Source organism: Artemia franciscana, chromosome 5, assembly GCF_032884065.1.
Source record: "Artemia franciscana chromosome 5, ASM3288406v1, whole genome shotgun sequence".
NCBI classification, from domain to species: Eukaryota; Metazoa; Arthropoda; class Branchiopoda; order Anostraca; family Artemiidae; genus Artemia; species Artemia franciscana.
Window position 1 is genome coordinate 42,280,175 of NC_088867.1, and position 144,179 is coordinate 42,424,353.

The following is a 144,179-nucleotide window of genomic DNA, read 5'->3' on the forward strand; positions in this document are numbered from 1 at the left end:
ACCTGAAAAATAAAACCTACCATTATTCCCGAAATATTCTATCTGTGCTCTTTGACAACCTGGATACACTTACACTCTTTTTGTTTATTTAAAATGTAAGAGCAGAAATAGTAATAGTAGTATCCCCAAAAGTTTCGACTTAATGCCCCACACCAGTCGTTCTCGATATATTCCTGAGGTGTCTTATTGGCAACCATAAACACAATGCCTTTTGATTTATTTCAAAGCAGCATTTATTTTTAAAGCACAGTGGGCCAATTGCATAATCGTAGGGGGTTGACATGCATAGTATCCCTGCAGATATAGTTGCTGGACCTTTCTACTATGCCGAACAAAATGGCTATCTCAAATTTTGACTAAATGTGTTTGGAAAATGAATGGGCTTGAGAGAAGGGCTGCTTGCCCTCCAATCTCTTGTTACTCTTAAAAAGGGCACCAGACACTCCTGCTGTAATTGGAGTCCAAGGGGGAGGACTTCCTCCTTTATATATTTAGTAAAAGCATTTTAGACAAGTAAAAGCAAAGTGACAACATTTTAAATGTATTTTGTTTTCAGGAAAGTGCAAATTATGGTCTGGTCTTGAGAAGGCATTGGGGTTGTTACCCATACTTACGTTAGTTTTTGTTTGTTTTGAGTCTGATGGATATTTATTGCATGACTTAGATAAACAAAATATGTTTAAAATTTTTAGCTTTTACACTTTAATAAATTAAAAAATATTAAAACTTTATACAATATTATCAGTATATATATACCAAACTGACAATCCACAGTCATTTTTTTAGTAAAGTGCAAATTATGTTCTGGTCTTAAGAAGGTATAAAGGTTGTCGGAGACATATCCCTTGTATTATATGCCCCCAGGGCATATAACTTACCTTACCCTCAAGGCTGTGGAGAGGGGGGTGGGTTTGTCAGCCTCAAAGACATAGTTTCCGGTCCTATCAATTACGTTGACCAAAATGGCTATCTGAAAATTTTTATTGGATGTGTTTGGGGAAATGGAGGGCATGGAAGGAGGGTTAGCTGCCTTTCTATCACTTTAAACTATTAAAAAGAGCACTAGCCCTTTCAACTTCCGATCGAATGTGCTCTTTTTGACGTTTCTACGATAACAAATGGCCATCTTAGAATTTCTATCAGATGCATTTCGACAAAATACGAGGTGTGGGAGGGTATTCACCTTCCAATCACTCTGAATCTTAAAAAGAGAGCTAGAACATCTGATTTACAATCAAATAAGCCCATTCTGGAGTTTTTACGATTACCCTTTCTACATATACCTAATATGCCCCCGGGGCATAACTTATAATCCTTTCCATGAGGGCTGTGGGGGTTGTCATTCTTAAAGACATAATTCCTGGACCTTTCAATTACATTGAACAAAATGGTTATCTCAAAATTTTGATTGGATGTGTTTTGGGAAATGGTGGACGTCGGAGCGGGGTAAGTTGCCCTCCAATAACTTTGACTATTAAAAAGGGCAATAGCTCTTTGAATTTTCAATCGATTGAGCTCTTTTTGAAGTTTCTACAGCAACAAATGGCTATCTTAAAATTTCTATGTGATGCATTCCGGGAAAATACGAGATGTGGGAGGGTATTCATCCTCCAATCACTCTGAATCTTAAAAAGGGCACTAGAAACCCTGATTTCCAATCAAATTAGCCCATTCCGGAATGTTTACGATGAACCTTTCTATATATGCCTAATATGCCCCAGGACATAACTTATAACCCTGGCCTTGAGGGCTGTGTGCGGGGGGGAGGGGGTTGCCATTCCCTAAAACATAATTTCCAGAACTTTCAATTATGTTGAACAAAATGGCGATATCAAAATTTTGATTGGATGTGTTTTGGGAAATGGTGGGTGTGGGAGCGGGGCAAGTTGCCCTCCAATCACTTCGACTATTAAAAAGGGCTCCAACCCTTTTAATTTTTAATTGATTGAGCGCTTTTTGAACTTTTTACGACAAAACAGGGCCATCTCAAAATTTCTGTCAGATACATTTCTGGAAAATATGAGGTGTGTGGGGAGGGTATCCACCCTCTGGTCACTCTAAATCACAAAAATGGCACTTATACTTCTGATTAGCAATCCAATGAGCCCCTTCTGAAGTTTATATGATCACCCTTTCTATATAAACCTTAAATACCCCCAAGGTATAGCTTACAACACTTGGCACGAGGGCTGTGGGGGGTTGTCATCCTCAAAGACATAATTTCCAGGTCTTTCACCTACGTTGAACAAAATGGCTGTCTCAAAATTTTGATTGAATGTGTTTGGGGAAAGGGAGGCGTGGGAGCGGTGTTAGGTGCCCTCCAATCACTTTCGATTATTCAGAAGGGCATTAGCCGCTTCAATTTTCAATCGAATGAGCTCTTTTCGAAGTTTCTACGACAGCTCCTTCGATACGAAGTGGCCTGGTCTAAAAAAAAAACATTGTGCCCACATCGCTCTTTACTTAGGTAGCACTATTTCCCTGCCCATGATAGAAGAACTAACATAAAATTAACATAAGAATTAAGAATTAACGAAAATAGAAGAATTAACATAAAATTGCCTTTAATACATGTTACTTTGTTCAAAAGGATAAGATTGTAAGGTGCGAGAAAATAATGAGTATAATAAAATGAAATAAAATAAAATAAAGAGTATAGAGTAAAATAAAGAGAAAATAAAAGAGTATTAGAAATACCGTATTTCGAGACTTCCTTCATGGATTTCTTTATGTTTTTTTTTTTTTCATAATTTTTATTGAAGAGGAAATTCTGCTTGGTCGACCGCTGCGCTGAATTGAGCCGTAGAAGCACAATGGAATCTATTCTCGAGCTATATACTTACCCCTCCCTCCTCCTCTCTATGCAAACTTAAGATTACAAACTTAAGAAATTTGAACGAGTGTGTTTGTACTTTAAGACGTTCCAATTTAAATGGAAGTTTAGATTCTAGTTTATTTTGATGGCAGCCTTTAAGAAGAAGCAGAAAGGAATACAATTAAATGCCACTACTGTTCTAAAAATGGTAAATTGTGCTACAAAAATGTTTATATTTCTCAAAACTTCTAGGAAGAGAATAAATAATCTTACAAAAAGAAATGGTTGACTTAACTTACTTCTAAGATCGCTGATCAAATTCAAAAGCCCTGGAATTTGCAATTTTGTAATATTTATCCAAGACGTAAGAAATTCCATGAGTATTTATTTGAGTTAGGTATATATCAAGTCATTATTTCCATTCTACCATGACAAGCTGTATGGATGAGGATTCAGCTTTGCCTTTGATATAAGATTAAGACGGAAAAGAAACTAAAGTATGGAGGATACTGTTTGCAGAGTCAGTAGTACTGTGTTACATATTCTGCGAAATGACATAATAATAAAAAAAAAACTTACCTGTTCCATCCAAAATACCAATAAAATGGATACAAAAACCCTACTGCATATATACTAACTTGTTAACTTCTTCTATTAAATGTTCAGTCACAGCCAAAGCACTTCAAACCAAATTTTGATAATAATCTTATTTTTGAATGACTTTTGACATGTATTGTTTGTCAAATTACGTATATTTTATGTTTATCTTTGATATCACGTAATTATTATTACGAAGATACCTTACATTATTATCAGTTAATTATTTTACTTTGTAAGAAATAACAAGAGATAACAAATAGAACTACATATCCAAGTCTTAGAAGTCAATTAAATAAAAAAAAACTAATTTTTTTTAGCTGAAAGTAAGGAGCGACATTAAAACTTAAAACGAACAGAAATTACTCCGTATATGAAATGAGTCATCCCCTCCGCAATCCCTCGCTCTTTACGCTAAAGCTTTTAATTGTTTTAAAAAATAGAATTGTGGCAGAGTCAAACTTTAGCGTAAAGAGCGAGGGATTGCGGAGGGGACAACCCATTTCATATACGGAGCAATTTCTGTTCGTTTTAAGTTTTAATGTCGCTCCTTACTTTCAGCTAAAAAAAATTAGTTTTTTTTTATTTAATTTCTGAACGTTTTTGAATTAATGGATGTTTGGTTTTGGCTCTCCGCACATAAATTATTAAAATGAAATTTGTATATTCATTCTTTTTTTGGCTAAATGGCTTTCTCTTAGTTTCGATCAGACGATTTTGAGAAATAAGGGGTGGAGAAGGGGGTCTAGTTGCCCTCCAATTTTTCGGTTACCTAAAAATGCAACTAAAACTTTTAATTTTTAACGAATGTTTTTATTAGTAAAAAATATACGTAACTTAAGAACTAACTTACATAACAAACTTTCATAATCTTATATTTTTGTTATGTATACGAGGGGGTTTGTACCCTCGTTAATACCTCGCTCTTTACACTAAATCGTAAGTTTTGTTCCAATTCTTTAAGAATGGCCCCTGAATCAGAAAGGCCGTAGATTAAATAGTTGAAATTACTAAAAATACTTTAGCATAAAGAGCGAGGTATTTATCTCCTCCTAAATACCTCGCTCTTTATGCTAAAGCATTTTTAGAACCCCTCATATGCGTAATAATATCTGTTCGTTTTAAGTTTCAAGGCTACTCCATCCTTTCATTTGAAAAAACGTTTTCATGTTTATTTTTCATTGTTTTCTTATAGTAATGCTAGAAAATCCTGCGCCCTTTTCATTGAATTTTTCTTCGCCCATGACAGATTCCTCCAAGGAAAGATCCTCCAACATAGTCCCCTCCCCTCAGCCCCACCCCCAAACAAAATAAAATCCCCCTGAAACGTCTGTACACTTCCCAATAACCATTACTATATGTAAACACTGGTCAAAGTTTGTAACTTGCAGCCCCTCCTCCAGGGATTGTGGGGGAGTAAGTTATTCCCAAAGACATAGTTTTTATGGTTTTCGACTATACTTAACAAAATGGCTATCTCAAAATTTTGATTTGTTGACTTTTGGAAAAAAAATGAGCGTGGGAGGGGGCCTAGATGTCCTCCAATTTTTTTGGTTACTTAAAAAGGGCACTAGAACTTTCCATTTTTAGAATGAGCCCTCTTGCGACATTCTAGGACCACTTGGTCTATACGATGACCCCTGGGAAAAAGAAAAAAAGAAAAAAACAAACAAATAAACACGCACCCGTGATTTGTCTTCTGGCAAAAAATACAAAATTCCACATTTTTATAGATAGGAGCTTGAAACTTCTGCAGTAGGGTTCTCTGATACGCTGAATATGATGGTTTCATTTTCGTTAAGATTCTGCGACTTTTAGGGGGTGTTTCCCCCTATTTTCTTAAATAAGGCAAATTTTCTCAGGCTCGTAACTTTTGATGGGTAAGACTAAACTTGATGAAACTTATATATTTAAAGTCAGCATTAAAATGCGGTTCTTTTGATGTAGCTATTGATATCAAAATTCAATCTTTTAGAGTTTTGGTAACTATTGAGCTGGGTCGCTCCTTACTACAGTTCGTTACCACGAACTGTTTGATTTTTAGCATATTGCAAGCTATGTGTGGAAAGAGAGAATAAAGTAGTGGATAAGGTGGCGTCTCAATAAATTGATTTACCACAACCGATTCAAATTTGCACCTGAGGCCCTATCCAGGGGGGCCACGGGGTTTGAACTTTCCTAAAACTTTTGTCCGACTCGTGAAAACGTAACAAAATTATGTAGTTTTTTAATTTTTTGTACCCCTCCCCCTAACAAAAATCCTGGATACATTCTTATTTCCACCCTTCTAAAAAAGAGAAGACATGGTTATGCATTACCGTGTAAAACCTTAGAGGTTTTTCGTAAAAAAAAAAGAAGAAGAAAAATGTACTTGAAAGCATCAAATCAAAGCAAGCCCTAGAGTCTACAGTTAAGAAGAGAAGTAAAATATATAAATATAATGTTGTAAGATATAGTGAAAATAGTAAAAAATAGTTAAATATAAAATATGTTTTCTTTGAGTACATGAGACCAGAGCTTCACATTCGAAAAGTACGAAAGAAAACATTCAAACTGAAAAGCTTATGTCATCACATATTTTTGCTTGAATATTTTTCATTTTGAATGTTTTCTTTCATACTTTTCGGTTGTGAAGGCCTGGTTTTATGTACTAAAAGAAAACATATTTTGTATTTTACTATTCGGGAATTGGTCGACCCCCTGAATGGTCTGTACGGGATTTTCAATAGATATTTGTCCTCTTGGGATTCAATTTGAAATAAGAAATGCAGCAGTTTTGTGATACCTTAACCCCACCCCTGCCAAAGAGCACTGACCTTGGTAGCCCTTTCATCACAGTCCCTGTCGCTTAGTAGCCCTGTCATCACTGACCATGGTTGTCCCCTTCATCACAGAAAAAATGAATAAAATATCCAATTAGTTTCCCCTTTTTTGGTGAGGTGCTGCCCAGGTCGTTGCACTTATTTGCTTGCCCCCCCCCGTTTTGGTTTAGCTTCCCTTTTAATTTTTATGTGTTTTTCGTGTTCTTATGTTTCGTTCTTTTTTTTGTGTGTTTTTGGACTTTTTTTAGTGTCCCTTTTAGTTTGTAGATATATATATATTTATTTCTTGTTCTTTTCTGTATTATTTGCTTATTTTGTCCCCCTTCTTTTTTTACTGACTTGTATTTGTTCAAGTTTAGTTTGACCGTTTTTTCTTTTCTTTTTAACTTTTTAATTAACTTATTACAGTTTTTTTTATTTACTAATATTTTAATTATTCATTATGATTTTCATTTTTCGTTTTTTTTGCTTTGTTAGTGCAACCATGTATTTTGTCGACTCCCATTGAGGGCTTGTGATAGAGATTTTTTTGGAATAAATATCTTATCTTATCTAGCCTGACATCCTGGATTAGCAGTTTCACAGAAGAAAACATCTTAATAAAATAAAAGTAGCGGCATTATACTCTTTGTTCTATGATCTTTTCAAATATCATGTTTGTAATTTTGACAACCCTCTTCCCCCCTTGATGGTCCCAGATATAGCCTTAGAATATATATAAAAAAACTGAAAGGAAACGTTGAAAAATTAAATCGTTTCTTTATAATATGCAGCGTGTTTCTACTAATTAGTTTTTCATGTTCCCAGTTTTTCAGTATTGTTCATTTTTCAGTTTTATGTAGTTTTAATTTAGGTGTTTAGATAATTTTTTATCTGTTAATTGAAGTAACTCGATGGGTTCAGGAGGGTTTCGCCTGTCGCTAGCCTGAGCTACCTACCACCTACCACACTGAGCTGCCTAGACTATAGGGTGATATGTAATAATATTGTGCCACTTTGAGCTGAGTTTATTGTATTGTATCTGTATCTATTTATCTGACTAGATGAAGAAAGTAAGATGGCAATTTTCCTAGTATTCCAGAAGTCTAAAGAGACCTCCTTGAGAAATCTCAGGTTCTCAGTTGGTGAAGAAAATGAAGAAGACAAGTTTCAGCTTATATTTTTTTTCAACCAAACTAAATTGTAAAGTTGGGTCAAGCCTGACCAAATGTATGGAAAACCTAATTTTTTTGTTTCTTTTTTACGAAACTTCTAGTGAGATAAAGCCTATCCATTTCTGATGTTGTTTAAAAGCCACACATGTTTCAAATTTATTGCCCTGAGTCCTACAGCGAAATTTTGAAACAATAGCTTATTTGTTGGTCGCTTTCATCGGCTATTCTAGGTTACAAACTTGCATTGTTGTAACAAAACATTTGCTGATTAATATAATGTTACCAGCACCGACAATCCGTATTCAAAACAAACGTCCAACTGAAATAGTTTTATGGTTCCAACCAATTTGAAACATGTGCTCGTCGACCCTCAATTTTTCAGGCTTCTAGTGCCTATCATCGTTATCAACCATCAAGGTACCAGGATACTTAACCTTAAAAAAAGGATAGGGTCAGTGTCTTTACTAGCTAAAATATTTGGAGGGGGGAGTAAGAGATTTTATCGATTGGGTGGCCATTTTTACCGACTTTTTTTTTGTCAATAATTAGCATAATGTCCGTTTCAAAAGCAATACGTAAAATCAATGCACGAGTCGGTAAAACCACTGCATTTACCAACATATATTTAGATTTTGGTATCATGTCACTATTTTAATGCTGATTATTTAACCAAATGGAAAGTTGTGGCACCATCTGTAAAATCACGGCAGAAGTCGGTAAAACTGCTGCGTTTACTTATGAAGTTCAAAGTTTCTGTAGATGACATGTCAGTATTTACGTGATCTTTGTTGAACCGAACAAAGAATTTTAGTGGCGTTGGAAAAATTGCGGCGCAAAGCGCCACGATTTTACCGACTTATTTTGTACACCGAGTGACCAAAAACACCGGGAGGCGTCCCCCTCATACGTAACGGCCCTGGATAGGGTAAATAGACGTCTGTATCACATACTTTTTGGCTGTGGTTACCTGAATAGACTGCTGCTCAAAGCGCGGAGAAACACGTACCAGGGAATCTTATGTTCAAAAAGTAGATAGTTTTAGGTACTTGTTTGGCAAACAATGTGTCAAAAATAAGGTTTAATGAAGAGTTCAGTAATTTCCAGGGCTATAATGGCTATGCCAAGTTACACAGGTGAAGCATGGTAGATTCCCAAAAATTTTAGTTTTTGGTATTTTCAAAGCTTTCTCTCTCGTGGTTTTGTCACTAGCTGAGTCCCCGTCGCCATGTTATGTGAAGAATATCATGAGGGCATACCTCATTTTTTCTAATTTTTCCTCTCCTTTCAACCCCCCGGATGGTCGAATTAGGGAAAACAACTTTATAAAGTCAATTTGTGCAGGTCCCTGACACACCTACCAATTCTCATCGTCCTAGCACATCCAGAAGCACCAAACTCTCCAAAGCACTGGACCTCCCTAACTCCCCCAAAGAGAGCGGTTCCAGTCCGATTACCTCAATCACGTATCTACGACATTTGCTTATTATACCCACCAGGCTTCATCTCGATCTCTCAACTCTAAGCGTTTTCCAAGATTTGTGGTTTCCCCCTCCAGCTTCCCCAATGTCACCAGATATGGTCATGATTTAGGATAAGAGCTCTGAGACATGAACTCTTTCTAAATGAAAAATCTCATTAAGATCTGGTCACCTGTTCTCAAGTTAAAAGTACCTCAATTTTCTAATTTTTCCAAATTAACACCCCCCCAACTCCCCCAAAGAAAGTGGATCCGTTCCAATTATTTCTATCACATATCTAGAACTTGTTCTTATTCTTCCCATCAAATTTTATCCCGATCTCTCCGCTATAAGTGTTTTCCCAGATTTCCAGTTTCCAAGATTTCTGTTTCCCCCTCCAACCCCCTATGTCCCTAGATCCGATTCGAAATGAAAATAGAGCATCTGAGACATAAGATCCTTCTATTTGTCAAGTTTCATTAAGATCCAATCACCCATTCGTAAGATAAATGGGGGAGGTATAGGGGGAGTTATAAATAGATATCCAAATTTTCTTAAGTCCTGGGAATATTTTTATTCTGTTTCTTTTTGTTGGAGCTAGCAGGGAGTGAGCAATAGTGGCCCTCCCATTGCAACATTTTTCTTTATATAAAATAAAAGATTATATTCACATGCCTACCAGCAAAGAGTTGGAGGAGGCAAGGCAGGCATCATGAGCCTTGCCAAAAATTTTTCTAGTGGAGGGAGGGGGGCTGGCAAGTGCTACCAGGAATTTTTTCAAAAATTTTAATTGGTAATATTTCTCTCTGGGGAGGGTTGATGCCAAAAATATAATTCTGTGATTTTGGCCCCCTCCCTTGGAACCTCTTTCTGTATGGTCAAAGTTAAGGGTTGTGTATATTCTCCCTTCTATATTTATTTGGTTAATTAAGAAAGTATTCCATACTGATTTAATTGTTATTTTTTTTTTAAGGATCTTGATAAATTTTTAGATCAAACGTCTTTCTGAAAAAAGTACTTGAGTTTGACATTTTATTTTTTCATAAGCAGTGTCTAAATTTTCTGTAATCAATGGTTTTTATAGGGGATAATAGATTCTGTCCCCACACTCCCCCCACGTAGTTAGGGCAAAATCCAATTTTGCCCTAATTGTGCAAAATACTATTTGTTTGGAACCTTCTGCCTGTAATGGGTTAAGTTGCATGGTGATGCAGAACACCGTCGTGGGAGGATCCCCTATAGGAGGACAACTGCGCCAGGGCGTAAGATTTAGATCTATAGCCAAAGACCTCTGCAAAGTGATGTCTCAACCCTTTCGAGGTATTTGCAAGTCAGGTGACCTTGCGGTCACTATTCTTACTTGAGGAATGGCACCCCTCGAGGAAATTATACCCTAGTAAATGACTTAGCATTTGCACAAGATTCTGTTTAATGGATAATTCTTCTGGAATAAGTCTATTTTGACGGGCGTTTTCGGGCAGAAAAACCTCTTCTTAGTTAACTGATCTACTATGGATTGCCTCCCGATAATACTATAATATTTGCAGACATGAACACATAATGCGTGAGAGGTAATAGGTTTGAGAAAATCTGTGCAGGATTTTAACTCTTGTTTATAGAAGAGCATCGCCAAGTTCTGAAAACCATGCTTTGGCTAAGATGAGCAAAGGATTCCAAAAAGCTTTCATTAATATTGGAGGTCCCAGAGCCTTCTTGATGTCTGATTCTAATCCACCTTAGGCGCTTCGGTGGGACTTGAGAAGATATATTGATCGCCGTCTTGCACTGGTATCCGGTATCATTGCTTTTCCTGAGGCCAAAATAAGTTCAACTATTTAAAAACATGAGAAATTCAAACTTGGAATGTTATGATATTAAAAAATGACTACCGTATCGGAAATATGACTGCCAAATTCAGACGATTCGAACTAGATTGTATTAGGAGTTAAAGAAACTCATATTTCAGGGGTAGGAAGTATGAAATTAGGTGATATAGAATTTGTTTACTCAGACAGGAAGGATAGGGTACATAGATGGAGAGTAGGGCTCATGATGAATAAGGGAGCTACTAAGTCTTGTTTGGGCTGGGAAGGTATTAATAATAAAATATTGATTGCTCATTGTGTGACTAAAAAGTTTACGGTATCAGTTACAGTAGTACAAGCCCCTGTAGGAACGACTGACGGAGATACTAGTGGCTCTGGTGAATTTTACTTACAGTTACAGGAGGAAATAGAAAAGGTCCCAAGCATAAATATTGTGCTTTTAGTAGGATATTTTAACGCCCAGGTTGATAGAAATAGGGATATATGGTATCCTAGTCCGCGTAAATTTGGTGTAGGGAAAGATAATAGTAATGGCTACAGACTTTTGCGATTTTGTAGGTATAACAATCTAGTTATAACCAATACGGTGTTTGGTGATACAATGGCCTATAAGTCAACATGATATTCACGTGATGGCAAGACAGCAAACCATGTTAATTATGTTATTGTGAGTCAAAGACTGTCAGGGTCAATTCATATAGAGGATATATAGGTATATAGGAGTTAAATTATATAGGAGTTTTGATGTTAAAAGTAAAAATCATCATCTACTAGCATCTAGAGTTAATTTAAAGCTGAAATCTTGGAAGGGTAACTACCTCCCGGGAAGTTATGATTTTCGTAGACTCCAGGATGAAAATGCGACAGAAACTTTCCAGGAACATTTGAATACTAAAATTGAGAGTTTAAAATTTGATAATGCGGAGGATGGCTGAATAATTTTAGAAAAACAATTTCTGAAGTTGCTGATGACGTCTTAGGAAGAAGGTTAGGACTGAAGCTACGAATATTAGTGAAAGTCCTTATGTTTAATGAAGAGGAAATGGGGCCTGTACGAGAATTATCTGAGTGATAGATCAGGTGAAAACAATTGCGATGTAAGGAAAGTGGAGAAAGCATTAAAATATGAACTAAGGAGGTGTTAAGTGGAGGTCATGGATAAAATTGCTGAGGATCTGAAAGATGCAGCTAGACGGCATAATAGTAAAATATTACACTGGAATGTTAATAAAGTGAGAGGCAGCAGTCAATCTGGACTTGTCCCAGTCAAAGATAGGCACGGGGTTACAATTAGTGATAAGGGAAAGGTTAAAGAGATGGATAGAACATTTTGAGAATATGCTAAACTGAGATAAAGTTGCAGGAAAAGATGTTGAGGAAAATGAAAAAAAATCTGATACTTTGGATGTGATGGACATTTGTTTTGTGAGGAAGAATTAGTGACAGTACTAAAAGGATTCAAATATAATAAGGCTCCAGGTGCTGCTAGTGTGGTAAATGAGTTCCTTAAATATGTGAAGTTAGAAATAAGTTACTGAAGATTATGAACATGATTTTTGAAAAAGGGGAAGTACATAACAATTTTAGGAAAAACCTTTATTAACCACTGTATAAGAAAGGTGAGAAGAGTGAGTGTCGTATTTATCGAGGCATTAGTCTGGTCTCTGTAGTTAGCAAATTACTTAGTAATATGATACTTTTTATACTGAAAGATGCTATCGACAAAGATTTTAGACAAGAACAGTGCGGTCTTAGAAAAGGTAGAGGATGTGTCGACCAAATTTTCGTCGTAAAACACCTTTGATCCTGAGTTTTATAGATTATGAGGAAGCGTTCAATTCTGTTGATAGGAGAATTCTGTTGATATCCTTACTTTCATCTCAGCATACGCCCTGACCTTTAAGTACGACTGATGAAGTACGATGATCCAAAACAAATTCTTATGAAAGTCCCTTCCTAAGACTTCATTGTTCTTTATGAAGATTGGGATGCCAGAGTAAGACTGAAAGTTAACTTCAACTAGTTTGCAGTGGGCCTAAGAGTCTCTCGGTACAACGGTGATAGTCTTAATAGTCTTAGTCTAGATAAGAGTTTGGTCATCACCAATAGAATTGTTCTAGTAAAAGAAGGCCATTTGATTATTGGGTTCTTCAATGACAGAGATACCGAAGCCTAGTTAGACAGTTTACTTCTCAGCCAGGAATCTAAAGGCTCTCTGCTTGACTCTCGGTCATAATTTGGTGCCGAAACACGTTCCATGTCTGGCTCAATTCACAACCTGATAAACAATAGAGTTCATCTTCATTTATCCATAAAGCATGAAGACGTGTCCCCCCTAAGAGTCTTTACGGATTCAGGTAACCGTGAAATTAAGGCTATGTTCCACATCACTTTGTGAAAAGGGTTCAGCACCATGTCCACCGTGAATTGCCAGGAAAGGTCTGAGAGTAAAAGTAAATATAGAGTAAGTATTATAGAGTAAAAGTGGTAGAAGTTTGTTGCAACAATGCACACAAAAGAAGTCTTGGGGCCACCAAAGCCAAGAAATTATGAACTTTGAGGACAAATGTCGAGTGAAAAGCAGGAGATACAAAATCTTTCAGAATAAGACTGACCAAACTAAAGGACAGAAATGGTAGAGTTCATGGAAGCTGCGTCTAAGGCACAATCAACTATAAGCTCTCAAATTGCTAAAGCCGGCTATTGGGAAGAAACAATACATGGCTGGCACCATCCATCTAAGGACGGGCAGATCATGGCAGAACTGTGTGAAAGAGTATCAAGATATAAGAGATATTTTGATGAGCTCTGGAATTGATCACACCATCCATATGGGTTCGTCAAGAGCCCAATGAAGTTTATATTGTTTACCAATTTAAGTTTTCCCTAAAAATAATATTATCAAAAAATTCGAAAACTTTAAACTTTGCTTTACTGTATAACCTAATTTATTATAATTTTTCGTACATTAGAATGCAATCTAAGTGCATGGAGTCTCACAGAAACTTTGGACTTGTTTTTGAAGGTCCTAGTACAACACAAAATAGAAAGACTTCCACCAAAACCGAAATCAAAACACAGATTTTGTGATCCTACAATAAGCAATGTTATCCAAAATATCCTAACGACCCGAGCATTGCCTACTACAACGCATGTTATAAAGATATGCGGGGAAGCATAACAAACGTGTAAACGTGAAATACCGTTTTGAGAGGGCTTTTCCAGAACAGAGGCTGGGGAAAGTAATAGTTCAGGTATCAGTCACATCATGCGAAGTTCTTAAACAACTACACGCTGAATCTTTTTCAACGCAACTCTGAAGTCAACAACATTGATCGTGACAGAATATATTGCGATAAAGAACATTGATAGTCATAATCTGGTGCCTAAATTATCATTTCTAAACAGCTCTGTGTGGAAAGACCTGATTTGAATTTGTATCAAAACAAGTGGAATTCTCCGTATTGTTTTAGCATGAGCTGAAAGGAATATACTAGTGACTGAGTTAAATAAACGCAGTATTTGTTGTTCATGGTTGGATCGACTAACAACTGTAATCAGAAATTTTGATACTTGTTGCTAAAACCTAGATGACAAGCCATTCCGTTTGTAAGGACTGTTTCTCACTTCTCCCCGTCGTTGATACTACTGCGGAAGGACAGAGGAGACTTATTCTCATAATCAGTTAAATCTGGGCGTGCAATGGCAGAATTTGATTGGAATTGGTTCGATCGCCCAAATATTAATATCGACCAGCAAAAGGGACTAGGCCTAATTATAAAAAAAGGAGTCCTTGATTTATTTACACTGAGCTGTACTAGTCATTTTTTAGAATTGTACTCTATGTATGCAGCCAAAGAAAAACGCTTGACGGCCTATATGTTTTTTGGCCAAATAGCCCAAAAGGAGTTGATGTTCTGAAACACATCAGGACTTTTATTGTATTAAAAGCAACAAATTGCAGCAGGTTAAGAGCACGGGATGGTTGTCCAAGCCTCAATTCAGATAACTGTGGAGTAGTGGGGTTTTTTATTGCAATTTTTCACAGAGCACTGTGAAGGGGACTTAGATAGGGACAGAACAACGAGAGAAAAGGCCTAAAAGAGAAAACAATTTTTGTGTAATACTTGTATAAAGGCGTATTTGAAATTTCTGGCGTTTATGCTTCAGAAACTGAATATCCCGAACAAACAGTTTCAGTCTGCGTTGACCAAAATCTATCCTCCAATCGAAAACTGTTAGCAGACCTTTTTGACCCATTTGAAATGATTCATTGAGTTGAAGACGACTTAAGCTATTGTAATCCCTTTAAAGTTGAGCTGACCTCGTCAAACTGAGTTGCTAGAGAAATTTGAAGTTTGGGGTAAATATAATGTGCTATTTAGTAGCCAATATTTACTGTGGTCTGTTAGCTGCAGCTACAACAGGTTAAAAAAATTGTTCAGATTGTTTAGTTGAGCTCTGCTCTCAATCGTCAAAATTTAAAAAGTCTATAACCGGAAGAAGCATCGTCTGGTAAATTTTATCATGTGTGCCTTTTTGTAATTGATGTTAGTCTTTCGGTGACTGAGCAGGTGCTGCAAACATATGCTTCTAATGGCCCACTCATAGGCATGGAAAAATTGATGAAAAAAACTGATCGGTACGAGGGTAAAAGTTATTTGCAAAATATTTCTAAAAAGCACAGATAAATTGCACTTATTAGCACCGACTGTCTTAGCCAAGTCTATTTCTTGCCAAGTGTCTTGCTTTTTTGAGTTAGTTTCATAAAAAACATTACTTGTGTTGAATAAAAACATGACGGTTATGAATCTAAAAAACCCAAATCTCCAAATTTTACGTTCTTTAGAGTTGACATTCTTTCCATTTTCAAAAATTCTTGCTCCTTTTTCCTCGACAATACACGAAACCCAATCGGCAACGTTGAGAAAATACAAAACATCCTATCCCCAAAACCGATCGGTACTATTGGAAAAAACATCGTTTTTGAGCTTTTTCTTATGCCTCTGAACTGGTTATAGTCTGAAGCAATTCTATGTATATGATTTAGCTTTCCAGATATTTTAGTATGGATGCCAAAATTTTAAGCAAGTCGCATTATTTATGTAAAATAGCACGGATTGTCGCACTTCTTAGGTAATTAATGCACTTTTTCGGCTCTCATTGCCACATGCCGGTAATGTTTTAAAAATTAACACTGATCTTTATTTCTTTTTGCTGAAGAAACTGAAATAAGTGTTAGTCATACCTGCTGGTTTTTACCTATTAACACAAAATTTTTATTACTTGATCGAAGAAAATCCTAACAACATGGCATTATACTACAAAGTTAAAGTACATCCTGTTGTTTTAATGCAAATTGTTGACTCATATGAAAGAAGAGCCTTGGACAACCAAAGGATTATTGGAACACTGCTAGGTAGGCCTAGGCTAGCCTCCACAGACTAGACCAGTAATTTCCTTTGTCTAGACTAGGTTTTTAGGCAGTGAAATCTTATATCAGAGATTTTCTGTTGGTACTTATTTAAGTTCATGCCTACTCAGGAGGAAACACTATATCCTACAATTCTAAAAACAACTTTAAAAGCTATAGGCCTAAAAACTTACTTATACTAGACCATATGGTCCATAGAAGTACTTCACTTTAATTTGTTGCAAGAGAGAGAAGATATTAGGGCTCTGAGGATTAGGCCAAATTTTAATTAGCCCTGATCAGTTTGAATTTTCCTGTAATCAGGGAAATCATTATTTTAATAAACTTTTCTCATCTGTTTTCACACAACCTCACAGTGAAACTCCTATTGATCCTAATTTTTCTACCAATTTCACAATAGATTTTGATGATTCTGACTTTGATGATCAACAAGTTTTTGAGGTCTTGAAGCATCTTGACACAAATAAATCACCAGACACTCATGTATTTTCAAACCTTATGATCCAAGAGCTTGCAACAGTACTCACTGAACCACTGACATATTTGTATAGTCTGGTGTCTGGTACTTGCCCTTTGGCATGGAAAAAAGCAATAAATAAACCCCTGTATAAAAGTGGCACAAAAACGCAATTTAAAAACTATAGACCAATATCAAACACTTCAATTTTTTCCAGAGTTATGGAAAACTAAATGTCAAGAGAATACAAAATTATTCTGAATCAAACCTTCTTTGGTATCCATCTCAACACAGTTTCCATAAAAAATGTTCATGTAATACATAGCTTTTGGAAGTAATTACTGACTTCCATAGGATGGCAGATGAAGGTCTTGGGTTTGATTGCATCTATATAGATTTTTCTAAGGCATTTGATAAAATTTCCATTCTGCTTTACTTCAAAAGTGTGAGGTATATCACCTTAGTGCCAGAACATTGAATTGGATTGGTGATTATCTAACAGGTAGGATACAGAAAGTGATTGTAGGTGATGCTTTGTCCTCTGCTGAGATAGTTTTAAGTGGCATTCCACAAGGTAGTTGCCTTGGTCTAGTACTTTTCTGCCTTTTCATCAATGACTTGCCTCTTGTTGTCCACCATTCCACAATTAAAATGTTTGCAGATGATGTAAAACTCTACTGCTCCTTGACAAATTCAGATGAAGCTTCATTGCTTCAAAAAGACTTGGATGCAGTGCACAATTGGTGTAATGCTAACTCCATGTTTGTCAACAAAAATAAGTATAGGGTCATCCATTACTTCAGCAAAGTAGAACAAAGTTACCAATACCATATTGCTGGACATTCAATCTTACCTGTTGAAAATGTCTGTGCCCTTGGTGTTCATTTTGATTCTAGTCTTAGGTTTGCCAGGCATGTCTCTGAAGTAACTTGTAAGGCAAACTATCAGCTATTATGTCTTAGATGGAATTTCTGTAAGTTTAATCTCTGTTCATTCATTGCCATTTATAAATTAACAGTTTGACTGATACTCAAATACAATTTGTCAGTATGGTATCCATTGAATAAAAATGACAGAGCAAGGGTTGAAAAAAAACAGCAAAGAGCAACTAAGCTTGTACCTTATTTGAAACATTTGTTGTATGAAAATAGACTGCACAGGCTAGGATTGTCAAGTCTTCAATTCTGAAGGGATAGGGCAGACATTATTAACACATTCCGTATAATCAAAGGCATTGATAATATAAGTACATCACAGTTCTTCACATTTAATGACACTAACAGGGCCCATTATCACCCATATAAATTGTACCCCTCACTTTCAAAAAGGAAAATAGGCCAACGTTCATTTTACAGCAGGGTGTGGAAGCCATGGAATGACCTTCCACCTAAAACATTTCTCACAGATGACATAAACAGATTCAAAACAAAACTAGCAGAAACAAATTTTCAAAGTAAATCATTTTAAATAATTTATAGTATTATTTGTCAGCGTTTGTTGTAGTCGTTATTTTCATTGATTTGTATGTGTGTATTATGTTGTCAGTATTGTCATAACTTCTATTTATTATGTTTATTGCAACAAGCTTGAAAGCTTACCATATTTGGTATTAATAAATAAAAAATAAATTTTATTTTTTCAGATTTGTTTTGATTTACAGGGCATTGGGTAAAGAGATAGGGACCTCAAAGAAAGACTAAGGCTCTAAAAAAAGTTTTAGTCTTACATTGATTTATGATACCCATAATAGGGTAAAGCAACCAGTACTGGGACACAGACCTATTCTGGGACAGAAGACTTTGATTGGATTGCAACAAGTCCAATACTGGGACAAAAGACTTTAATCTTGGACACCTATCTATACATTTTTCTGGGTTGCTTCCAAAAAACCCGTTTAGACATTCTTTGCTGATATCTATGACTCAGGCTCTTTGTTTTGTTATTAGACAGTTTAATGTCTTGAAATTTGTTAGGTAAAATTCTAGTTAATTGACTTCTTGCTATCTCAGAAAGGGTTTAGCTTAGGAAAATGAAACTTTCAGGGATGAATCTACAGACTAGAGTATGTCCCAGGAAGGTATTTTGAAGTAACTACCTCCACTCCTTCTCCTTCTAGAGGTCCCTGACTTTTGATGACCTTTGAAAATATGTGTGTTATAAAAGTTTAACCTTACAAAATAGATCTTCTGCTTAATTGAAGTACAACAAAATTGTTTTCAGCTTCATAACTTTGCTCAATTTCATTTTATAAGGTTTTAAAGAAATGCAAATACATTTCCTAAGTTTTGAAAAAAGACCATTAATACAGCTGAAAATTCTACTCAAATAACAGAGATTGCATTTACAGAACCAAAGGCAGAGAAAAAAGCAACTAGTTACTGAAAATTAAGGTAAAATGTTGTTTTGTCAAAATTTCAATAGGCATAGACCTGTCATGTAGGCAAATTTCAGGGCCCTACAGAGGGAGAAGGAGTAGAGATGGGTACTTTAAAATACCCTCCGAGACATACTTTAGCCTGTAGACACATCTCTGAAAGTCTAATTTTTCCTAACCTAAACCCTTTCTGAGATAGCAAAAAGTCAATTCTCTAGAATTTTACCTTGTGTATTATTGTGTAATATCTTGGTCAATAAGAGAAACATATGTCCCAGTATTAGCTGAACTGATAGCTATTGCTAAATTTGAAAATAGGTAGAACTGTATTAGCAAAACTATTCAAATTAATGACCAACTTGTTCAGAAAACAGAGGCAATTCTAACTGTGAAAAAATCAAGTTTCTAGGTGGTATAATAGAGTAGTTATAGTAGATTAAATGTCAAAAAGTATGAAGAGTGAACAAAGTGTCCTAGTCCCAGTAACCAAATTTAATGCTATCTCTGAACAGTTAGTGGTATGCTAAATTTGGGGTAGTTTATATTAGGCCTACTGATCTAGATATAGGGTAAGGTGAACATACCAATTTATGCCTTTTTCATTCTCTTTCTAAATATAGCAATTTCTGTATTTCTTCAAAGTTTCATTGTTTGTGTAGGCTCACCCTCTTCACCCAAAACTTCAATAATCAAAGGTCCTCCACAGGGTGCAGTCCTGAGCTGCGTCCTCTTTTCTCTATTTCTCTGGGACATGAACCTCCCAAACACCAATTTACAGTATGCTGATGATCTGGTATTATGGGCAACTGGCAACTCCTTCAAGATTGCACATTAAATGTTGCAAAAAGCACTTTTCCAATTTGAAAAGTTTTCTCAAAATTCTGATTTGCCTATTGCACCCACCAAGTCCAAAATAATCCAATTCCACCATAAGCAAAATAATCTTAATGCAAGGCTAACTCTGAATAGAATAATTATTCCAGAGGACAATCAAATTAATTATCTGCGTCTCATACTTGACCAAAAACTTAATTTCCACCTTCACATCATAAACACAATAAAAAAATGTTATAGGAAAATAAGGATAATAAAAAGACTATTAACCACACCTTGGGGCTGTAATGAGAAAACATCACTCTAATTTTATAAATCACATGTAAGACCCCATATCCCTTTACCAATTTTTGCCTTTTTTCATTCTCTTTCTAAATATAGCGATTTCTCTACTTTTACTAAACTCAATTTTAAACCCATTACAGGCCCTAAAATATAACTTTATTTTTGGCTAAGGATATAAAAGATACAAAACAATGATTCTTCCTTTATTAAATGTAGATTATTTGTAGTTAGTATATTTCAACTGCTGCACTGCTAAAATTTAACCCCCCCCCCCCCTCTTGTGGAAATATAGGCTAAAGACTATGTGTTATCTGGTTATTGATTTTGTCACAGTTGATCCAATTTACAGGTAAACCAGTTTGAACAAGAGTGATGTTAACATCTGTTTATATGTGTTATCTAAAAGAAAAGAAAAAGTTAGGCAACCCTCAAATCTTTGAGGGTCTGTAAAAGGTCAAAAATTGAATTTCCAAGTAAAACAATTATTATATATAGAAAAAACATAAAAAGGGAACAAGTTGTATGTTGACCTTATTTGTAGGACAGTAATATAAACTACCCCAAATTTATCCAATTAGCAATCCACTATGCCAAACAGGCTTGAGAAGGGAGAACTATTTGAAAAAAAATTAAATACATTGATTTGTTAAACCCTATCCAAGCTAAAAATTATATTTCCCTAATGGAAGTATAACTTTTGTAGTAAATGAATAAAACCAAGGGGACCTTAATGAGGATAATAAATTTGGGGCAAATGTGGTTATGTTGACTGTTAGCATAAGTTTTTTTGTATGCTATAAAATCTTAGGCCATATTGACATCTCAGTTAAACTTTTACATCCATAGAACCTCATTTAAGACTAAAAATTAAGGAAAGTAATACCTCCAGCCTGTCATCAATGTGTTGCTGCTCTTACACCTACCAGCTAATGCTGAATACAACTGTAAAGAAATATATTCAGCTTCCTGCAACACAATAATATCTGCAGCTAGATTAGAAAAATCAAGAGGATACTGTTATGGATTCCAGAAGGCTTGAGATTTCAAGAAGAATAATACAATTGTATTCATTGGTAATACACTTTTTTTAAAACTTTTTAAAATAAATTGGCTTGAAATGGGTTTGTTTAAAAAAGGAAAGATTTGCTGCAAAATATGACATAAAAAAATTCTTCTAATGAAATGGGAATCTGAAAAATTCTTCAGATTACACAGCCATGGCTGTCCCAGGAGGCTGTAGACATCATAACACTCCAAAGGCAGTTGAGACTGTTGAGGAGACCTAGCAATATCCTCATAGCATCAGGAATAAACTGATACACAGAGTCATTTGATTCAAAGGAAATCAGCTGCAATAAACTGTTATGAAGGAAAATACTAGAGCAGTGCACAGATGCTTGCATGAACTCACTGGCCAGTATACTCAACCAATAAAAAAGAGGAAAAGTGGCATTATCTGCAGATGGGGTGCTGTTTGAGGACATAGTGTCCAACCTTTCATGTTTGACTAAACAGTTTTTGTTTTTACTGAACACAAGCACTCTCTCCCCATCTGTTGCAACTCCTGCCAACTCCTGACCTGTTATTCATAATGATCATGCTAATATTGACATTTAACCACTTTTGGTGGTGAAAAGTTTAAATGCAGTGAAAAACTAGAAAAACTCTAAAGATCCTGGCATCTGTGGAGCTGCTGAAAAGGGTGGTGCACTATTCCATTATGGCTCCAAATGCTATTCACATGGGTGATCCTACTACTGTGGAGGAGTGCTCTAACTTAATAAAGATAATATTTCTCTTGGGACCAGACAAGCTCTTTTTTATGGCACTGTTGCATCAATGTTTTGCACATGCAGTGTAGAGCAGGTTTGTTTCATGCTTGGTCAATCTATGACTGAACAGATATTCACAGTAAAGCAAATTATTAAGAAGATGAATGAGTTTTGCCAACAGGCTTTCATTGCTTTTGTTGATTTCAAGGCAGCATTCAACTCTATTGATTGAAATTCCCTATTGAATATTCTTTCAAATACTAGCCAGCCATCAAAATATGTCCGCCAACTCAGTGCAGGGAATCTAGAGACTAAGAGCTGTATATAAGTAAATTGTGTAGGCAGCATGTTATTTCCCATAAGAATGGGGATCTAGCAAGGTTGCTCAGTTGCTCCTGAGTTGTTCAATTGTGTTATAGACTGGGTTATGACATGCACAACCTATAAGCTGAGCTTTTGACAAAAGTACAGAGACAAAGTTGTCACTGATTGTGACTTTGCTGATGATATGGCACTGGTTGCCAACTCTTAGTCTCAGCTAACCATGAATTTGAACATACTTCAAGAAAAAGCTGCCAGAATCAGACCATCCATTACCTTAATTCGCACTTTGGAGTGAATTAGTTGCAAGAACTGTGATGCTCTGTAGTTGATGATGGCGATAGATATGGTTGCTGTGCTAAGGTCAGGTGACAAACCATAGGGACTAGAGAGTGCTGGAGAGATGCAATTTAAGCCCACTCGGTAACGGTGATCACATGGTAGGGATGGTTCAAGGACCATTCTCCAGCGATTTAGAGTTGGCACCACCGCACAACAGCAACTTCGGATAGAGTGTGTGAGATGGTTGTGTATGACAAGCCGCATCATCCTCCAAGCTAACTCTCTATTGTGTTCCATGACTGTTATGGTAGTGAGGGCTGGGAGGGGTTTTCCCACCGGAATCTCCATGGTTTGGCCTCCCATTCCTTGTCAAGCCTCTTTTTGAATTCCTCAGGCGAGGTTGCCAAGACTGTCTCTTGGCTTAGTTGGTTCCAATTGTTCACCACTTGCTGGCTGAAAAAATCTAGTCGGACTTTGGTGTTAACGCTGGATTCGAACAGCTTTTTGGAAAGTCCTCGTGTTTTCTTTTGGTGGGGAGAGAAAGTGAACAGCTTCTGATCCGCTTGCTGGAGGTACCCGTATTTGAGCAGCATGTCATTACGCCTACGCTGAAAAACGAGTGTTGAGAGGTTAACAGATTGTAATCTTCTGCAGTAGGGCTGACTGCATAAACTGTCGATGCATTTGGTGGCTCTCCTCTGGACTCCCTCAACAAGCTGGATGTCACTCTTGTAAAAAGGACCAGCAAGACATGTTCCGAAATCTAGGATTGGCCTGACCAGAGCTTTATATAATTTCAGAAAAACTGCGGAGGATCAACTACTGACGGTTCTTTTCAGGAGTCCCAAATTTCCATTTGCTTTCGAAACTGGTTGGGCGGTGTGCTCATGGAATTTTAAGCTGTCATCCAACAGGACTCCCAGGTCTCTACCACTACTAGAAGTAGGAATCAAGACTGTCGATGACGTTTTGACGTTGTACATAGTGTACTGGTGCTGCAGATTACCACGGCCGAAATGAAGAGTCATGCACTTTGAGATGTTGAAGGACAGAAGCCATTTATCTGCCCATGCTTGAATTTGGTTGAGATCGGCTTGTAGGCTAATGTTGTCCGCGGTACCAAATAGCTTGGAGTCGTCAGCATAAAGAGTCAAGTGGTTTTTTGTTTCAGCTACCAGGTCATTGATATAGATGAGGAATAAGGTCGGTCCGAGCACAGTTCCTTGAGGGACGCCGCTCAGAACTTGGCAAGGTGTTGAATAGATCTTTTCTCCGTCCGTAGTAAAGAGCCGAACCTTTTGCGTTCTGCCACCAAGGAAATCCATTAGCCAGTCGACTAGTTTTTTATCAATGCCCACGGCTGTATGTTTGGAGCGCAAACGGCTATGGGGGACTTTGTTGAAGGCTTTGGCAATGTCTAGTAGAATTAGGTCGACAGGAAATCCTCTGTCAAGAAGCTGAGTAATTAGCTCATAAGTTTGGTTTCGAGTAGGTTGGTTTCGACTGACTTCCTGTGAAGAAAACCATGTTGTTTGTCTGAGATAATGCTGTTGGAAACTAGGTGCTTGAGAACTGCGTCGTTGACAGTTCTCTCTAAAACCTTAGCGACAGCAGACGTAAGGCTTATAGGTCTGTACTTTTCAGCTTTAGACCAGTCACCCTTTTTGAATATGGGTGTAACATAAGCAGTCTTCCATTGTGAAGGAACAACTCTGCAATTGAGAGAAAACTGAAATAAATGGCGCAAAGTGGGGGAAATCTTGGTGGCTGTTTCTTTGAGCAACCTCGGGTGGATTCCGTTGGGGCCGGCTGATTTGTTGGTATCGAGGTTTTATAGCCTCTTTTCCACCATAGGTACAGTGATAACAACTGTACTCATGGGAGATGGTATGACGTATTTAGGAGGGGGTGGAGACTCACTATCTGGTTCTGTTGTGAAGACGGAGGCAAACTGGTTGTTTAGTAAGTTTGCTAGTTTCTGGGTGTCAGTCACTTCTCCTCCATCATCAGTAGTGAGGCGTTTAACACAGCGCCTAGCATGGTCTTTAATAAAGACGTAATTCCAAAACTTTTTTGGGTTACTCTTGCATTCATTGGCAAGTCCAAGCGCAAAATTTCGGTATAGTTGTTTAGTTAAGTTTTGTAGTCTGTTCCGAGCTTGAACGTACTTTTCATAGTGACCAGGCTTATCTCTTTTTTTTTCCGGTGGCGCAATTTGCGATTTCTTTGTCTTTTAATGCTAGGGGTCATATACTGTAATGTCTTCGGTACAGGAACCAGCCTTTCTGTCGTGTTTCTACTCTGAATCTCGGTGACAGCTGTCAGGAATTTCTCCCACTGGTCGTCAACATCACCCTGAAGTAGCTCATCCCAGTCGATAAGTCTTAGCTCCTTTCTAATCGCCTCGTAATCCGTGTAGACCTTTCTTTTGTATTTACTTTTCACTGGACGTCTAGAGGTGATAATTTCTATGGCAAGATGGTCGCTTTTCCCAACTGGTGGGAGATAATTTACCTTCTGAATCGCTTCGATTCTATTTACAAACACCAGATCCAATATCGTGGGTTGTTGGGAAGGGCGAAACCGAGTTGGTTGGTCAATTGGTTGGTAGGCAGAAAGGTCGTGTACAGTCTCAATGAATGGTCTAGCGTTAATCGGGCTATTGGCAGTAGGGTTGTAAGGGTACCCATCTTTCCAGATCAGTTCTGGGAAATTGAAGTCACCTGCGACAATAAATTCGCCTTTAAAGTTTTCAATGGCTAGGCGGAACATTAACGAGAAAGTGTTCTCAGTCTCAATGGCTGAGGGTGAGGACGGGCTTCGATAAATACAACCGACTCTGAGAGGGCGTTGGCGCTGGTCTTCATCAGTAAGGTCAAACCATACAGATTCGATGGAGGCTGAATTTGCCTCGATGCTTAGCTCACGTACTGCATAGGTATTCTTGATCAGAGCCAGAACACCGCGTTTGCATCCTGTACGAGAAAGGTTGGAGACGACTCGGTAACCAGGCATATTAATATGAGAATCTTCTAGCCTTGTTCTTAAATTCTTAGGACACACTTCTGTTAATAAGACCAGGTCATAGTCTTTTTGATTAAGCTCCTGTAATTATTTGTTAGTTGATCAACGTTAGATATGAGAATAGAAAAGTCAGGACTTACTTGGTGACTGCTTTTTGTACCTAGTCCCAGCTGATCCTCTTTAATCGGCTCAAAAGGGGTAGCATCCGACTGAGAGTCTAGTCTTTGCTAGAGACGTGATACTGGAACTGCCGGTTAAGGATATCAAGGATGCATCCGTTGCAGTCGAGGATAACCCATCGTCGCGCAAGAATACACAGGAACTGTGCAGTAGGTCTTGGACACTATCACTTAGTTCTAAACTATGCTCACTATAACTAGACACTTTATTTACAATGCTATATACAGGTCCCCTATTATGCGGATTTAGTGGTGCATGGGCGCCGACTGGGATGAGGGTACTTCCCTTTGGCTTGGTCCGTTTTTTGACACAATTTGAAAGTCACGAATGGCTAGGTGGAAGACAAACTGGAAGAAGACAAAGTCATGGCAGTGCAGCCAACATCTAACACTGACAAATCAAAATAATCAATCCCCAGAAACCAAATTCAAGTGGTTGACCATCTCACTTACCTTGGTGCTACTATATCTTTAGACAGATACATTGACGGCTAAGCTATTGTCCACTCTGCTATTTCTGGGAGGCTATGTTTGGAAGAACCTGATGATCAAACAAGAACTAAAATGAAGATCCTTTGAGCCTTAGCCTGTTTGATCCTAATATACTGAGCTGAGACTTGGTATACAGCTGTCCTGTGCCATCTCAGTACACTTCAATCTATTTGACTCCAGAGAACTGAAGGGATCCAGTTGACAGACTTTGTAAATAATGACCACCTGCAAGATATGGCTTCCCAGTCACTCCTTTCACATCAGGCTGCCCAGCAAACACTTTGCAGCTTCTCATATCCTCTGTGGTTATATGCCCCCACTCAGGCCTGAATTCTTTATGACTTTCACTTAATCAGTATTGACTAGAAATATCCAAGAGGAAATATCAAGTTCCAGTGGAATGACTGTCTCAGGAAATACCTGGCCCAGGCTGGAATTCTACTGTCCTAATCAAAAGCCCTTGGTGCTGGCTGCCCCATGTTGAGAAGGCTGACAAAGCTTTCAATGCCACCTTGGCATGAGGATTAAGTAAGTAGCCTAAGTAATACCCAAGGGTGTCTTCAGAATGGGGGCCAGGATGGCTTCAGCCCTGCAGAAGACAAAAAGTCAATAGATTCTCTTTTCATATGATTAACAATCTCCATACCCATCTGCTCTAAATCCTATAGTAGAATTATTAATTGAAATTTATTACACAAAATTATGGCTTGTCAAAATTTTTTTATTAAATTTTCAATTTTTTTCCAAAATCAAAATTAAAATCCAACGTTTTCATTCTTAAGTTGAAAAACCAAAAAAACAAATCTTTACAAAAATTTTTTATATTATCCAAAAAGAAAATTATACTAGTTGAAATCAAACAGAAATTAATTTTAAAAACCTTTTCTGAAAAGCGAGTTTTTCCAGGGCATCTAGCACAATTAAAAAAAAAAAGGTATAACAGTTAACACTTAAATTACCCTGGGTAGTGAAATATAAGTCTGATTGGTTGAGTGGAAACTTGCAGTCATATATAACTTAAAAAAATAAGGTATTCATTTTTTTAATGAAAAACACCTCTGTTTGCAGCTATGCAGTTTTGGGTAGTTGAAGATGTCAAATTAAAAAAAAAAAGGAAAACATAAGGTGGGATATTACATCACCAAACAGCTTATATGTGTATCTTTTCTTTGAAGGTGATGTTGTCTTTGGGAATCAACACATTTGAATCTTATGAAGAAAAAGCACTGTTGAATTTAAATAAATCAATTTCTCTAAGCTCAACATTTAACAGTAGTAAAAATGTGGTAAAAAAGAAAAAACTAGTAAAAAAAGCCCAAAACATCATAATTTCAAACACTCAAAATAAAAAAATATATTAGTTCTATTTTTAGATATAAATGGATGCAAGATGACTCCACTTGACAAAGCGTGTTTCTGTTTGATGTCTTGTGGACTTTACAACAAATAGAAATTATATTATCAAAGAAACTCAAAATCAACAGAAAGTAAAATGGATAATCACAAAAACCATAAAGATAATAGGCCCTGCCATAGATGAATAAATAAATCCAAAATGAATAGAAGCAAAATTAAATAATCAAGTTAAACTCAAAACAAGCAGAAATTGCCCCAAGGGTCAGTCCATATGAAATCAACACTCTATTCTTGTTTACAACTTCGTGCTTTCATAACACTATGGAATTTTTCACATATTGTAGGCTATAAAATTAGTTTATTTGCAAAGTTTCAGATTTGTCTCTCATATATCTTTTGAGATGTGAAATAGTAAAGTTTAAAAAAATAAGGTAAACATTTCTACCATTAAGGTAAGCTTTGAAATTTTTCAACAAAACAGTTTTTGTTAAAAAAGTAACTTTAAAAAGATCTATTTAAAAAAATATATAAGTTGTTGATTAGAGTGAGCTTAAAACACATGTCAGATTTCACCTTGGCCATCTGAGTAGTTCTAAATTTATTACCAAATAAGTACAAGTATGCTGCCAAGATTTTTGTTTTTCATGCCTGAAAAAGCAGAATAAAGGTCTTGACAGTATATGGACATGATGAGTATTTCTGCATTTATACCCAAGATATACAGATTTTGTTTTATAGAAAATGAAGTTTGGAGCAAAAAGATGTGTTTCCTCTGAAAATCCCCCCTCATGGTGATCAGAAGCACAAAAATGAATAAAACCATATCTGGTTTTAGGTGAATGAGACAATACTATAGTATTCATGCATTATTTCACCTTAAGAGGAGGAGCTAGGCTTGTTCTTCTGATTTAGCTGATATTTCACAAGAACATTACTTCACATTAGAGTAGGTGATAGCCTCACTCTTTTGCTTTGATAATATTTTAAGTTATTTTAATAGAGCATGCAGTTTCATAAGGAAAACATGCTAGTTACCGTTACAAGGAGGTGCCAAGCTTTTTATGCTTGTTTTACTGGTATTTTAAAACACCTTATTTTATCTTGAAGGCCTGGGTTGTTCCTCTGACTTGCTGATTTTTACAAATTAAGGCTCTCTCTCTATCTCTCCCCCTCTCTCTTCCTCTCCCCCCTCTGTCTCTCTCTCTCTTCCTCTCCCCCCTCTCTCTCTCTCTTTCTTCCTTTCCCCTCTCTCACTCTCTCTCTCTCTTTCTTCCTCTCCCCTCTCTCACTCTCTCTTCTTCTCCCCCCCTCTCTCTCTTCCTCTCCCCTCTCTCTCTCTCTTTCTCTCTCTTTCCCCCCCCCTCTCTCTCTTGTTATGTATTTTATCCAGTCGCCAGAATATAATTTCTTTGTTCTTCCATTGTAAATTTATTTTGTAGGTACCATTGACAAGGATGTTGTAGAAGTTACTTCTTGCTTCCATGTACCACATAGTGAAAGTGAAGATCAGGTAACATTTATATATTTTGCTTTTTACAAATTATAAAGGTGGTCTCCTTAGTCTTTGTTTTGAATTACTGTTATTCTCATTTATTAGTTATTAAATACATGATGTTTTTGTGTGAAAGTAAGACCAGTGTAAAAATCCAGACTGAGATAAATTAAACCAGTTAATACTCCCCCCCCCCCCCCATTTTTATATCCCTGTGCTTTTGACTAAAATTTGTCTTTTTCATGGGGCTTTAATAATATTTCTGGTTATTTAAAGTGTATCTGCATCACACAGCAAAATTATCAGTTCAGTTGTTTTGAAAGGTGTAGAAGAATGAAGCACCTGCAATTACCAATCACTTATGTATGCTACATTTTAACAAGCTTCAGTTGAGCACAAATTAAGTATTAGGGTACAGACCAGACAGATTAAGGAGGGCCTGCAGTCTCCTCTTTAATAGGATAACTTCTGTTCTTTTTTAGTTTTAACATCAATTTTTTCTTCTATGTAAAAATTGTTTCTAATTTATTTCCTATCTGCTTTTAGTTTGTATGTAATAAGGGCTACACTACAGATTGTGTAAATAGCCAATACACTAAAGAATGAAAAAAAAAACAATCTTTATCTGGAAGCCTGTCCCTAGCAGCTGACAGATCAATAAGGTTTTATGATGTCCTAAGATGAATGTTTACCTCATCTATGACATGTTGTCCCATTTAGGATGAAAATTATCACTCTATGCCATTACAAGATAGTGGAAAAGAGCAATTATTGAGATGTGATCTTTTTAGTTGTTGCATGAAAAAGGCATTGTGGGCAAAACAAATTAAAAATGGGATTGAAATGACAAAAAATGTAGTCAGGATTTTTTAATGTTTCAGGGGAAGAGCTCTCTATATGATTTTGATCCTAGGTCCATTTCCATCATTTTACAGCTCAGTGTGTAAATTTAGCATTGAGGGTATCGTCATCCAATATCTACCAAAGCTGGGTGGGGGCCCACCCAGAATTTTGATTGAGTGCTTCCTTTGGTGTGCAGGCTAGCCAAATGTTCTTCTTAGTCTTCCAGGTTTCACTATTGAGTCATCACTAGGAGCTTTTTTGTGGGATGATTAAAATTTTGTATGTACCTCTGAATGATGAAGTGAACTTTTGATTTATTCTTTTTTTCATTTCATCAGGGAAGGATGAAAGTCCATCTGAAGGGCAGTGTATAAAGTTTGGGAAACTTATACCTCTAATTTCTCAACAGATATTTTCTGTTTTAGGAGGATTTCCGAGTGGATTTTCAAGTTTTGCTGGTCAAGTGAGGTTTTTTTTGTTATATTTAACTTACGCTTTGTTTCACCTACCTATATTCCCTTCTTTCAACCTAGTCTTTAAATTTATACTCAAGACCTTTCTACAAACAGATTGCAGTTGATACCCGCTCAGCTCACACTCTCAATACCCACTCTTAATACATCCATTCAAATAAAGCGGGGTTAATTATAACCCCTCCCCCTTATAGCTTGATCCAAAGAACTCATAACATGTTGGAAAATTTGGATGTTTAACTCTACTTTTTTAGGCCAGGAGTAGTTTCAGTCTCTTTTTCCCCTTTTCTCTCAAATCTTTAATTTCTCATTTCTAACAACTTTCATTTGTACATTCAAACCTCATACAAGTTATGCATTATGAAACGATGTAGTAAAGTTCTTGTATGCGAATTTGCTTTATAAATTCTAGTTTAACAAGTCACTATTTAGTAGATAACTTCGAAGACCACACTGCCTTTCCATGACGAAAGTAAAACAGTTCAAAATAGGGATGGTACCTTTTTATTGACAGTGAATAGATATACAATTATTTAACTGGATATTTCGAACACATATACACTATGGAATTTTTCACATATTGTAGGCTATAAAATTAGTTTATTTGCAAAGTTTCAGATTTGTCTCTCATATATCTTTTGAGATGTGAAATAGTAAAGTTTAAAAAAATAAGGTAAACATTTCTACCATTAAGGTAAGCTTTGAAATTTTTCAACAAAACAGTTTTTGTTAAAAAAGTAACTTTAAAAAGATCTATTTAAAAAAATATATAAGTTAAATAATTTTATATCTATTCACTGTCAATAAAAAGGTATCATCCCTATTTTGAACTGTTTTACTTTCGTCACTATTTAGGCAACTATTTTTTCTGTTGGATATTCTTTGGTGGCCAGATTTGCTCTCCCCCTCCTCCGCTTTGTAGGTATATGGCGGAAGGAGATGGTATCATATGATATTTACTGGTGGAAGGTGGTATATATGGTATTACATTTTTTTATGACGAGTTAAAAACAACAAGTTAAGAACAGCCCAAATATGGTCGAATATGACATATTCGAATATGACATATGGTAAATATGACATTTTGTGGGCCAAGCAGACAGAAAATTTTCCATGCTACATGGTAAAAGGTTGAATGTTGTTGAATGTTACAATAAAACGGCCTTCCAAATGTAAAAACGCGTACATACACCTTTCGTTATTCCAAGAAAATAGTCTTCAAAGTTTTGCAAGTTTGCGGCACTTTTCCCACCCATTGCGCCACACTAGACAGAGGATTGAAGTGAAAAGTTGTTAGAATTGGTTTTAGACAGTATCCTGTCGATTATGCAATTAAAATACATGCCAAAGTTTGCTGACACTGCTAAATGTCGCTTTTTTGACTTTGGCAGACGGGACAAAATGTTGTGGATGCGTGTTCAGGGAATTTTATTATGACGTTTTTGCATATACCATACGATTTGCCTCTTTGAGTTAAATTCAGTGGTATATCTAACTCAGAAATTGACTTTTCATTGGGTGGCCCTAAAATTCTCAGACATGGCGTTAAGTAAAAAGCAGTGGACTAGCAGTATACTAGGTACAAGTGTTTAGAACCCAGGTACCATGAGAGATTGCATAAAAAGAGGGTTATTGTGTATAGTTTATGAGGCGACTACTTGTTTCATACTTGTAGGTGTCTCTGGAGATGGAGTTTGCCAAAGGAATGCATGAGCTACATAAGAAAGTTAACTCAAGTGAAGTAATTGTTGGCTGGTGGGCCACTGGGCGTGAAGTGAAGTCTCAGTCAACTCCTATTCATGAATATTATGCCCTCCAATGCTCAAACCCTATTCACTTGGTTGTGGATACAAGCTTGACACGTGACAGAATGGATATTGAAGCTTTTGCGAGGTACTTTTCTTGTATTGGTTTTGAAATTTTGCTTCCACATATTCATTTTATTTTATTTCAGGACTATATTGGTGCTCTTGGTTTAGTGATTGTTTCCGCTGTTAGCTAATTTTTTTTTTCATTTTTTTCTTTAAAACGCCAAAAATGACACCAGATCTTTATATAAGTGCAGTAATAGATCTGCCTTTGTCAAAAAAACCCCTAAACCAGAGACTGACAATCCATCACCTTGAAAAACAAGAAAAGTGGCTTTTTGTATTTGAAGCTTTTCTTCTTCTTTTTTTTCCGCCAGGAGTAGCAGGCTACTGGATGATTGTAGAAAGGTGTTCAATTGCTAATTTAAATTCTATAGCTCATACCTATGTGCTTTTTATAAATTCCTCTTGATAACTCCATTGTAAAGTAGCATGTGTCATTAAAATTGGTACTTTTCGGTGCCATTACTGGGGTGGAAAGGCTGGGAAGTATAACAAGGATGCCACTGTAATATCCATGATCAAAAATCTTTAATCACAGGATTGTAGTCCATCTCGTACATTCCCGCTCCCATCTACTTAGTAAGAGAAAATCGAAAAACAGGTTTTGGAAAAAACTGCATAGTAACAAAAATCACTTGTTAATTTTTATTTTGCCAAAAATTTAATTCTTTATTTTGTTGCTTTATCTTCACTTTAATATAACTATTTTGTTTTATCTTTTTGTCTCTCGAATCCATAAAAATTATTTTAAGGGACTGGAGATGGATTTTATAGTTGGCATCTCGTATATGTTGCTGTCTGGCATGTCTCTACCTTCATTTTAGTATTATTTTTTTTTTCTAAAACCCAGAAAAAATATTTAAAGAATTCAAGATGGAATTTTTACTAGGAAACTGAGCAAGCTGAATCGATTTATCTAATCTGCTTTTCACCATCTCTTTTGTTCTTGAGGTGCAAGCTACATTACTGCTTTCAATTCTTTAAAAAAGTATTTTATTCTTATCTCCTTGTTTGATAAAAGCTTAAATTAAATAGATTTTATTTCGTTGTGTTTTAGAGGCCTGAATAAACAGTGCTTGTTTGAACAACTGGTTGCTGATAATGATGAAAGACACAATTCCTTGTAAATAACTTCGCCTATTAAGAGATCTACACCCATCTGTCATGAAAGGGAACAATTTTAGCTAGAATAAGTTGTGAATGTAGAACAAAAATGTTAAACATGAATTTTGAGAGAATTTCTTAGACAGGAAGAGTGAAATGTGTTTTTTGAGCAGATTGAGCAGACTTAAAGGTATTTCCTGTTGTCAATAACACTAGGTCATCAGCAAATTTAATGTTTGTTCGAGTGATGTTCATGTCCCAGAGGGAATGTGCGCAGTCCTGGCAAACTCAGTATTTTTAAGCTCATTTTTGGTCCTATGCCCCAAAATACTAATACCCAGGCCTACTCTCACTGGGTGCCCATGTTGCATATAAGTATTCGTAATAATGCAACACTTGCATTTTTCACGGTATGTTTTCCATGCATTCGTTCCCCTGACAGCTTTGTATAGAATGGGTAATTGTAAAATTTGAGAGGTAGTTAACATTCCATATTTCTATTGGTTGCAATTGAGCCTTCCAGAATTCAACCGGACTAAATGTACTTTTGTAATTTCTGGGGTTTTAGTGCAAAAACACTTGGTCGGCTCTTATATTGTACCTGTGCAAGGCTAATAGAAAAAAAAAATCAATAAAAAAAACTAAACGACTTCTTTCTGTCATTAGGTTTGTTTATAAAGCCGTTTCATCGAAATCAAAAATGTTATAAATGTTCTTCACCATGTAACGACTGGTAAAAAAAATCTCAAAGCATTAGGTGGAAAAAAAGGAAAGAAGAAATCAATTGATGAAAAATTTATCTTATTGATTTCATTTATTTTCTGAGTGAAAGGAAATAAAGCTCTTGCTACTCCTTTTGTTTGAGAAGTATTATTTTGCCTTTTCATATAAATCTATTGCGTGGTTAGAGTTTCTGGAATTTCCCTTTCCTGAACCCAATGTTTCCTAACACTTCTAGCCCCCTCAGGGAAGGGGGCCAAGCATCTAATTGGATATCAGAAGCTGATATTCCTATTGTTGTATCTCCAATATCCAATGATGATAGCCTGAATGAAACCATGATTACTGTCTCTGAGCCACCAATCTCTGAAACTGACCACCTGCTAAATGAGGATTTTCAGACAGTAGGCAGAAAACAGAAACGAAAAAAACCTTCTATGAGTCCTCCTGAAATAATGGGACTCTCAAACCCAAATCCAGCTGTGGAGATAAAGGACAAATCCATTATCCTTTTTGCCCCAACAGTAAAAGATCAATCCTTCTCTATCAAAAATATTACTAACATTAGAATGAATCTTTTCAAAACTTTTAGATGCAGCTTCACTGTGAATGTGAACAGAGATGGTTCACTAATGGTTATGTTTCTAGACAGAAATGAAGCCTACAAAGCCCTTAGCCTAAATAAAATTGGCAATATCCCTGTTACACCTGAATGGTGGAAACCAACCCTGAAAAATTCTTAGAAAATAGTACTGTACAACATACCATTGGAACTGTCAAATGACGACTTGAAAGATGGCCTTATGAACAATAAGGGGGAAATGCTGGAGGTTCTGGATGTTCATCGTATGGGCAAACTAGATTCTAAGGGAACAAGAAGTAGTAAGAGTGTCCTCTTTATCTTACCTGCTAGTTCCCAATTTGACTCAGTATTCCTTTTTGGTCAGCAAAAAGCTCATAAAATATACCAAGAAAAACCTCTTCAATGCTCAAAATGTTTTAAGCTTGGTCACTCATCTAAGTATTGTTCTTCTTCTGTGCCAGGGTGCCCTAATTGCCTTGGTAATCACTCCCTGTCTACAGAAAGTAGATGCACTGAAGTGCCTAAATGTACAAACTGTGATGGTAGACATCAATCAACAGATCACAATTCATGTCCTAAATATGTTCAACGAGCTAAAGTTTTAAAGATTGCTCTTCAAGAAAATGTTCCTTTCCCAATAGCTGCAATGGAGCTGGCCAAGCGGTCCAAAGTACCATCAGGTCCAAGAGGTAATGAGGCCAAAGAAGGGAATTTAGCCCTTCCTCAAAAACCCTGGCTACAGGTCCACAAGAACCACCCAAATCAGGCACTCATACCTCCTACTGAGACTTCTTACCCTCCATTGGCTAAGGAGCATCCCAAGGTGGCTGAAGCTAGCCCATCCCTCAACAATCCTAAAACTAAGCCTAAATCTTGGTCTGAAAGAGTGGCAGCTTTTCCTAATATTTCTACTCAAGCCATAACTATGCAAGATAGAGTTGGACCTCATATTACTAATTTAATTAAATATGTTGCATCAGTGGACCTAATATTACAATCAAATATGGCTAAAGATAAAAAAGCCAGTATAACAAAAGAAATTGCAGAATACTACTTTTCCAATTCTATTTTCAATGAAATAGGAACAGAATTATCATCCATTCTCTCAAAATATCATGCATGTCACCTATTCAACCCTTCCTATGTTAACTAAGCTGCAGATCCTACAATGGAATTGCGTCTCTTTAAATTCAAATAAACTTGCTGATCTTATCCAATGTGCAAATGATAAGAGAATAGGAATTATTTGTCTACAAGAGACTAATCTTCATCAGTACAAGAAAATCAAAATGCCTGGGTACAAGTGCTACAGGAAGGATAGATCAACTAACAGAAAGGGAGGGGGTGTGGCAATTTTTGTTCATGATTCAATCCAACACTCCCCTCAACCCTTAACTATCTACAGGGATGAAATAGATGTTGTAGGCATATTAATTACCTTAGCTAATGGTAACCATCTTGCCATAAAATCCTTTTATAATCCATGTGGGAGTAAGGACATCCAAAGTATCTTGGAAACAGAATTATCAGGTAATAATACCTTTATTTTTGGTGATTTTAATGCCCACAGTCCTCTCTGGGAACAATCAGCAGGTAGCAACAAAGCAGGAAGAGGAATAGAGTACATATTGTCCAATTTTCCTGACACCTTGATTTTCACTCCATTTGACTTTCAGACCAGGTATAATATTTCTTCTAACTCTTTCTCAACTATAGATTTGCTTCTAGGTCCTTCTTCATATTATGATTTAGTTCAGATGGTAAAGGTGTCGTCTCTCCAATCTGATCATTGTGCAATTCTTACATCATTTCAAGATTTATGCTACACTCCCAAACCCTACGTCCCTACATTTATCAACTCCAAAGGTAATTGGTCCCTTTTTCGTGAGATATTAAATGAAGTAGATTTTTCCTTTGTTTCTCCTAATTATGATATTAATGCCATTGAGTCTAATTTGAGATCAATCCTGCTGGAGTCAGCTAAATCGGCAATTCCAATGACTAGGGTACGTTTTTACAATGGCTCCAAAAGACCCAAGAATTGGTGGAATGATGAGTGTAGGGTTGCAGTTCTGGCAAAAAGAAAGGCTCGTAAAATGTTTCAAAAGCACCCATCTCAGTCAACAGCAATCTTTTATAAGCAGTCATGTGCTAAGGTGAAACTAATTTGTAGGACAGCTAAACAGAGTACATGGCTGAATTTCAGCTCAAGTATCAGTTTTAGAACCCCAATTTCAAAGGTCCATAATTTCATTAGCCAACTAAATAGTGGAAAGCAGCCTAATGATGACCGTAGATATGATATCATTCAGGATGGATATCCAATTGTATCAGATAAAAAGAAGGCAGATCTGTTTACCAATGTTTTTAAAAATGATTGCTCAGACTTTCATCCCAGCCGACCTCCCTTTTGTAATCTCCCTCTTACCTGTTCTTATAAGGGTACTCTGATGAAACCTTTTTCCCAAGATGAATTTTGTGTAGCACTTAATTCTCTTAACATCAAGTCTTCCCCAGGTTATGACGGTATTTATATGAAGTGGATTCTTGAGTCCCCAAAGGTGTTTCATACAGCCCTCTTAAGTCTTTATAATCTTATTTGGTCAAGTCAAAAGTTCCCAGATGCCTGGAAGATTGCTCAGGTATTCCCAGCTTTAAAACCTTCTTATTCATCTAATGATCTCAAGTCTTACCGTCCTATATCAGTATTACCTTCCTTTAGTAAAGTTCTGGAAAGGCTTGTCTTATCAAGAATTGAGTGGTTTTCTGAAGTCAACAATCTCTTTCCTAGTGAACAAACAGGTTTCAGAAAAGGACATAACTCTTTAGATAACATTACCCGGCTAGAAACTGATGTTTATAACTCCTTCAAAAAAAGACATGTCACAATGGCTGTTCTGTTTGACTGGTCGAATGCCTATGGAAATGTAGTCCACAATAAATTATTGGAAATCCTAATAAATCTTGACTTCCCGTATCCTTTTATAAGTTTTATAAAGTCTTTTCTAACTGATAGATATTTTTACGTTCAAGTAAATCAGTCTAGAAGTGAGCAATGCCCCATTACGAGAGGACTTCCTCAAGGTGCAATATTGAGTCCTCTTCTATTCAACTTGTATGTTTCTGAATTTCAAGTATCTCATGCATCATTTGGCCTTTATGCAGATGATTTGATCATTTGGAAGTCAGGAAGGGATATTAGCCTTCTTCAAAGCCTTATTCAACATGATATAAGTCTAGTCCAGAGATTCTCTTTAGCATTTGGCTTTCCAATATCAATCAGTAAAACTAAAGCCATTATATTTACTAATGGTACTCTAGATCCTCCTAATCCACTGACAATTTTCTCAAGGGAGATCCCATATTGCAATTCAGTGAAGTTACTTGGTTTATTAATGGATTCTAAAATGCAGTGGCATGAACATATTAATTCTTTGAAATCTCTGATTATTCAGAGACTTTGTATTCTAAAAAGACTTGCTGGAAGTAAGTGGGGATGTCACCCAAAGATTATTTTTGATTTTTACAAATTATATATTCGTTCAAATATAGAATATGGGATTCAAATATTTTCAGCTCGTCCCCCATCCTCATTCAAAATCCTTGAATCTTTACAAAATTCTGCTATTCGAATAGCTTTGGGTGTGCATAAGCATACTCCTCTGTCAAAGTTAAGAACACTGTCGGGATTGGTGTCCCTAAGTGAAAGAGCATCTAGTCTAAGGATAAAGTATTTCTCGCAAATCCAGGCTTATGGAGCCAAGCATGCTGTATATGCACATACCTTTGCTGAGAAGTCAGCCTGTCCCAATGCCCATTCATCATGGAATCAGTTTCAACTGGAGGTCCCAAACTGGAATCAACATTCGCTTCATGCATATCCCTTTACTGAGTCCCCCCCATGGGAAATGAGTCCTCCAAGCTGTCAAGTAGAACTTATCTCTATTAGTAAAGATTTGATTCCTAATTATGAGATCCAGACTATTTTGGCTGAACACATCTCAAAGGCTTACCCCAACTATAGAAAAATATATACTGATGGATCCGTCCAGAGGGAAAGAGCTGGAGCAGGAGCATGTATCCCATCCCTGAATTTGAATATTTATTCTCCTCTCCCATTGGGATCTTCTATCCTGTCTGCTGAATTATGTGCCATCCGCCTGGCCTTGGATGCTCTTATAAATTATAACATTGAATCTGAAAATATACTCTGTCTCTCTGACTCTAAATCAGCATTACTACTGATCCAAAATATTAATAGAATTGCTAATGACAAAGATTTATATAATATTAGAAGACAGCTTCTTAATCTTAAGATCAAGGAAAATGAAGTTTATTTTCAACATGTTCCTAGTCATAAAGGTATAAAATATAATGATATGGCTGATTCTCTAGCAGCAAAGGCTTCCATGTTATCTCCTAGTCCTTCCTCTGACCTCAATTCACGAGATATTATCAGGCAAAGATCCAAAGTTAATCACAGTACATTAATGTTATCTCCATTTCATACAAGATTAAATACAGTGCTATATTACCGACTGAAATCAGGTGCCCTACTTCTAAATAGCTTGTTATTTAATTGGAAGCTACATCATTCCCCTTTATGCCGAATCTGCTTTTCAACAGAGGAAACAATCCAGCATATTTTATTTGATTGCCAGGCTCAGAGTGAGGAGACTGTTGCTCTTAAGCGTTTCTGCTCCTTGGCTAAGATTCCAAATACTTATACAGCTATCCTGGATTCTAACCTGCCATGGGAAATTGATCGTAAGATATTTAAGGCAGCAATTGATACCTTAAAGAAGAGAAATATTGTTTAATAAGGATTAAAGCTTGAAGAAGTCAATTTTTAATGGGACGTAATTTATCCATAGTTTTTGATTGTGCAGAAGAGAGCGGGAATGAGTAGGAAGAGCCGTATTGGTACCGGCCGGCCTAGTGCCTTAAACTGCTGGGGACAGGTAGCTCAGGTACTCGCACTTCCCACAATCAATAAAAGTTTATTATTGTTCATAATCGTATATATCCATTGTTCGCAGACTGGAGCAGAATAGCGCTTCCAGTAGCTAGTTTTTCTGAAGAAGAAGTCAAAGAGGTGAAAGGACTTGTTGTTAGTCCATATACCTCCCTACAATTTTTGGAACTGGAACTGGTGCATTAAAATTATGATCCAAATCGTCTGTCCTCCTCTATTTGTTGACTTGATTAGATTGACAGATTGATCAATTCAGTTTTGGATGATACTTGATTTAAAATATTATTTCTATATTCACATTTTGAATGTTCTGTATGAAATTCAAATAGGAGCTGACAAAACTAAAGTAATTTGTGATGCCGAGTAAAGCGCAAAAAATTGTTTGGAGATTTAAAGAAGCTAGAAACTAGAAGCAAAAGTATTCGATACGTATTTTCATTTGGAGGGGAATTAAGTTCAATTGGCAACATGGTCATCTTCCACTTTTTATTCTCTTATTTTTTTTCACAAACTGCTTGACTAGTCATTACAAAAAATAAAATAGAAAAAAAAATAATAAAATTAAAACAGTTTGAACGCTCAAGTACACACGCAAACATAAAAACCTGAACATTTTTTCCGCGTCTTGACTGGTGTTTTAAAAGTAATTAGTTTATTTCTTGATGGACTTTTTTGTGGACTTTGGTTGTGTTTCATCTGAAGGGTTTTAATTTCTCGAATGCTTTTTCGCTTTTGCTTCAAGCGTTTTATTAATTTTTTTCACAAACGGCTTGACCAAGTCCTTACAAAAAAAAAATTAAAAATAATAAAATTAAAACAGTTTGAACGCTCAAGTACATAAGCAAACATAAAAACCTGAACATTTTTTCCGCGTCTTGACTGGTGTTTTAAAAGTAATTAGTTTATTTCTTGATGGACTTTTTTGTAGACTTTGGTTGTTTTTCATCTGAAGGGTTTTAATTTCTCGAATGCTTTTTCGCTTTTGTTTCAAGTGTTTTATTAATATTTTTCACAAACGGCTTGACCAAGTCCTTACAAAAAAAAATTAAAAATAATAAAATTAAAACAGTTTGAACGCTCAAGTACATAAGCAAACATTAAAACCTGAACATTTTTTCCGCGCCTTGACAGGTGTTTTAAAAGTAATTAGTTTATTTCTTGTTCTTTAGCTGATGATCTGTTTTGTGGACTTGGGTTGTTTTGCATCTGAAGGGTTTTAATGTCTCGAATACTTTTTGCTTTTGCTTCAAGTGTTTTATTTTAAAGTGTGTTTAATACATTTTATCTTTATATTCATTTATTTTTCATAATAGTAACAAAATTTGCTTCTTTAAAGAATTCCACTGATACAATTAATTTACTTTGGACCAATGTAAAAAAAAGATTTGGATTTTATGTTGTTTTTTTTCTTTTTTTCTTTGTTTTCTTCATCTTTTTAGTGTTCCTGTTGGAGTTGTCGGAAAAACAATGGGTCTCATGTTCACGAAAATTCCTGTGGACATTGCCTGTACTAATGCTGAAACGGTTGGACGTAAGTAATAATAACAACACTTATGATATGAAAAACAGATAAAGTGAGAAAATAAGTGTAAAAGAGGAATAAGAAAATACAATATCCATTTGGCTGGCAAAGGAATACTTAAACGCGATAAGCAGAAAATTATACAATAATAGAAAAGTAGATTGTTGTTTGGAAAGTCAAATGAAACTGGCAAATATAATTGAAAATTTCTTATGTGAAAAATACAGGGAAATAAATGTGAATAAAGGGAATAGAGAACAAGAAAGGGAATAAGGTAATACAAGGACTAATTTGCTTGCAAAGGAAAACGTAAAGGAATCTAACAGATGGACATGAAAAGAAGTAAAGTAAGTTTTTGCTAGAAAAGTTAATTTAAGCTGTTGGACCTAAGCTCTAGAACTTAGAGTGCGAAAAACGGTGATGTAAATTATACAACATAAAATATATAATAGGGTAAATATAGTAATATAATATTATCATAAATAAACAATATAGTATTGTAGATTATTTAAATACTTAATTCCACAAAGGAAATAATCATGTAATATTTATTCTTTTTCACAATATTTTTTTCAATAGTAATGGTAAAAATCTGAACATGTTCTAATTGTATGGTGATAATTATCATATTGGACATTGTTAAAATGTGTGTTTTTTTCGTTATCTTTTTCTCTTTTTCATTGTATTTATTGTTTAATCGGTTTTTTTTTTTATTCTATTTTATTAATGTTCCCGGATGTGAAGCTGAATTATTCGTATTTAGTATTTATTTTCGGATTTGTATTATGATTGTTTCCCCATTTTCTTATTGAAGTGTTATATTCGTTGTTTCTATATTTCATTTCGTTTTTAATTGTAAACCGAAGGACTAACAAATTATTGGTCTTAGTTGTACTTAGTAAATACTCAGAACATTGCAATTTACTACAATAGCCAAAATAGATAATATAGGAATTGTTCACTCAAATTACCACTGTTTTGCTGAAACTACAAGTAAGAATAAAACTGTAAAGTGTATTTAAAATTCCTCATGTAAGTTAAAATTTCCATTGTTATGCTACCAGTTAATCGTCATAAATGTGTATAAGTACATAATATTTTGCTATGAATAACAAAAAATTGCAATATTGCTATAAAAATTTTTGTTACTTTTTTACGAGTCGGACAAAACTTTCGTTGGGGGGGGGGGACCGTATACCTCCTCCCCTCCTAGATGTGGCCTTGGTTACGCCTTGGCTTTGTTTAGATAGATTTATTTTCTGATAGATTTTAGACTTAATATTGAACTTTTTTAGTGGACTGTTTGAAATACTTCTTAATGAACATAACTAATTTTCAGTGGTAGCGCTTGAAGCAACAAAGCATACTCAACGAAGACAGGCCATTCAACCTGAACTGCTGACTGTTGCTGAGTCAGTTAACGGGCTTCTAGCAAAGTCGAATGCTGCTCTACAGGTAAGTTCTAGTGTTGCTAGAGTAATTGCTGCAGATTCAGTTGCGGAATCTCTGGGAGTCAGTTCACGGGCTTCTAGCAAAGTCAAATGCTCCTATATAGGTGATTTCTAGTGTTGCTATTATAATTCCTGTAGACTCAGTTGCAGACTGTTGCTGAGTCAGTTAGTGGCCTTTTAGCAAAGTATGGGCTTCGAGTTCAAGTTCTTTCAAAACCAATAAAAAAAATTCCACAAAACTGTCAAATTAATGACCCATAGTGAGGTTAACTCGTGTGTGGGTTAAGTACTCAGCAATAAATAAGTAAGACTATCTCCAAATACCGGAATAAAAAGATGGCCCTTCGACGCTACACATGGTAATAAAAAAACAAAACGCAAAAAAAAATCAAAATGACCAAATAAAAAAAAAAAAAAATAGAATGAGTTGGAACCCAAGAATTCAATTTAAATTAATAGTTAATAAATTATTCTTTAAACTAGTTTGTTAATCTAACTCTACAGATAAGATTTAATATTTCTATTTTTATTTGTAGGCTTTTTTCTAATTCAATTTTTGAATGTAATCATGTTTGAAATCATAATCAGAGGTAACAACACTAAAACTGTTGCTAGTTGCCAATTAAAGCGTGAAAAATAGTTTTCATTTTTAAAGAAGCCAAAGCAAGTTTCTTTCAACATATATTTTCATTTGGATAGAAAAGATGTTCAGATGCCAGCCTGGCCATAAATATATTGTTTGCATTAAATAGTATAGTTTAATTGGCATCTGTTGTCTGTAAACGGTCAATTTTTTTTCTGTTGTTGCTGAAAAATGGAAAAAGAAATTGCAAGATTGCTAGCAGTGCTTGACTGCAAAAAATCAAAACACTTTCCATAGCATATGCACAAAAAACATAAAAAAAAATATTTTTCCTTGTAAAAACTACAGTTAAACTAAGTTGCACATAACATAACTACATGACTACATACATAACATATACATACATAACTACATAACAGATATTTTACTTTCACATCCGAAATTTTTTTTCAACTGAAAAAAAAATAATACAAGCACAAATTAAATAAGACAAATTAAAAAGTGTAAGAATCAAACAAAACAAACACTTATATCCTAACAAAGAGGTTTTTATGGCTAGAAGGTCTGAAAAGGGACAGGAAGCACTTACAAGCAACAATACCTTATCAATACCAGCGTTGCCAACGTGGTACATTTGAGAATTTTTTGGTACAATACAAATTTTCCGGTGCATTTTTGTTTTCTTTTTTTCCTTTCTGTCTTGAATGTCTGCTCAAGTTTTAGTTTATCGAAATTTTCTTCTTGCTATAGCAAATTTTTAACCTGCTGTTCGAACGGTACAAATTACTCTCTTGTGTTACAATTGTAGTCGAAAAACTAGTGCGTTTTAATTCCAAACGTTGGCGACGCTGCTCAACACGCTGTTCGTTGTTTTGTCTTAGATATAATGCAAATATGTATAGGAATATAAATGTATGGTAAAAAATTAACAGTCTGCTTATGCAAAATTATTTATTGGTCTAGTTGTGTACGGAAATGTTTTGTTTTATTAGTTGAACTCAGGTCAAAGACTTCTAAATAAATCCATTGTTTTTATTGAATGGACTAGCAAAAACTATAGAAGTATGTCAAGTCTTTAAATTGGTATTTTTAACTACTTTTTTTTGTTTTACATAGGACCACATAAAATCTAAAAAAATTCAATTCACACCTGTTTTTGTAAACTCAATAAAATGACCAATATTCCACAATAAAATTCGTGAATCGGAAGGAAGTGTATTGTCGTTTATTGTTAAAATTGCTTTTCATTTTTTCAGTTTGTTGATGAAGCGATGAAAAGTTATCCTGATCCAGCACTTGGGCGTCACCTTTTAGGACTCGTTAACTCTATACCCAAAATGAATTCTGATAGTTTTGATTCTTTACAAAATGATAACATCAAGGTAAGAGCTCCGTGTTTTCTCTGAGATTAAAGTTTCTGAAAAATAGTTTTAGTCCGACGGCCAGTTCGGCAAAAGACGCTTAGTTTCGAAAACACCCGACCCAAAAGGTACAGTCAGTCTGATGACACCAGAGTTTTATAGACCAGAAAATCTTGATTCAGAATATGCTTGGAACTCTGACGGTGTCTGACGCTAGCTTTATCCCTAAAACACTTTTTATTTTCTTTCATATTTGATTGTCGGAAGTGTGAAACCCCTTTTCGATACGTACCAGTACCGTCTAATTCGTAAAAAAATTAATATAAACAAATTTTTGATGCGTCTGTCAAAAATTTTCGTAAGCCCCCTCCCCCCCCAAAAAAAAAAAATTCTTTTGTAAAATAAATGGTTAAAGTTTTTGAAAAATAGATTCTGAAAAATATCTGTTTGAGGGCATTTTCGTTGAAAATGTCTTTTTGTCGTATTTTTTAATGAAACATTGAAATAAACGACAAATTTGCCCCCCCCCCTTAGATTTTTAGAAGTATATTCCTCCACTCCCCAAATTTTCTTAGATTGCCGCCACTGGCTAAGTCGGCTGTTACCCGTATTGGTTTGCTATTAGTACTTTTTCTGATTTCTATTTGTGGCTTTTCTGGATTATGTATTCTTTAGTTGTACTATTATGAGTCAAAAGCTAAATTCTGAGCGCTTAAAGGCGAAAAATTCAAAAATTGCAAATCTTGGCTAAGTCAAATTCCTGGGACATTGCTAAATTCAGAGTACCTAAAAAGTGAAAAATTGAAAACCAGAAACTCTCTAATAAGTTAATAATCAGGCTCTTGGTTTTGATGAAAAAAGTCAAGTAAAGGTACTGCTTCCGCATGTTTGTGTTTCTTGAAAACTTTATATTGATTTTGAGTGGGTTTCCATAGCCTTTTTGGGCTGATGGTAACCATGGAAAAAATCATGAATTTGGAGCTTGGGAAAAGTTTTATATTTTCTCCGGAAATTTGGTGCTTGTACAATAATGTAACAGATGAAAAGAAGAAAGTCCAACAATATTTGTTGTATAAAATAAAACGCCATTTTTGTGAGCTACCCTCATTATAAAACTTAAAGTTAAAAACTCAAATTTTGAAAGCATTAGCAAAGTCAATAATTTCAGATACCTTAAATATAATGTGTTTGAAGCTAACTGTCAAAAATTATAAGCATCAGACATTTTTTTATTATTTTTACAAAAGGGAGAAAAAATTGAAAAATAACGCAGCCAAGTTCAACATGTATAAGAACCCTACCGTGGAGTCGCTTGAAAATCATATTAACAGAAACTTAATCCCAAGTAAGTTAAACCCCTTGAAACTGGCATATTATGTGGAAAACTAAGAAAATTCTAGGGATATCACAAAGATATTGAATCTTGAGGGGCTAGACCTGAAAACCTCCCCCTCCTTTGTAGGTGCCTTAACCATCGTTTTTATCATTGAGATTAAAAATCCTCTATTAAGAACGAACAATACCTGATTCCAGCAGTGTTTAGTTTCTAGCAATTTTGGAAACTATTGTGACGTTCATAATATAAGTTTGGAATATTTTGAGGTAATACTAGTTTTTTTAAATATGTAGCCGTGCATATATTGGCAAATCATTCATCTACAGCTTTTAAAAGATGTTCATCAGCACACTCTGTCACTCAGACACTCATTTTGCTGTTTTTGCAGCTAAAGAAGAATAATTAAAGAATTAAAAGGGAGATATCAGCAAATTGGAATGCCTTGGGGATATTATTTTGGCAATACTTTATTTTTCTAAATGTATGATAATATATATATGGGTGAAATGTTCATTTATAGATATAGAATAACCATTGGCAGAACTTTCTGTCACTTATACTCCTATTCTTATTTTATGAAGCTGATCAAACAGTTCGTGGTAACGAACTGTAGTAAGGAGCGACCCGGCTCAATAGTAACCAAAACTAAAAAAATGGAATTTTGATACCAATAGCTACATCAAAAGAATCGCATTTTAATGCTGATTTCAAATATATAAGTTTCATCAAGTTTAGTCTTACCCATCAAAAGTTACGAGCCTGAGAAAATTTGCCTTATTTTAGAAAATAGGGGGAAACACCCCCTAAAAGTCATAGAATGTTAACGAAAATTACACCATCAGATTCAGCGTATCAGAGAACCCTACTGTAGAAGTTTCAAGATCCTATCTACAAAAATTTTGAATTTTTGTGTTTTTTGCCAGAAGGCTGATCACGGATGTGTGTTTATTTGTTTTTTTTTTTTTTTTTTTTTTTTTTTTTTTTTTTTTTTTTTTTTTTTTTTTTTTCCAGGGGTGATCGTATCGACCCAGTTGTCCTAGAATGTTGCGAGAGGGCTCTTTCTAACGGAAATGAAAAGTTCTAGTGCCCTTTTTAAGTGACCAAAAAAATTGGAGGGCACCTAGGCCCCCTCCCACGCTAATTACTTCCCCAAAGTCAACGGATCAAAATTCTGAGATAGCCATTTTATTCAGCGTAGTCGAAAAACCTTATAACTATGTCTTTGGGGACGACTTACTCCCCCACAGTCCCCGTGGGAGGGGCTACAAGTTACAAACTTTGACTAGTTCTTACATATAGTAATGGTTATTGGGAAGTGTACAGGTGTTTTCAGGAGGATTTTTTGTTTGGGGGGAGGGGTTGAGAAGAGGGGGATATGCTGGGGGAGCTTTCCATCGAGGAATTTGTCATGGGGGAAGAAAATTTCCATGAAGGGAGCGCAGGATTTACTAGCATTACTTAAAAAAAACAATGAAAAAAAAATATGAAAAAGTTTTTTTTCAGCTGGAAGTAAGGAGCAGCATTAAAACTTAAAACGAACAGAAATTATTACCCATATGAGGGGCTCACCTCCTCTTAATACCTCGATCTTTACGCTAAAGTGTTTTTAGTAATGTCAACTATTTATTCTATGGCTTTTGTGATTCAGGGGTCATTCTTAATGAATTGGTACAAAATTATATGTTTTACTAATAAAAAGATTCGTAAAAAATTAAAAGTTCTAGTTGCCATTTTAATTAACCAAAAAATTGGAGGGCAACTAGGGTTCCTCCCCTGCTCTTTTTTTATCAAAATCATTCGATCAAAATTCTGAGAAAGCCTTTTAGCCAAAAAAAAATTTAAAGAAAAATGCAAATTTTGTTTTAATTATTCCTCTGCGGAGAGTCAAAATCAAAACATGCATTGATTAAAAAACGTTCAGAAATTAAATAAAAAAAAGCAAGTTTTTTCAACTGAAAGTAAGGAGCGACATTAAAACTTAAAACCAACAGAAATTACTTCGTATATGAAAGGGGCTGCTTCCTCATCAACGCCCCGCTCTTTACGCTAAAGTTTGTTATTGTTTTAAAAAGAAGAATTGAGAGATAAAGTCAAACTTTAGCCTAAAGAGTGGGGCGTTGATGAGGAAGCAGCCTTTCATATACGAAGTAATTTCTGTTCGTTTTAAGTTTTAATGTCGCTCCTTACTTTCAGTTGAAAAAACTTGTTTTTTTTATTTAATAAGGTACAAATCAAGAATTCTAAGTGGAATTCTAAAAATCTGGAAACTTTGAAGGATATGAATTAGGTTAAAAACCCCTCTTTAAAGAAATGATTTTGTTTTCATTAGAGGAAACATCCTATTCCAGCTTAAGTCGAATCGAAAAAATTCAATTCGAATTTCGTACTGTTCTTTGAGAGAAACATTTAAAGTATCCTTTCTTACTTAAAGGATTTTAAGTTTATTTTTATTTCTTTTTCTTTTTTTTTATAATAAATGTTATGATATATTCTAGATACTTTATGGATCGTATTTGGAACTTTCAAATGAATCATCAGCCCAGATATCTAATTTAGAATATGTTAGATTTTTTACTGTTATAAGCTTTGGACCATAGTAAAGGAGTAAAGAATAGAATAATCTATTTTAATTGCTACTCCACAACGTGCTTAATGTACGACATTACATAGTCAAGCTCACACTTTAAAAAAACGGAAAAGAAATTGTTTTCCTATCTAATATTAGTGCTCGGGGACAACACTTGTACATTTTGTTTTTACCTTTTTCACTTTTGTGTAGTTTTTACTTACACTTCTCTCGGTTTCTGGTTCTTTATAATTGACTTCCTCAATTAAGACATTTAATTGTAGAACTGTGAAATCATTCCTGCACAACAGACGGATTATGCACTGCACATGCCTTAGTACCATTTACTATACGAGTGCAAAACCTTTTGTGAAGACTTTGATCAACACATAAATAAAAATAATAAAATACATTTGAGGATGTATTCCATATTTCAGAAGGGAATAAACTTAGACGTAATACAAGTACTTCCGATAGACCTCACATTCTTGTCTTCCGTGTTGAAGAAGATGACCTGGGGTGCGAACTGTTAGACAGATAATATTTTAAATAAAATTTAATTTATTTGTGAACCTCGTCATCAAGGATCATTCTAACGTTGCACGCACGTTTTACGTCACTTAATGAGTTACAAATCGGTTGATTTTTTGGTTAAAAATTAATAATTAAATTAATTTTTTTAATTTTTATTAACTAACTTTAAATACTATAATTTAATTATTAATTTTTTAAATTTTTGATTAATTTATTAATTAATACTATTAATTAAAACAATTAATGGTATTTTTAGACAGATAATATTTTAAATAAAATTTAATTTATTTGTTTGTCCGTAGCTATAAGTAATAATCGGGTGAACGGCATAAGTGAATGGGGTAGAGCTCACAAAGCATTATAGAAAACAAAGTTACGAGCGTTGAGTCATAACCGGCCGTACTCGAAACACTGGGCCTAATATCTGGAATATGTTGGATTCTGAGCTCGAATTCCCAAAAAATATTAATATTGTCAAAAGACGTTTTACGAAAAAATATCTAATATTTTTTTATGTGTGGTCTATCATTTATAAAAATGATTTTGATGATCAATCTAGCCTTTGGCTCTTGTACAACATGAGTATTATATTGTTAAATGGTGTAATAAATATATGTCTCGTGTCTTGTACCCCTTGTCAGGGAGACTTACAAGGTTTCCACCCCTAGTGATTTATCAGTATTTCTTGTGATTTTCTATATTGCCTAACAAAAAATCACTAAATCAGTACGTAAATCATTGAAATTGAAGAAAATCACTAAATCAACCAAAAAAAAACGCTAAAATCTAGGGATTTTTTCACTGGGTGGCAACCCTGTAGAATTGTAATGCGACATGCAACATTGTTTTTGACATGTGTGTTTTTCACCCCATGTTTCGGGCGTGGAATGCATGAAAAAAAAATCACGTATTTAAACCCCAGACATAAAACTCAGCTACAACAGGGATCCAGTGCTGTAAGATACTACTAGCGTTTCAGAATTAACATCCCACTATAGCATGAATTAAATCGTCTCATTTCTGTTATGATTGATTTGAAACTAAAAAATCATGTTAAATTGCAATTGTTTTTACTTTCTGATTATTCTTTAAGACACAAAAGTAGATTTAAATCTGGTGGAGTCGAAACCAAGAGGCAAAACTGAAGTTTTGTTTTTTACAACCCTGTGGATTGTATCTCTGGGTTTGGCGTACGCCAAGGAGAAGTCCTATCCCCGCATGCTTTAAGTTGTCTATTGCCTCCACTTTAGCCTAGCCAACTTATTCTAGCCTAAGTCAACTTATTACTATTGAATGTCGGTATTTCATATTTAGCTTACGCCGACGACACCTTATTGATCAGCCGATCAAAATCTTTTTTGTCTAAAAGGGTTGGTACCGTTCGTGATTCACTTTGTAAAATGGTTTAATTTTAAATACTGACAAGTGTGAATATTTGTGTTTTAACTCCCGTGCATCGTCATTTCTGCTTAAATGTTGTGATTTCACTTCTCTTATTCTTTGTTCTTTGAAATGGTATTTCTGTATGCTCCAGTATTATGAGTATTCGTAATAAGCTTGCAGATGATTCTAGAAAAAAGACTCAGGTTGGACATTCTAAAGTTATAGTAAATAGGGGAAATTTTAAAGAGAAAGCCTTATGTCAGTTATATTCAACATTTGTAATCATGCTGTGCTTTTTCCTTTTGGTGTTTTAGTCTCCTAAAATGCCAGGATGTTTGGTGCCTGTGTTCGTATTACTTTTGATATCTTACGTTCCTTCTTTATTTGCCTTCACGTACTCGGAACCAAAAACTTATTCATAATTATAGTGCATTTGGCATGACAAATAAACTTGAGTTACTTCACGTTAAGTTGCTTAAGTCAGCCCCTGGCACGCTCGGGCCGTACCACGGGCTCATGCATCTTTTCGTTCATTTGTAGAGCTTTATATTTGTGTTGTTTTGTGTTTTTTCCCTTCTTTTTTTTACTTCTCCTTTCTCCTGTATTTATTAGTGGGTTATAAATAAATTATTGTAATTATCATTAATTCAGTGTAGAATTCAAAGAATAAATTTTTAATAAGAAAATGCTTTGCCTTATTGTAGCATTTTGGTTGTGTTTTTCTAATATATATTTCTTTACTTCCAGGACCTACTGGCAATCATGTACTTAGCTCAGCTAACCAAGTCACAGCTCAACATAAACGAAAAACTTGCCATGATTTCCATGCAAACATAGATTTTATATATTGGGCTTGGAAATAAACAGTAAAGCAAACTAACTTCTTTTTTTAATTTTAATTTTTTTTTAAATTGAATCTTAAGTTTTGATTGGCTATCTACACTGAAAATATTGGTAAGTTTTTCAAAACTGACACAGGCTAAACATACAGCCTCTTAAAGAAGGGCCGGAAAGCTGTTTCAAAAGGTTGACGCACTTATTATCTATACATACCCTACTTGAATTACCGCATCCTTGAGATTTTTCCCAAGATCTTGAAATTGCATCTTGAGCTTTGTGTTTTAGGAAAAGTGTATGTATTTAAAATTGCTCAGAAAAAGTAGATAAGGAAAACATAATGCTGTTACCCTTTGGTAGCTCATTGGATTTACCCTCTGCTTGGTAGTACGGGGACCTGGGGCTCGATTGTCGCTGCAGCAAGGTCGGGTAACAGGCCTGCTACCTGCTCCTGTAAATAAGAGACCCAGCGACTGAAGCGTTGATTCGACCCCTAATGCTCCGTCAATGGACCGAAAGGATATTTATTTTTTTTTACGTTATATATCTTATAATTTTGGTCCACTGGTAATTTAGCCCTCTTTGAAAAGGGATAACGAATTGCACTTTTTTGCAGTGCGTTCTCTTTGCGTCAACTTAAGAAGGGCACTCGAACTCCTTTTGAAGGGCAAATGTCTGCTACTTTTTAACCACCTAGGTTTATACTATCATTATTTGGAAAGAAAGAAATCTTGCATCTCCGTGAAGATCAAAACAAAGCTACACGTTTTTACTCCTTCTTTTTTGAGAAAAAAAATAATTTGATATTTTTGGTTAAATTCGGGTGATATCCAATGTTTTGGCAAGAAAATGGCCTCTAGTTCACATCTTACTGCCTTAAAATACCAAAGACACTAGTAATCAAATTGGATTCTTTAAATTGGTTAAACAGACACTTGCACGGCCATATATGTCTTTAAAAATTAGGAAAACACAGGAACTCAATCCTTAATGAAAAAGGCCTCCATGCTCAGTTATGGTGGTTTGCGCTTAGCGAGTGCCAAGTTTGAAAATAAGGGGCATGTATGAAAAATCGATAGAAAATGGGCGAAAAAAAGTATCATGACGGAGCTCTAGAAGCCATAACTTTCCTGATGCCTATAGCTAAAGATAAACAATGTCACAAATCCAACCTGTGCATTAATTTGGATATTATTAAAATCATTCAAGATTTTAACACTTTAAATTATTAGTAAATTTTTTTACAAATAAAAGTATCTTTTTAGAAACACCAAGTAGGCTATTCTATCATATTCACTCCCTTAGTTCACTATTGGCACATTAATAGGATTCTTATTTTCTTCTGATTCAAAAATAATCATTTATTATCTCTCTAGCTTTTTTGTTCAATGGCCCCATATTATGGTTGTGCTATTGCTCGAGGATCAGATGCAGATAAAATTGGTGTGTCAGCCGTTAGGTTGGTCTTGTTGGTAAACCAGAAAAATTTCCGCTTACTTCCTTTTGTGATTCAGTGTGGCAACAAAGGAGAGAATTTACGCCACGAAAAAAATCTTTATAATTCTATAACAACCAAAAAACAAATCGTAGAAAATCCTGGTTTTCAAGTATGATAGACCTACTGTGGCTCATTTACTTTGCTGCCTTGGGATATGTTAATAAGGTATGTTTGGTCTTTTCGCATACAGTTTGCGAAATTCTGATTTGGAAGTAACAATGAAAAGGAAGGAAAAAAAAATACAATGCATGTTCAGAGAAAGACAGAAGAGAATTTTGACTAAACAAAAAAACTCCCTCTTACCTTATTTGTTACTAGACTTCATCGAAAATAAATTATCATCTTACAAAGAATTTTACGCTTGGCATCTTCTGCATTCCTACTAAAATTTTGAACAAAACATCTCTGTCTAGATTAAGCTTATTAAAATAATTGTTCTTTACAAGTGTTTCGGAAGAACATATCGGATTCTTGAAACGATATTGTGACCAAAAAGATGATAAAACTCATTAGCGTACTTAAGAAATGATTAATTCTGGTTTGTATAAACGGTATACATGCTTGGATAAATATTGAAAGTTGTAAAAAACTACATCACTTTAAATTTACTAAGAGATAGTACTATCCTCGTTAAAATGACGTAGTTTTTTTTTATAGATCCATGGACAAAGGAAAGAAAATACATCCATCTAATGCTTTAATTCTGTCAAAAACTTTTTGATTACCTGTGTTACAATCAGCTTTGTCTGTCCTAATGGTGTTGATGTGTCGGTTATGATGCTCCTTCATTATCGGTAATCTATTTTTTTCTTTGGTATAAATCAGAACCAGCTACTATTATCGAAGTGCAAAGGGGTTTAAGGTTAGTGGGGGACTTGTCTCCCACCCTATTTAAGTTGTGTATTTCTGGGGTCGTGGCTGAGATGTCAGCTAGTAGTCCTTACCTTAGACCCTTAGATTCTCGTGTGCTTCCAGAAGCGTCCAGGGCATTTACAAGCAGCCGCCAGTCATCCCTCATGTGCGCCGCAGCAAGAACCTCTTCCCACGTCGGTTGAAGGGAAGCATTTATGTTTCGCAGGTACGTCTGATAAGTGCGCCTGAGTCTATTGCGCGGCCTGTCTCTTCTTCTTCCCTCTGGTTGTCTCTGGAACGTTGCTTTTGGGATCGGGGATTCATCCATACGAAGTACATGCCCCAGATATTTCCACCGACGTGTCCTAATGACATCTGTCATCATGGGTTGTCCGGTCATCCGTCTCATTAGAGAGTTTTTGTTACCAATGGATGTTTAATATTCCCCGGAGACATGCTTTCTCGAACGCTAGAATTCGCCTTTCTTGTGTTTTATTCAGATGCCAGATTTCAGAAGCATATAAACGGATGGGGATGATGTTGCTATTGAATAGACGATGTTTGAGTTGGAGGGAGAAACTCTGTGACCTCCATACCGATTTCAGTCTATTGAATGTACTGGAGGCCTGCCCAATGCGGCATGATATATCTTTTTCAGGAGAACATTTATCACTGTGCTGCCAAGGTATTTAGAATCTAGAACCTACTCAATCTGCTGGTTATCGTATCTCAGGTGTAAGGTGAATCCGTTACTGACATACTTTTTCTTTTATCAGCGTTGATTCTTAGTCCTATAAGTCGGCCTCTGTCATGTACAGCTTCTAGTAATTCTTGTAGTCTTTGTTGTATGACTCAATGAGCGTGATATCTTCGGCAAAGTCTAAGTCATTAATTTGGTGTTCTACGTTTAATTGTATGCTTCTGGTGCCAGTGTTACAGAGCAAATGGTCAAATACTAGGGCAAACAGGAAAGGTGAAAAGACACAGCCTTGTTTAACGTCAGAAAGGATACGAAAGTATCTTGTCCTTCCTTCTGTCGTTTTAACACAACATTCAGAGTCTTTGCATATAGCTTCGTATATCAGCTACTAGTATATCAGGGTTTTTCTGATTTTTCTTGTCTTGTTAATGCTGATCATCTGCTTCTTGTGAGCTATTCTAAATCTGATCTATCTGACATGGTACTTTTCGTTCCTGCTTCTTTCTCGGATACATATGCGTCTCTCAAATTTGATAATTTATTTCTCTTTATAAAACTTTCAGATCTCCCTTCAGATGTCATGATTCTGTACTCTCTTTTGTAAATTCCCTCATCTGGCTTGGTATTCCTATTAATTTCTATTATCTATTATATTATGTATTATTAGTATTATTATTATCTATTAACCCTTTTAGGACTGAATTATGATAGAACTAAAGAAAAAAAAGAAATGTTTTCAGATTTTAGCCTTAAAAGACCTCACATATGATGAGTTTGAAGCAAAATATCAGTCTTCATTTATTCATTCCAGACTTACAGTCATGACTCCAATTGACATCATCCGCTGTCACACGTCACAAAATCCGTATACTGACCTAACATGGAAATTTATTTTTATTGCCAATACAGAGAAGAAGAAATACAAAATAGTCATTGGGTATGAAAGATTTTGAAACAGTTTCTGTTTTGAGCCAGACACAATGAAACTTAACATTTTGAACACTGGATTCAAGCATAAGCGGAGCAGAGCCGGCATCGCTTCTTATCAGCCCCTGCCTCTGGCCAATGCTGGATGCCGTCATAGCGAACACTATCATATGGCTTTGGTTTAACAAGCTTTGGTCATTTGGAGTGGAATAGCCTTGGTCTTTGAGGGGTCTTCCACGAGACCTTGGAGCTCCATCATTTGAAGAGGTAAGGTAGTTGGCGATTTCGCTCTTGAGGTCTAAGAGGCTCTTTTTGTGGGTTCAGCCGCGCTGAACCATATGATGCCGAAAAAAGTAACCATGTGTTGACGACTGAAAGATTCAAGAAATAGTAGAAGAGACACATATACCATTTTTTTCCATGGATATCTATCCTTTACAGCTCAATGAGCATGTCAACTGAGGTCAACACCACCCATGAATTTGCTATACTCAGCAATGTACAGAGGAAGGTAAACGTCGACAAACCTCCTCAACTTACTGTCCCAGCGTTTGCAGTTGTCTGAAGGTTCGGCGCCGATAAACGACGAAGCAATGCCGGCACTCTTGTTGTCGAACCACTTTGTAGCCGCTGTACCGCTATTGGTCTCAACTCTATAGTCAAAACTTCCTCTTCCATTTTTTTTTTTTCAGTACAGTGTCAGCTTCAAAAGAGCAACCCTTTCAGTCTGTTTGCCCTGACGGTGCCAGCTGAATGAATCCCGAGTAAAAGGAGCTCGCGAATCAGTGGTATACTTGTGTAATAGTTGTCAAAAAAGAGCTTGAAGTTCTCGTTTCTTGTAATTGCATCTGCTAGTCTGAGCATAACCTCTGCTCCCTGACCAAGTTCATTGACCGGAACCGAACTTTTCCCAGTATATACCTCGAAGTCGTAGATGATTCCGCTGGCCCCTGCACGACTGAATATCTTGATTCCCTAGAAATGGGGTTTGTCCTTAAGGTATTGCATGATTCTTAGCCTTCCATTATAAGCGACAATTTGCTCGTCAATACTCTGCCTTTTCTCTGCAGGGATTTTCTTTAGATTTGCTGACACTCCGTCTATAACCGGCCGAAGTTTGAAAAGAGAGTCGTAGCTGTCTTGACCTTTTGGAACAGCAGGATGGCTATCGTTTGCATGAAAAAAATATTTGAAGGGTTTTCAAGCGGTCTCTGGAAATGACATCTGCAATGAAGAGAAACCTTGTAGCTCTATCCCAGTGTTGAGAAATTGTGGACTTTTTTATTATGCCCATGAGCATATGGATTCCCAGGAACTGCCCCATCTCTTTACTGGTAACTTTCAGTTGGACACCCTCCTTCTGCATCGCATACAAGTTGGACTGAAAAACAAGGCCTTCGACCATGTTATCGTCAAACATCTGCTTGAAATATTCAGCTGGGGTAGGAATTTCCGGAGGAATTGGAGGACTGAGCAGCTTCGTCCCGCAAAAAGACATTTTTCGAATTTCGTGTAGTCTGGCTTCTGAATAATCTTTCCCCTCTCTGACATGATAGCACTAAAAACAAAAATGATAAATATTACACCTACTTTTTATTAACATGCATTATATAAAACAACAATTTAAATTAATTTCAACAATAATTACTGAAAAATGTTTATGAAATCTACAAATATCAGCCCGGTCTCCGTCAAATTTAACCAAATATTTGGATAAGTATGGTTTCTAGGACAAAAGAACTGATTGGGTTTTCTTAGCTTCCTTTATATCAAACACTATATTTTTATATCTTTGATCAGATTCAGCACACAGATAATAAAATAGCAGAGAAGAATCCAGCTTTTTTTCTTTCCTACATCCAAAGATAAATTGCTTCAAGCCATTACTTCGATAACATTTAGTTTTCTTAGCTTTCAGTAAAGTTTTAACTAAAATATTCCTTATACTATAAATAGATTCAAGGCTAATCTACTTCGCTTAATTTTATGCGCTCCACCTTTAAAAATCACCTGAATCAGGAAAAATCATATAGTTTTTTGAAAAATAATTATTAAAAGTTACTAACTAGATAGCAAAACTACAAAGATACAACAACTAAACATTCTAAGGTTACAAAGAAATAATCAAAAACATACGAACAAAAATAATAATCCCCGCAAAACAAAACTGACTGTTATAACGTTTGTTTTACCTTCATGGCCGGTTGATGCCTTATGGGATCAAGACAAATGAGTGGCCCTACCGATAAACTAGAGATCCCCCACCTCAAATAATTAGTCACAATTGATATTTTAATCATTTTTTATCTGCCCAATTTTTTCTTTAACTGTAAAACTGCAATCTAAGGAAATAAAAAAATATTTCCCTTACCTTCAGGAGTTCCTTCATTTACAAAACTAAGAACTGAAATGACACGGGTAAAACCCAACAGATGTTCTTGAGTCTAAACAGGTTTTCGTCCGAAAGAGCTCGATGTCTGCTACCTGATGGTATAATTTTCGATTCAATTTCTTATAACTAGATGGGACTTATGCAACAGCAAAGACTGTGATTCCAATTGGAATTCCACGCCGTGAAAGGGCTAATTAATATTATCTATTTCTATTCTATTGCTATTAATCTTCCAAGCCTGTGACAGCATGTCAGATATAAATACACATTAAATAGGATCCCCTAAGATTCTTAGTAATAAGAGGGTATACTGGACGTGAGTTGTCTAAACTCTATTCAGCTTTTAGTGATCATTCTGTTCATTTTGCTTTCAGAATTTTCCCGCTCTTTAATAAATAAAAATAAAACGAACCCGGATTAATTGTTTTAGATTTTGTAAATTTTTGTTGTTTCTTCGACCTTGGGCAAAAACTGGGTTCTAAATAGATAATTTTTAGTTCCTGATATTCCAGTAAAACTGGAAGTGAATTTGAGAAAAACCTCTCAAATTCAGTATGTGTCTGAATGTTTTCCGCATCACTGCCTTACCAGTTTTTTTAAGTTGTGAGTTATTTTTTCCTCTTCTTTGTTATTCTTTTTTTTATTTTTGTATGTTGCTCTGTGTATTATAATATTAAATAATGGGTGAAAGATAAAAAATAACAATGTTGCCTAGGTCCCCAAGAAAAAATTCTTCTTCCTGTTTGAATCAATATGGAAACACTTTTGTATGAACTCAATACCAGAATCAAAATCTTAGCCCTCCGGTGCGTTGCTATGCTGATTTCAAACTCTGGGTGCCGTATTACGAAGCTGAGATTAAATCTGCTCTGCCACTACATGACAAATATTCTTTGGCCTTTATTTTGGTTTCCCCATTCTCTTTGGTATAGTCAAGAGATACATGGAGATATGTGGCAGCCTACAGCATAGGTAGCGTTACTTTCGAATAAATTTTATTGAACCAGAACCAATAGACAAATTCAAGAATAATACAGAAAAATTAATTGGAGTTCACTTTCTGGTTTCATAGTGACAACATCAAAGTGAAGGGAAACAAAAACATTGACTATAAATTGTATTCTCAAACAAAAATAAGGTTGGGTAGTGAATTAAAAAAAAAAAATGTCTCGACCTAAAAAAGGTGCCGGGACGAACAAGAAAGGGCACAGTGAAAGAAACCCTAGAAATATTGAAAAAGGTGAAACGAGTGATAGCTCTATAGAAAGGAGACCTGAAACCAAAAGGCATCGACCAGAGTCAGCAAGCTCTTCGCATACTGAACTAATAGAGGCTGAAAGTGTGGATATAGCCCCACTAATAGTGAAGCTCAAAGAAAATGAACAAGGCCACAAAATCAGCAAAGTTACTGCGTGCCTATGGCTCTCAAGGAATTACCAAGTACAGGAAGAAATGAAAATCATGGCTAGAGGAGATATTCTAGTTAAGGTAACGAATAAAATTCATTTTGAAGATTTGAAGGCACTCGACTATATTAACGATTACCCAATTGAGGTATCACTGCCGAAAAGCTTAAGCCAATTTAAGAAAGTCGTTACATTATATGAAAATATCAACCCTGAAGAAATGGACCAAATAGAAATAGAATGGAAAAATAAATACGGCATCTCAAAAATTGAGAAACTTTTAAAAAAGATAGAGGAGGATTTGGTGCCCACTAAATCCTTAGTATTATATTCAAATGTTCCAATCCCAGATAGGGTTACAGTTGGACTACTAAGTTTTCCTGCTAGGCCATGGACATCCAAACCTAGAAGGTGTACCAACTGTCAATTGTTTGGCCATATAAAAGATGTATGCCGTACCAACACGCAAACTTGCGGAAAATGTGCCCGCAGAGGTCATTCTGCGGAAAATGGTACTGAAAGTCAGATAAAGTGCAGAAATTGTCAAAGCACAGATCACATTAGTGGGGACAAAAATTGCCAAAAGTACAAGGAAATCATGGAAATCAGTAAAATTGTATCAAAGAACAAAATTCCTTGGAAAGAAGCAAAAATGACTTATGCCGAAAAAACAAAAACAGGACTTGAAAGACAAATGCCTATCGATAGCAACAACCAAACCAATAATTCGTTTTCAGAAAGAGCCCATGTAGAAACAATTGAACCTGCGCAAATTCAGAAAGTATTGAAACTACTTATAGAGACTATAAAAATAGTATCGAAACCAAAAGTAAATGGAAACGAGATGATTCAAGAAATTAAAAGAGCGGCAGAAACAATATTCCCCGGAATTATTAATTCTGACGAACCTGAAATGGAAGAAAGATTTTTAGCAGTAACTGAACATGAATCCAGGACCTAGTAAGAGTATTCAGGATAGTAGATTAACCAGAAATAGTAAAATGAAGTTTTGGCAATTAAACTGCAACAGCTTAAATAAATCGAAATTGGTAGAATTTAAGAAAATATTAATGGATGAGAACCCTACAATAGTTTGCTTGCAAGAGACATGGTGGCATAGTCCAATTATCACCAATTTTAAGGGGTATGAAATAGCCAGAATAGACCGAGAAAATACAGGAAGCCAACAATCAAAAGGAGGAGGAGTAGCTATCTTAATAAATGAAAACCATTTCCAAATAACAGAAATATTAGATGTGAGTGATAATATGATAAATCTAGAAGTTGTTATAGTAAAATGTGTAAGAACAGATGGTGCGGCTTATACCGTGGCAAACATTTATAATAGTAATGGCCAAAACACTATAAAAAACGATCTTGACTTCATTTATCAGAAAATGGAGGGGACCAAGATCCTATGTGGAGATTTAAATGGCCACTCTATTTTGTGGGAATCTGATGGTAGACAAAATAGGTCAGGAAAGGATATTACAAATTTTGCCTATGATGTATCTGATTTAGCATTGATAACTCCAGCGGATACAGTAACATATATGAATATTCAAACTAATTATTCAAGCACCATTGACCTAACATTTGCATCCTGCCAAATCATGCAAGTAGCGGAATATAAAACAAGGGTAGATCTTGATATAGGTAGTCCGCATTCATTAATACAAATAAGCTTTGACCTACTACCGGAAAAGGAAATGCAGTACTATAAAAAGAGGAAATTTAATCAAGTCGAAATTAGTCATATATGTAAAAAATTAGAAGAAAATTTACCAGAAAAACTAAAGTGTCTTGAAACAGATACTAAATCGTTTATGTCAATAATGGAATCCGCAATCAAGGAAATAAGTGCAAATTGCCAAAGAAAGTTGAAAAAGGTGCATTTACACGGGTGGAATGACGAAATTCAGAAACTGGTGCAAGAGAGAAGAAAGGCCAAAAGATACTTACAGCGTCAATTTAGCACTCAGTTATACATCCAATACAAGGAGCTAGATGCAAAAGTAAAAAATAGAATAATGAACTTAAAACGGGACACGTGGAGAAAGTTTTGTGAATCAAAGTTAAATAAAGATACCCCTATTAAGAAGATGTGGGCCACATTTAATACCTTAACCAGGAAATTCAAAGAAAAAGCAAACAAACCAATACAGGACCCACATACTGGACAAATCACAAATGACCCTAAAACCATTGCAAATATCCTAGCGGCAGTTCTTGTCAATAAAAGGGAGCAATTACCAAGTTACTCTACGGAAGAAAACAATACTATGAAGAAACAAATTGGGGTTGCAGTCAAAGAAAAGGGAGATTATGACAAAGACTTTGAGATAGAAGAACTGTATCATGTCATAAATAAACTACCAAAGAATAAATCTCCTGGGTTAGACGGAATTACAAATGATGTAATCAAAGAAATGGGGCCAAAGAGTAAGGATTTTTTATGTCATTTGTATAATATGTGTTTAGCGAAAGCAAGATTGCCTAGAGCATGGGATACTAGCCTTATAGTGCCAATTCTCAAACAGGGTAGGAACTCGTTAAGTCCCGACAATTATAGGCCAATATCTTTGACAAGTGTGTTCAGAAAAATTCTAGAACACTTAATAAAGCACAGAATAGAAGAAAAAATAGATAAAGCTCTTAGTAGACGCCAAGTTGGTTTTAGAAAAAAACGGAGTACAATAGATGCAGTAGTTAAACTGGAAAATGAGATAAAAATTGGAATGCAGGAAAAGAACTCAGTTTATGCAATATTTTACGACCTAACATCGGCTTTCGATTCAGTCCCATTACAACTTGTTGCACAAAAGCTTTCAATGCATATTAAAGGGAAAATGCTCGACCTAATAATCAGCTTAACTAAGATTGAAGAAACTTATGTTGCAATTAAAAATGTAATCTCGGACAAGATACAATTCACAAAAGGTGTGCCACAGGGATGTGTCCTAAGTCCTCTTCTTTTTAACTTAGTATTGGCAGATTTCCCGTTTAAGAATGTAGACGGCCAAATATTTGCCGACGATATTGTCTCATGGGCAAAAGGGAGAACTCCAGAAGAAGCTAAAAAAACAATGAAGATTTCCGTCATAGAGGCAGTTAATTGGGCAAATTTAAATAAACTGGTGTTTTCAAATAAAACTGTGCTATGATTTTTAATGCAAATAAAAGAAATGATCTTCAGCGACTAGAGATTGATGTGGATGGCTTACATATACCATTGGTAAACCATACCAGATATTTAGGAGTGTCAATTGATCTGAAACTCAACATGAAGCTGCATATCAATAATATTTTAAGGGAAACTAGCAATAGTATTAATCTAATGAAATGTTTAGCTGGCAAAAATTGGGGAGCTGACAGATCAATATTGAAACTTTTTTATACAGCTGCAATACGGTCAAAAATAGAGTATGCGGCTCCATTGATGGCAGAAATGTGTGACAATAATTATTACCAACTAGAAAAAATACAAAACCAAGCATTAAGAAAAATTACAGGCGGAATGAGAACAACACCAATACCAGCCTTGAGGATGGAAACGGGAATAATGTCACTTAAAGGAAGAATTCAACAACTTGCAATAAAATACATTTTGAAAATATCAGATGAAGTTAACCACCCTAACCAAAAAGTAATACAACTACACACTTCGGTAATACACACTACACACTTCGGAATTCCATGGAACTATGCTAAGCCACTGGTACCTGCTGTGGCCAATATTATTAGCAAATTAGGAATTAATGAAGATCTCATACAAATAAAACTAGAATCTCCAGAAATAAATTTCAAAGATGTTATTATAAATATAGATACTTATCCAGTTTGCAAGAAAGAAGACTCATTGCAGGTTAAAAGAAATTGTTTGCTCAATACATTAAGTGAAAAATATCCATCTTTTCAACAATATTACACAGATGGATCGAAAATAGGAGAGAAAGTGGGATATTCTGTATTATCAAAAGAAACAGGCAAAACAATAACAGGAAGACTTGAAGAAGGAGTGTCGGTTTTTGATGCAGAAATGACAGCAATAGAAAAAGCGTTAAGAATGATTCATGGAGAATGCCCGCAAAATAGCAAAGCAGTAGTACTTTCAGATAGCAGGTCGGCGATTGCAGCAATAAAAGGAAATAGTCATAAATCTGTAATGGGAATCTATGACGAATTAAAAAAATGTCAAGAAAAAGCTATAACAGTTGGATTACAATGGTGTCCAAGCCATTGTGACATAGATGGAAATGAAAAAGCGGACAAACTAGCAAAGGAGGCTACCTTGCTAGGCTCAATAAGTTCAGAGTGCACGAATTTCTATTCAAAATATCGAAGGATTACCTGGCTATTAAAGAAATCAGAAATAAATCGGAACCTTGAAAAATCTAGTAATCGTTATGTAGAATATTTTAAAGGAAAGACTCCAAATAAAAAATATATACCAATTACACGAAAAGCAGCAAACATTATATTTCGATTGAGAACCCAACATGCCGCGACAAAAGAACACTTGAAAAAATTAAATCTAAGTGAAACAAATATGTGTGATTGTGCAGGTGATATACAGTCCATTCGACACCTATTGGAAGAGTGCCATATCACAGAAAACCTAAGGTCTGCAGTGAAACAAATTGCGACTCATTGAACTTCAGTTATGGTGAAGTGCCATTACTATTTCCCCCACAAAGTACAAGCCATTATGCCACTCTTATTAATAGAATAGGAAATGTACTCTCAGCTTCAAACCTTGCATGGATTTAGTTAGGATTTAAGTGGAATAAATAAAGAATTGCATGGAGATTATGCATTTGCGTCTCCAGATAACCAATCAAGAAGAAGAAAAATTAATTAGAAATGGCCAGGAATATTTTTGAAAAAAGCAGAACAATTTTGCAGAAAGCAAGCCAACTTATTGAAAACACTATGATCCGTCCTCTAAATAGAAAGGTTCTATTTTAGAAAGTTATTTAATAAGAAAAGTTTCTGTAAAGTGAAGAGTTGTTGACAACTGGTGGGCTAGATCTGATCCAGGAATCCTACACATGGATGATCAAATTAAAGTAAAATGGAAGGATTATTACTTTTAAAAATTATTATATTAGCAAAATTCCAGACTTTATTTTAGTGGTTTGTCCCTCAAAAGGAAACACAATAAAATTTTGAAAACTAGGCTACTTTAAAAATTATAAAATACCCAGGCTACTCATATTATTCCTAAAAGCACTTTTTTCATCCCCCACCTGCCTAATGGTTAAATATGGTAACAGTTTAGCTTAATAGTATTTTGCTATTTTGGAAATTGTTTTGGTTAAGACAGTGAAACTTTTAGGGATAGGGAGACTGAAGTATGTAATGGGAAAGTATTTTAATGTCCTTACCTTCATCCCCCCTCTATATAATGCAGCTTATTTTCTGCTCATATTTGATTCTGTATGGTAAATTAAATAAAAAAAGACAAGTTTTTTTTAACTGAAAATAAGGAATGGCATTAAAACTTAAAACCAACAGAAATTACTCTGTATATGAAAGGAGCATTTCCTCCTCAATGCTTTGCTCTTTATGCTAAAGTTTGACTCTTTCTCTTAACTCTACTTTTTAAAACAGTAAAAAACTTTAGTGTAAAGAGTAAGGCATTGAGAAGGCTCTTTCATATATAGAGTAATTTCTGTTTATTTTAAGTTTTAATGTTGCTCCTTACTTTCAGTTAGAAAACTGTTTTTTACATTTAATTTCTGGATGTTTTTGCATTAATGCATGTCTTGATCTTGGCTCTCTGGTTTTCAGCCTAGTCTAGGTTGTGGCCATACTCTTTCTGCTCTTGTTTTGGCCTTGATAGATGCTGAGAAAAGTGGTCAAAGCATAGCTCTTGCTGCACATGATGTCAGAAGGGCCTTTGATTCACTAATTCAGGAGCAGATTATTTTAGATATAGGTCTAGCAGGTGTTGACCCAAGTATGTTAAATCCTTTATATGATATGTATAAAAATTTAAAAGCTAGGCTTAAGCTACCTACAACACTTAACCTGACAAATAACCTGGTGCTTCCCATTAAAAAAGGTGTAAGGCAGGGTGCATTGACATCACCTACTGCATTTAATAACAGCATTGTTAAACTGCAAATCTAAGTCAAATTTGACAGACATTCTGAGAGGTATTGATCTATCATTAATAAGCTATGCAGATGATGTACTTAATCTGAGCTGTCTCCTTTGCAGTTTAGAGGAGAATTTTATCCAGTTTCAAGTAGAATATGGAAAAATAGGCCTTCAGTTTAATGAAAAGAAATCAGATATGGTGTTGTTTAATGCTAAGCAAGGGTCTGCTGTTGATGTTAGGCTGGGTGGTGCTACTGTTTGGCTTGCCAAAGACATAGTTTATTTGGGGATCTGTATTGGTCAGATCCATATTGGTTGGTCTATGCTTGAAATGTGTCATCTTTTGCAGAGTCATCTGCAGAAACAGATTTCTTTAGCGTATAGCTGTGTTGTAGTATATAAGCATCAGTTTGATTGGCAGATTTTGGCCCATCTGTATAATGCAATGGCACTACTCCATTATCTGTATTTAAGTCCCTTTTGGAGGATATTCCAAAAGGAAGATAAGAAAGAATTGGTATCTACATATTATAAATATGCAAAGTACCTCTTATGGCTTCCACCATGGACAAGTAACTGTATTGTGACAAGTTGGTATGTGATTATCAACCCTAATGAAGCAATAATAGCCCAGATCACCAGATATAACTCTAATATTGTTACTCATCCTTGGGCAATGATTTTGAGGCAATAGGTTTTGCTTTTTATAGTTAGATATCAATTTGTTCTTTATTTTTCTTGTGTTTGTGTATTCTTTTGTAGTGTGTTTTTGGCTTTTTTATCTTATACTCCATCTGTCTCTTTTGATGGGAAATAAATATATACATAAATACATAAATGATTAAAACAAAATTTGCAGATAAATTTTTTGTGGCTAAATGGCTTTTTCATAGTTTTAATTAGATGATTTTAAGAAAAAAAGGAGCAGGGGAGGAGGCCTTGTTACCCTCCAACTTTTTGATTACTTAAAAAGGCAAGTAGAACTTTCAATTTTTTATGAATAGTTTCATTAGTAAAAAATTCACATAACTTACATAACAAACTTCTATATTCATATGTTTTTATTGCATATATGAGGGGGTTCACTCCTTGTTGATACCTTGCTCTTTACATTAAAGCTTAAATTTTGTCCCAAATCCTTAAGAATGACCCCTGAATTGCAAAGGCTGTAGAATAAATAGTTGAAATTACTAAAAATACTTTAGCATAAAGAGCAAGGTATTACAAGGAGGTAAAGCCTCCAAATATGTAATAATTTCTGTTCATTTTAAGTTTTAATACTGCTCCTTAGTTTCAGTAGAAAAAACTTTTCACATTTATTTTTTCATTTTTTTTTTTTTAAATAATGCTAGAAAATCCTGTGCCCCCTTCATTGAAATTCTCTCCCCTCATGACAAATTCCTCCATGGAAAGATCCTACCGCTTAACGACCCTCCCTTCAACCCTCCCCCCAAACCAAAAAAATCCCCCTGAAAATCTCTATACACTTCCCAATAACTGTTACTATATGCAAAAACAGGTCAAAGTTTGTAACTTGCAGCCCCTCCCACAGGGACTGTGGGGGAGTAAGTCATACCCAAAGACATAGTTATTAGGTTTTTAGACTATGGTGAAAAAAATGACTATCTCAGAATTTTGATCTGATGACTTTGGGGAAAAATGAATGTGGGAGGGGTCCTGGGTGCCTTCCAATTTTTTGGCTACTTAAAAAGGGTACTAGAACTTTTAATTTCCGTTAGAATGAGCTCTCTTGCAACATTCTAGGACCAATGAGTCAATATGATCACCCCTGGAAAAAAATAAAAATAAAAAAACAGATAAACATGCATCCATGATCTGTCTTCTGGCAAAAAATGCAGAATTCCACATTTTGTAGATAGGGGCTTGAAACTTCTACAACACAGTTTTCTGATATGCTGAATCTGATGGTGTGATTTGCATTAAGATTGTATTACTTTTAGGGGGTGTTTCCCCATAAATTCTAAAATGAGGCAAATTTCCCAGGCTTGTAACTTTGATGGGTAAGATTAATCTTGATGAAACTTATATATTTAAAATCAGTATTAAAATGCGATTCTTTTGATGTAACTATTGGTATCAAAATTCCATTTTTTAGAGTTTTGGTTACTATTGAGCCAGGTTGCTCCTTACTACAGTTTGGTATCACAAACTGTTTGATATTTCACTGTCCATTATTGACATACAAATAAAGTGAGCATGCCCTTAGATGTCATTTTTTATGTTGTTTCTGAATAAAGTAATTGCTTTTCTTGCAGATTCAATTTTAAGTCCTTTTAGGACCCTTGACAATAATAATTTCATTTATATTTTTTGGATATAAAAATGGGTTATAACATTTGTTTCAAGCTTACTGTTTCATTTTAAATCTATAATCTATTTCATTTCTATTAAGTAAAATAAAAAAATTAAAACAAATATGCAATGTCTTTCTTCTTATTCTGTTAGGCCACTTAAGAACTGCTGTTTCACCTATTTGTTGAAAAATATCAAAGCCAAAAGAAGAAACATGGAAGATGGAAAAATCAAGAAAATGATTTGCATTTTCTATCCAACTTGTTTGTGACAAATCAATACTTGTAGGTCATATGACTTAAAAAAAGATTTAGAAATTTTCTGGTCATGTTAAAAAAGGGCTTAAATTTGAATTTGCAAGAGACATAATCATTATATTCATAAAGAGCATAAAAAAGGCATTTAGTGGTATGTTCACTTTATTCATAAGTCAATATTATGAATAGCAAAATATTTACCTCCTGTATTACTATTAGGTTTTGGCCTAAAAATATAAATTTGGATTAAATTGTTTCTAAATGTTATGTCCCACCCCACCAGTTTGGTTACCAAAAAGGTATTAGCCGGGAGCATGCCCTTTTTGCTTTAATGAATGTTCTTGCTGATGCAGAAAGAAGTAGATCCCATATTATCCTTTGTGCTTTAGATGTTGCTCATGCTTTCGACTCTTGCATTTTTTCCCAAGTTTTATTTGAAGTGTATAAAAGAGGGGTAAATTTTTGTATAGTAAAGTGCCTTCTGTGTATGTACCATCACCTTAAGGCGAAGTTAAAGGGGGGATCTCCCTTTTTGATATTTTGAAAGGAGTCCGTCAATGTGGCCTTACCTCACCTTCTTTATTTAATAACTGTTTTAAATGCCCAAAAATCTGTTAATTTTAGTTGTATTCACCATGGATTTAACTTGTCTTTAATAACTTTTGCAGATGACGTTTTGAATCTAAGCTGTACTTATAGTGGATGTAAAAACGCGTTTAATCAGCTTTACAATGAATATGAAAATATTGGGCTTTCTTTCAATGTTGAAAAAACTCCTGTTATAGCTTACAATTTTAAAGAGACAAATGGCCTTATTTTTTTTTTATCTTTAGCTAATGTTCAAGTCCCCCTTTCTCAAAAATTAGTTTACCTTGGAATGCCTATTGAAAAAAATATGAAAGAAACTGTGAAATTATCCCTTGAAAATTTGAAGAAAAAACTGAGAATTGCTTATGCTTCAATTGTATCTAATATTAAACACATAGATAAATTAAATCTTGCGAAAATTTATAATAGCCTAGTTGTACCTCATCTCCTTTCTCTTTGTCCGGTTTGGCAGTTTTTGAACCTCGGAAACTATCTGTTTGTAGAGTATATTTTCGTTATGCTAAATTCCTTCTCAGTTACCCTCCTTGGACTAGAAATAGTTACTTAATGAACAAGTTCTGCCTAGTTTCTCCTACATCTATTATTGATAAAAGGCTTCATGATTTTCGTTCTTCTATGTCGATAGTGTCTCACCCATGGTCAGCATTACTTAGTTTGTTTGTGTTGATTTGTATTTATTTGTAGCTTTTTTTTTTCTCTCTTATTACTCCATCTTAAGGGCGTTCCGCCCTCTTTTTTGTAGATGGGTTATAAATAAATTGATTGATTGATTAATAAATCTATGGTTACCTTAAAAAATCTCAATTTATAACATTACTTGTAATACTTTTTCTTTAATTAATTCTTGTAAATTACAGCTACCTAAATAGTCCAAATATGTAATATCCTATGTAGCATCAGCTATACTAAAACCCAGTTTGTAACTTTACAACTCTTTGGAAACTTCTCTTTGGCTATCAATGAGAGAATTGCTTAAGGGTCCAGAATAGCTATCAAATGTCAACTATGTCATTGAGGGTGGATACACATTGTTTTTGCTGGACATACAGTTGGTCAAACCATCATATAAGGATTTCTTGATCGAATTTAGAGGATAAATCAGTCTTTGGAAAGATATTTTTAATTCCCCTCCCCTCTACTGGAAAAAAGATAATTAGTAAAACTCTGGTTTAGGGCTTTTTGTCAAAATAATCTTTGACTGCTTGATCAATGGGCTAAGACTTGGCTTCCTAAACTTAATGTTGCCACAAACTGTGACTTTCACTTTAGCAAAATAAACCCTTGTTGCTCTTATTTTTTCTCAGGCCACTATTTCACTCATGTCACTATTTCACATGTTCACTCAAGTCACTATTTGATAATGAATTAGAATTTAGCACGTCTGCTGAAGAAGTCTGCTGCTGGTGCTATGGGGCTGATTAAGCCTATTCTTTCTACTTGTTCCTCTGATTTCATCAGTCTTCTGTATAACGGACTTGTATGTCCTAAGATTAAAGTTGAAATTGCTCTAGCCTCCCCTTATTTTAAAAAAGACATAATATTGTTGGAAGGTGTGTATAGCCTAGACATGTAACCAAAGTTATATCTGGCATGAAGGACCTCTCCTACCCTGCAAGACTAGCAAAGCACAAACTCCCAACACTTGTATACAGGAGAAATCGAGATGGTGCCATTTTAGCCCATAAGTATATTCTCCCAGCATTATTTTCCATTGTTAGTCCTACCTCAAGAACTAGAGGTCCTCACCTGAAACTTGTTAAGCAGTCTACCCTATCCAGAGTCCACACTCAATTATTTTCCTTAAGAATCGTCAAGAGCTAGAATAAGCTCTCAAAAAAACTGTTATTTCTGAATCTGTTGCCATCTTCAAAGGAATGCTTGATGCTTAGTAGTTATCCTGGGAGTAGAAAGTCAACTGGGAAGCTATTGATAACAATACTGCACCTGGTCACTAAAGAATTTTGAACACAACTTAAATAATCAACTCTGCTGCTCTACAAGAAGAAATTCTTAGATTGCACCAGGCTGCAATTTAAGGGGCTTTTTGTTATCTTAGAAAGTAGTTGAGTTAAGTGAACAAAAATCACAAGAGTATATCCAGAGCCATAATGATCTTGTAGTAAGATATTTTGAACTATGTAACTCTGCTGCTTCTTCTTTCTGGAGTACATTGGCCTCTGAAATTATATATGCTATAGAAGTGAAACTTTGCAAAAAAAGAGACTTTCTCAAAAGAGGTACAAGGAAAGTATTTCGAGCATCATACCTTTGCTCATTCCCAACTTATAAGATTTTAAGGATCTTTAAATTTATTCCTGGTAAAGGTTAATAATAGAGATTGTCCAGAAAGAGACAAGCTAGAACAAAAGAGATATATTTTTTATATTGCTAATTTTATGCTCATTTTCAGGATTTATGTGCATTTTTGACAATTCAACCCCCAGCCACCTGCATAGCCATAGGCTACATAGAACATAAAACAAGAATTGTATCATTAGATTCCTTATTTTGTGCTGGTTTTCATCACAATTGTTTTAACCTCAACAATGCCCCTCCCCTTCTTAAAATGGACACATATATAGCCCTAATAATACATTTGTTTGCTGTTCTTTCCACTGACTGATCTGTTGTAAAATTGGTTTGTCTATGTGGAATTGGAGATATCTAGTTTAGCCTGAATGAGATTGTTTATTTTGAATTAAAAATACTATGTTAAATGAGTCAAAATGCAAGTAATAGTAGAAGAAATCATGATGATCTGATTAAATGTTAATATGCTGCATGTTATAAATTAAGAATTTTATTATTCTTTTTATTGTTTTTTTAATGTATTTAGCCTAGGGCTGTATGAGACCAATAGGGCAGGGGAGGGGGGCAAAGATTGACGTTTTGAAAACAGAACCATAAAAATGAGCATAAAATTAGCAGTCTAAAAATGTGTCTCTTTTTGTTCTAACATGTCTCTTTCTTGGAAGCCTCTATTCTCAAACTTTACTCTATTTCTAAAATAATAATAATAAAACAATAACACTGATGTAGCTTTAACTTCTACTGGAATAACAGGGATTATATTATCCAAAAACAAAGCCAATGAAAAACAGATTGAGAAAAAACTAAGGGTAGACATAGTTGCTTGACATTTATTTTCTTAGGGTATATTTTTGACCCTGGATTCATTCCTCAAAGTTTCATAACTTTGTTTGTTCATAGTCTAAAAGTAAAAAAAAAAAAAAAATGGAAATAGACCTATAGCGCAAATGAGACCAACAAAATGAATTAAATCACCTAACTTTGCTAAGTTCTGATTTAACTTTTAGACTAAGGTTTTTGTATAATATGTTAAAAGGTGTCTTAAACTAAAAAAAAAACTGAATATGGCTTAAAATTGTACTCAAATCATTAGAATTGTGGTAGCCTAGATTCAGGCCAAAATTATAGAAAGCATACATTAAGTAATTTTTTAAATGATTGGTTGACCACTTCTAAAGAAAACACGTTAATAAAGTGAAAATAGTAGGGGTAAGTGGTATATAGGCCACTGGGGCATTGTATATAGTTGGTCAAGCCCCCTCTTTGCCACATAGTGTTCTCTAAAACATCTCTGGAGGCCATTTAGCATAGTTTGTTCAATGTCCAGTCATCCTGAGCAATTATTTTGGTATGTTACAATTTTTGTTTTTGAGGAAACTTACCACAAAATACCCCCCCTCCCCCCCAAAAAAAAAATTGTAAAAAATAAAAAAATAAATGTATTTTGCCTTTAGATTTTCTGTTTTCATTGTTTTTTGGTTCAGTTAAGTTTAGTGCTTGTGATACCAAACAAAAGCCAAACCATCTAGCCAACAGATCTAAAAAAAAAGTTTGCAAAAGTAGCTAAAAGTGTCTTGGGGTGAAAGTTAGAAAATCACCTAGGAATATAAGCAAAAAGGCTTTAAGCTTAGTAGAAATGAGAAGGGTTTTGTATAAGAAGTTTCTCAAAATATATTCTAAAAACAAACATTCTTTGGAACCTTTTTTTGAATCAATTCCAGCTTATTTTTAATTGTTGTAGTTGTAGGAATATTCAAAATTTATCCAAAATATCAAATTTCTTCTTTTTTTGAATAAGTTATGGGTAATAGAAACTTTTTGGTGCATATTCAACATAAAATACATTTGTAGCATCAACAACATTGTTCCTCAGCATAATAGGTATAATAATCCGTGGAATTTACTTAGGTAGGCCTACTGTTATTGCCTCAAAGCTTGTGCACCTTTATTTTTTTTACTAATCTCTTGAAAACAGTTATATAAACATTATAAGCAAAAGAACTTAAGTATTTGGCAAAAAGAGAAATGATCCAGAAATTCTTGCATCCCCCAATTCTCCTCATTTGAGAATATGCAGCCCCCTCCACCGAAATTGGAATGATATCTGTGGCTGACCTTATAATTGTACATTGAGCCTTTAATTTGACCTTTTTTCTGCTATCTGTCTTTTTGCACTTCTGTTTTTTTTAATTTAAATCTAATATAATTTTATCTGTATCTATAAATAGATGACTTATAAATATAGTTGCACATATAACCTCTGATTTGACATTTTTTTCTGCTGTGTCTTTTTCCACAACTGTTTTTATTTTTATTTTTCATATGCTTTAATTTGATTGTTTTTCACTAATCCAGGTATCCACTCAAATTGATAATCAACAGGCTTCTTCAGTGGGCATACATCCCGCAGCATTTGAACTTGCCTCATGGCAAAGTAAGTAGCATATAGTTGATGCTTTTCCTTTGTTACCACTTACATTAGTAATTCCACAAATTGGGGTTGGTAGTAGTTGGTATAGTGTTGGTTTTAAACTTTTCATATGTTCATAGAGTTTTTGAATCCTTTCTCTGCTGATCTGCAGACCTCATTTTCCTTATTAATATAAAAAATAAGTTCCTCAGTAATATTTTTGAACAAGAAGAAGAAGAAGAAGAACGGATATTTACTAATATAATATTTGATAATTATATTGCTTTGGCAGTAGAGTATCTAAAGTTTTATCTTTTATTCAATTATTGTCATTTCTTTATTTAAGAGGTTTAGCACCTTTCAGATATTGTGAAGTTACTAGACTTATGTCTAAGCTAGATCCACCAGATCCCTATCTAGAGGGGAGCCATGCTAAGCCTAAGAGCAATATTGCCATATCTCCTCCTCAAATCACTAAGCCTGCAAATAATGATAACGATATAACTGAAAAGGCCAGGACTAGACAGCCATCAAGACCATCTACATCTAGTGATGGCACAATGATTTCTGTGGGTTCACCTCAGTGGTGTGAACCAAACTGTCAAGTACCAGATGATGAGAATCATCTGGCATGGGATGACTTCCAAGTAGTTCAAAAACTCAAGAAAAAGAATAATAAAAAGAGAAAGGTTGACGGCCCCAATCTTTCAGTACCAACAGATGAGTCAACAGCCCCAACCCCTAGTTATGAATTATCCATTCCAATGTTTGCTGTTGTAATCTCACTTGTCCAGAAAAATACGAGTCTCAAACCCCTGAAATTTGAACCAAAAAAACATATTGACTTTTTGAGGATGAACATTTTCAAGAAGTTAAGAAAGGAATTTGATATTTTCATTAACAGAAATGGAGAAGCTGAAGTATTTGCCAATGATGCAGCCTGTCTGACCTCTCTGCTGGACTTGACACATATTGGTAATATGGAAGTAACTTGTAAGCCAGAAGAACAACTAATTCAAAAAGAAACTAGACTGGTCATTTATAATATACCCAGTTTATATACTGACAATGACATCCAAGAGGGTCTTACTGATAGTTCCCTTTTATCTTACCCTCTGAAGTCAATAACAAGACTAAAAAAAAGAAATGAAAACAATAAGTTAGTAGCAAGTAACTCTGTTCTTTGTGCATTTGAAGGAGGCTATTCACCAGAAAAGTTATTCTTGTTTGGTGGAAGAGTTGCCTTTAGACTCTATGATGAAAAACCTATACAATGCAAATACTGCTTGAAACTAGGGCACACACAAACATTCTGTCCATTTGCCACTGCTGTTGTTTGTAAAAATTGTACATCAAGGGGCCACTCTGAAAGCAACTGCCATAACCCAACAAAATGTATGAACTGTGGAGGTTCACATCTTTCTGATGACAGAAATGTTTGTACTAAATACCTGCTACCAACTTCCTGCTACCAACTTCTATGAGACCTACTCCCTATCAACTAATGAGCAACCCATAAGTATAACTAGCCCTTCTTTCCCCAAACTTGACCACAAAGTAGGAACAATTCCTGCAGGTGTATCCCCCTCTCAACTCAAAAGACCTACATTCTTATCTCTTAGGGGTAATGGACCTCAAAGAAGCAACATCAAGCCTCCAACACCCACAATCCTAGTTGGTAATCAACTAAGAAACTTGACAAAATTTATTATTACCCAGGAACTTATTCGATCATCAAATTATGACACACAAATGAAAAATGAACTATGTGAGAAAACACTAGAAAAGCACTTTCGCAGAGTCATTGCTGAAAGAAGTTACAGATGAATTTAAGGAACTAATTGCTATTGTTGCAGCCAAAAATATTCAAGTTCCCCAATGATTAGAAACCCCCCCCCCCCAACTAATTAACAATGTTAGTGACATAGATAAACTGATAGTGTTACAGTGGAACACTTTTTCACTTAATAATACAAAAATGATGGAACTTTGCTCGTATATTAATAAAGAAAAAGTGGATGTAATTTGTCTCCAAGAAACACATTTAAATAATACAAAAAAAGTGTCCATACCAGGATACAAATGCTATCGAAAAGATAGAGATTCTGGCAGAAAAGGAGGTGGAGTGCTCATTTTTATAGCTGATAAAATAGTTCACTATCCATTACCATTAAAGCAACATGACCATGAAATAGATGTGGTAGGAGTATCAATCACTTTAAGCTCAGGAGACACTTTAATAATTAAATCTGTGTATAACCCAAAGGGGGATACTGATATATATAATATTTTATCAACAGAAGCAGAGGGTCACAACTCGTTTATTTTTGGTGACGTAAATGCTCATAGCACTCATTGGGAAGATATTGAACAACCAAACCGAGCTAGGAAAAATGTTGAAAGATTACTGTTAGAAAATAATTATATAGCAGTTCTAACACCATATAATTTGCCAACTTATTATAATATAAAAAATAAAAAATTTTCGACCATTGATATTCAACTAGGTCCTGCTGCTGCTGTTGACCAGGTCTCAATAAGTAGAGTAACAGATCTACAAAGTGACCACTGCGCTATTAAGACTACAATCTCTAATATGTCCCACCAAACTAAACCTGGAAAAAGGAAGTTTATCAACAAGAAAGGTAATTGGCCAATGTTCAAGCAAATCCTGCAAGAAGCCAATTATAATTTACTTGAAGATTTTTCCCAAATTGATGATAAAGTAAAAATACTTAACAAAATTATGATGGACGCTGCTCACAAAGCAATTCCCAAGACAAGCCCCAATATTTGGACTCCAACTGGCAATAAGAGAATTAAAAATTGGTGGAATGAACTATGCTCTACTGCAGTGGAAGCTAAGAATGTAGCAAAAAAGGCATTTCAAAGACATCCATCAATGAGCACTGCAATTGAATATAAACGTAGCTCAGCAAAAGTAAAAAAAACATGTTTACAGGCCAAAAGAGAGACATGGGAAAAATTTATGACTAGCATAGATCATCAAACTGCAGTATCTAAGATTCACCAATACGTAAGCAAGATGAATGGCAAGAGAATGACACTTGATGATCGGAAATATGAAATAAAACACCAGGGTCAACTAATAACTTCTGATTTCTTAAAAGCTGATATTTTTGCAAACACATTCATGAACAAACCTCTAGACACTGTTTTGCCAAATCCACCTGTATGTGTCCTCCCTTCTGTAGCACAACATAAGAAGTCGTTAATGTTACCCTTTTCTTTATCTGAGTTACAGACAGCTATTGAAAGATGCAACTTAAATTCAGCCCCAGGATATGATGAGATACACATCAAATGGTTGATTGAAACACCTGACATTTTTCCTGAACATATTCTAGCTTTCACGGATGGTTCAGTAAAAGGATCAAGAGCAGGAGCAGGTGTGTGTATTCCTCATGTTTCCTTGAATATATCAGCAACTCTTCCATCCCACACTTCAATTCTGTCAGCAGAGTTATTTGCTATACATAAACCACTTGAAACTATGGCCAGACTAAACCTTTCGTCAAAGAATGTGTTAATCCTTACAGATTCAAATTCTGCAATTCAATTAATAAGAAAAATAAATTACGAGGCTGCTGATTCAGACTTAAAATTAATAAGAGATGATCTACAAAGATTAAATAAATGTGGTATTTTTGTTTGCTTCCAGCATATTTCTAGTCATAAAGGAATGATTCATAACGTGACTGCTGATAGGCTAGCAAATGAAGCAGCAAATATTGACCCCCAGCCAGAATCAAAATTGGGGAACCTACGAGATATTATGAAACGCCGTGGACAAATAAAGTGTCTACCATTTCGAAATTCCCCATTTCCTTCTAGAGAAGACACAGTGTGGTACTATAGACTGAAATCAGGATATCTTTTTCTGAATTCTGTCCGATTTCAATGGAATTTGTATCATTCTCCACTATGCAGGTGGTGTTTAACAACAGAGGAAACTCCCCAACACATATTTTTTGATTGCCATATAATTGCACCCGAAACTAATAAGATTAAGATAATTTGTAAAAAACTGAAGATTGAAGAAATGTTTGACTCCATCATTAGTTTTCAACTACCTCCTAATACTGAAAGTCTGATCTATAGGGTGATGATCCACATTATGAAAAAGACAATGGAAAACGAGCTAATTTAGTAATGAAGATCTACTGTGCAGAAGAGAGCGAGAGTGAGTAGGAAGAGCCGTATTGGTACCGGCCGGCCTCTTGGCCTTAAACTGCTGGGGACAGGTAGCTCAAGTACTCGCACTTCCCACAAACCAAACAGAAGAGAAGGGAGAATGAAAAAGAAGGATTGCTAGTGCCATCTTGAAGTCAAAGGGGTGAAAGGACTGTATGCAGTCTGTTTACCCTCATACAAATTATGGAATGGAATATTTTTTGCTGTTGCTTTTCTGCTGTTTAACACCTTTTTTGATTTGAAACATAAGACTTGTATAACCAAAACATTAGACAGAGAAAATACAAAGTTTGGATAGACAGTTTTGGATTTAGTCCTTGAAAATAGTAAACCTTTTTTCTATGCTGATATGTTAAGTCAAGGAATTTTAATTTTATTTTTTTCTGAATGTTTCTTAGGAGGGTCTTAGCACAGCTATCAAGAGGGGGCTCTGTTTGTTGCTCTATGTATTGTAAGATTTCTTGTGTTATGCTTTCCTCCATTTCTTTTTTTCTTAAGTTACATGGCTCATTAAAACCAGCATAGTAGTAGAAGAAAGAGGGGATAGAAGCCTTTTTGGGAGAGAAGCTTAAATAGTTCTTAAGAGGGAGCTCTGCCTATTCCCTCATTATGCAGTAAGGTTCATGATGTTATGCTTTACCGTATTTTTTTATGGCTTAGTAGAACCAGAACAGCAGTAGTATATTGAGATGGTAGTAACCCTTTTTTTAGGAGGGTTTTAAGATGGTTATTAGAAGGTAGCTCTGCCTGGTCCTTCCATTTAAAGCAAGGTTTCTGACATTATGCTTTTACTTTTTTTCCTAGAAATGTTGTGCTTCAATTATATTTGGGAGGAGATATTTCTCAATCTAATTCAGACACGTATATAGGTAGTTTTTTGGGAGGGGGGAATAAAAAAATGAATTTGAAAATTTTGAACAAGGAGTGCCAAGAAATTCTGATAATTTAGGATTTTGGGGGAAGGTCTGGGTCCCAAGGTTCTCTCCCCTTGCATATGTGCCTGACCAAATTATCCTGAGAATCAGTTCATTTTTACAAATTTTTGTGTTAATCTGGGGAACGTTATGCATGCGTATTCTTATAAAAACAGGAAAAATCTAGGAGAAAACAAAAATTGTAGCTTTAGAATAATGACTTGTGTTAGAAACTAAGCTCTGGTTGTAGGCTACTCAATAATTTGTAATATTGTTTGCTGTCACACTTCTTATTAATAAAATTTAAATATCATTAAATTTTTGGATTGATTGAAAATGGATTCGTCCTCTGTTTTCTTTTTTATGGAATTTTTTCAACATGTCACAGAAAGTAGTACAGAAAAGACACGAGAAACCTAAAAATAGTCTGTTTATTTTCATTTGTTGGGCAAAGAAACGACCTTGTGGCCAATAATTCACATAGTGTTTGTTCATCTACCCACACTTATGGGTATGCAGGGCCAAAAGGCTAGAGAAATGCATTTTAGAAAACTACTTTCAAACTTGAGGGAAAAATTGAGGCAAATTCCCGTATATCACACCTGTCCTGTTCCATGTAAATGTATTTCCTATACATATATCTTTATGCTATTAACCCACTTAAACTGTTTATAAACTTTATTTAGATTGTTAAAGTTATTATTTATCTTTTAGAATCGGTGCTGTCACCTAGAGAAGCTTGGATTGAATCTCTAAAAGCAGAAAACAGTGAAGAAAAAAGGATTCAACTCTTGAACCCTACTGTTTTTGCTCACTATCCTAGGATTGACCTTCTGTTCAAGAATGTTAGATGGCAAAAATTATACAAACATGTTGTAAGTTCTTTTTTAGATTACCTCTTATTCCTTTTCTCAGATGTATGAGTTGTGCAAGAGTTATGGGTAAAGTGAGTGTTTAGAGTGGCGTTGTCCAATCAGTGGCTCGTTTTGCCATTTCTAGTCACCTTAAATTACCTTAAATCACAGCTTGGAGTGAAATAAGGACTTTTGATCCTGTTGAATCACTCCTTGTGATGACAGTTGCATATTTGGTTGATTAGATTCTGGTGGAAGATTTTGGTGCATCCCAGTCAAATCTCCACGGTTTGTCACTCCACTCAGCATCCAGACGGATCACTCAGCATCAGTCTAAACATTGGTGCAGCACCACTTTAAAAAGGAGTATAGAAAACTAGTATTTAATATAGGGCAACTTCCATAACTTCAAACAATAACAAAAATGAAAAACCTTTTCTGGTTGAAAAATGTGTTTACTTTTGTATATTTTTGTTTGAAGGAGGGGAAAGTTTAAATTATTCGTAAATTTCTCCACTCATACAAAGTCTCAACTTTGTTCGTTTTGTTTTATATTCTGTGGATTAAAGTCTGTCAGATGGTTAAATGAACCTTCGCAGAATATTACCTAGAAATGGTGTGATTTCGCCTCTTGAACAATGATATTTCGTATTTCTTGCCCAACAAGTGGTTGAACTGTTGATTAGCTTTATCAAAAAAAGCGCAAGGAATTACAGTTATTAACACAAAAAAAAGCAAGGGATTACAGTTATTAAGACAAAAAAAGAGCAAGGGATTACAGTTATTAACACAAAAAGGGCAGGGGATTACAGTTATTGCTAAAAAAAGAGCAAGGGATTACAGGCCAACGCAGCTACGCACGCTCCTCCTCCATCCTAATCTATTCAAAGCCTCCTTCTTTATACCCTCCCAGGAAGTTCGCATTTCCTTTAAATTTTTCTTTATGTCATCCTTCCAACCCAGACGAGGACGAACTGCTATCCTTTTAGTTCTTTCATTGTAGCCCTAGAAAGCGAGGTTATATATGCCATGAATTGTATATATGCAATGAATCGGTTGGAAAAACCATTAAATCAGTTTAAAGAAAAGAACTGACGTGTGGGAAATTCAGTGCCTACATACAGTTCAGGTTATATATTTTTTTTTGGGGGGGGGGTAAAGTAAGTTTACAACAGAAATGAATGATATATTTCGATTTAGGCAGAAATTCTGATTTTAGAGGTATGTTTATTGCTTAGCAATCTCAGTAATTAGTAAATCGAAAAATTTACAGAAAAATCATCCGTAGGTTAATTGCAGTGTGACCACCGCACTGTAATGAGATAGAACAGGGTAAATGACAGCCTGTAAAATACTGGACTGTCTAAAATATACCAAAATATTGTCTTTCTTTGATGCCAGAATCCGTTCTCAGTGAGTTTCCAGGCAATTGAATGCTATCAAGGAATGTTGCCTGTTGATAATGAGTGCTGTTGCAGTGTTTTAAAGATTACAAACAAGGGTTAAAAAAGGAGATATAGTTATTTCGCTAATCGATGAATTAGGATTCATAACAATGGAAGGTAATTTAAAATAATAATAATAGAAAAGTATTTCAGGGTTTTTGCTTTGATTTTGGAAGGTGATTATGCTACGACATGAAGTTATATCACTTTTATAACTTGCAATTTTTTTTAGAAAGACCTTAAGTTTTTTTGACAGATGCTAATGGTTGAAATTCTTGAAGGCATGAGAGAAGTTTAAAACATATGGGATTAAAACAGCACTTAAAAGAGAGACATCAATAAGCTTAAGCCTGAAGGTTAAGCTTAAGCTTAAGGTTAAAGAAAAAACTAATTTGGACAGAATCAACTAGCTAAAATCTTATGAACTTCTACGTTTTGTTTTTAAAAAGTATGTATCCTAAAGGTGGGCCTCTGAACCTGGGACCTATATTTAAGTCCCTGAAACTGATCCATATTCTAGATATAGCAAAGCTTTTATCTAAATTTACTTTTACGAAATTTGGCCCCAAAATAACCCCCTTCCTCTGAATATTCTGCATGTGGGCGTGTGAGGCATCCTCATACCATAAGGAATGTGGTCTCGGTGCAGGGGTCTTGTTGAAATCCCTCTCCTTTTTTCAAGTTTTGTGTTTTGAAGAAGTTTTAGCATTTAAGAAGTGTAACTTTTATCCAAATTTTTTTTTTTTTTAGAGTTATGCAAATGCTCCTGTGAGACACGAAATTAGCAGGAGTCTGAAAAAGCCTTGGCCTCAGAAAGGAATGGGTAAAGCTCGCCATGGAGACCGAAGGTCACCCATTTGGATTGGTGGAGCAAAAGCACATGGCCCAAGAGGACCCAAAACATACTATCACGAGTTGTCATTTATGGTCAGACTGAAAGGGCTTTCAACAGCACTTTCAATGAAATTGGCACAAGTAATTATCAATTTTGTTTTTGAAAAATGTGTTTTTTTTGAAAATGGGATTTCGTTTTTTTAAAATATGATTTCTTTGTTGAAATTGAATAAAATAACAAGCTTTTTCAACTGAAAGTAAGGGGCAACATTAAGACTTAAAATGAACAGAAAGAACTTCTTACAGAAGAGAGATGCTTCTTCCTCAACCCTTGCTCTTTAAACTAATTTCTTGAAGTTCTTTAAAAAGTGCTTTTTATTTAAATTTAACGGGCCTTTTGTTTGAGCCCTCTTTCTTAAAGAATTGAGGCAAAAAGTAAAATTTTAGTATTAGGAGCAAGGATTGAGGAAGGCGAAGCTCCCTATATACGGGGAAATTTATGTTCGTATTTTAATATTGTTGCTTACTTTCAGTTGAAAGAAACTTATTTTTATTTAATTTTTACTATTTTTCAAATGATGCCATTTCAAATTCCCTTCCCTCTCCCCCGTGTTAAATTACCCCTTGAAAAATCCCCCAGACTCTCCTCCCCATAGAAAATTATCTTCATGGTAATTCCATCCTCTCCACAGAAATCCCCCCCCCCCCTTAAAAAAATCGATATATTTTCCTATAAAAAGTAATATATTTGAACAATGGATAAATTGCGTAACTTCGCGTAATGGATAAATCTTCTAGGATCATTGGCTCAATATGATTACCTTTAAATATAACATGCATATTTTTCGTGGCAAGAAAAAAGAAAAAAAAAGAATCAAAATTTTTGTAGCTAGGAGCTCGAAACCTCTACAGTAGGGTTTTCTAATATGCCAAATCTGATGCTGTGATTTTTTGTTAACATAGCTTGACTTTTTGGGGGTGTTTTCCTTTTTTTTCAAAAATCACGCAATTTTTTTCAGGTTTGTAGCTTTTGATTGTTAACATTAAGCTTAATAAATTGTATATATTTGGAATCAGCATAAAAAGCTACCTTCTTTTCATGCGTCTATTGTTCCGTTTTTAGAATTTTGGCTATTATTAGGCCGAGTTATTCCTTACCATGGGCTCTATATGCATATTTTGACAAAAACCCTTGGTTACCCGTCTGCTGCGCAAGAAAAAGTTCAGAAAAAAGAACTGTGCTGAGCACAGCAGCCTAGAGCTGCTGTGCTCAGCTGCTCAGTATAAAATGAATATAGACACTTTATATTGTCTTAGCATTATTGATATTCTTGCTTCAAGAGGCATTAAAATATACCCTCAGTATGTTCCAAGCCATTCAGGTATAACTGGTAATCACCAGGCAGATGAAATTGCAAAAAATGCCCTAAATATTGACTTGCTAAATGGGAGACCAGTCCCCATTAGGGACATATCGTTTTCATGGGATGCAGCCGAATAGATTAGTACGTAACGCTATACTAAATTTTGCCGTGCGGGCGAAATCAAAAGGAAATGCAAATGCCGATATTATCAAGATGGTTGCAATTTTTTCGCTGACGATTTGGTGAGCGAAGCGAAGAAAACGATTTTGTCTGTGGTGAATTATGCTACTGGGCCAATCGAAAGGCTGAAAGCTGCTGATACATTTGCAGACATTTTAAAAGTTTTAGACTACTGTGATAAGAATTCAGTGGCCCTGCCAAAGTTCGTTATATACGAACCAGACGAAGTCCCTACAATTCCTGGCGAGGCAAGCGCTACGCCCGCAAGGTAAATGATTTATGTCTAGAATTTAAGAGCTTTGTGTCTACAGCTAAAGCACAGAGCCTCTGCTGCCATTCGGCGAGTACTGTCCCAGGCCCCGCCGATCCTGTAACAGTCAATCCCCAGCCATTCTATGCCGTCAATCCCCAGCCATTCTATGCCGTCGTTCCTAAAATGCCAATGTCTCTCGATAATCCCGTGGCTTGCAAGCAGTTTTTGGATAGCGTTTGCCCCAATTCAGCCGAAATAAGTGAGCTAAGAAAGGTGAGACAGGACTGGAAACTGTTCGTCAAGTCCAAATCTTCTGCTAAAAAGATCGTTGAGAAAATTGTCTAGATGTAGCCGGGAGTCGCTACTTAAAATTTAAGAAAGTATATAAATACACACATCCCAATAAACAAAACTATTAGCGTAAAATCAATGCTTATTATTAATTAATGCTTAATATTTTTAATTATTCAAAAAAATTGCAAAGTGCTTGCCCTCTGTTTCAAATTTTTCGGCAAGTATGCGCCCTAGGAAACTTCTAAGCGATTGTACGCTAATTCTTGTCTTAAGAAACCTTACGTGAGCAGTGTGGAAACGTGCTCACAAAATTAATGATATTTTCTGGCTGCTAAGTATCTCTGCAAATCGTAAAATTTCTGATAAAAATTAGGCACTTCCCTGTCGTGTGATGTGCCCCTTCCTCAACATTCACCTCCCACGTAACAAGATAATATCAATCTACATGATTAGGTGAAAAAAATTTCTTCATGTTGTATAAATTGATCTAGCTGACGAGTTTGACTACAAGTGCTCAAATGGACGAAATTCCAATTAAATGAAAAGAAGATTCATCACACTTGTGTAATATTTGAAGCATAGATTACTACTACTACTAACAACTCACCGCAGCACCAAGCCGCCTGAGGCCAACACAGCCACGCACGCTCCTCCTCCATCCCAATCTATTCAAAGCCTCCCTCTTTACACCTCCCAGGAAGTTCTCATTTCCTTTAAATCTTTCTTTATGACATCCTCCCACCCCAAACGAGGACGACCTGCTTTCCGTTTGGCCCTAGACGGTTGGCCAAAAAGCACAATCTTCGGCAATCTGTCATCCTTCATCCGCAGAATGTGCCCTAGCCATCTCAACTTTTCTTTCATTATAGCCCTAAAAAGCGGGATTGAACCAAATTTTTTGCACAGCCTACTGTTTGAAATACGGTCAGTCAGCCGGGTACCCAGAACAATCCATAGGCAATTTCTCTGGAAAACATCTAGTAAGTCTTCATCCGCTTTTCGAACGCCCATGTTTCAGAGCCATATTTGGCCACTGTCATCACTGTACCTTCCAATTTTCTAATCTTTGTTTGTGGAATTATCTTCCTATTCTTCGATACTTCATTTTCATCTGTGAAACACCCTGAGCCTTGGGTATTCTACTTTTACATCTTAACTGCTCCCACCGTCTTTGCTAATAATATTACCAAGGTAAGTGAAGCTGCCCACCTGATCAATCTTTTCGTTACCCAACCTCACCTTTTCATCTTACACTCATTCCTAGCCTTAGTGCCTTAGTCCGCTTAACATTAATTTTCAAACCTATTTTAGCACCCTGAACTCGTGAAACCTCTAGAAGTTCATTCATTTTGCTCACACTTTCATCTAGTATGCTTAAATCATCTGCATTATCTAAGTCCAGGAGAATTTTTCCTCCCCATTTGATTCCGTGGTCTCCCATCGCCTTTCCTGTGCTCTTTAAGAAAAAATCCATCGAAATGATCCATATAAAGGGGGATAGAACACCACCCTGCTTAACTCCTGATTTAATACAAAACAGATGCTAACCTCATTTCCTACCGTAACCGCAGCAGTATTATTCTCTTACGTAGCACTAATTACTTTTACGTATTTTTCTGGTATACCATACAAGGATAAGACCTTAGCTAAAGCTCTTCTGTCAACAGAATCGAACGCTTGCTTATAATTTATAAAATTGAGGACCAAAGAGTTTTGGCAACTAAGGCACTTCCCAATTATTAACCTAAGAGTGAAAAATTGGTCGACACATCCTCTACCTTTTCTAAAATCGCACTGTTCTTCTCTTAGAACTTTGTCTACAGCATCTCTCAGTCTTCAAAGTATCATATTACTTAAGTCATTTGGTACCTACAGAGACCAGACAAATACCTCGATAATTACGACACTCGTTCTTACCACCTTTCTTATATAGGGGTTTATTAAGGTTTTCCTAAAATCGTTATGTACTTCCCCTTTTTCAAAAATCATATTCATAATCTCCAGTAACTTAATTTTCACCCCAGAGCCACCATATTTAAGAAAATCATTTACCACACTATCAGCACCTCGAGCCTTATTATTTTTTAATCCTTTTAGTACTGTCGCTAATTCTTCCTCACAAAACAAATCTTCCTTCCCATCCAAGGTATCACAAACGCTTTTATTTTCCTCTATATATTCTTTCCTGTAACTGTATCTTGGTTTAGCACATGCTCAAAATGTTCCACCCATCTCTCTTTAATTCTTTCCTTATCACTAATTGTGGCTCCATTCCTATCTTTAACTGGAACAAGTCTGGATTAACTACTTCCTCTCAGTTTATCAACATGGCAGTACAATATTTTACTATTATACTGTCTAGGTGCATCTATCAGATCCTTGGCAATTTTATCCATGGCCTCCACTTCACACCTCCTTAGTTCATATTTTAATGCTTTCTCCACTTTCTTTACCTTTCTTTTGTTTTCATATGATCTATCACTCAGATAATTCTTTTACAAACCCCTTCTCCTCTATATTAAACATAAAGGTTTTTTCACTAATATTCCTAGCTACAGTCTTTACTTTCTCCTCTAAGACACCATCAGCAACTTCACAAATCGTTTTCTAAAATTACTCCAACCATCTTCCACATTTTCGGATTTTAAACTCTCAAGTTTAGCATTCAACTATTCCTGGAAATTTGCTCTCAAATTCTCATCCTAGAGTCTATTAGCATCATGAATTCCCGGGAGGTAGTTACCCTTCCTTAATCTCAGCTTTAAATTAACCGTAGACACTACTAGATGGTGATTTTTACTTTTAACATCAGTAACAACACTCCTAGTATCTTGTATTAGTCCTGCTAGTTTCCGGTTTACTAAAATATAATCAATAAGGTTTGCTGGCTTCCCATCACGTGAATACCATGTCAACTTATGGGCCATTTTATGACCAAACATTGTATTGGTTATAACTAGATTGTTATGCCAACAAAACTGCAAAAGTCTGTAGCCATTACTATTTTCTTTTCCTATACCAAATTTACCTAGGCTAGAATACCATCTATCCCTATTTCTACCAACCTGGGCGTTAAAGTCTCCGAGTATAAACATCATTTCTACCTGGTACCCTGTCTATTTGCTCCTGTAACTGTAAGTAAAATACATCGGAGTCACTAGTATCTCCATCAGGCGGTTCAACAGGACTATATACTACAATAACTGCTACCCTAAACTTTTTAGTCATAAAATGAGCAATTAGCATTCTATAATGAATACCTTCCCAGTCTAAACAAGGCTTAGTAGCTTCCTTATTTATCATGAGCCCTACTCCCTGTCAATGTACCCATCCTTCCTGCCTGAGTAAACAAATTCTATATCATCCAATTTTATGATCCGTACCGCTGGGATATGAGTTTCTGAAACTCCTAATAAGTCCAGTTCGAATCGTCTGAATTCGTCAGTCAAAATGTTGATGTGATAGTCATTCTGTAACGTCGTAGCATTTCAAGTTCCAATTTACATGTTCTTTAAATCATAGAAACTATTTTGGCCTCAAGAAAAGCAATGATCCTGGATATCAAACAGTGGAGGACGAGGATCAACATATCTTCTCAAGTCTACACCGAAGCGCTTAAACTGGCTTAGAACAGTACAGCAAGAAGTCCATGGGACCTTTACTATGAATGGAGGCTTTGTGCAATCCTGGGCCCATCTTGATCATAACATGGTTTTCAGCACCTGGCGATTCTCTTCTATCAACAAGAGTCGAAATCCTGCACAGGCAGTCCCAAGCCTATGACCTCCGACTCATTATATATTAATGCCTACAAATGTTATGCTACTACGGGGACGCAACCCGTAGTAGATAAATCAGCTAGGAAGAGGTTTTTCAGCCCGAAAACGCCCGTCATAACAGACTAAGCTCAGAAGAATTATCCACTTATCAGAATCTCGTGCGAATTCTGTGTCGTTTACTAGACTATAAGTTCTTCGAGAGGCGCCACTCCTCAAGTGCTGCGTTTTTGGTACTCCCATTCCTACCTTCGCCTTAAGTCATTAGATAATTTTGATTTTGGTCATATCCCTGTTCGTTGCGGAGGAAGACAAGGGGGATTTCTTTCTCCGTATATTTTTAATGCTTGTATTGAAGATGTGTTATCAACAATATCGACTACGTGCCTACTAGGACCATCTGATATCTCATATCTGGCATATGCGGATGGTCTTCTTCTGATTAATCAAACTGAGTCTGGTCTTGCCCGTTCAGTGAAGTCATTTACTTCTGCTTTCCGCGATATTGGCCTCTACCTAAATATTGACAAGTGCGAGTTTCTTGTTTTCAACGGTAATAATTGTTCAGAATCACTATACTGCGGTGGTTGTAGTATTCTCCGTGTTAAATCGCTTCATTGGTTTGGCATAACAGTTTGCGATTCTATGAATGCTCTCCGGTCTCGTGCTGTCAAATATATTAGTGATAAGCTGAGGCTCGGTTACTCTAAGATTGTGGCAAATCGGGGACACTATAGGAGAAGAGCGCTAACTCGGCTTTACTCAAATTTTTGTGATCATTTTGTACTCTTCTGTACTGGTATTCGGCCACTTCTGTTGACCGGTGATCTAAAACGTAATCGTATAAATTATTACCGGTACTGCAAATTTCTTTTATATCTGCGTCGTTCTTACCGGAATAAAAAACTGGTTAAAAAGTATTGTGCGACAGATATTACTGGTGTTTTCGAAAAATTATCTACCAAGCTAGCTATTGAAGCGCTTTGTTTTCATGCTAGGATGTTTTCATCGCGTTATCCGTCTTTTCTCTGTATGTGATTAACTCTGTTTCTTGTTTTTCCTTTAATTTTTTTCTTTTGTATTTACTCCACTTAACCTTTGTTTTGTGAAGTGGGTGATAAATAAATTGTTGTTAATTATTATTATTGTTGTCTTTTCAACTGCTTTAACGAAAATACGAAAAAAAACAAACCCCTTTTCAACAATAATACCACAAAAAGATTTTTTTGAACCAAAGAGGGGGAATGCAAGAAAAAAAAATTGTAGGAAAAATCTCCCTCCCCCTATTATAGGCACTGTGACATCATTAAATTTGCTTCAAACATGGGCAAAACATGGGCACAAAAGCTGAATTTTCAATCACCTAAGAAAAATACACAGACACGAAACAGTGAGACTATATGAGATAAATGTTTGATTACTTTAATTTTATTAGTATATATCCTTTTCATTGTTCCATTTATTTGATTAATTCTATATTTCTATCTTGTTACTAACAATGTATCCAGAAGAGTAGAGGGCCTTCAAGTATAACTAGTAGAATTTGAGCAAAGCACTTATCAAAGCACCATAAGCTTTAAACCTTTAATTTTATTAGTACTATATTAGGTATAAAAAGGGAAAAAGTTTGTTATGGAAAAAAATAGTTTAGACTCTGCCTGTCGTGTTTATTTAAATTATTTATTTAAATTAATGCATGGTCAAACCATATTCTAGTGTCTAAATGTTAATTTTTTAGCAACACAGAAAAGCTTTATTTAAGTAGTTATGTTTAGTTATATTATGTAGTAAAGTATTAATGGGTCAGCTTCATGGATGCTGCAATAGATTGTTAATAATTTTTATGCTATGGTCCATGCTCTCTTATAGCCTTTACCCTGCTCCTTTCGACAAAGTCTGTGAAAATTATCCACGTAAACATGGATAGGTCACAACACTGGTTAACTCCTGATTCAACACCAAACTACTTCCTAATTTTTCACTTCTCACCCTCACCGCGACAATATTGTTTTAGTACATAGTACTTATCACTTTAATGTGCTTCTTCGGTACACGATACAAGTATAGGACCTTTACTAAAGCTTTCCTATCGGCTGAATCAAGTAATGAGGACTAAAGAGGTCTGGTGATTCATAAAATTGTCAATTATTAGTCTGAAAGTGATAATTAATCAACGCATCCCCTCCTCTTCATGAAATCACGCTGTTTGTCTCTTTAAACTTTATCTCCATCATCTCTTTGTCTTATAAGTATTATAATGCAATGGATTGAACGAGCTCCATTGCCTGTCTTGTTTTTTCATTTCTTTGAAAATAGTTGGGTTTATAATCTTTCAAAGACCTGCGAGATAACCAGAAGTTCTGAGCTCCAGCTACATGTAAAAAAAACAAGTTTATATAATCCGGAATTGTAATTAGTCAACTAAGAAAAATATGGACTAAACAACCGTGACTATTCTGCTAAAATGCCGTGATTAAAAATGTTCTTAAAAAGTCACCAAAAAATTAGTCAACTGGATCTATGGATTTTGTATGATAGACTGGACTTCATTCCTAGTTGTCTAGCATTGACGGCTTGGGAATATTTGGCAACAGGGGAGAAGGACGGCATTTTGTTAACACAGAAATTTTTTAACGAGGTGAATGAAACGGACACGAGTGGGCCTACAGTCCGTACTAGAGTCTGGCCCGCAATTTCAGATTCCTACCTCTCATACTCCCTTACCATCACCGATACCTCTTGAATTTGAAACCTAGGATGATTCACATTACCATCATTATTGCTACTGTATTTAGCATTTGTTTTTTAGGATGATCTGCATATTGTTGAAAATTTAGACATAGATGTTGACGACCCTAAGGCTTTTGAAGAGGTGCTGGACTCGCGTCTTTGGGGCCCCTCTGTGCTCTTTGTTGACGAGTAAGTACATAATATTGTTCAGATCATGCCAATCCTACAAGTAGATATTTCTGTGTGCTTTCCTCCATTTAAAACTGCTTAAAGGCAATACTGTTCCTAAACCTACCCAGCCTAAATACTTACTTTTGATAAAAGCTATTCTTCGAAATCATTTATTTCCGTATTTAATCTATTCTCTTTTTCAGTGATTATCAACATAATAATGAATAACCTAGCTAATAAGTTTTCAGTAACTTATCTGCATACTTCTGTTTAGTTTATTATTATTTGCCACTCGTTGTCTAGTATATTGTTTATGGAGGCTTTTTCCCGAAATCTATCCACGTAAACGGGGATAGGTCACAACCCTGAATAACTCCTGATTCAACACCAAACTATTTTCTAATTTTCTTTTCTCACCGCGACAATATTGTTCTAGTACATAGTATTTATCACTTTAATGTACTTCTTTGGTATACGATACAAGGATAGGACCTTCACTAAAGCTTTTCTATCGGCTGAATCAAGTAATGAGGACTAAAGAGGTCTGGTTATTCATAAACTTTTCAATTATTAGTCTAAAAGTGAAAATTGATCAGCGTATCCCCCTTCTTCAAAACTCACACTGTGAAAGTTTAAAGAATTAAACTTTATCTCCATCATCTTTTTGTCGAATAAATATTATAATGCAAAATAATGTTTTTTCTACAGAAATGAAAATAATGCTTCTATAAATACTACACTCACTCTTATAATTTTTCTTATAAAGGGGTTTAATTAATTTTTTTTTAAATTACTTTGTATTTCACCCTTTTAGTACCGTCTTTAACTCCTCCTCGCAAAATAAATCTTTCTTCACTTTTCAATTATCAAAAAAAAAATATTCTATTATCATTTCCTCCAACCTCATCACTGTTTAACTTGTCTTGAATCACTTCCGGCCTTTGTGGCTGTATTTGGGCTTATTCTATTCTGAGAAGACGAATGATTTGGCGACGGCATTTCAATCTGTCTCGCGCTAGATAGAGTAACTGGGGAAGGTTATGGGCCAGGAAGTTGTCGGTCCATGCCTTAGGAGGTCGTCCTTGGGTGTGTGTGCTGTGAACCCGTCCTTAGAGAAGTTGACAGAGTCTTGATTTTCCGAATTAGAGGTCAAATTTTCCAAGTTGGATTTTCGAAATTTTTAAATAAGAGAGTCGCAGTTGTTGCCAGTACTTTGTGATGGATATCGACAAGTTCTTCTGGGCCTGTTTTTAGTAGTTCTGACTGAATGTTATCCCGACTGGGGGATTCGTTGTTCTTTATGGATTTTACTACTGAGAGTACCTCGTCTCTAAGTTGCGGAGGGTTTGGTTCTACTGGGCACTGTGGCAGTGGGATCAAATTTTTTCAAATAAGAGATTCTTGGAAGTTGGCTACAGCCAGGCCAAGTCTTCGCTTGCCTTCTTTTGAGCAGTCATTTTCAGAAGTTAGAAGGCTCCTTAAATGGGCGATGGAGTTACTATTTTCTACTGGCTCCCCGTTTATTGCCAGCTGTACAGTTGTTGCAGCAGGATCTTTAGGCGCCTCTATAACCTTGGCTTTGGCTGTACTACCATACCTAAAGCCTCGGTTATTGACACTAGTTCATTGGTGTTTGATTAGAGTAGACGCTCTTGGCTGTTGATTTTCTTCATGTTATCATGATATGCCAGTTTTTCGATAAGCCTCCCTCCAGTCTCTACATCGTGCACCGGCTTAGTAAGCAATAGCGCTGCGTTGAGAAATAGGTTAAAGAGGAGGGATGACAACAGGCAACATTGTAGAACTCGCCGATGTTAGGAAATATTGTGCCTCGGACGTCTGGGCCGCGCTAACGAAAAGTGAATTCATATCTCTGAACAGGACTACCATGGTTTCAGGGACTCCATAATGCAGCAGAATGTGTCATAATCCATATCGCCATATCAAGTCAAAAATCTACTCGAACTCTATGAAGAGTAGTACCAGCGCTTTTGCAGACTCGATGTTCTTCTCCATCATTTGCCGAATGGAGAAAATCTAGTCTATGGTAAAGCGATCTTTTCGAAAGTTTGCTTGGTATTTCTCTAAGACATGGTTTATCAGAGATTTGAGACGGTTAGATGTGATTTTATAAGAATCTTTGCCGGTAGGCTGTTCAGACTTATTGGTCTGTAGTTTTTAATATCGCCCTTTTTACTTTACTTAAAAAGGGGGACGACGGTGGCTTTCGCCCAAGATTTGGGAGAGTTGCCCGTTTCCCAGACACTTGTTATTATTTTGTGATGGATATGGACAAGTTCTTCTAGGCCTGTTTTTACTTTTTATAACTGAATGTTATTCTGACCGGGAGATTCTTTATGGATTTTATTACTGAGAATACCTCGTCTCTTATTTGCGGCAGGCTTGGTTCTACTGGGCACTGAGACAGTGAGAAAATGGTAAGATGCGCGGGTCAGGTGTTGTCGTGGGGTTAAGTTTATCGCAGAAGTGATCTTCCATCGTTCCCATCTTCTCTCGGGGTCCTTATTGGGAACCTGTGCTTATCCAATGGAGTAGGAGTGGTCGACGACTTCTCTTTTGAGGGTTCACGGACTTCCTTGTTCATGAAGTGGCTATCATTTTTTAGAAAAGCTTCTTCACATTCACAACATTTGTAAACATTTGCCGAACTTTCTTTTCTACTGGGCGTTTAGGCGTTTTAGTACTCTATCTTGCTCTGCCCGTCTACTCTATTAGCATGGACCTGCTTCCGGCCACAGAGATAAATAATTTCAAGGTTGATCAACGGTTTATCCGATTGAATCTGAATTTTTAGGATTTCCCTAGCAGTTTTCTCTAATGACAGATTCGCTTTCGTCGACCAATCGGTTGATTTCTTCTGCTGTTGGATCTGCATTGGTCGGGTGCTCGACAACTTATTTAAGAGTGCTGGTCTATACTTGTTTCTTGTTTCTATGTTTTTCAGTAGATCGCCATGATACCTTGGTAAGTTTTTCTTTGACTGCTGGGGCTTCCAAAGGCGCATACGGAGCTCAGATATACCCAGAACACGGTCTGGTTTGAAGTCACCACTGGCTATGGTTACTGTTTTAAATACTGAGGATTTCTATCGTTTGCGGACAAATATGTCGTTGGTCTTGTTTGCAGTTCAGCCATCAGGGGATATGTGACTGTCTTTCGTTCTCTATGACGGAACGTGGTGTTCGTTATGAAAAGTTCGTTATCACGACAAAGGTTGATGAGGATATTATACCTGTGGTTTTGCCGCCCATCCCCCAACTTGCCCATGTTATCTTCAAGCCCATCCTTTTAATTCCCGACAAAAGCGTTGAAGTCACCACTCACGAACATAACGTTTTTGCTGGGAGCGATATACACGGCGTGCTGGGGTTTCGCAACAATTCTACGGCTTTTTGGTCACTGGGACGAGTCTTGGGGGTAAACATGAATAATGCCATGTTGGGAATGGATCCTTTCAGAGGAATGATGATAATACGTCCAGAGACAGTATGGGCAACAAGGAGAGACTGTTTGGCTCACTTACAGTAGGAAACCAGTTGTGGACTCTAACACTTCTGCTAGGCGTGATGAAGGTGGTGTCATTTATTGTTTCTATTTCTGTTGAAGGAAGGTTAGTCTCAGATAGTACAATGATGTTCCTGATGTAGTGATTCATCTCATTTAGGACTAGTTCCTTTTTCCTGGTTTGGTTACGTTCGTACCGAGTGAGAGGTATGTTTTAAGGGCAAATATAGGTTAAGTGTTATCCAATGGGAGAGTCGTTAAATTGGTTAAATGATAGTCAGTTACACCAGACGCGATAAAGGAAAAAAAAAATTGTCGACTTCATTTTCGTAATTTGCAATTCTTTGTCTTATGCCGCCGGTTATCTCGTACGTGGTTGTACAAGTTCTTATTTTGTTTTTATCCATTTTTTTTATTAATATATAATGGAGAAGGAGTTTTATGGCTAATATGTCAGGGGAGCGGCAAAACACACTTCTCTTTCCCTAATTTAGGTCATTACCCATAGAACTGGATCATGTGCTCTTGACACTTGTCCCTCTAGGATCGGATACTCCAATTTGGTGGTTGGCGATGCCGAACAAATTTTCCCATTGCTGAAAGAAGGTGTGTAAATGTCAGAACACGTCCGCACGCCGGTGAGACATTCACGGTGTACGTCAGAGGGGCCTTCCTCCTCCACCTGTACTTAAAATCCCCGTTATAAGTAATTGTAGATCTTGAAACTCACCGAAACCGCCATTAATCTAGCACAATTAACTATCTTTGAAATATTAAAGAAGTCTATTTATAGTAAGCAGTCGTGGATAATCCCAGAAGCCCCATCTAAGTCTATTGCCTGAGGCTATTTAGTAGCGGGGTCAAGGAAGTGAGAATAATAGTGATAATAATAATTATCACTAACGGGATAAAAAACGAAGATGTCGTTGCTGCAGAGTACAGCTGATTTGCTTGCTGACAAGACTTTGAATTGCTTTCTACAGCTAAAATTCCTTGTTGGAGAAATGGGAACAAGCTGTATCATAAATTAGGATTTTTTTTCTGTCCCACAAGTCTCGCAAAAAAATAAAATAAAAGAAGAATGGAATGCTTGATACAAGTGTACTTCAGCCAGTACTCCCTCTAAAAAAGGTATAATAAGTTATACAGTCCAAGCATAGTTGTGGCCGTCACTTACCGAACTATGTCGTTTACGATAAGATTAAGCATAGTAACAGGAAGTACAGTGTTTAAATATTATGGTTGAATTTATTTTAACGAGGAAACCGAACCCTTTTTTCCAGCTATTGTAGAGCTACTGCCATACTCCTGGTCAATTGGTTTGATCTTTAAGCTCTGGCTATGTTGATAATAGTATCAGCGCGTACTTCTGGTATTTGCTGGCATATAATAGATGACAGTAATTTAAATGCTCAAAATTGTAATCATTAATTTATTTAATTAATGATTCAATAATTCTATAATTAATAAACTTTATTTCGTTAATTAATATTAAACTTACTTAATATTCATTTGGTAATGATTTGATAATTAATTGAAATCTTCCATGTATGAGCGCAATCAACGTTAAAAACATATTTAGTTTAACCTTATTTAACTGTCAAAAACAGTGCAATATGGAAATTAATTTCAACAAGAATTATTTGGTATTATGGCTCTTTGCAAAGTTTTTATTCCCATTTCACATTCCTATAATAACAAAAAAATTTATCAAGTAGAACGAAAACGTAAGATAAGACGATGAAATGGTCAAAACTTCGAAACACCGAGCTCAGGCACCTCCTCATGTAGAATTTTGCCATACTCCGGCAGATAAGACGATGTCAAAACTTCGAAACACCGAGCTCAGGCACCTCCTCATGTAGAATTTTGCCATACTCCGGCAGATAAGACGATGTCAAAACTTCGAAACACCGAGCTCAGGCACCTCCTCATGTAGAAGGGACAGTTACATATAGCGTATTAAAAATCTGCTTAATTTCCTTTTTCGATACCATGATGCCAAAGAAAGTCAAAATCTCAAATACCAGAAAACTCGCTGATTGGAGAGCTAGGCCTTCTTCCATAGCTATTTGTATTTGAGCTTAAGGTATGATGATGATAAATTTATTTCCCATTTGTAGGACAAAAAAATTGTCTTAAATGGAGTATAAAATAATAAGAAAAGGACAAAAAGAAAACAAACAAGAAAGCAAGAAATAACAGCAAATCTATATTAGCCTAAATACATAAACCAATAAATCCACATTAAATAAATACATACAACACATGAGGCACTACAAACTAAATTACACCATAGCAAGGTATTAACTATGATTAGCATCCAAGCCCGCCGCCAACTGATCACGCCGATATCCGCTGAACTGGTTCTGTGAGATTATATTTTTTCACAACACGATTATTTCTAATCCAAAGTGGCAATTTCAATCAAAACTTGGCATATTTAAAAATACATTGATCGGATATATTTCACATCAGTCGCTGTAAAAATGGGCCAAAAAGGGGAAAGTGCAAGAAGATGGGGGTTTAAAAAAATTGGATTTAGGCGGGCGTCGATTTTATTTCGATTTCGATTATATGTAACCTATGAAATAAGCGATTTTGTGGCAAATCTGTATCTGTAACTTGTACCCAAAGAACATGGAGCTTACGTATTTGGATTCACCAGTCCCAAATCAATCCATTCACCGATACACAATTATGATACTATTCAAACTTTTTTATATGATTACTTAAAAAAACTTCCCGAAAAAGAAATTTTTAAGAAAAGTAAAGGCCGTATTAAACTTAAGATCAGCAGATACAAATACCGGTTAAACAATCATAACAAAAAAACAAGTACCAATATAAATTAATAAATAAATCTTATAAAGATTAATGCTTAAATTGAATGCACAAATAAAGCTTAAAATGAAAAAATAAATTGCTACTGAAGTATAAATGAAACTAAAACGAACAGGAATTAAATAAACAATCAATGCAAACAAACTTACAATAGATACTAACATAAATGAATAAATAAATCTTAAAACGAGTGGAACTTCAATTGAATATGCAATTGAAGCTTGAAACGAAAAAAAATTATTACAAGCAATAGTTTGGGTATTGCCTCCTTCTCTCACCGAAAAGTTTAAAACCTACTGCGTCATTGGCGCTTTTCTGAAAACTAAATGTGTCTTAAAGAATCTTGGAAAGAAAAAATAAAATAAAGTCAAATATTTGATATGTAATGATATTAATTGTTGAAAGATCATCAGCTCAAGATTTTATTTCACTGTAATTTTTATTTTCATTTCCAGTGCTTTAATAACTGGAAAAGAAAATATTTGTAATACAATTCGTTTTCAGTGAAGCGCCAATGACGCAGTAAGCTAAAAGTTTTTACAGTTAAGGAAGGAAGGGGGTTGTATCCAAACTCTGTTCGTAGTGAAACTATATTTGTCTTGAATAGTCTTGGAAAGAACCAATAAAATTCAAGTAAATATTTAATGTATAGTGATATTAATTGCTGAAAGCTCACCAGTTCAAAATTTGAGTGTATTTTTAATGTTAATTTCCAATATTAAGTACAAAAGAAAATAGTTTTAAAATAATTCGTTCTCAGAAAAGCGCCAATAGTAGCAGGTTTTTAGAATAGTATGCTTTAGACTTTTACTGCAAGAGAAGGATGCGATACCCAAACTCTTGTTTTTAGTGATTTTTGCTCTTTTCAAGCTTAATTTGTATATATTCAATTTAAGTTCCCCTCGTTTTAAGATTTATTTATTCATTTATACTAGCATCTATTGTATGTTTGTTTGCATTGATTGTTTCTTTACTTCTTGTTCGTTTTGGGTTTCATTTATAATTTAGTAGCAAAATTTTTTTTTGTTTTGATCTTTATTTGCATATTCAATTTAAGCATTAATCGTTTCTTTTTCGAAAAGCTTTTTTTTTAATTAATTTTTGTTTGTTTTTGATTGCAAAAAGTTTCAAATTTTGAAAAAATTACATAATTCAAAGTCATTTTTTTTCAAATTCAAACTTTCATCAAAGTATCAAAACTAGTATCAAAGTAACAATGCCAAAGTAAAAAAAATGGCAAAGTAAAGAAAACATCTAAGTAAACAAGGTATCAAAGTAACAATAAACAACTTAGGATAACTCACAGCCCTTGCACCGTACACCGAAGTTACCAAATAAATAAATAAATCCAAGTATCAAAGTAAACAAAGTATCAAGTAACAATAAGTAAGTTCAGTAACTCAGAGTCATTTCCCCGTGGCTGGGGGGGGGGGGAATCAGACACCACCACTCACAATCAGTATATAGAGCTATCCTCCTATTTACGCTGCAAATGGGAGGATATTTGGATGTTGGTTTGGATGCTAGGGGTGGACGGGGATAACAGTGTACAACATTCCATAGATGGCCCTGTTTTCACTAATGTTAGTGCACATCTGGCAATGCATCCAGGAGATACAGAATCAAACATGCTCTCTTTTCTTAATAAATAAACTGAAAAAAAAGGAAACTAGAACTTTCAATTTCTTACCATTTGTCTCCCCTCTGAAGTATATACGACCACATCTTCTATAAAAAAAAACCTGTTACCCCCTGGGCATAAGTTAAAACCCTTTCCCCGGGCTGGAGGCGGGTATGTTGAACCCGATTAGTTTCACATCTGATCGTTGGACTATTTCAAAGTTTTGATCAGATACGTTTTGGAAAAAGAGGGCGTGGGGGAGGGAGGATGCCCTCCGATAACTTTTGATGATTCTTAAAAGGTGACTAGGCCTTTCAATTTCCTCAAATGAGCTATCTCTGAAGTTTTTACGACCACCCCTTACATTAGACCTTATATGCCCCTGGGGAATAACTTGAAACAATTGCCCCCGGACTCTGGGGGTTGTGTCGCTCCGAATTTTTAGTTATATGACCTTTAAAGTATTTGGAAAAAATGGCTATATCAAATTTTGATCGGATGCATTTGGGAAAAAAGGCTTTGGGATGGCTAGTTGCCCTCCGATCACTGTTGAATCTTAATAAGGGCACTAGAATTCCACTTTGCAATTGAAGGAGCCCCCTCTGGAGTTTATACGACCATCTTTTCCATAAAAACCTTATGCTCCTGGGGCGTAATTATTTAAAACCCTCGCCCCCGAGTTCTGGGGGGTTATGTTATCCCTGGAGTTTTTGGTGTATGAACTTTGGTCTATTTTGAACAAAATGGTTATATGAAAAATTTGATCGGACATATTTGGGGAAAAGAGGGTTGGGGTTGCCATCGGATCACTTCTGCCTCATAAATACGAAATTTCTAACTTTCAATTTCTAACCATTTGAGTTCCCTCCGAAGTTTCTACGACCACCTTTTTTCATAAAAAACTCTATTTGCCCCCAGGGCATAAACAACCCTTTGCCTGGGATCGGTGGCAGGGAGATGTTTACCCCAAAGTTTTGTTATCTGATCGTCGGACTATTTCAAACAAATTGGCTATCTCAAAATTTTGACTGGATGCATTTGAGGAAAGAGGGTGTGTGAAGGAAGGTGTGTGTCCTCCGATCACTTCTGATTCTGACTTATGAAAAGATAACTAGAACTTTTAGTTTCCAATCAAATGAGTCACTGCTGAAGCTTATATGACCACCCCATACATAAAAACTTATATGCCCCCGGGGCATAACTTAGAACAGTTGCCCCAGGGCTGTGGGGGTTGTGTTGACCCCAGTATTTTTGTTATCTGACTTTCGAACTGTTTTTAACAAAATAACTATGTAAATATTTTATCAGACTGGTTTGGGGAAAAAAGGTGGAACGGTGGAGGGGGGGGGCTAGTTTCCTCCAATCTTTTTTACTCTCAAAAAGTGAACTAGAATTTTAATTTTCACTTGAATGAACCCCCTTTAAAATTTATATAGCCCCATCCATAAGAACCATATATGCCCCAGGGCATAACTTACAATGCCTGCCCCTGGGACCAGGGGGTTGTGTCGACCGTGGAGTTGTTTTTATCTTATTTTGAACTATTTTTAACAATATGGTAATCTGAACATTTTTATCGGATGCATTTGGGGAAGGGTATGGGGCATTTGGCTAGATATCCTCCGATAACTTTTGACCCTTAAAAGGGCACTAGAACTTCCGATTTCCAATTTAATAAGTCCCCTCCTAAGTTTATACGACCACCCGTTCCATGGAAAGGGCCTCAAGAAAAAAACATTGATGCCTTATGCCCTGGGGGGGCTAGTTCCCCGTTGATCTCTTTTAACTCTGAAGAGCGGAACTAGAACTTTTAATTTCTACTCAAATGAACCCTCTCTGAAGTTTATACGAGTATCCCATTCATAAGAACCATATATGCCCCAGGGCATAACTAACAACGCCTGCCCCCGGATCCTGGGAGGCTGTGTCGACACATCAGTTTTTGTTATTTGACCTTTGAACTTCTTTTTTAACAAAATGGCCGTTTCAATATTTTTATTGGTTTGAATAGGGGAAAAAAGGGCGAGGGGGGCAAGTTGCGCTCCAATCACTTTTGACTCTTAAAAAGGGCACTGGAAATTTCGACTTCTAATTAAATGAGCCTCCTCCGAAGTTACTTCCATATGAAGTATCTCTGAAAAAAAAATGATAATAATAAAACAATGGAGCCGTATGGCCTTTACTATAGGCAACGCTATAGCGTTGCTTCTGAAAAGGATCTAAACTTGGAAAATTGGAAAACTGTCCTTTTTACCACGATTTTCAACCTCTTTTCCACGTATTATTAATTTATACAACCATGTATACCAAACTTGAAAAATGTAGCTTGGTAGATGAATAGAATTGAATCTCAGCTATGGAGTAATAGCAAAAACGTTCATCATTCATTTATATATGAAAACTGCAAGAGAGCATATAATAATATATCAAAACTTTCACTGGGAACGTTTCATCATGGTTCTTTACTGCGATTTCAGATTTAAATTTGCGTCAACCGTCTTTTATTTTACTCTGTTCTTCTTCTTCATCTGAAAATGTTAAACTTTTTGTATTTTCCATTTTAGCACCGACTTTATGCCAGAGCGCATATCTCTCGTTACCGACAAAATCCCACACTACAATCTTATGCCAGTTTACGGTAAGTAGAGTTTATTACTCTTACCAATTTATGGTAAGTAGTCTCGTCTGTATTTTTTTATGTTTGTTTTTCTTTTATTTTGCTTTTCTACCTGACATAAGTAAATCTTCTCATATAGAATTTTCAAGGAGGTAGCGTTTACCCCGAAAATGATACACTCGTAAGTCGCAAACATAAATCATAAGTGTAATCAAACACAGCTTACTTTAAGTGTCGAAAGTGCAAGGTTGAAAGCGTTAAGCTCTTTTCTCAAAGATTTGGAAGTGTTTGGTGTCTAATTTGCTCTTCTTTTCCGCCCAAAATTGAAAAAAATACTATTCCTTGGAAATATATTTAGATACAGAACCTGTGTCAAAATGTTTCATTACAAATTAATTTAGCTGCTTTAAGAAAATAGTCACAATTTTTCTCTAGAAATAAGGAACTACCGCCACTATGTACTGCCACTTTCTGGAAGCCCTTGCTGACAACTTATTATCCTTTTTTTTAATCTCAATTATCATAAATTTGAAGCAACTAAAAAGATTATACCGCAGTGAAATACCGTTTTTGAGTATTTTAACCTGTAAAACAATAATTGTGACACCTTTAGGACGAATACATTATTCAACAAAAACTATGAGATAACCTGAGCAGGTAAAGATAGTAAAAGAGAAACTTGGCAAAAAGCTTCGGAGATTCATAGGCTGTGATTGGCTTCATTTGACCAAGTTGGTTCATTTTGGACTGTATAAATTTATGTACGTAGATATTTGACACTGGGCCATCCACTTTTAGGAAGTGGTTATCAGTGGGTCTTCTAATGGGGGGAGGGATGCCTGAAGCTTCAAAAGGCGCAAATCTAGACCTATATCTTTTAAGTAACCATACATTGTTAAAAACAACATGGATAGAGAGGGCAGGGCGGTTTAACCAGCATGGATGTTAAGATGTTCTCTCACGCTTAACCGGTTTTGAGTCTAAAGTAAAATATTATCCTCATATCTTAAATCCTGAGAACAGGAGTTCTAGTCCTGGTGTCGCTGGTTATTTGGTTTGGAACGGGTGTTAGTGGTTTGACTCTGTAAGCTCATCCAGGGTCGACCCAGCACTAAATGGGTACCTGGAGAGATCTGAGGGAATGGAACGGGAAGCGTCGGATGATTTGGCCCCAACCGCGCATTTCACTCCCGAATTAGGAGATCAGTACCTGCGCAACGCCGACCATTGGTCAGCATGCATAAAATTTTTTTTTTGCTTATCCAACAAGGGGGAGGTTGTCCTGGGGTATCCTGGGAAAAAGATTTGTCTTATGAGCCCCAATCTCCTTTAAAAACTTGACTTTTTGGCTTAAAATTTGTTTCTGGCAGAATTCAATTTTAATTTATTACTTTAAGACCTATGTTCCAAAGAAAATGCTCTACAATCAGTTCACTCATTCTAAAAAGTTGCTGTAAAGAGTGCATGATCAAAAATGTGTATTGCTTTCTCAAAAGTTTAGAGTGAACTTTAGCATGGCGAGCAGAGAGGAGCAGTCCGATATGTACGATAGTTTCTACTCATTTAGTTTCTACCGCCGCTCTTTACTTTCCTGTTCTATAACATGTAAATAAGATGAGTTACTTATTTTCAAGAACCAACTGTCACAAGCGCAGATGGCTCAAATTCGTATTTCGTAAAAAAAAATATACTAATAATTTGGGAAGAACAAAAAAATGGCATAAAAAAATAAAACGGTTTAAATAATAAAAAAATTACGTAAAACTAGCTCAAACATAAAAAAATTTAGAAAAACATAAAAAAAGTGTCTGTTTCATTTGTTTTATTCATTCTTTTGTGCAGTGTTTATGTTTTTTCTCGTTTTTTTTGTGTATAGTTTAGTTTTCCCATGTTTGTTTATTCCATCTATTGTGTTTGTTTTAGTAAAGTAAACGAACTATAGGCTAAATATAAAAGAAACAGAATTAGTCGAGTGCTCTAACCACGTTTCTTTTTATACATACTTGAGACTCCTTTCACATTAATTGTGTCAATCCTTTGTCAGGTTTGAATGTCTACAGCATGTTAAAGCATACAACTTTGGTACTAACAGTAGACGCCGTGAAAAGAATCGAAGAAAGAATGTTGTATCACTTGAATAGGACAAATATGCCAAATGTTTAGATGTATCTTAATAAAGCGCTAGTTTCTTCTTTTATTACACGTTTATTTTCCTAGGCAAGAGATGAAAATCGTATGTTCTTTGCAAAAAGCAGAGGGATTCCTAGAATTGGTGGCACCTTAAGAAAGATTAGGTACAGTGCCCTCCTCGCGACTCAAATGTAAGCAAAAAAGCCGAATCAGATTGAAAAATTTGATCAAAGTAGGGAACCCCCCAGCCACCTCTCAACTGTAGTGCCCGGGGCAGCTGACCCGGTTGCTCCTCCCTCTTTGAACGCTTCTGCTGGTAAGTGCTAAATTTAATGTTGTAAGATATGAGCTTTTCAAAAGCCAAAGTGTCCTCGGCCTCTTTTAGGTTTTAGCCAATGTGCCCTGGACCTTTAAGAGTTTATCCTAATGTGCCCTGGAAATTTTTTTAAGGTTTTAGTGTCAAATCCCTCAATCAACTCTTAAATGGCACAAAACTTTCTTTGCTTCAAATACTAAACATTTTCTTAAAGCCAATTTCGCTCGGATAGATTTAAATACTTTTCAGAAAATTTTTCACCGTCAAGTAGTTAGGGTAAACATTCGCTATCCGGACAAGCTTACTTTTGTATTTAAAGAAACTAGTAGCAAAGAAAATTTAGTGAAGAAATAAAGCAGATGAAAATAGCTTTCAAAAGTCACTGAAATAACAAATCTAGAATATATCTGAAAGTTTCCCTCACCTAGCTCAAGTTTTATTTAATTATCTAATAATTATCAATGAATAATATTTATGTCATTACCATTTAATAATTTATTCAACATTAATTATTTATTCAGTAATTCACTTTAATCCAATGTCTTATTTAATAATCAATTTAAATTAATAAAGTAATTTAATTAGAGGGTAGTTTAAATTGCGTCATTATTGCGCCACATTGAGCTGCTACAAGTTGATCTGCAGAACGGATCTCTTCTTACAGTAAGAGTAAAATCCATGTTGGAGAACTTTCTAGCCGCGTAACCACGAGGAAGTGATAAAACACAGATTCTTGGAAATACCGAACCAGAGATTTACAACTAACTGAAATTGAAACAACCGTTTTTATGATTCAGTTTAGACTTGGGTTTCAAGGAGGGGAGGAGTGACTTGGGCTCACGCACGGGGGGAGGGGATCCTCCCCAATGTTTTGGCCACTCGGTAAAAAAATTAAGTCGATAAAATCGTGAAGCAAAGCACCATGATTTTTCCGACACTGCTAAAATTATTTGTTTGGTTAAATAAATACCACAAAAATACTGACATGTCATCTACAGAAAGTTCAAACTTGGTCGGTAAATGCGGCAGTTTTACCGAGCCCTGTTGTGAGTTTACAAATGGTGCCACAATTCTCTATTTGATTAAATAAAGAGCCTTAAAATATTGACTTGATATGTATCAAAATCAGAATCTTGGTCGGTAAATGCAGCGGTTTTACCGATTTGTGCAGTGATTTTACATATTGTATTCGAAACGGACATTATGCTAATTATTGACAAAAAACAGTCAGTAAAAATGACCAGCCAGTCGGCAAAATCCCTTGCTCTTTCCCTCCCCCAAACTTTTTCAAGTAGAGAACCTTAATGGTGCATACGAATAGACACCGTCAATTCTCTTTACTTTGTTTTTATTTTATTTATAGTCTTAAATAAGAAGTAAGACAGTATATTATTTTCTCTTTGAAATTGTTTCCCTTTTCAAATTGTTAATTATTTTCTGTTATTTATTTCTTTATATCTTCAATAATTTCTTTTTAATTTCAAATACACACAGGAAATCATAACGTGTTGCACACCAAGGTTTTTATTAATGTCGAAATACTCTGCAGATTGTAGGACATCAATGGAAAAAATAACTTGGGGGGTATTTTTCTCAATTTCAAAATTTAGAAATCCGAAGCGCTCGTCAAAAGGAAGGCACTAGAAGTTGATTCTTCGATGAAAGACGCTGTTGAAAGGTTTTCACCTGAGAAGGAGGAGAAGTGCGATTTTAGGGCTCAGTTTTTTCGTTAGGGTGCAATGATTTCTTTCAGCTGAGATTTCTACATATTTCAATATAAAAAAGTCTCTATAGCTGATTATTTATTTTGTCTTATGGGGGAAGTCCAGAGAATAAATATTAATTTAAAGTGAAATTTATTTGAGAGGGTTTACTCAAGGGCCTTAGCCTTGAGGTGATTGAATAATACTATTAAGTCCTGCACCCTTTTTCTACCCTGGGAATTTAAAAACCTCAAAAATTATAATTTTGGAATTTCTAAGAATAAAAGAACAAGTTGACTCACAAGTCAATTAGAGGTTGTCTTATGAAATTACATTGGATTTACAAGCTTTGAACTGGAATTGTACTTGTTTTGCGACTTATTTATGATAATGCAATTTAAAGTTCCCTAGTGTCGTATTGTTAATTAGCTGATAACAAACTACAATAAAAGTTATATATGCTACTATTAGGTTTTCCCTCGTAGAGCATATTCACTTCGTAATTTTTGATGGCGTTAAAAAAAGAGAGAGAGAAAAAAACGGTTCCAATCTGTAGACTTCTGTAGGCTGTCAATAAAGTCTGTAAAGCTACCATTACCAATGAATTTTTAAGAACGAAACCGAAGTTTATAGAAATGCACATATTGTGACATGCAGCAATACGCCTCTGGTAAGTGGCATTTCCCCATCTATGAAAAAAGGGGACAATTACCCAAAAATGAGTAAAATTCATTTTTCCTGGTCACATCAGACTGGTTATGGGATTAAACTGTAAGTAAAGAGGCAACCGTTTATCAATAGAAACCAAAACTAAGAAATGGAATTTTGATGACAGTTTGTGCACCATAAGAATCTGGTCTTTATGCTGATTCCAATTGTGTAAAATTGCTAAGTTTAATGAAAGCCACTAAAAGTATTTAGCGCAAGGAAATAGCGTAATTAAGAAAAGGTAGAAGAAACCAAAAGGGATTCTATCTTGGGGAAAATTCAACCATCAAATTCAATGTGTACGAGAACCCAAGAAAATACACATTTTTTATTTTTAACGAGAAAGATCCTAATCTACAACTATTATGGGGTGGTCTGTATATCTTTTTTTTGATGGAAGATGGGCTGGAAATTAAAAAAAAAAATGTATTATTGAGACTGAATTTTTAGATTGTCCATGAGGGGTCCTTGAAATCAGTATGGAGAGGCAGTTTAAACCCCAGTCTCCATTCATTTGGAAAAAATACCCTTGGACTAATTGTAAAATATTGGTGCTGAGAAATGACAGCCTCCCTTCTATTTCTAAAACGGCAGTTTATAAAGGAAAACGCTAGTTATTAAAATCGAAGGATTATTGTAAAATAAAAGAAACTGCTGAGCTTTAGCCTTAATAGCAACCCATCTTGCGTCTAGGATGGCTTAGTAATATTGAGTAAAGCGGAACATGCAAAACATAATTTGGTCCTAAGCAAGAGGGAATCCAATTATCGGCCGTTACAGTTGTGTTGGACTTTTTATCTCGGTGTTTTGATAGTTAGGGCACTGGCATATGAAACGGATGTTGGACATTAAAAATTTTGTTTGAATGAATCCTCTTTCGATAATCTACTACCAATGATTTGATATGATCATCTCTTGAAAAAAATAACACACATATGTGACAATCCTTCAAATTTATGGAAATATTTTTGTTGAAAGTAGATTTAGGTTTTTCACACATCCTGAGTGTCTTTGCATAATGTCCTTCGTGGTTTTGTCCTTTTTTTTATGTTTAACCCCATTTTAAACATTCTGGAATTTCCTTGACGCAGACAATTTTCATTTTCAAATTTAAACTGATGAGTTTTCCTTATTTGGAATCAGCATACTGAGAAAAGCCTCAACCTCCATCACGGTATGTAAGTTAAGACTGGAACGAAAAAACACCCATGATGCCCTAATAGACTCGTTCTCAGGTTACACATCAAGATGAAAAACAAGAAGAAGCATAAAATGTAGATTCTAATGGTGAATATGCTGTAATCAGAATTTCATGTGTCAGTTTTGATTTCTACTTGAGGAGTGGCGCCCCTCGAGGAAATTATAGCCTAGTAAACAACACAGCACTCGTACGGGATTCTGATTATTGGATAATTTTCTGGGCTTGGTTTGTTTGGATGGGCGTTTTCGGGCTGAAAAACCTCTTCCTAGCTAATTTATCTACTATGGGCTGCCTCCCCGTAGTAGCATAATATTTGTAGGCATGAATATATAATGAGTCGGAGGTAATAGGCTTGGGACTGTCTGTGCAGGATTTCGACTCTTGTTGATAGAAGAGCATCGCCAAGTGCTGAAAACCATGTTGTGACCAAGATGGGCCCAGGATTGCACAAAGCCTCCAACTTACTGGAGGTCCCAGGGACTTCTTGCTGTCCGGTTCTAAGCCGGCTTAAGCGCTTCGGTGTAGACTTGAGAAGATATGTTGGTCCCCATCCTGCACTGGTATCCGGGATCACTGCTTTTCTTGAGGCCAAAATAATTTCAAAGATTTAAAGAACATGAAAATTGGAACTTGGAATGTTACGACGTTAAAAAATGACTATCGCATCGACATTTTGACTGACGAATTCAGACGGTTTGAACTGGATTTATTAGGAGTTTCAGAAACTCATATCCCAGGGGTAGGAAGCATGAAATTAGGTGACATAGAATTTGTTTACTCAGGAAGGAAGGATGGGGTACATAGACAGGGAGTAGGGCTCATGATGAATAAGGAAGCTGCTAAGTCTTGTTTAGGCTGGGAAGGTATTAATAATAGAATACTAATTGCTCATTTTATGACTAAAAAGTTTAGGGTATCAGTTATAGTAGTATATGCCCCCATTGAACCAACTGATGGAGATACTAGTGACTCAGATGAATTTTACTTACAGTTACAGGAGCAAATAGACAGGGTACCAGGTAGAAATATGGTGTTTTTGCTAGGAGATTTTAATGCCCAGGTTGGTAGAAATAGGGATAGATGGTATCCTAGCCTAGGTAATTTTGGTGTAAGAAAAGAAAACAGTAATGGCTATAGGCTTTTGCAATTTTGTAGGTATAACAACCTAGTTATAACCAATACGGTGTTTGGTCACAAAATGGCCCATAAGTTGACATGGTATTCACGTGATGGTAAGACAGCAAACCTTATTGATTATGTTATTGTAAACAGAAGACTAGCAGGATCAATACAAGATACTAGGGTGTATAGGAGTGCCGTTATTGATGTTAAAAGTAAAGATCACCATCTAGTAGTGTCTAAGGTTAATTTAAAGCTGAAATTTCGGAAGAGTAACTCCCTCCCGGGAAGTTATGATGTTGGTAGACTTCAGGATGAAAATCTGAGAAAAAAATTCCAGGAACAGTTGAGTACTAAACTTGAGGGTTTAAAATTTGACAATGTGGAAGATGGATGGAATAATTTCAGAAAAACAATTTGTGAAGTTGCTGATGGTGTCCTAGGGAAGAGTGCTAAGACAGCAACTAGGAATATTAGTGAAAAAGCTTTAGGTTTAATAGAGAGTAGAAGGGGTTTGTATAAGAATTATCTGAGCGATAGGTCGTATGAAAACAAAAGGAATGTAAAGAAAGTGGAGAAAGCATTAAAATATGAACTAAGGAGATGTGAAATGGAGGCGATGGATAAAATTGCTGAGGATCTGGAAGATGCGGCTAGACGGCATAATAGTAAAATATTATACTGGCATGTTAATAAATTGAAAGGGAGTAGCCGATCCGGACTAGTCCCAGTTAAAGATAGAAATGGGGTCACAATTAGTGATAAGGAAAAAGTTAAAGAAAGATGGGTGGAACATTTTGAGAATGTGCTAAACCGAGATACAGTTGCAGGAAAAGATATAGATGAAAATGAAAAAGTTTGTGATACCTTGGATGTGAAGGAAGATTTGTTTAGTGAGGAAGAATTAGCGACAGTACTAGAAGGATTAAAAAATAATAAGGCCCCAGGTGCTGATAGTATGATTAATGAGTTCCTTAAATATGGTGGCTCTGAGGTTAGGAATAAGCTACTGAAGATTATGAACATGATTTTTGAAAAAGGGGAAGTACCCAATGATTTTAGGAAAACCTTAATTAAACCACTGTATAAGAAAGGTGACAAGAGTGAATGTCGGAATTATCGAGGCATTAGTCTGGTCTCTGTAGGTAGCAAATTACTGAGTAATATGATACTTTTTAGACTGAGACATGCTGTAGACAAAGTTTTAAGGGAAGAACAATGCGGTTTTAGAAAAGGTAGAGGATGTGTCGACCATGTTTTCACTCTTAGGTTAATAATTGAGAAGTCCCTTCGTTGTCAAACACCTTTGGTCCTTAGTTTTATCGATTATGAGCAAGCTTTCGATTCTGTTGATAGAACAGCGTTAACAAAGGTCTTATCGTTATATGGTATACCAGAAAAATACATTAAAGTGATTTGCGCTATGTACGAGAATAATACTGCTGCGGTTAAGGTAGGAAATGAGGTTAGCAACTGGTTTTGTATTAAATCAGGAGTTAAGCAGGGTTGTGTTCTATCCCCCTTTATATGGATTATTTTGATGGACTTCGTCTTAAGGAGCACAGGAAAGGCAATTGGAGACCATGGAATCAAATGGGGAGGAAGAACGCTCCTGGACTTAGATTATGCTGATGATTTAAGCATATTAGATGAAAGTGTGAGCAAAATGAATGAATTTTTGGAGGTTTTACGAGTTCAGGGTGCTAAACTAGGCTTGAAAATTAATGTTAAGAAGACTAAGTCACTAAGGTTAGGAATAAGTGAAGATGAACAGGTGACCTTAGGTAACGAAAAGATTGATCAGGTTGGGAGCTTCAGTTACCTTGGTAGTATTATTAGTAAAGATGGTGGGAGCAGTGAAGATGTTAAAAGTAGAATAGCTAAAGCTCAGGGTGTTTTTTCACAGTTAAAAAAAGTTTGGAAGAATAGAAAGATAAGCCTACAAACCAAGATTAGAATATTGGAAGCTACAGTGATGACAGTGGTCAAATATGGCTCTGAAGCATGGACACTCCGAAAAGCAGATGAAAATTTACTAGATGTTTTCCAGAGAAATTGCCTACGGATTGTTCTGGGTACCCGGCTGACTGACCGTATTTCAAACAGTAGGTTGTACGAAAAGTGTGGTTCAATCCCGCTTTCTGGGGCTATAATGAAAGAAAGGTTGAGATGGCTAGGCCACGTTCTACGGATGAAGGATGACAGATTACCGAAGATTGTCCTTTTTGGCCAACCGTCTGGGGCTACACGGAAAGCAGGTCGTCCTTGTCTGGGTTGGGAGGATGTCATAAATAAGGATTTAAAGGAAATGGGAACTTCCTGGGAGGGTGTAAAGAGGGAGGCTTTAAATAGATTAGGTTGGAGGAGGAGCGTGCGTAGCTGTGTTGGCCTCAGGCGGCTTGGTGCTGTAGTGAGTTATTAGTAGTAGTAGTAGTAGTTTTGATTTCTATTGATACTGGTCGATCTTTACTTACAGCTTGTTAATAGTAACAGTTTGATCCAGGACTCTATTCAGTGCAAGGAAGGCTGCCGCCCTCCACTCTTCGATGTTTAAAATGATGTAAAATATTTGCATAATAATGCTTTGAGAATAATAGCTATTGCTAAAAATTGCAACCCATAAAATCCCTTCCGGGGGGGGGGGATAGTCCGTATCAAAATAAAATTTATGGTCCCTATTCTCATGTTTTTCAAGAGAAACAAATACAGTTTTTATCGGCCATCCTCCTACTGTGCAGGCATGTATTTTGATATAATATCTTATGGTGCAATTAAAATATCTCTACATTAAGAATAGGGTCGGTTAACTCGTAGCACCCATATTACCAGCTTATTCCAAAAATAAAGTGAGTTATGGGTTAAATTCTTCCCTTTTGCAATCAAAGTTTCGTGTATTAGTTTCGGTTTGTATTGATAATGGTCGATCAAGCTCTCAAAGCTCTTATTTTAAATCCCGACCGGATCTGACATTGGGGGGAGTTGGAGAGGGGAAACCTAAAATCGTGGAAAACACTTAGAGTGGAGGGATCGGGATGAAACTTGATGGGAAAAATAAGCACAAGTCCCAGATACATGATTGACATAATCGGAACGGATCCGCTCTCTTTGGGGTAGTTGGGGGGGGGGGGGTAATTCTGAAAAATAAAAAAATGAGGTATTTTTAACTTACGAACGGGTGATCGGATCTCAATGAAATTTGATGTTTAGAAGGATATCGTGTCTTAGAGCTCTTATTTTAAATCCCGACTGGATCTGGTGACATTGGGGGGGATTTGGGAGGGGGAAAACTAAAACTTGGAAAACACTTAGAGTGGAGGGATCGGGATGAAACTTGGTGGGAAAAGTAAACACAAGTCATAGATACATGATTGACATAAACGGAACGGATCCGCTCTCTTTGGGGTAGTTGGGGGGAGGGTTTATTTCTGAAAAATTAGAAAAAAATGAGGTATTTTTAACTTACGAACGGGTGATCGGATCTCAATGAAATTTGATATTTAGAAGGATATCGTGTCTCAGAGCTCTTATTTTAAATCCCGACCGGATCTGGTGACATTGGGGGGGGGAGTTGGGAGGGGGAAACCTAAAACTTGGAAAACAGAGTGGAGGGATGGGGATGAAACTTGGTGGGAAAAATAAGCACAAGTCCTAGATACATGATTGACATAACCGGAACGGATCCGCTCTCTTTGGGGTAGTTGGGGGAGGGGTTAATTCTGAAAAATTAGAAAAAATGAGGTATTTTAACCTACGAACGGGTGATCGGATCTCAATGAAATTTGATATTTAGAAGGATATCGTGTCTCAAAGCTCTTATTTTAAATCCTGACCGGATCTGGTGACATTGGGGGAGGTTTGGGGCGGGGGAACCTAAAATCATGGAACACGCTTAGGTTGGAGGGATCGGGATGAAACTTGGTGGGAAAAATAAGCATAAGTCATAAATACGTGATTTACATAATTGGAACGGATCCGCTCTATTGGGGGGGGGGGGGGTTAATTCTGAAAAATAAGAAAAAATTACGTATTTTTAACTCACGAAGGAGTGATCGGATCTTCATGAAACTTCATATTTAGAAGGACTTATCTCAACCGGATCAAGCTTAATTGGGGGGGGGGCAGTTGGGGAGACCGGAAATCTTAGAAAATACTTAAAGCGGTGACATCAGGATGAAACTGGATGGGAAGAATAGAAACCTGTCTAAGATACGTGGCTGACATAACCGGACCGGGTCTACTCTCTTTGGTGGAATTGGGGGGGGGGTAATTTTGAAAATTGAGGTATTTGTAACTTACGAAAGGGTGACCAGATCTTAATAAAATTTGATATTTAGAAGGATCTTGTGCTTTAAAGTTCTAATTTTAAATTCCGACCAGATCCGGTGACGTTGGGGGGAGTTGGAGGGGGAAACCGGAATTCTTGGAAAACGTGAAAATTGGGGTATTTTTATCTTACGAATAGATGATCGAATCTTAATAGATGATCACATGATCTGATTTTTAGAAGGAATTCATGTCTCAGAGCTCTTATTTCAAATCCCGACCAGATCTTTTGACACTGGGGGGAGTTGGAGGAGGAAATCTTGGAAAACACTTGGAGTGGAGGAATCGGGATGAAGCTTGGTGAATAGAATAAACAAATGTCCTTGATACGTGATTGACAGAATCGTACTGGATTCACTCTCTTTGGAGGTGTTGGGGGGAGGGGTTCAGTGATTTGGCGAGTTTGGTGCTTCTGGACGTGCTAGGACGATGAAAATTGGTAGGCGCGCAATTTGACTTGATAAAGTCGTTTTCCCAGATTCTACCATCTGGGGGGCTAAAGGGAGAGGAAAAATTAGACAAAATTAGGTATTTAGAACTTACGAGTGGGTGATCGGATCTTAATGAATTTTGATATTTAGAAGGACATCGTGACTCAGAGCTCTTATTTTAAATCCTGACCGGCATTAAGCATCTTATTTTCTTTTTTCAATCAATCTATTGATTCATAGAATTTTGTTAGAGCTCATACCATATGATCTCTTGGCTCTTAGCTCTTCTCGGCTCGTCACAAGTGCCATATGAGCTCTTAGCTCTTGTTCAAGAGAAACAACTTGTTTTATAGGGCATGTTCCCCTCACCATTCCTCCTGCTGTGCTGATAAGTTTTTTTTTGACGAAATATCTTATGTTACACTTAAAATATTTTTACAATACAAATAGGTTAGGTCAACTCGCAGCACCAGTATTGCCAGCTTAGTCCAAAAATGAAGTTACATTCTCCCCTTTTATCTGAAGTACCATATTGATATGAAACAGCTCTCATTGAAACTTAAAAAAGTGTTGGCTTAAAACACGCTTTCTGAGGTTTCAGGCTCCTCAACCCTCGCCCAAAGAAAGATTCACTCCCCCTTCTCTTTTATAGTTAGTGTGCAACTATACGCCACTGTAAGTACAGGTATGAAGTCTCAAAGGAATCACCTTAGTTCAACGAGGTATGAAGATAATTGTCCATTTTAAGCGCTTATTTTGTGCGGACAGCATTTATCTCTAAGAAAGAACACGCCACTGTAATCATTACGGTCTCTGAAGCTGGGAGACTGTCTAGACAAAATTTCGATAAGTTTAAATTACGTAGCAGTCCCAGAAGTAGAATCGATAATACTTTGGCCTTTCAAGGTCAAAATAGTTGTTTTTTTACGATCAATGGCAGAAAAGACCTCTTTGTTGTGACTTAAAAAGGGCAATACAGCTTTCAAACCTTGATCTAGTAAACCCCCTTCCGATATTTTAGGACCACTGGTTGGACACGATTGCGACTGGGGAAAAACCCAAATAAACTTGAGGTGGTTTATATTTCACACTGGTAAATATAAAATATCGGCTATATAGATATGTTGATTTTACATAAGCTATATTGGTATAAATTGCAGTGGTCATACATTAGTGTAGATTAAAACAAAAAACATAAAGGGTAAACTCACTTTCAACAATGTAAGTTGTGGGGTGGGGCTGGTAAAAATACAATAGAGAACAGAATAAAGCCAAATTGAGTGGTAGGTAATTTTGAATATATGAATAGCAAATCAAGTAACATATACAATGATTTAACCATAATCAAATAGGTATCGGGTTGCGAATTTCTGGTACATCTTCATAGGTAGGAGGTTCTCACGCTGAAATTAAAAGGTTAAATTGGGTTAAATGCATTTCTTTCAGATCAGATCAAACCATTCATGAGACTGAACTGCAAGCAAAGAGGCAACATTCATCAATAGAAACCCAAACTTCAATTATTTTTGATGACACTTTGTTTATCATGAGAATCTGGTTTTTATACTGATTCTAAATATGCAAAAATTCCTTAAATTTAGTGTAAGCCGCTAAAAGTATTTAGCGCAAGAAAATTCCGACGCTAAAGTGCAAAGACCTGGTGCCTAAAACGAAGCTACTTGCAACATGAAATAAATAATTGTTACGATTTTCCATTTGGTATATAATTATCAGAATAAAACAAGATGGTTGTCAAGACGAGACAACCTTAGATGATCTTCACAAAATTAAGGAGCTCCTTTCTACATAATTCCTTTAAGTTATGATATTTTTTCCTTAATACTTGCTTGCAAATCTTACTTGGTCAAAACAACACTCTGTTTCTTTTAGTTTTGGGATTCTGCTACTATTACTACTACTACTAATAACTCACTGCAGCACCAAGCCGCCTGGTGCCAACACAGCTACGCACGCTCCTCCTCCAACCTAATCTATTTAAAGCCTCCCTCTTTACACCCTCCCAGGAAGTTCCCATTTCCTTTAAATCTTTATTTATGACATCCACCCAACCCAGACAAGGACGACCTGCTTTCTGTGTAGCCCCAGAAGGTTGGCCAAAAAGGACAATCTTCGGTAATCTGTCATCCTTCATCCGTAGAACGTGGCCTAGCCATCTCAACCTTTCTTCCACTATAGCCCTAGAAAGCGGGATTGAACTACATTTTTCGTACAACTTGTCCAAATAGAGGGCAGCAGCTGGCAGAAATTAGTATATACAAGCTGTGAATCAAGAGTGATGCGATTGTAAATAAAAGTACATGTCAGCTGCAGCGATGAAACTTATTCAAAATATTCACCTTCTGACGGAGAACATCGATTGTCCTGTTCATCAAGTTCTTCGAGGATTATTCCTTAATATCTCCTTTCTTGAGGTCCTTAAGAACTCTTTTCCAAATTTGCCAGGATGCCTTCAATGGAGTCAAAACGCTTGCTATTTAGTGAAGCTGTCAGTTTATGAACCAACCAGAAACTGGCAGGGGTTGTCTAGAGTATATGTGGCTTTGGTAAGTATAGAAATGTGACCTAAAAATTAGTGATTGACAATGCACTTTGAGGTAACGTGTCGCTGGGCAAAAAGTCTGATTACTGTCTCGCTACACTTTGAAGTACCAATAAGGACATCAAAATAAAAATATCTTTGCCCCCTGGACCCATCTTAGGTATATTCGTATCCGAAAAATACGATTTTGTATAATGTTTATTTTTTTAATTATGAAGTTTTTTGGGCACTACCGCACTTTCATCAATGTTGCCACGTTGAACCAAGAAATATTAATTAGATAAATTTGACAAGCTTTTAGTTCTTAATAGCTCTAACATTAACAATATGTTGATCCTTAAGGACAACCACGCCTCTAAAGAATATACAATCTTAAGCTGTTTAGTGTCATAATTTGCGCTCGCGACTGTCAAAAACTGCCTAACTGCATTCTATTGTGGTGCCAAATTTAGGAAAACCGATCATCAGCTGATTAAAGCTGAAGTCAGGCTTTGCCTTGGAGTTACGAAGAACAACCAGGCAGCTTTTTGGGAAACTTGATACCTACCACATTTAGCAACATATATTAGTGCAGATGCCCCCAAATAGCAGTGTTATATAAAACTAAGCAGTTAATTGTCTGCTCCTAGCGCATGTTAGATTAAATCCAATCTGTATTTTTGTTTCAAATAACTATACTTAGTTTTAATTTTATTTTCTTATATATATGTCAGTCATCATAGGCAGTGTAATAGCGCTGCCCAAGTAAAGAACGATGTGGGCACAATGTTTTATTATTTATTTTTTTTTGTTTTTTGGTTAGACCACGGTACTTCGTATCGAAGGAGATGTCGTACAAACTTCAAAAAGGGCTCATTCGATTGCAAAGCCCTTTTTAGCCCTTATTAAAAAGGGCAAGTGCCCTTTTTAATAGTCAAAATTGATTGGAAGGCAACTAGAAGTTCTTGTGCCCTTTGTAAGATTCAGAGTGATCAGAGGGTGGATATCCCCACACCTCGTATTTTCCCAAAATGCATATGATAGAAATTTTGAGATGGCCATTTGTTGTCTTAGAAACTTCGAAAAGAGCTCATTCGATTGGAAATTGAAAGTGCTAGTGCCCTTTTTAGTAGACGAAAGTGCATCCACATATGCATCCAATAGAAATCATGAGATAGCCATTTGTTCAAAAATAGTCCGAAGATCATACAATAAGGCCTTTGGGGTTCACAGAATCCCCCAGAGTATGGGGGTAAGGGGTGTAAGTTATGCCCCAGGGGCATGTAAGGTTTCAATGAAAGGGGTGGTCGTTTGAACTTTAGAAGAGGCTCCTTTGATGTATAGTTCTTTGGAAATTTATAGTTCTAGTTTCCTTTTAAGAGTCAAAGATTACGGAGAGCAACTAGCCCCCCCCTCCCTGACATCCTCTTTTCCTGAAACGTATTCAATTGAAATTGTGAGATAGCCATTTTGTTACCAATAGTCCAAAATCATATAACAATGTCCTTAGAGTGGACATAATCCCCCAGAGCCCATGGGCAAGGGTTGTAAGGTATGCACCAGGGCTTATAAGGCTTTTTTGGAACGGTTGGTCGTATAAGCTTTGAATCAGATGGAGCTCATTTGATTGGAAGCCGGAAGTTTTAGTGCCCTATTTAAAAGTTAAAATGAATGGAAGGCAGTCAGTCCCCCCCAAGCATATCATTCCCCAAAACATATCCGAATTTTTTTTAAGAGATATATTTTGTTCAGTCTTGTTGAAAGTTCCAGTAATTATGTTATTGGGAATGTCATCCCGACAGTCCTCAGGACAAGGGCTGTAAGCTAGGCAATCGTTCATTGTTTACACATAGTATATATTATTGAGAAAGGTATGCATGTTTGAACTTAACTTTCCAAAAAGACGAAGGGCATTCAAATTAGCCTTTCAGAGAATGTTGAGGGGAATATTCAGCTAAATCAAATTACGTTTTGTGTATAAGATTGTCAAATGTATAACACAAGAATAAACTTCTTATGTTAATTTGAAAAATTCAGGAAATGATACAGGAAATGGTCAAACAGACCATATCTAAATGCTACCAAAACTACTACAACTACCACCACTCCTACTACCAGACTACTTCATTCACATTATTGAGGGGAAATTCAAACTAAGTCAAAAGACGCTATGTGCATGCAAATTGTCAAAATAGCGGATCTCAAGAATTAATTTGGGTACTAAGTTGGAACTTCCAGAGAATGCTTAAAGGGGATGACCATCGTAGGCCTATCATTTCCTATCATTCAGAAAAGGATAAGGGATATGATCAAAAAGACAATATTTGCATGCTACCAATACTACAGCTACCACTACTACTACTACCCGACTACTCAATTTACAGTATTGAGAGGAAGTTCTAACTAAATCAAAAAACGCTATATGCATGCAAATTGTTTTCAGTAAAGTACAAATTATTTTCTGGTCTTGAGAATGCATGGGGATTGCCAGCCCCACTCATATTAAAATGAAATAGCCATTTTGTTCAGCGCAGTTAAAATGTCCGGAAGTTTTTTCTTTGAGGATGAGCCCCCAGAGCCCTCAAGTTAAAACCTGTAAGTTAGGCTATTCGTTCATTGCTTACGTAAAGTATATATTTCTGAGAAAGGTATGGATGTTTGAACTTTATCATAGGCAGCGCAATAGCTTTCAAGAAACAGTAAATCAGAGCGTGAATTTAGAATGACGCTTCATTTATAAAAAAAGAGGTTGTATTACCAGTGTTGCCACTTCAACTTAAGAAATCCATGATTTCTTAGGTAAATTAGTAATAGTAGTAAAAAGTGTCAACCTCTAGCAACGTACTGGACTCATAAAGAGAAACAAATTTCTAAATGTTCTTCCCATCTCTGAATTGAGCGAAGTCAATTCAGAATCAGAAGTTCTGGTGCTCTTTTTAACAAGTAACAAGAGATTGGAGGGCAAGGGGCCCTTCTCTCAAGCCCATTCATTTTCCAAAAGCATCCAGTCAAAATTTTGAGACAGCCATTTTGTTCGGCATAGTAGAACAGTCCAGCAACTATATTTTTAGGGATATTAGGCATGTCAACCCCCCACAATTATGCAATTGGCCTTTATACTTTAAAACTAAATTTTGCTTTAATATGGATCAAAAGGCATTGTGTTTATGGTTGCCAATAATACACCTCTGCAATATATCGAGAATGATTGGGGGGTGGTATTAAGTTGAAACTTTTGCGGATACTACTATTACTACTTCTGCTCTTATAATTTAAATAAAAAAAAGAGTTTAAGTGAATCCAGGTTGTCAAAGTGCATAGATAGAATCTTTTGGAAATGATATTAAGTTTATTTTTCCGGTCAACTTCAGAAGCTATAAAATTAAACTAAAAATACAAAAGACTGATAAGTGAGCTACTTGAAAATGATATTGTGTTTTTACAGAAGCACCTTCTCCTAAAGTGAATGTTGATAGCCTAAAGCGTTCTCGGACCCATTATACCTTCTTGAGAGCCGCCCAAAAAACCCGTGGAAGACCATCAGGAGGTCTGGCCATCTATTTCAGACACAAGACTCAGCCGATATTATTGCAAAGCGACGCTAACATCTTAACGATAAAATGTGGTGATACCGCATTTATAAACATTTATTTCCCCTGTAATAAAAAGACTGCGCAGTCATTGTCTAGTTTTTCACAAGCATGTAATCGCCTACGAACACTACTTAGTGACCTTTCAAAACAAAATACCAAATGGGTTCTCGCCGGCGACATGAACACTGACTTATTATCTAATTCCGACCGATCTGAAATCTTTCTCGATTCACTACCTGGAGGATTCCATCTTGCTGATAAAAATCTTCTATTTACTTATATTCACAATCGTGGTGGTCTTGCTTCCAACCTTGATCATGTAATTGTGTCAGATTCAACTCTACTTTCATCAATGGTTCATGTGGAAGACTCTAAAATCGACGACGATCATTTACCAATCACGTGCCAACTATCTCGCTCCATGGCGACCTCTGTGCAACGTAACTCTCCCAAGTGGTTCTCAAAGTTAAATTGGGAAAATATCAATGTTCCACTTTATGTATTGACATTGTCCCAGTTATTATCATTTATTAAAGTGCCTTTCCACTTATTGCAAACATCTGTATCTACAACTTCAACTGGGATAGATATCAACTCGTATTATCAGCAAATAGTGTTCTGTCTAAAGTCTGCCGCTAAAACAGCTGTACCCTCCGAGTGCGTGCGAACGGGTACTCGCAATCCCTTTTGGAAAGTTGATCCTAAAGTGAAGATAGCTAAACAAAAAGCTAAGTTCTGGCTCCGTACGTGGATAGCCTGTAATCGTCCTTCTTCTGGTTCAGTACATCAAATAAAACAGAAAACCAGACGAGAGTACAAATATTCCCTGCGTAGAGCGAGACTGAATGCCTGGGATGGTCCTTGTGACAAGAAATCCTGGGATCGTGTTATAAACAGTGTTAAGTGTTCACCTCCAATTAATTTGTCTCTTCGGCTATGTGACTTCGTTTCTCATTATAAAAACGTTTTGCTTTCGTTTAATATTAATCTCCAAAATCATTTTACAAAGCTTGTCAACTCAATCCTCCCAATTCGTATCAACCAATCTCAAGTGTTGTCGGTGAAATCTGGTGTTATACTCTGAGCTCTTATGCAAGTGAATAAGTCTGAGTCTCTCGATAGTGATGGTCTTTGCTTCAAGTTTTTTGCTTATGATTGTCCTGAATTAGCGATTATTGTCGTCAGATGTGTTTGGCACAGTCCGTTGTGCCAGATAGTTTTTTGTCCGGTTGTATATCTCCCATAGTCAAGAGGGGTAAGGACCCCAGTGTTTGCTCTAATTATCGTCCTATCACTGTGTCTTGTTTTGTTAGTAAGCTATTTGAATATGTGCTGCTACCGGCCATTAACTCCAAGTGCAATTTTACACCCTTCCAGCTTGGTTTTAGAAAAGGTATGGACTGTTTTCAAGGTCACCATATTGTACGTCGGCTAATGAAACAACCTGTTGCTCAAAAAAGTCCCCTGTATTGTTTGACTGTTGACATATCTAGTGCTTTTGATAATGTAATTCATTTAAATGCTTTGTTTTCTCTAGCAGCCTCGGATGTTAACCTTTCTATTGTTTCCGTGCTTAAGTATTGGTATGCTAATTCTTCAGTTAGGGTGAAGTGGAATGGTACGGTAGGGGAGTATATTCCTGTTAAAAAAGGCGTTAGGCAAGGTGCCGTATTATCCCCGAGCATTTTTAAATGTGTTTTAGCTTCATGTCTCCAACGTCTTCAACCGTCAATTTTTTTACAATGATAATTTAGGCATTAGTCACGTTGCATATGCTGAAGATGTTCTGCTTCTTAGCCGGACAAAAAATAGTCTAATTACCAACTTCTACCGGCTTTCAGCCGCACTATCCACAGTAGGCCTTTCAGTTAATGCCTCCAAATGTGAGTTTTTGTGTTTTGGGAGTCCTCCACCAGCATCACCTCTTTGCTTGGGTTCTTCAACTATACCATGTTCAGCAAGTATTAAATGGTTGGGTCTCTCTTTTTCCACGTCACTTTCGTCTACTTGCTCCGCTATTACGTCCAGCGTGCTGAAAAGTATGCGGGTTGGATACGCGAAAATTTCACCAAATCGTGGTCGGTATAACCGAAATGGACTATGCCGTCTTTATTCTAGTTTTTGTGCCCCTGCTGTTTTTTATCTTTCTGGTTTTGCTTTCCTCCTTCGCAAGAAGGATACAAAGAAAATACGCTCAGGATATTTTAAGTATTGCAAGTATTTGCTGCGTCTGCCTCGGTGGTATTGGAATCATACAGTCGTCTCTAAATTTGAAATCATTTTCAAATGTTTCAGATGCGCCCTCGCGACTGAAACATTTGTCTAAAGATATATGTCTTAAAACTCGGCAAATGATCGGTGTTTTTGACCCTCTTTGGCCATTTTTTGAATGGAGGTAATTTATTTATGTTGTATGTTGTTATGCTGCTATGTTATTTATGTTGTTATATTTTTTGTCTTGGTTTTTCTTTTTTTGTGTGTTTACTCCACAGTTTAATGTACTTTGTGGGTTATAAATAAATTATTATTATTATTATTATACTGTTTGTGTCAGGATGAAAAATTATTGAAAAAGTTTCTCCAACATACACATAGCAATCCATGGAAACTGAAAAGATACAAAATATAATTTTTTCCATGAAAAAGACTATGTCAATAAAAAACGAACAGAAATTTATTCAAAAACTTTTTGCACAAATAAGTTTTTCAAAGAAAAGTAAAAAGCTCCATTAAGCCAAGAATGAGCAAAAGTAAAGTCAAATAATCTTCCAAGCGTAAAATACCACAGAAAAATACCACAGAAAAAGAACAGAAATTAAAAGAAATAGTTGATTCAAACTCAAAACAAGCAAAACTTAAAATGAGTAGGGCTGATAACCCCCATGCCTTCTCAAGACCATAACACGATTTGCGCTTTACCGAAAACAAAACACATTTGAAATGTTTTCACTTATATTACTTTCATAAATAAAAATTATCAAAACTTAAGGAATAAGTATCAGTATATGTCAATTATCCACGGTCAGTTGTTGTTTTTGTTTTTTTTTCAGTAAAGTGCAAATTGTGTTCTGTTCTTGAGAAGGCATGGGGGCTATCAGCCCTACTCATGCTAATTTTTGCTCGTTTTAAGTTTGACTCGGCTATTTATTGTAATTTCTGTTCGTTTTGAGTTTCATTTATTTATTGATAGTGATGTGTGGTAGTTTTACGCTTGAAATATTATTTGACTTTATTTTTGCTCATTCTTGGCTTAATAGAGCTCTTTACTTTTTTTGGAAAAACTTGTTTTGTGGAAAAAGTTTTTTAAATTGATCTCACAAAATGAAGATTAATATTAGGTCAAATTTCGAGAAGCAAGAACTTTCTAAGTTTAAATCTCAACCAAGACGAAGACCAAGCACTAACAGGGGCTCATGTTATAGTTCTAAATTGAAAGAGAATTTTAGTGGACACGTTTGAAACAGCCCTGTACTTAGGTTGGTAATTGGATATACAGGGGGCAGTCTTTGTCACATGTTTCTCCCTCAAAATATTGACACTCATACATTTTCTTATTTTTTGATATACTATCATCCTATTATGTTTTTAAGCTATGACCCCCTCAAAAAAAGAAAAAAAAATGCAGTCATTGCAAATAGCACTCGGACGCTTATTTTTTTTCTCAGTACTAGTTATTTATGTTTTGACTTTTCTTATCTTTATAATTCATAGCTGTAAAAGATGTAAACTACCACTACAAATATAATAAAAATATTCCTAAATTTACTCATTAAAAATTTATTGTTCCGTAATTACAGCATTTCATAACAATTGCTGGTAATCACAATAAGTATATTGCAGCAGTGGACCAATGCGGAAAAACAAAGTGGGTGTGAAAAGGTACATTTTTCTCAGTCTCTTTATCCAAGATTATCAGTCTCTTAATCCAGGATTAAGTTAGATATTTTTGGAATTGCATCGGCAGGGATTAAATGGCGCTAAGGCTAGTGTGATGTAGAGGTACGTAGTTTCATACTACAATGTGAGACCAACCCAGCGTTTAATAAACTTTATAATTAAATTTTGTAATTTTCGTAGTACAATAGGTAATTGCAATTATTGAATTGCGTTAAAAAGTGCTAATTGAGACCTGTTAAGTGAATTATTAATTATTATTAATTAATTAAATGTTGTGTGTCAGAGCTCATTAGGCTGTAGTTCACTTTTTTCTGCAATTTACTCGAGACACCGAAAATTCTTGATGTATTTATCTATCAGAATAAATGAAAAATATTCCTGTTAGAGCCTTTTTTAAAAGGCTCTAATCCCTCGCTCTTTACGCTCTTTTTTTTTAATCCCTCGCTCTTTACGCTAAAGCTTGTAATTGTTTTAAAAAGTAGAACTGTGGCAAAGAGTCAAACTTTTGCGTAAAGAGCGAGGGATTGTGGAGGGGACGACCCATTTCATATACGGAGTAATTTCTGTTCGTTTTAAGTTTTAATGTCGCTCCTTACTTTCAGCTAAAAAAATTAGTTTTTTTTATTTAATTTCTGAACGTTTTTGAATTAATGCATGTTTGGTTTTAGCTCTCCGCACATAAATTATTAAAATGAAATTTGTATATTAATTCTTTTTTTGGCTAAATGGCTTTCTCTTAGTTTTGATCAGACGATTTTGAGAAATAAGTGGTGGAGAAGGAGGCCTAGTTGCCTCCAATTTTTCGGTTACTTAAAAAGGCAACTAGAACTTTTAATTTTTAACGAACGTTTTTATTAGTAAAAAATATACGTAACTTAAGAATTAACTTATGTAACAAACTTTCATAACCTTATATTTTTATTATGTATACGAGGGGGTTTGTACCCTCGTTAATACCTCACTCTTTACACTAAATCGTAAGTTTTGTCCCAATTCTTTAAGAATGACCCCTGAATCAGAAAGGCCGTAGAATAAATAGTTGAAATCACTAAAAATACTTTAGCATAAAGAGCAAGGTATTTATCTCCTCCTAAATACCTCGCTCTTTATGCTAAAGTATTTTTAGAGTCCCTCATATGCGTAATAATCTCTGTTCGTTTTAAGTTTCAATGCTACTTCTTCCTTTCATTTGAAAAAAAAACGTTTTCATGTTTATTTTTCATTGTTTTCTTATAGTAATGCTAGAGAATCCTGCGCCCTTTTCATTGAATTTTTCTTCCCCCATGACAGATTCCTCCAAGGAAAGATCCTCCAACATAGCCCCCTCCCCTCAGCCCCACCCCCAAAAAAAATAAAATCCCCCTGAAAACGTCTGTACACTTCCCAATAACCATTACTATATGTAAACACTGGTCAAAGTTTGTAACTTGCAGCCCCTCCCCCAGGGATTGTGGGGGAGTAAGTCATCCCCAAAGACATAGTTATTGTGGTTTTCGACTATGTTGAACAAAATGGATATCTTAAAATTTTGATCCGTTGAGTTTGGTAAAAAATGAGCGTGGGAGGGGGCCTAGATGCCCTCCAATTTTTTGGTCACTTAAAAAGGGCACTAGAGCTTTCCATTTCCGTTAGAATGAGCCCTCTTGCGACATTCTAGGACCACTTGGTCGATACTATGACCCCTGGGGAAAAGAAAAAAAACAAACAAACAAATAAACACGCACCCGTGATTTGTCTTCTGGCAAAAAATACAAAATTCCACATTTTTGTAGATAGGAGCTTGAAACTTCTACAGTATGGTTCTCTGATACGCTGAATCTGATGGTGTCATTTTCGTTAAGATCCTACGACTTTTAGGGGATGTTTCCCCCTATTTTCCTAAATAAGGCAAATTTTCTCAGGCTCGTAACTTTTGATGGGTAAGACTAAACTTGATGAAACTTATATATTTAAAACCAGCATTAAAATGCGATTCTTTTGATGAAGCTATTGATATCAAAATTCAATTTTTTAGAGTTTTGGTTACTATTGAGCCGGGTCGCTCCTTACTACAGTTCGTTACCACGAACTGTTTGATATATTGTTATTAGAATTCCGTTTGAAGAGTTTCGGTTTCGATGAAAATTAAATCGTCAAATTTAGTATTTGTAATAACTAATATAGCTGTTTCTTTGCTCTATCATAGGCAGCGCAAAAGCGCTGCCTAAGTAAAGAGCAATGTTGGCACAGGGTATTTTTTTTTAGTTTTTTGGTTTTTTAAACCAGGGCACTTCGTATTAAAGGAGTTATCGTAAAAACTTCAAAAGGCTCATTCGATTGGAAATTGAAGGGGCTAGTGCCCTTTTTAATAGTCAAAAGTGATCAGAGGGCAACTAAACCCCTTTTCCCACGCCTATCGTTTCCCCAAACACATCTAGTCGAAACTTCGACATAACCATATTGTTCAAAGTAGTTGAAAGGCCTGAAAGTTAGACCTTTGAGGATGAGAAACCCCCCCACCCCATCCCTCAGAGCAAGGGTGTAATAAAGGCATAACCAAGGTTATGCCTTGGGGGCATATATGGTTTTTATAGAAAGCGTTGTTATACAAACTCTGGAAGGGCCTCATTGAACTCGTAATCAGACGATTTATTGCTCTTTTTAAGAGTAAAAGTGATGGGAGGGCAGCTATTCCCCCCCCACAAACACGTCGTATTGTTCTGAAATGCATCTAATAGACATTTTGAGATAGCCATTTTATTAAAAAGAGTCCAAATATCATGTAATATGGCTTTTGGGGTTGAAACAAACCCCAGAGTTGTAAGTTAGTCCCAGGGGATATTTAAGGCTTTTACGAAAAGGTAAGCTATATACTTTAGAGGAGGCTCGTTTGGTTAAAAGCTGTAAGTTCTAGTTCCCTTTTAGGAGTCAAAAGTGATGGAGGGCAGCTCCATCGCCAAACGAATCTGATTAAAATTATGAGATAGCAATTTTGCTCAAAATAGTCCAAAGAACAAATACAATGCCTCTAGGGTTGTCGAACCCCCCCCCCCCCCCCGATGCCCTGGGGATAGGGTTGTAAGTCATGGCCTAGGGTCATATAAAGTTCTTTTTTGAGAGCAAACAGCCCCCCCATCCCTCCCCACGATCATCATTTCCCCAAAGACGTCCAATCGAAATTTGGAGATAGTAATTTTGTTCGTTTTAGTTGAAGAGTCTGGAAATTATGTCTTTGAGGAAGATACCCCCGCCCCCACATCTCTTAGAGCAAGGGTTGTAAGTTATACCCCAGGGGCAGATAAGGTTTTTTATAGATCGTGCGGTTTTACATACATCAGAGTGGACTAATTGGATTGGTAATCTGAATTTCTAGCGCCCCTTTTAATACCTAAAGTTATCATAAAGCAGTTACCCCCCCCCCCCACCAACATGTCATTTTTTCCCGAAATACATCGAGTAAAAAAATTTGAGACAGTAGTTTTATTCAAAACAGTCCAAAGATCATATAACAAGGCTTTTGGGGTCGATACATATTACCAGAGCCTAGGGGCGAGGGTTGTAAGTTATGCTGTGGGGCATTTAAGGTTTTTATGGAAGGGATGGTTGATTAACTCTAAAAGAGGCTCATTTGGTTGAAAGTTGGAAATTCTAGTTCCTTTTTAAGCGTCAAAAGTAATGGGGGCATTTAGCCTCCCCTCTCCCCGATAACCCCTATTTTCACCAAACGCATCAGACTGAAATTATGAGATAGCGATTTTAATCAAAATAGTTCAAAGAACATATAATAATGTCTCTAGGGGTGACACAACCCCCCAGCATCCTGGGGATAGGGTTGTAAGTAATTCTATGCAGATATATAAGTTCTTTTTGGAGTGGGCGGTCATATATATATATATATATATATATATATATATATATATATATATATATATCAGAAGGGGCTTATTTGATTTGAAATTGGAAGTTATAATGCCCTTTTTAAGAGCCAAAATGATTTGAGAGCAAAAGGCCCCCCGCCCCCCCACGATCATCATTTCCCCTAATGCATCCATTCAAAAGTTGGGGATAACAGTTTTATTCTTTGGAGTTGAAGGTTTCGGAAATTATGTCTGTGAGTAAGACATCCCCCCCCCACTGCAACTCTCAGGAGAAGGGCTGTAAATTATGTCTTGGGGGCAAATAGGGTTTTTATAAAAAGGGTGCTCGTATATACTTTGGAGGGGACTCATTGGATTTGTAATCATAAGTTCTAGCGCCCTTTTTAAGAGTCAAAATGATCACAGCACAGCTAGCCCCCCCACACACACAAACACCTCTTATTTTCCCGAGATGTATCCAATAGATGTTTTGAGACAGGCCTTTTATTCAAAATAGTCCTAATATCATATAAAAAGGATTTTGAGGTTGATACAAACCACCAGAGACTGAGGGTGAGGGGTGTAAGTTATGTCCCTAGGGCATTTAAGGTTCTATGAAAGAGATGGTTGTATAAACTTTAGTGGTGGTTCGTTTGGTTGAAATTGGAAGTTCTAGTTCCCTTTTAAGAGTCAATAGTGACGGAGTTAAAGTAGCCCCCCACCCAACTGCCCCTCTTTGTACTAAATTGTTCTGATTGAAATTTTGTGATGGCCATTTTGTTTAAAATAGTCCAAAGAACGTATAACAGTGCCTCTAGGGTTGGCACAACCCCTCAGAGCCCTGGGGCAAGAGCTTTAAGTTATGCTCTTGGGGCATATACGATTTTTATGGAATGGGTGGTCGTATTAAATTTAAATGTGTCTCATTTGATTTTAAATTGGAAGTTATAATGCCATTTTTAAGAGTCAAACTGATTTCAGAGAGACCCCCCCCAACCCCATCATTTCCCATAACAAACATCCAAACAAAGTTTTGAGATATCTTTTTTTTCAGCATTGTTGAAAGGTTCAGTGAATATGCCTAGCAATAGTTGTAGCAGCAGCAGTAGCATTAGTAGCCCAAATTTCCGTCTTAAATAAGCGACTTAATTCAATTAAACGAAAAAATTATGTGCGTGCAGGTATTAAAAGGGCATGTAAACAATACAGGGCAAACAAGGACAAAGGTAGCGATGCTCTTTCATAGCTAGTAATATCATTGATATTGTAAAGGAGCTGATTTGATTGAAAATTAAAAGTTATAGTGGCCTCTTAAGAGTCAAAAGTGATTGGAGGGCAATTAGCCCTCTTCATTAGCTCATAATTTTCTAGACACTTTGGTCTAGTAATTTCTATGGAAATTTTAAAAGAGTGCAGATCGAACAAAATAAAACAGTACGTCTTCTCGGTAATTATGTAGAAAATGTTAATGATATCGCGTCATGCTATAAGAAATTACGAGTGCTTAACATTGGTCAGATTCGAGATTATCATGCTGCTGTTTTTGCGAATCGATGTTGCAATGTTGAATGTCCTCCAGTTTTTACCAATTTTTTTTTTCGAGTAAATCGTTCACTCCATGGGTATGAGACTAGAGAGGCAGATTATTTTATTGTTGAATACCGGGACACCACACGTGCAGCTTTCGGAATTAGATATTTAGGTCCGGCTATTTGGAATGATGTCCCAGCTGGCATTAGGGAAGCGGAACATTGGGTCATTTAAAGTAAAATTGAAAAAACATTTATTGGGAGTGGGGAGATCATTTTTTTTCATGTTATTGTTAGCCTTTATTTATGTATATTCTGGTATTAAAGGGCAGTTGAGTGAGAGTGTTTTTGTCCTTCTTTATTTTTTGTTTTTTAAACAAATAGGTTGAAAATCAGAGGATTGCAGCCGTCTAACATCAGGCTGTTTGAGGCTTCACTGGCCGGGTGTGTGTATGTATAGTTTTTGTAATTTAGTAGTTAATAAAGCATTCATTCATTAAAAAAATCAAATTTTAAGACGGCCATTTTGTTCATCATAGCTGAATGGTCTTGTAACTATATCTCTAAGGTCATTGGGTAGGTCAGCCCCTCACAGTTATGTAATTTGCCCTTTATGCTTAAAAACTAAATGTTGCTTTAAAATTAAATCCAACCGCACTGTTTGTATACTGGTTGCCAATAAGACATCTCAGCAGTATACCAAGAACGACTGAGGGTGTTAAGCTCAAACTTTCGGACTACTTCTATAACTATTTCTGCTCTTGAAAGTTTACTAAATCAAAAGAGTGTATGTGTACCCAGCCTGTGAAAGAGCATAGATATAGTTTCTTGGGAATGGAATTAACGTTTATTTATCAGGTCAACTAGAGGATGTATTTGACTAAATTAAACACTACTATTTGGGTCATGATTTTCAAAAGAATTTATGTTGTAAAAAATGGCTGAAAAAGTTTCTCCACCATACAAATAGCAGGCCGAACTAATAGTAAGCAAAACGTTTTGACTCAAGCTCAAAACGAGCAGAAATTAATGTGGGTAGGGTTCAAAACCCCTATGCTTTCTAAAAGCCAGAATATAATTTGCACTTCACTAAAAAATTCTTTTAAATGTTTTTTCACTTTTATAATTTTAAGAAATCAAAAATTAAATAAGATTTTAATGAGTAAATATCAGCATAATGTACATTAAACTGACAATGCACAATCATTTGAATTTTTTCATTAAGTGCAAATTATATTCTGACTTTTAGAAAGCATAGGGCTTTTGAACCCTATTCATATTAATTTCTGCTCGTTTTGAGTTTGAATCTATTATCTTTTTAATTTTTGTCCATCTTGGGTTTCATTTATTTAATGATGCTGCTTTGTGGTAGTTATTTGCTTGGTAGATTATTTGATTCTATTTTTATTCATTTATGGTGAATAAAAATAGAATTATACCTGTTTATCTGTTTCTTTATCCATATTCTTTCCCATGGGTGATCATTCCGAAACAACAGTGGTTGATAAAAAGCTCATGTTTCTGAGAAATGTTTCTCATTTTTTTCTGAGAAACTTGGTCAGGTATACCTGTTTATCTGTTTCTTTATCCATATTCTTTCCCATGGGTGATCATTCCGAAAACAACAGTGGTTGATAAAAAGCTCATGTTTCTGAGAAATTTTTCTCATTTTTTTCTGAGAAACTTGGTCAGGTATACCTGTTTATCTGTTTCTTTATCCATATTCTTACCATGGGTGATCATTCCGAAACAACAGTGGTTGATAAAAAGCTCATGTTTATGAGAAATGTTTCTCATTTTTTTCTGAGAAACTTGGTCAGGTATACCTGTTTATCTGTTTCTTTATCCATATTCTTACCCATGGGTGATCATTCCGAAACAGCAGTGGTTGATAAAAAGCTCATGTTTCTGAGAAATGTTTCTCATTTTTTTCTGAGAAACTTGGTCAGGAATACCTGTTTATCTGTTTCTTTATCCATATTCTTACCCATGGGTGATCATTCCGAAACAACAGTGGTTGATAAAAAGCTCATGTTTCTGAGAAATGTTTCTCATTTTTTTCTGAGAAACTTGGTCAGGAATACCTGTTTATCTGTTTCTTTATCCATTTTCTTACCCATGGGTGATCATTCCGAAACAACAGTGGTTGATAAAAAGCTCATGTTTCTGAGAAATGTTTCTCATTTTTTTCTGAAAAACTTGGTCAGGTATACCTGTTTATCTGTGTCTTTATCCATATTCTTACCCATGGGTGATCATTCCGAAACAACAGTGGTTGATAAAAAGCTCATGTTTCTGAGAAATGTTTCTCATTTTTTTCTGAGAAACTTGGTCAGGAATACCTGTTTATCTGTTTCTTTATCCATTTTCTTACCCATGGGTGATCATTCCGAAACAACAGTGGTTGATAAAAAGCTCATGTTTCTGAGAAATTTTTCTCATTTTTTTCTGAGAAACTTGGTCAGGTATACCTGTTTATCTGTTTCTTTATCCATATTCTTTCCCATGGGTGATCATTCCGAAACAACAGTGGTTGATAAAAAGCTCATGTTTCTGAGAAATTTTTCTCATTTTTTTCTGAGAAACTTGGTCAGGTATACCTGTTTATCTGTTTCTTTATCCATATTCTTACCCATGGGTGATCATTCCGAAACAACAGTGGTTGATAAAAAGCTCATGTTTCTGAGAATTTTTTCTCATTTTTTTCTGAGAAACTTGGTCAGGTATACCTGTTTATCTGTTTCTTTATCCATATTCTTACCCATGGGTGATCATTCCGAAACAACAGTGGTTGATAAAAAGTTCATGTTTCTGAGAAATGTTTCTCATTTTTTTCTGAGAAACTTGGTCAGGTATACCTGTTTATCTGTTTCTTTATCCATATTCTTTCCCATGGGTGATCATTCCGAAACAACAGTGGTTGATAAAAAGCTCATGTTTCTGAGAAATTTTTCTCATTTTTTTCTGAGAAACTTGGTCAGGTATATCTGTTTATCTGTTTCTTTATCCATATTCTTACCCATGGGTGATCATTCCGAAACAACAGTGGTTGATAAAAAGCTCATGTTTCTGAGAAATATTTCTCATTTTTTTTCTGAGAAACTTGGTCAGGTATACCTGTTTATCTGTTTCTTTATCCATATTCTTACCCATGGGTGATCATTCCGAAACAACAGTGGTTGATAAAAAGCTCATGTTTCTGAGAAATTTTTCTAATTTTTTTCTGAGAAACTTGGTCAGGAATACCTGTTTATCTGTTTCTTTATCCATATTCTTTCCCATGGGTGATCATTCCGAAACAACAGTGGTTGATAAAAAGCTCATGTTTCTGAGAAATGTTTCTCATTTTCTTCTGAGAAACTTGGTCAGGTATACCTGTTTATCTGTTTCTTTATCCATATTCTTTCCCATGGGTGATCATTCCGAAACAACAGTGGTTGATAAAAAGCTCATGTTTCTGAGAAATTTTTCTCATTTTTTCTGAGAAACTTGGTCAGGTATACCTGTTTATCTGTTTCTTTATCCATATTCTTACCCATGGGTGATCATTCCGAAACAACAGTGGTTGATAAAAAGCTCATGTTTCTGAGAAATTTTTCTCATTTTTTTCTGAGAAACTTGGTCAGGAATACCTGTTTATCTGTTTCTTTATCCATATTCTTTCCCATGGGTGATCATTCCGAAACAACAGTGGTTGATAAAAAGCTCAGGTTTCTGAGAAATGTTTCTCATTTTTTCTGAGAAACTTGGTCAGGTATACCTGTTTATCTGTTTCTTTATCCATATTCTTACCCATGGGTGATCATTCCGAAACAACAGTGGTTGATAAAAAGCTCATGTTTCTGAGAAATCTTTCTCATTTTTTTCTGAGAAACTTGGTCAGGTATACCTGTTTATCTGTTTCTATATCCATATTCTTACCCATGGGTGAACATTCCGAAATAACAGTGGTTGATAAAAAGCTCATGTTTCTGAGAAATGTTTCTCATTTTCTTCTGAGAAACTTGGTCAGGTATACCTGTTTATCTGTTTCTTTATCCATATTCTTACCCATGGGTGATCATTCCGAAACAACAGTGGTTGATAAAAAGCTCATGTTTCTGAGAAATGTTTCTCATTTTCTTCTGAGAAACTTGGTCAGGTATACCTGTTTATCTGTTTCTTTATCCATATTCTTTCCCATGGGTGATCATTCCGAAACAACAGTGGTTGATAAAAAGCTCATGTTTCTGAGAAATTTTTATCATTTTTTTCTGAGAAACTTGGTCAGGTATACCTGTTTATCTGTTTCTATATCCATATTCTTACCCATGGGTGAACATTCCGAAACAACAGTGGTTGATAAAAAGCTCATGTTTCTGAGAAATTTTTCTCATTTTTTTCTGAGAAACTTGGTCAGGTATACCTGTTTATCTGTTTCTTTATCCATATTCTTACCCATGGGTGATCATTTCGAAACAACAGTGGTTGATAAAAAGCTCATGTTTCTGAGAAATGTTTCTCATTTTCTTCTGAGAAACTTGGTCAGGTATACCTGTTTATCTGTTTCTTTATCCATATTCTTTCCCATGGGTGATCATTCCGAAACAACAGTGGTTGATAAAAAGCTCATGTTTCTGAGAAATTTTTCTCATTTTTTTCTGAGAAACTTGGTCAGGTATACCTGTTTATCTGTTTCTTTATCCATATTCTTACCCATGGGTGATCATTCCGAAACAACAGTGGTTGATAAAAAGCTCATGTTTCTGAGAAATGTTTCTCATTTTTTTTCTGAGAAACTTGGTCAGGTATACCTGTTTATATGTTTCTTTATCCATATTCTTTCCCATGGGTGATCATTCCGAAACAAGAGTGGTTGATAAAAAGCTCATGTTTCTGAGAAATGTTTCTCATTTTCTTTTGAGAAACTTGGTCAGGTATACCTGTTTATCTGTTTCTTTATCCATATTCTTTCCCATGGGTGATCATTCCGAAACAACAGTGGTTGATAAAAAGCTCATGTTTCTCAGAAATTTTTCTCATTTTTTTCTGAGAAACTTGGTCAGGTATACCTGTTTATCTGTTTCTTTATCCATATTCTTACCCATGGGTGATCATTCTGAAACAACAGTGGTTGATAAAAAGCTCATGTTTCTGAGAAATTTTTCTCATTTTTTTCTGAGAAACTTGGTCAGGAATACCTGTTTATCTGTTTCTTTATCCATTTTCTTACCCATGGGTGATCATTCCGAAACAACAGTGGTTGATAAAAAGCTCATGTTTCTGAGAAATGTTTCTCATTTTTTTCTGAGAAACTTGGTCAGTTATACCTGTTTATCTGTTTCTTTATCCATATTCTTACCCATGGGTGATCATTCCGAAACAACAGTGGTTGATAAAAAGCTCATGTTTCTGAGAAATTTTTCTCATTTTTTTCTGAGAAACTTGGTCAGGTATACCTGTTTATCTGTTTCTATATCCATATTCTTACCCATGGGTGAACATTCCGAAACAACAGTGGTTGATAAAAAGCTCATGTTTCTGAGAAATGTTTCTCATTTTCTTCTGAGAAACTTGGTCAGGTATACCTGTTTATCTGTTTCTTTATCCATATTCTTACCCATGGGTGATCATTCCGAAACAACAGTGGTTGATAAAAAGCTCATGTTTCTGAGAAATGTTTCTCATTTTCTTCTGAGAAACTTGGTCAGGTATACCTGTTTATCTGTTTCTTTATCCACATTCTTTCCCATGGGTGATCATTCCGAAACAACAGTGGTTGATAAAAAGCTCATGTTTCTGAGAAATTTTTCTCATTTTTTTCTGAGAAACTTGGTCAGGTATACCTGTTTATCTGTTTCTATATCCATATTCTTACCCATGGGTGAACATTCCGAAACAACAGTGGTTGATAAAAAGCTCATGTTTCTGAGAAATTTTTCTCATTTTTTTCTGAGAAACTTGGTCAGGTATACCTGTTTATCTGTTTCTTTATCCATATTCTTACCCATGGGTGATCATTCCGAAACAACAGTGGTAGATAAAAAGCTCATGTTTCTGAGAAATGTTTCTCATTTTCTTCTGAGAAACTTGGTCAGGTATACCTGTTTATCTGTTTCTTTATCTATATTCTTTCCCATGGGTGATCATTCCGAAACAACAGTGGTTGATAAAAAGCTCATGTTTCTGAGAAATTTTTCTCATTTTTTTCTGAGAAACTTGGTCAGGTATACCTGTTTATCTGTTTCTTTATCCATATTCTTACCCATGGGTGATCATTCCGAAAAAACAGTGGTTGATAAAAAGCTCATGTTTCTGAGAAATGTTTCTCATTTTTTTTCTGAAAAACTTGGTCAGGTATACCTGTTTATCTGTTTCTTTATCCATATTCTTACTCATGGGTGATCATTCCGAAACAACAGTGGTTGATAAAAAGCTCATGTTTCTGAGAAATGTTTCTCATTTTTTTCTGAGAAACTTGGTCAGGAATACCTGTTTATCTGTTTCTTTATCCATATTCTTTCCCATGGGTGATCATTCCGAAACAGCAGTGGTTGATAAAAAGCTCATGTTTCTGAGAAATGTTTCTCATTTTTTTTCTGAGAAACTTGGTCAGGTATACCTGTTTATCTGTTTCTTTATCCATATTCTTACCCATGGGTGATCATTCCAAAACAACAGTGGTTGATAAAAAGCTCATGTTTCTGAGAAATGTTTCTCATTTTTTTCTGAAAAACTTGGTCAGGTATACCTGTTTATCTGTGTCTTTATCCATATTCTTACCCATGGGTGATCATTCCGAAACAACAGTGGTTGATAAAAAGCTCATGTTTCTGAGAAATGTTTCTCATTTTTTTCTGAGAAACTTGGTCAGGAATACCTGTTTATCTGTTTCTTTATCCATATTCTTACCCATGGGTGATCATTCCGAAACAACAGTGGTTGATAAAAAGCTCATGTTTCTGAGAAATTTTTCTCATTTTTTTCTGAGAAACTTGGTCAGGTATACCTGTTTATCTGTTTCTTTATCCATATTCTTTCCCATGGGTGATCATTCCGAAACAACAGTGGTTGATAAAAAGCTCATGTTTCTGAGAAATTTTTCTCATTTTTTTCTGAGAAACTTGGTCAGGTATACCTGTTTATCTGTTTCTTTATCCATATTCTTACCCATGGGTGATCATTCCGAAACAACAGTGGTTGATAAAAAGCTCATGTTTCTGAGAATTTTTTCTCATTTTTTCTGAGAAACTTGGTCAGGTATACCTGTTTATCTGTTTCTTTATCCATATTCTTACCCATGGGTGATCATTCCGAAACAACAGTGGTTGATAAAAAGTTCATGTTTCTGAGAAATGTTTCTCATTTTTTTCTGAGAAACTTGGTCAGGTATACCTGTTTATCTGTTTCTTTATCCATATTCTTTCCCATGGGTGATCATTCCGAAACAACAGTGGTTGATAAAAAGCTCATGTTTCTGAGAAATTTTTCTCATTTTTTTCTGAGAAACCTGGTCAGGTATATCTGTTTATCTGTTTCTTTATCCATATTCTTACCCATGGGTGATCATTCCGAAACAACAGTGGTTGATAAAAAGCTCATGTTTCTGAGAAATATTTCTCATTTTTTTTCTGAGAAACTTGGTCAGGTATACCTGTTTATCTGTTTCTTTATCCATATTCTTACCCATGGGTGATCATTCCGAAACAACAGTGGTTGATAAAAAGCTCATGTTTCTGAGAAATTTTTCTAATTTTTTTCTGAGAAACTTGGTCAGGAATACCTGTTTATCTGTTTCTTTATCCATATTCTTTCCCATGGGTGATCATTCCGAAACAACAGTGGTTGATAAAAAGCTCATGTTTCTGAGAAATGTTTCTCATTTTCTTCTGAGAAACTTGGTCAGGTATACCTGTTTATCTGTTTCTTTATCCATATTCTTTCCCATGGGTGATCATTCCGAAACAACAGTGGTTGATAAAAAGCTCATGTTTCTGAGAAATTTTTCTCATTTTTTCTGAGAAACTTGGTCAGGTATACCTGTTTATCTGTTTCTTTATCCATATTCTTACCCATGGGTGATCATTCCGAAACAACAGTGGTTGATAAAAAGCTCATGTTTCTGAGAAATTTTTCTCATTTTTTTCTGAGAAACTTGGTCAGGAATACCTGTTTATCTGTTTCTTTATCCATATTCTTTCCCATGGGTGATCATTCCGAAACAACAGTGGTTGATAAAAAGCTCAGGTTTCTGAGAAATGTTTCTCATTTTTTCTGAGAAACTTGGTCAGGTATACCTGTTTATCTGTTTCTTTATCCATATTCTTACCCATGGGTGATCATTCCGAAACAACAGTGGTTGATAAAAAGCTCATGTTTCTGAGAAATCTTTCTCATTTTTTTCTGAGAAACTTGGTCAGGTATACCTGTTTATCTGTTTCTATATCCATATTCTTACCCATGGGTGAACATTCCGAAACAACAGTGGTTGATAAAAAGCTCATGTTTCTGAGAAATGTTTCTCATTTTCTTCTGAGAAACTTGGTCAGGTATACCTGTTTATCTGTTTCTTTATCCATATTCTTACCCATGGGTGATCATTCCGAAACAACAGTGGTTGATAAAAAGCTCATGTTTCTGAGAAATGTTTCTCATTTTCTTCTGAGAAACTTGGTCAGGTATACCTGTTTATCTGTTTCTTTATCCATATTCTTTCCCATGGGTGATCATTCCGAAACAACAGTGGTTGATAAAAAGCTCATGTTTCTGAGAAATTTTTATCATTTTTTTCTGAGAAACTTGGTCAGGTATACCTGTTTATCTGTTTCTATATCCATATTCTTACCCATGGGTGAACATTCCGAAACAACAGTGGTTGATAAAAAGCTCATGTTTCTGAGAAATTTTTCTCATTTTTTTCTGAGAAACTTGGTCAGGTATACCTGTTTATCTGTTTCTTTATCCATATTCTTACCCATGGGTGATCATTTCGAAACAACAGTGGTTGATAAAAAGCTCATGTTTCTGAGAAATGTTTCTCATTTTCTTCTGAGAAACTTGGTCAGGTATACCTGTTTATCTGTTTCTTTATCCATATTCTTTCCCATGGGTGATCATTCCGAAACAACAGTGGTTGATAAAAAGCTCATGTTTCTGAGAAATTTTTCTCATTTTTTTCTGAGAAACTTGGTCAGGTATACCTGTTTATCTGTTTCTTTATCCATATTCTTACCCATGGGTGATCATTCCGAAACAACAGTGGTTGATAAAAAGCTCATGTTTCTGAGAAATGTTTCTCATTTTTTTTCTGAGAAACTTGGTCAGGTATACCTGTTTATATGTTTCTTTATCCATATTCTTTCCCATGGGTGATCATTCCGAAACAAGAGTGGTTGATAAAAAGCTCATGTTTCTGAGAAATGTTTCTCATTTTCTTTTGAGAAACTTGGTCAGGTATACCTGTTTATCTGTTTCTTTATCCATATTCTTTCCCATGGGTGATCATTCCGAAACAACAGTGGTTGATAAAAAGCTCATGTTTCTCAGAAATTTTTCTCATTTTTTTCTGAGAAACTTGGTCAGGTATACCTGTTTATCTGTTTCTTTATCCATATTCTTACCCATGGGTGATCATTCTGAAACAACAGTGGTTGATAAAAAGCTCATGTTTCTGAGAAATTTTTCTCATTTTTTTCTGAGAAACTTGGTCAGGAATACCTGTTTATCTGTTTCTTTATCCATATTCTTTCCCATGGGTGATCATTCCGAAACAACAGTGGTTGATAAAAAGCTCATGTTTCTGAGAAATGTTTCTCATTTTTTTCTGAGAAACTTGGTCAGTTATACCTGTTTATCTGTTTCTTTATCCATATTCTTACCCATGGGTGATCATTCCGAAACAACAGTGGTTGATAAAAAGCTCATGTTTCTGAGAAATTTTTCTCATTTTTTTCTGAGAAACTTGGTCAGGTATACCTGTTTATCTGTTTCTATATCCATATTCTTACCCATGGGTGAACATTCCGAAACAACAGTGGTTGATAAAAAGCTCATGTTTCTGAGAAATGTTTCTCATTTTCTTCTGAGAAACTTGGTCAGGTATACCTGTTTATCTGTTTCTTTATCCATATTCTTACCCATGGGTGATCATTCCGAAACAACAGTGGTTGATAAAAAGCTCATGTTTCTGAGAAATGTTTCTCATTTTCTTCTGAGAAACTTGGTCAGGTATACCTGTTTATCTGTTTCTTTATCCACATTCTTTCCCATGGGTGATCATTCCGAAACAACAGTGGTTGATAAAAAGCTCATGTTTCTGAGAAATTTTTCTCATTTTTTTCTGAGAAACTTGGTCAGGTATACCTGTTTATCTGTTTCTATATCCATATTCTTACCCATGGGTGAACATTCCGAAACAACAGTGGTTGATAAAAAGCTCATGTTTCTGAGAAATTTTTCTCATTTTTTTCTGAGAAACTTGGTCAGGTATACCTGTTTATCTGTTTCTTTATCCATATTCTTACCCATGGGTGATCATTCCGAAACAACAGTGGTTGATAAAAAGCTCATGTTTCTGAGAAATGTTTCTCATTTTCTTCTGAGAAACTTGGTCAGGTATACCTGTTTATCTGTTTCTTTATCTATATTCTTTCCCATGGGTGATCATTCCGAAACAACAGTGGTTGATAAAAAGCTCATGTTTCTGAGAAATTTTTCTCATTTTTTTCTGAGAAACTTGGTCAGGTATACCTGTTTATCTGTTTCTTTATCCATATTCTTACCCATGGGTGATCATTCCGAAAAAACAGTGGTTGATAAAAAGCTCATGTTTCTGAGAAATGTTTCTCATTTTTTTTCTGAGAAACTTGGTCAGGTATACCTGTTTATCTGTTTCTTTATCCATATTCTTACCCATGGGTGATCATTCCAAAACAACAGTGGTTGATAAAAAGCTCATGTTTCTGAGAAATTTTTCTCATTTTTTTCTGAGAAACTTGGTCAGGAATACCTGTTTATCTGTTTCTTTATCCATATTCTTACCCATGGGTGATCATTCCGAAACAGCAGTGGTTGATAAAAAGCTCATGTTTCTGAGAAATGTTTCTCATTTTTTTTCTGAGAAACTTGGTCAGGTATACCTGTTTATCTGTTTCTTTATCCATATTCTTACCCATGGGTGATCATTCCGAAACATCAGTGGTTGATAAAAAGCTCATGTTTCTGAGAAATTTTTCTCATTTTTTTCTGAGAAACTTGGTCAGGTATACCTGTTTATCTGTTTCTATATCCATATTCTTACCCATGGGTGAACATTCCAAAACAACAGTGGTTGATAAAAAGCTCATGTTTCTGAGAAATGTTTCTCATTTTTTTCTGAGAAACTTGGTCAGGTATACCTGTTTATCTGTTTCTATATCCATATTCTTACCCATGGGTGAACATTCCGAAACAACAGTGGTTGATAAAAAGCTCATGTTTCTGAGAAATGTTTCTCATTTTCTTTTGAGAAACTTGGTCAGGAATACCTGTTTATCTGTTTCTTTATCCATATTCTTTCCCATGGGTGATCATTCCGAAACAACAGTGGTTGATAAAAAGCTCATGTTTCTGAGAAATTTTTCTCGTTTTTTTTCTGAGAAACTTGGTCAGGTATACCTGTTTATCTGTTTCTTTATCCATATTCTTTCCCATGGGTGATCATTCCGAAACAACAGTGGTTGATAAAAAGCTCATGTTTCTGAGAAATGTTTCTCATTTTTTTCTGAGAAACTTGGTCAGGTATACCTGTTTATCTGTTTCTTTATCCATATTCTTTCCCATGGGTGATCATTCCGAAACAACAGTGGTTGATAAAAAGCTCATGTTTCTGAGAAATGTTTCTCATTTTTTTCTGAGAAACTTGGTCAGGTATACCTGTTTATCTGTTTCTTTATCCATATTCTTTCCCATGGGTGATCATTCCGAAACAACAGTGGTTGATAAAAAGCTCATGTTTCTGAGAAATTTTTCTCATTTTTTTCTGAGAAACTTGGTCAGGTATACCTGTTTATCTGTTTTTTTATCCATATTCTTTCCCATGGGTGATCATTCCGAAACAACAGTGGTTGATAAAAAGCTCATGTTTCTGAGAAATGTTTCTCATTTTTTTCTGAGAAACTTGGTCAGGTATACCTGTTTATCTGTTTCTTTATCCATATTCTTTCCCATGGGTGATCATTCCGAAACAACAGTGGTTGATAAAAAGCTCATGTTTCTGAGAAATGTTTCTCATTTTTTTCTGAGAAACTTGGTCAGGTATACCTGTTTATCTGTTTCTTTATCCATATTCTTTCCCATGGGTGATCATTCCGAAACAACAGTGGTTGATAAAAAGCTCATGTTTCTGAGAAATTTTTCTCATTTTTTTTCTGAGAAACTTGGTCAGGTATACCTGTTTATCTGTTTCTTTATCCATATTCTTTCCCATGGGTGATCATTCCGATACAACAGTGGTTGATAAAAAGCTCATGTTTCTGAGAAATGTTTCTCATTTTCTTCTGAGAAACTTGGTCAGGAATACCTGTTTATCTGTTTCTTTATCCATATTCTTTCCCATGGGTGATCATTCCGAAACAACAGTGGTTGATAAAAAGCTCATGTTTCTGAGAAATTTTTCTCATTTTTTTTCTGAGAAACTTGGTCAGGTATACCTGTTTATCTGTTTCTTTATCCATATTCTTTCCCATGGGTGATCATTCCGAAACAACAGTGGTTGATAAAAAGCTCATGTTTCTGAGAAATTTTTCTCATTTTTTTTCTGAGAAACTTGGTCAGGTATACCTGTTTATCTGTTTCTTTATCCATATTCTTTCCCATGGGTGATCATTCCGATACAACAGTGGTTGATAAAAAGCTCATGTTTCTGAGAAATGTTTCTCATTTTCTTCTGAGAAACTTGGTCAGGAATACCTGTTTATCTGTTTCTTTATCCATATTCTTTCCCATGGGTGATCATTCCGAAACAACAGTGGTTGATAAAAAGCTCATGTTTCTGAGAAATTTTTCTCATTTTTTTTCTGAGAAACTTGGTCAGGTATACCTGTTTATCTGTTTCTTTATCCATATTCTTTCCCATGGGTGATCATTCCGAAACAACAGTGGTTGATAAAAAGCTCATGTTTCTGAGAAATGTTTCTCATTTTTTTCTGAGAAACTTGGTCAGGTATACCTGTTTATCTGTTTCTTTATCCATATTCTTACCCATGGGTGAACATTCCGAAACAACAGTGGTTGATAGAAAGCTCATTTAAACAAAAGTTCAATTCTTTATTGTTTTTTTTAACGTCACAAAAGAAATAACGCCGGGGAAATGTAACGATTTTTGTCACTGTTTGTCATAATGCAGAAACTTTTGGCTCGATTAGGACCAAAAATGTTATCAAAAATGAGCAAATGTTATGAGGAGCAATGGTCTATAACTATTAAAAATCTATATTCAGAAATTCCCAGCTTCAAATTGTCCTATTGTTAATAGTCTCCAAGTCTCAGAGATCACACTGCCAAGGGGGTGGGGCGCATTCGTCCCAAAATATACATACAGTAGACACGAAATTGACATTTACTGCACATAACGTGTTTTGAGAGTTCAGGGTGTAATCAAAAACCGTTCTTCAATTAACAGGAAAATCCCCCTCCCCGTGTAAAATTTTCCATGAAAATTCCCTCCGGAAAGTTCTCCCCAGAGGAAACAAAATCCCAGAAAATTCCATCAAAATTTCACACCAAATAATATATGTGATCAACGGGGAAATTGCGTAGCTTAAAGACCGATCCCCGGGGACTATGGGACTTATATTATCCCCAAAAGTATAGTTATTACAGCTTCTAATTACGCTGAATTATATTACTATCTCAAAATTTTTATCGGATCTTTTTGGGGGAAAAAAGAGCGTGGGAGCTAGTTGCCCTCTAATCTCTTTAGTCACTTAAAAATGTCACTAGCAATTTTAATGTCCAAATGAGCTCTCTCCCGATGTTACCATAGGTTCCATGCAATCACCCCTGGAAAGAAAAATGAACGCGCATCCATGATCTTTCTTCTGACAATAATTACAGAATTCCACAATATTGCAGATAGGAACTTCAAAAATCTACAGTAGGTCTCTCTGATATGCTGAATCTGATGGAGTCATTTTTATTAAGGTCTCTTGATTTTTTGACGGTGTTCCTCCCTCCTTTTTCGAAAATCTGGAAAATGTTCTCAGGCTCGTAGCTATTGATGGGTAGCATTAATGAATTGTATCTACTTAGTATCAGCATAAAAGGCAGAGTCTTTTGATGTATCTATTGTTATCAAATTTCTGTTTTTTAGAGTTTCGGTTACTATTAGGATGAGTCGCTCCTTACTTACAATTTGTTACCACAAACTGTTTGATTATAGTTGCTTAACCTGCAGTCAAGTAAGCTGTAGCCAAGTACCGTAATTCAGGATCCCAATGTGCTCTAGTTTGTCCCTGTAATAGTGTTTTTCGACCAGAAAATCGCGGAAAGTATTATGCTTCTATGTCTCTCTCCTCCTTTCTTTTCTATCCCTCTCTTCTTCATTATGTTTCATAAACTAAAGTAAAAAAAACTTATTTTGTAATATAATGAAAAAAACGATCAAAAATGGGGTTTTTTAAGGCCAAAGGAGAATACTGAAAAAATATAAAAAGCGAATATTTTGAAAGGCGGTTGTCCTCTCGAAATATTTGCTTTGTGTGTTTTTTTAGCATTCTCTTTTGGCCCTAGAAAACCCATTTTTGATCTTTTTTTTTCATTATATTATAAAATAAGTAAATTTTACAATCAAGGGGGGCAAGAGCCTCTCTTTAGACCTTCAAATTATACAGACTGAAATTCCTTGCAGAATTATGAATTTTCAACAACGTAAGAGCGTAACTTGACGTAAAATTTTCACCATTCGGGTAATATTTACTCTAATATTTGGATTTCGAATTTTGCAATATTAGCCCATATTCTAATCAGCACGCTCAGAAATTCCTAAATACAAACTTTGGTGGAAATCGAAGACTATTTGTGAAATTTGTACATAAAGTGCATGTATTTTGACTTTTATATTGCAATAATATCCTCAGGTTGATTTTTAAACACTGTTTGGGAAATGTGTACTTAGTGTGTACTTATTTAGTATAGTTTTATCGCAACGCTTATGTTTTCTTATGATTATTGTTAAATCATTTTGCATTCCTCAAATAACCTCTAATTTATTATGAGCCGAGAGAGATGGAAAAAGTATATGTAGGGAGTGGTGTATCGGGATGGAACAGCACCGACTCAAGAGTTCTTTTTGGCCCTCCAGCCATACAGATTGAATATTCTTACATGATTCTGACTTGTAATCAAAGATGTTAAACATTGTCTGTATATTTAACTGATTTATTTAAGTAATATTTAACTAATTTAGTAATATTTAACTAGTTAATAAATATTTAATTAATTTAGACTTCAGATTTCAAAGCTGCACTATTAGCTACAGATTTGTTTTCTACAATCTTGAAACCCAAAGAAATCCACTGAGGCAAAAATGAAACACCTTCTATCAATGTACTTGGTGTGTTTGGATTAGAACGGTCATGCTACAATCCCAATGATTTTTAATAATTAATTTCTTAATCATTCAATAGATATTTTTCTGTGTAAGTCGCAAGAGGCTGTATTCGCACAGTTAGGTGGGGGATATCAGAAGGACAGGAGCCCAGGAGGTTCATTTTGAATCTTCCGTTTATTGAATTGTATAAACCAATTTGGGTGGAAAGCACAATATCATTACCATATACATAGCGTCTTTTGGTTTAGGATAAGCACAGTTTTTGAGAATCTTAAATTATTAACAAATAATTATTAAGTACCATTTTCTAAATAACTTTGAATCATCAAGAGTCGATAAAGGTTCAACTTATCACTTACTTGGGCATTTTGTAGGAGGCTCCTGGAGGTGGTATAATTCCATGGGCACTAATTAGGCTCCGCCTATCACACAGACTGATAATCTTGCCTGACTCTCATTTCAATAAAGTTTAAAACTTCCTCTATTTTATATTTTCAGCCAAGAAAAGTTGCAAATAGTGTGAATGGCTAACAATAAAGAAGCAAATGCAATCTTTTTTTATGTATGACTCAAATGTTAGTTGTGAGCTATATACTGTTTCTTTTGATTTTGGGCAATCATGTAAATTTTAATGACTAATATTTCGTCATTAGGAACCATTTCCTAAGTAGTCTCCCAAATATTACGAGTCAAAAGATGCATCGCATGTTTGCAAATTTGAGGTGGGGATCTTGGAGGGGCACATACCCAGGGTC

General features: G+C 35.7%; 5 protein-coding genes across 7 annotated transcripts in view; 4 read left to right on the top strand and 1 right to left on the bottom strand.

Annotated features, from left to right (window-relative positions):
* LOC136027435 (probable glucosamine 6-phosphate N-acetyltransferase) overlaps nt 1–3,579 on the bottom strand; it is a 28,672-nt gene extending 25,093 nt beyond the window's left edge. Inside the window, exon 1 of one of the 2 annotated variants that reach the window (XM_065704709.1) lies at nt 3,454–3,579. The gene's annotated coding sequence lies outside the window, so the exon portion shown is untranslated. Of the gene's footprint in view, nt 1–3,394 lie in introns of both variants that reach the window. The other variant, XM_065704707.1, reaches the window with a different exon arrangement.
* Nucleotides 3,580–15,862: 12,283 nt separating this feature from the next.
* LOC136027436 (eukaryotic translation initiation factor 3 subunit F-1-like) lies at nt 15,863–51,154 on the top strand. The gene is made up of 7 exons (XM_065704712.1): nt 15,863–16,090; nt 28,921–28,991; nt 31,965–32,182; nt 40,982–41,073; nt 42,404–42,519; nt 44,355–44,480; nt 51,026–51,154. The coding sequence occupies exons 1-7, from the start codon at nt 15,982–15,984 to the stop codon at nt 51,113–51,115; spliced, it is 822 nt and encodes a 273-aa protein (XP_065560784.1). The 5' UTR covers nt 15,863–15,981; the 3' UTR covers nt 51,116–51,154.
* A 7,330-nt stretch (nt 51,155–58,484) lies between these two features.
* On the top strand, nt 58,485–102,728 carry LOC136027437 (large ribosomal subunit protein uL4m-like). The gene is made up of 8 exons (XM_065704713.1): nt 58,485–58,519; nt 63,737–63,846; nt 72,840–72,918; nt 78,738–78,898; nt 81,073–81,297; nt 89,833–89,942; nt 100,479–100,552; nt 102,576–102,728. Exons 2-8 carry the CDS (start codon nt 63,754–63,756, stop codon nt 102,692–102,694), a joined length of 861 nt encoding a protein of 286 aa, XP_065560785.1. The 5' UTR covers nt 58,485–58,519; nt 63,737–63,753; the 3' UTR covers nt 102,695–102,728.
* On the top strand, nt 62,051–63,544 carry LOC136027737 (uncharacterized). Its single transcript, XM_065705193.1, has one exon. It carries the CDS (start codon nt 62,051–62,053, stop codon nt 63,542–63,544), a length of 1,494 nt encoding a protein of 497 aa, XP_065561265.1.
* Nucleotides 102,729–122,468: 19,740 nt separating the features above from the next.
* Nucleotides 122,469–144,179, top strand: part of LOC136027439 (organic solute transporter subunit alpha-like) — a 70,619-nt gene continuing 48,908 nt past the window's right edge. The window contains exon 1 of one of the 2 annotated variants that reach the window (XM_065704720.1): nt 122,469–122,593. The gene's annotated coding sequence lies outside the window, so the exon portion shown is untranslated. The remainder of the gene's footprint in view (nt 122,594–144,179) is intronic. The other variant, XM_065704719.1, reaches the window with a different exon arrangement.

Bases quoted from the DNA above. Each gene is read 5' to 3' on its own strand.
- LOC136027436 (XM_065704712.1), top strand. From the start codon at position 15,982: ATGGCATTATACTACAAAGTTAAAGTACATCCTGTTGTTTTAATGCAA. The intron at 16,091-28,920 runs GTAGGCCTAGGC...TTTATTTTGTAG, and splicing joins GATTATTGGAACACTGCTAG to GTACCATTGACAAGGATGTT. The intron at 41,074-42,403 runs GTAAGTAATAAT...ACTAATTTTCAG, and splicing joins TAATGCTGAAACGGTTGGAC to TGGTAGCGCTTGAAGCAACA.
- LOC136027737 (XM_065705193.1), top strand. From the start codon at position 62,051: ATGATTTTTAATGCAAATAAAAGAAATGATCTTCAGCGACTAGAGATT.
- LOC136027437 (XM_065704713.1), top strand. From the start codon at position 63,754: ATGGCCAGGAATATTTTTGAAAAAAGCAGAACAATTTTGCAGAAAGCA. The intron at 72,919-78,737 runs GTAAGTAGCATA...TTTATCTTTTAG, and splicing joins TGAACTTGCCTCATGGCAAA to AATCGGTGCTGTCACCTAGA. The intron at 78,899-81,072 runs GTAAGTTCTTTT...TTTTTTTTTTAG, and splicing joins AAAAATTATACAAACATGTT to AGTTATGCAAATGCTCCTGT.